The sequence below is a fragment of the Typopeltis vanoorti genome, chromosome 14 (assembly GCF_054136105.1).
Source record: "Typopeltis vanoorti isolate ZY-2024b chromosome 14, IOZ_Tvanoo_1.0, whole genome shotgun sequence".
Lineage (NCBI taxonomy): Eukaryota > Metazoa > Arthropoda > Arachnida > Uropygi > Thelyphonidae > Typopeltis > Typopeltis vanoorti.
The window spans coordinates 120,012,237-120,156,415 of NC_143562.1; the positions used below are offsets into that span (position 1 = coordinate 120,012,237).

At 37.0% G+C, this 144,179-nt stretch overlaps 1 protein-coding gene across 4 annotated transcripts; it reads right to left on the reverse strand.

Annotated features, from left to right (window-relative positions):
* Window positions 1-12,610: 12,610 nt before the first annotated feature.
* Window positions 12,611-113,444, reverse strand: ATPsynE (ATP synthase, subunit E). Of its 4 annotated transcripts, none has more exons than XM_090404133.1 (5): window positions 113,245-113,444; window positions 72,865-72,939; window positions 51,128-51,182; window positions 33,583-33,684; window positions 12,611-12,836 (listed from the first exon to the last, which is right to left on the reverse strand). In XM_090404133.1, exons 2-5 carry the CDS (start codon window positions 72,907-72,909, stop codon window positions 12,766-12,768), a joined length of 273 nt encoding a protein of 90 aa, XP_090260259.1. In that variant the 5' UTR covers window positions 72,910-72,939; window positions 113,245-113,444; the 3' UTR covers window positions 12,611-12,765. The 4 variants fall into 4 exon arrangements, with proteins under 4 accessions (XP_090260259.1, XP_090260258.1, XP_090260257.1 ...); XM_090404132.1 differs by lacking the exon at window positions 113,245-113,444 and adding an exon at window positions 89,976-90,016; XM_090404131.1 differs by lacking the exon at window positions 113,245-113,444 and adding an exon at window positions 89,752-89,954.
* Between the last annotated feature and the right edge of the window lie 30,735 nt (window positions 113,445-144,179).

The following is a 144,179-nucleotide window of genomic DNA, read 5'->3' on the forward strand; positions in this document are numbered from 1 at the left end:
GCGAGTTTCAATTCCACTGTTGTATGTTGAGATAATATTAGGTGGTCGATAATATTCGTAGTTTGATGACTGTTTCCTATCTTTCTTGGATGAGACAGTTATATAACAGTTTCTGCATTTATCCAGGGGATACTTTTACTTCTAGCAGAGAACCCTATTAAAATTCAAGTAATCAGAATTTTAATAAATGTCCTAATAATAGTAGCGTCCTAGATGGGGTTCTGATCTAGATATCTCCAACTGAAGAGCATTCTCGATCTCGATTTACTCCAATCCAATCTGATGGATTGGAGTAAAAACTCACGTTTCCAGGAGGGAGAGCGGTCATCTACATCCGGTTCACATTCATTTGAAAAGTCTTTATAAAAGGCTGAAAATGGAAACTTAAATAATATAGACAAAGCACTGAATTCCACATGAATTAACTGCCTTCCTTAGTAAAGAAAGTTGGCATAATTTCTCAGTCAACCCCCCCCCCCCCCACGATGACTCCACTGTTTGTTGCAATCATGGCATGCAGCCCATATCTGTACTAGAACTGCATAGCTGAAATCTGACTTCTTGTCATAATACTCTGGAATGTCAATAATGCAGACTGATCAATTCCGTTTTAGGTGTTGTTAAATCACCGGGCCAACTAGCCTGGTCATAAATGCCAGAGGGTTGGGGTTTTCCTGTGCGCACTTTTTAACCGTTGTCCACAAGGAAGGCGCTCCGTCAATGGTCCGTCCCCACAGAAACTCTTTTGTGTAGCCAGTAAAACGCCCAACGGGTGAAGGCGTGGACGCGTTTACGTGATGTAATGCAGGGTGGAACCATCAACGTGCGAACGCTATTCCAGCACGATCTGTAATAGTGAAAGCGGTTCTCCTCGATGGGGATTTAGTATTACATAAAATGGGCAATAAACAGATCGGACTAATACGGGAAATTTATCGAAAATAAAATATAATCTACAGAGCACTCAATGGGATGAGAAGCGGGGGGGGGGGGTGTATTGACAGATAAACTGTAATTGAAACAGCTTTTAAGCCTTTCTTCTAAATTTAACATACATAACTTTATAAAAGTGTCCTGCTTTGATGATCTAAGAAACTTCTTTAATTAACAAGTGCGCGCATGTTTTAAAAAATAAACTCGAATAAAGTGAGGCAAGTTAAATAAATTGCACGATTAGAATACTTTTTAATCAAAAATTAACTGACTCACACAGTACTGTAGTCAGTTAAAATAAATTAAAATTATTTTAATTCTTTCATCTAAAATAATTCGGACTGTTTATTTTGTTCGCAGTCTTTAACAACTCCACGTGGAACAGAAACCTCAAGAACGCCTTAAGATGCTGCGTTCTTTAAGCGTCGACAGTCAACCATGCAGGTCAGGACAGTTAAGAGGTCAACAAAACTGAGGATTACTGAAAAGTTTCAGGTCAGGGTCTTCAGACGTCCCATCTCCAATGCCAACACGTCAGGGTGGAGCCAATCGCTAGCCGGAACAGAGAGCGGGCCAAGGATAGATCTTGAAACTGTGAGCGTGCCGGAATTCCCCTGTTGCCTGTGGGTGACGAAATTATGAGGACGCGAAGAGTATTCTTGCGTGTAAATCATGGAAATTCCCTTTTTAAATTGCTGTTGTTAGAATGGTTTCCAAAAATTCATTACGCCAGCGTCTTTTCTATTTTCTTTTCTCGACTTTAAGAATAAAATAAAACCACTGCGAGCATCAACAGTGCGCACTGTCGAATGAAGAGACATCCTCAAAAGAACCACTGGCATTGTACGACACGATCCACGCCCTTCAGTTAATTTTACAGAAACCGAATTATAAGAACTTGTCGAGGGGGGGGGATACTTTTTTAAAAAAAAAAAAAAAATGAAATCCAACTCTGAAAAAGTCAATTAAATGCGTTTGTCCTCTTAAAGAGCTTCCAGCTGAAAATTATTTGCAAAAGAAACATTTACCTTCAAAAAAATAATAAATAAATGATTAATAAAATAAGTAAATAAAATAAAAATCGTGTATATATATATATATATATATATATATATATATATATATTACCGTTTTCGTTTTCATTTCATCTCAATTTGAGATAATTTTATTTTCATTTATTTAATTCCTTTATAATAATTAAACACGCTAAAGATTGCTCTAACTTTACATTAGCACCCGAAGAGAGAGAGAGAAGAAACTCGTTCAAGCAAGCTTAGAATTCGAAGGATTAAACATCAAGGATGCATTGTGAGAAAGGATGAGGGTGGCGTCAAAACTGAGGTTTTAGAGATGAATCGCTTACAGCCAAGCAACTTGGCCGTGACAGGCGATTGAGTCTATGGCATATCAATGGATAATGTCAAATAATAAATACCAGATGTCACATGGAATCTTATATGCAAATAATGCATAATATTGGATTACGCACCATGCTGAATAATGCCAGGGGTTGAAATAAATATTCGAAGAACGAATCCTTTTTGATCCTCTCAAAATTATTCTGGTTTGGAGCAAACACTTCCACTCTTCAGAGGAAGAAATAAGTTCTTCCAATCCGGATAGATAAAATATTCGCGATAAAAAAAAAAAATTTCTATCTGGAATTATTAATTCTTGCGATTATGGGAAAAAAAAGTTCCTATATTTTGTTTCAATATAAGAACATATATTGGTTTTATATGTTGGTTCGAAACTATTTCAATTCCTGCCTGAAATTGTACTCATGGCCGCAGAAATATGGTTCAGGCAATGATCACATACATCAAGAAATACTTAGTGAAGGGGATACACAGGAACTCGCAAGTCAGGGGATGCATGGTCACATGCATCACCACATTCCGTCTCCTCCGTCCAAAGTGGCAAAACTTAGCAACAACTGAACGATATCTCACTCATTTAATTACAGCACGAGCCTTTCATCGACAAACAACTAAAAGTCATCAGTCAAATCACATTCTATGAGCCTGATATATTAATGACGCGTCACATGATAAGGTAGCATATGCTAGGCCAAGCACTCTAAACTTTGTGGATACTTGTTCAATTATAAACGTTCCTCTGAAGCATGCTCTTCCGTATAACTTGTTATCTACTGTTCGGCCTATCTATGTCACTAAATCTATTACACGTTCCCATTACCACACTTTGAATATTGTGTATCGTGGAACACTGTCGAAATGCCACAATATGACTTTCCCTTAACTAGATCCATCGTCCTTGTAAAATGCCAACAAATTATTAAATTGAAACCATCCCCTAACTAATCCGTGTTGTTTCTCAAGCACCTCCACGCAGTCAGAACAACACGCTGTTTAGCAGGAAAGAGCTAGGTTCGAATCACGCCTAAGACAAGGGACTTCATAAGGATTTTTCAACTGAGTCAGTATTAAAATAATCATTCATTGTTGCAAACCTTGTTTCCTGGTCACTTAACTAGACTTTTAGGATTTAGAACAGGTTGCAAAGCTAGAACTTTGCCAGAAAGGTAGTTGCAAAAGTATAATGCATTGGTATTAATGCCACATTTGGGCTATAGTTTACACGCTCAAGAAACTCTGCTCTTAGAACAGCTCGGTCAACCAGACCAGCATATATTATTACAAAGTTCAAAATCGAAACTCTGGAATGACCTGTACCACATGTGATATTAAAAGTAATAATCTCTTAAGACATTTCTTTTCTTTACTCCGAACCATCGTTTCCTACTATCATTCAATGTTTCCCTTGAATATATTGATCATCCTCCTCGCTTGCTATTTGCATTTTCGTCAGCCGTAAAAGTTTACAAATCTCGGTAGAAATGAACTCTAGTACTGGTGACAACTGAGATCGGAGACTTCTATTGATTCCTGAAAGTTAGAACTAAAACAGTTCCGGTGTGTGGAATGAAAAGGCGGTGGAGAATTTATTTTTATTTACTTATCAGATCCTAGGAATACTTAAGTCTGAGAACCAATGGCAGCCTTCCTTGTGATCAGCAGTTTCAAAGGAAAGAAAAGATAAAAGTGTGGATCCCTGTCTTTTGTAGTCCCCAGTATAAAATGCTGTTCAAGTGTATAATGAAGTACATTAACATCATGCATAATACACAATGCTTACATAGCCCTATGGAAACGGCATTCGCTTCCACAGCGTTAGACCGCCCCCCCCCAAAACACAAGCAAACAATATACTTACAGCTTTTAGTTGCCAAATAAAGAAATAGAGTTCCTTTCGTCGGTTCCCAAGTTACGGTTATTTTACCCCCCCCACTCAGAAATTAACCATACACCTCACAGATGATAATACAAATGTTAGGACCTCAGGCCACAAGATGGCAAGCAGTTGCCTGCCATCCTCCTCCTCCTGAAAGCTGGAGAATGACTACCCAACTGCCTCCAAAAAGTTAATTAGGGCTTAGGGAGCTCCGCCTACTTCCTTTGGTGAATAAATGGCTTTAGACGATTTATTTATTTTGCATAATACTTAAATTAGTTACCCTAAACTGTTACTTGCTAGAAATCTTCTACAATGCTATCACACCAGAAGAAAGTACAGGCTGGATTCTAGCAACCAACTCTAGTAATTCAGCAGCGTTCCGAGTTAACGGATCTTTGGCACACACGTTTTCTCCCGAAAACTCAAAGTTTTAGCCTGACAACTCAGAAATGCAGAGAGTAGAACTCGTACTATTTCAGATCAACACCACTAGGATTAGAAACACGAAAAATGCCCATATTTATCTGCCGTACTTCGTCATCCGTAAGTCATTAAATCACCGATAGCCATGAACTCAGTTGCCAGCGACGACTAAGAGTGGAAATCAGTTTCCTATTTTTTCAAAAGTTATAACTTAAAAAAAAATTTCCTCCTTTGAAGAACAAAAGGAGGTAGAGGATTCACTTATCTTATTGTTCTTCAATATCTCACATTAATCTTCAGTCACCATTTAAACATATTTTGTATAGCAAAACGGACTAATCACATATATGATTACAATTTGCATAATTTTCTTAATTCAAATGAACAGATGTCATTTTCAAACTGTAAATTTGCATATAATTTCGGTCCATTTTATAATTTATTTCTCGGACGCTTTCACAGTATATTTTTATTATTATTAATTTCAATTAAGGCTAGCCTATAAAATCTATATTTCACCCTCACACTTAAAAAAAAAGTATGAGGAGGTCGGATTCGGGCTTTTAATTTCTGCATGTGCAGATCCAGCACAGCATAATAATATATCCAACTTCACCAATGATGATATCAAAATTCCTATTCATCGAATATTATCAAATTCAGGAGTTAATTTAATGTTTAATATTTGCAATGCCGGATATAAATGCGGATCGAGAAAACAAACAATTAAATTGGGGATATTCCTATTCATTACGGGACTTCTGACCGCCCTACCCCCATCGGTTTAGTCTGAACCTCTCTTATCGTTTATTATGATGATGCTTACATGACTGCTTATCGAGTCCCAGGACTCACCTCACAAACCCATTTTAATTTTTTAAATTCCGTGTTCGCTCTTGCGGGTTTGCCTGCTTTGGAAGAATAAAATCCAGTTTCCGTAAGAAAACACTGCCATTTCCTATGAGACCAGGAACGTCCCCTTCAACTGAAGAGAATAAGATACATATACAAAGATAACTGGCGTGTCATGAGAATCGAGCCAAGAACTTTGCCACCCGAAGTGTGCCTGTCGGGTCATTTACGAAGGTGCCACGGAGAGTCATTGTGACTGAGAATTTTTTTATCCTTCTTTTTCCCCACTACGGAATAATCAAGTAGGAGGTATTCAGTCGGCGTAAAACACCAACATCCTGTTTAAAGATCTGAAGAGCATCCCAAAAAGAGTCCCATGCTTGATCTCTCCAGAAAAGGATGTTTGGGATTTATTTCCTAGTAGAGCATTTTGTCACAAAGCATTTCTAACCACGATAATTTTTATAAGACGAATCCCACACGTGGAAGGTTGTTAATGTATCGTATTCGTCTCATAAAAATGATCGTGGTTAGAAATGTTTTGTGTGTGACAAAATGCTCTACTAGGAAATAAATTCCAAACAACCTTTCTCAACGGTACATCGCATTATGATTAAACACGTGCCGTCCTCTTTGTTTTTAATTGATTTTCACGTTGACTGCCAACTACGAGATAATTTGTAGTAGGCCGACTACGAGTTATCTTGTAGTTGCTGGACTTGCCTTTTTCGTGCAGCAGCGAGTATATTCGTAGCATGTAAGCGTAACTAAGGATAGTTCGCTTCTAGGAAGAGAACAAAAATTCAAGGCTGGCGTACATGAACAGAAAATTTATTCATACAATGAAAATCAAATACAAAGTAATAGAACAATTTTATTTTTTATGATATTTTTTAAAACAACCTTCCACACAAAGTGCTGGCTTCTCTTCGTAGGCTGGACAATAATAACGCGTTTCTATTTGTTTTTTAGCTTGGGTACAAATTAGACATGACTTTGTCTTTGTCGGACGCAGTTTTTTTTTTTTTTTTTTTTTTCCGGTAGGTGGGATACTCTCTAAATAATGAACTTCTTCCGATCCAACTTTCTTTGAAACTGGTAGATTTTTGTCATCCTCGGCAAAAATCTCGTCAAATTCTGACTCACTTAGATTAGCGTAGTACTCAAGTTCTTCTTGAGTCAGTGGTCTTTTCTTATCCATATTGTGGGGTTATAAATATATATAATAATAATTATTATAAAACAAAATACTCAAGAAAGAAGTAAATGTAACGTACTCGACTAAGTTTTATTCACCACTGACGAATTTATACACATATCTCGAACTCTGCTTTAGCGAAACGATAAATCGAAGCATGTCTGAGTACGAATTAACTCGGAGTTGGCTACGGCGAAGAAGTTTCTTACATGTGCTAACTACGAAATAACTCGTCAGTCCTTTTTTTCCAAAAAAAAAAAAAAAACATTTTGTATGTTTTTTGGTGATTACTATGCATTATAATTAGGGTTTTGAAAAGACGGCCACAGAGCATAGTCGAGAGGAAAACGACATTTGTCCACTGGTTAGAAAAACCTGGGTTCGAATTCCATCATGGAGTTCCTGCCAAATTCCGCCTACCGTCAGTACAGAAGACGATGTACCGTGACTCGTTGGACCACGACTTGTCCAGTCGCGGTGTTCCTGATAACACTGTCCGATTCGTCAGAGAAATCAGTAGTTTCCATAATAGGCATGAGACTGCCAACAACGATCTTCTTCAATTCCCTGCGTGTAGTTCAGTGAGATGCGAATCGGGAACAGTCTTCATTAAATGCTTCGGTCAATTACTGCCCACAGGAAGTTCTGTTTGTCTGTACAAGCCTTCTTAGCCAACAGCAATCTCGTTCCTGGCCGACTGTTTTACGTTATTACAAACCCGGAATGGGAAAGATCGTTTGTTTTTCCCATTGTGTTCAACGCTATTACTGATTACTGACCATGGCAGCCCGTACATAAGCACTGCAACACCCCCAAGGAAAAATCAAATTTTGTGTTTATAAATAATAGCAATGCTTACAATTATATAAATGCAATACAACATATTAAAGGTTACGGCTTATATTTCGACCTTGATTGAATAGTTAATAATTGGAACTGTTCTATTAACGCTTTGGATTACGAAACAGATGCACCGCGATCTAATGCCGATATTCGTTTGCGCTTGTCATTGCACATTCCCACACTGCTCAAACGGCAGTGTATCTTCAGTATGCTTACGCCCGTTATTTCTGTGAGATATGAAACGTTTATTATTGGTGCGTGTTGAATTATATTTTGTAAATCTTATTTTATTTTGTTAAAATAACATATATTTATTTATTATAGATACAAGGCTGAATTATGACGAGTGTCACTGTTGAAAATATGAAAAGAATTATATTTTTTCAATTATCGTTACACGAAACAAATGCACTGCGATCTAACGCCGATATTCATTTGCGCTTGTCATTGCTAAGAAACTTTTATTGGTGTTTGTTCGTGAAGAGGATGAAATATTTTTAATAAAGCAATTTTTAATATGTAAATTTATTAATAAATTCGTTACTGATTTGGAAAAAAAAAAGTTTTTTTTTTTTTTTGTATATGCAGCACCTCACTTAAAATTATCACCGGTTGCCACTCTGACTGATCATTAAATAGTTGCCTAGCCCTAGATCACACGGTGACGCACGTGACACCGCGCAAGTGACGTTTGCGCACATTTGCATAAAGGTTTCTAATTCTGTGGCCGGTATATGTACCATATCAGAATGACCGATATTAGTGAGATGAGATCCTGCTAATTAAGATAATTGTTTATGCAATAGGGATCAGGATACAGAATTTAGCGATACAAGGCTTTAGAAATCCACTCGCCCACTAGCCACAGCTGGTAAACAGAGACAAGTGGGGAGTGAATTTTCGGCCTCGTTGTAAATGCATTCATCCCCTAACCCTTAAACCATCTAATTTACTGTCAAGTTATCTGATCACGGGTGGCTGCCAACGAATTCATCAGAAAAGTTTTATTTCCAGAGAGGCGGGAATAAAACTTCCTGATCTGAAATCTTTAATTCGAACATTAGTAACTTTTAAACGCTTTTCTTTCTATATGAAAGACTTCATAAATATCCGCTTTCGAGTTCCAAAAATCTAATTTTTCTCATTGCAATATTACATTACAGGGTTCTTTTCACTCCACGCATACTCTACTACGCGCCAGACTTTCCGGCTTTTGTTTTAGTCATCAAGCGATAAAAATGAGCCGCTATTACGTCATTATGAAAAACGTTTTTCATTTAGTTCAATATTAACCTTACACGTACCCACAGTACGGATGACGTGTAATAGACAATCTATTATTTTAAAAAAGAAATCATTGTACTTAACTCAATATATAATTTCATTAGCGCAATAAACCGGTAGTTACAAACACACAAATTAAAATTGGCACAGGCTAATTAAATGCTGTAGTACATCTATACATCTTATTTTCCCAACGTCTTTATCCCTGAAGCAGGTGCGCAATTATAATATACTACTGTGCTAAGCTTATTATATATATATATATATATATATACTAGAGGGATCCGCCCTCCCCCGAATTCCGGACTGGTAGGCCGGTTCTCCTTGAATTCTGATGACTCGAAAGGGGGGGGTCCCCCTGGCGCCCAACTCCCAGCGTTGCAGACTGGTAGGCCAGTTCTCCTTGAATTCAGATGACTCGAATTTTGAAGACTCAAAAGGGGTTACTACCACCACCCCTGGCGCCCTCCCCCCCGATTTCCGGACTGGTAGGCCGGTTCTCCTTGAATTCTGAAGACTCGACACTCAGGTTAGCCCGCGTTTCAAAAAGTTTCAAATAACTTGACAAAAAAACGTTACAAAAAAAAGGTTCATTTTATATTAGTTATATATATGTGTTAAAAATACCAAGCAATTTTAAACCTGGTTTTATTCCATTTCCCAAGTAAGCAAACAGACAAACAAGTCAAGTTTGCGCCTGCACGTGATGCAAGTCTAGCTGATCCTGCAGGTAGTGCAAGACCAAGGTAACTCGTGGTAAAGGTGTTATAAGCTCTGATCACTAATCTTAATATTTACCCTTAATGCCAAAACACATCTCCAAGAAGGGGATGCATGATGTTTTGTATTAAAGGCAAGGGGCCACTACCCAGATCGGTTTCGACCTTTATTGAGGCCTCGTCAGTAGGAGCTAGGCTAGAAATACCAAGATTTAGTAATACAGAGCTTATAAGTATTTTACCAGAACAATTTGCGATAAGGTGTTTTAACCCTATTAAATAAAAATCTCTGGAGGAGATATAAATGTAGAAGGTATTTTACCTTGGGTATAATAAATGTTAAAAATACCAAGCAATTTTAAACCTGGTTGATGATACAGGAGCTGATATTTACTAATTTACTGATCATTACTAGAGCTGATAAAGGAAATACCACTGTGGTTCTTGATACCAATTCATATGACCGAAAAATTAATTTACTTCTTCGAGATCGTAATACTTACTCCAAATTGGATTTTGATCCTACGAATCATCAACTCAGAAAATTAAATAAGCTACTTAATGAAACTTCCTCCTTAGATGAAGAAACAATCAAAAAACTTAAGACATACCATGCAAGACCTCCTAGAATTTATGGCTTACCTAAGCTACACAAAACTAATGTTCCACTTAGACCCGTCGTAGGCTGTACTGGCTGTCCAACGTACAAGTTATCAAGATTCCTATCTAATCTTCTCCGCCCTCACATAGGCCACTCAGTCTCTTCAATCAAAAATTCTACTGAGTTTCAAACAAAAATTAAAGACATTCAACTATCAAAAACTGACTTGTTAATCAGCTTCGACATTGTCTCCCTCTTCACTAACATTCCCCATAAAGAAACAATAGAATTACTAACTCAAAAATTTCCGTCTGATATAGTTGAATTGTTCAAGTTTGTTATTGCATCAGGTTACTTCACCTGGAAAGGTCAAATTTACAAGCAAGAGGAAGGAACAGCAATGGGATCTCCTTTATCACCAAACCTAGCAAATTTGTTTCTAGAACACCTTGAGGAAAAAATATTCACTTTTGAACCCAAACCAAAAATTTGGCTAAGATATGTCAATGATGTATTTGCAGTATGGAATCATCCCGAACCTGAATTACAACTGTTTCTAGATAAAATTAACCTTCATCATCGCATCAACTTTACGTTAGAAAAAGAATCGCCACAGGGTATCTCTTTTTTGGATTTACACATCAAAAGAAAAGAAGACGGTTCCATCCCCACTTCCATCTTTTGCAAGCCTACATTCTCAGGTCGCTATAGTCACAATTCTTCTGCTCATCATCCATCTCAGAAATCTGGCATTATTAAATCACTAGTTTCCAGAGCACACAAATTCTGCTCCTCTGAAGAATCTTTAAACCAGGAATTAGAAGTTATCAAAAATACAGCCATCCTAAATGGATATAATCCCAAAACAACTCAAAAAATCATCAGTCACTTCTGCATACATCAAACCAGACAGGAAGAAGTGCATAGGATTCCCATACCTTACGTTAAAGGCATCTCAGAACGTCTTTCTAAAATTATGAAGAAATACAATTTTGCCACTACTTACAAATCTATCAACCAAATTTACAACTTATTAGTACTGTGTGTGAGACAATATACGCATGTCCCGGGCATATGATTTATTTGTTGAGAGACATAATGTAATTGGCGTGAAAGTTCATTTCTTTAGTGTTTAGTGATCTAATTAAAGTTTTCCAAATATCCGGTAGGATTAGACCTTGATTCTTATTTAGGTTTCCTGTTGAATGGGAGACTATAGCAGCTTCCTTGAAGGCTCTGGAATGGTAGTTCTCTTCTATATAGAGAAGAGAACTACCATTCCAGAATACATTATGTCTCTCAATAAATAAATCATGTGCTCCCGTATTGTCTCACACAGTACTAATTTTATATGTATTAGAACTGTCAATTAAAACCTAGTCTGTTACTTTCAGATTGCTTACCAATTATATCCCTGAAGATGCTGATAGCAAAAAAATCGGTGAAACTAGTCAGATAATAAATATTACTCACTTGACTAACATTCCCAAAATGAGTTATAGTTTTAAATACAAGTAGTCAAGAAAAAAAGTCACACTATTAAAAGTTAATGTTTAAATCTGCACATGACAGAAAAGTGGCAAGGTTAGTTAATAATGAAGAACAAGAGATACTTCTTCAGGCAGTCTTAAATAGAATACTTTGTTGGTCTGAGAAATGGCATTTAAGAATTAGAAGTTTAACATGTCAAGTCTATCTAAAATTCCAATAGCAAGCTACTAGTGGGTAAGGATAATAAACAGCAGACGATGATAAGGATCTAAGGAATAAATCCATTTTACCATCCTGTACTTTTGTAGTATATAGTATATGGAAATTAAAGTCCCAATCAAAGAAAGGATAATGACATGTTGGAAAAAGTGCAGTGATGAGTGACCTGTTAATATCTGGAATGTGCTACTCTTAAAGCTTCAGTTCTGCAGGTTACATAAAACCTTAGAGATAAGACGAATTAGAGATTTGATTGATGTTTACAAAACCATTAAGAAGATAAGATGAATTATGTGGAATTTTTATATTTTTCCAGTTCAGAATCATATGCTAAGAAACGATTTTAAAATTAAGGGGTCAATGTAGGTATATTCCTCTGGTCCCTACAAATCTATTATATTGAGAACTGACTATATTTGGAATATAGATTATTTGGTAAAATTGATTTTCATTGCTAGGTACAATGTTCACTGGGAATTATTACTTCAGTGCAGTATTTTCTAATGCCAATAGTTATTGACATCAGAAGTACTTAATTGTTAATAGCACTTTTTATTACTCTGGTATTATATTTTGAATGTTAATGACTGTAAAAATCAAAAGTATGTCACTGCTCTTCATGTTTTTGACTGATTGGTTCATGTGCAGTATACAGACTATACAAGAACCAATCATTACCTTAATCAATCTTAAGCTAATTTTATAGTTTTACATAATAAACACAAAATAATCATAACTGTCTGATGGCATGGATCACTGTGCATAGGAAGAAAGGATGTGTCAACCTGATAATGGTGCATTTATGATGTGGTGTTATAATTTATTAAACTTGATGTACAATTTCTATACATTTCTAGGTTTCTATGGCCATCTCAACCTCAATATATTTTCTTATTACAAAGTCATTCTTAACACAATTTTTTTTAACTATTTTCATTTCAATTTCACTTGAACTGTTCATCAAAGTCAGGAGGAACTTCAACTCCAACTTCTTTAGCTAAGTAGAGCATTTCCTCTGTAACAGACCAAAAAACAAAAGATGTATTAGAAACAACAACATTTCTTAGATTTAATGAGATACTGAATTGCGATACAGAAAAATAATTTTAATTTCACATGCTAGCAACCAAAAAATAGCAAGAATATAGATGGGAAATATTCACTAAACAAAATTATGATATATTATTATGGAACTCAAATGCTCTATAGAAATAACAGTAAACTTGACCATGAGAAATTTTGTTTTATCACACTTTCAAGGTCACTAATGCGTATGTGTAGTCGTGCATGTGCAAAAATGGCATAAGATGTGGATGCCACAATGGAAGGTGCAGTGCACGACAGGAATGGAAGGTAGATCCTCCCATCTCAAAATCCATCTTTAGTGGGACAAGACTAAAAGAGACAGGAAGTTTGGTTTCACAAACTGGGAAACACCCAAAAAGTGTGTGACCGATAAGACTGTACATCGGGTGTGTGCATTATTCTCTAAGAGCCCACGTAAGTCAATTAGACAGGCTAATAATGAACTGCAGATTCTTCTTTCAACAGTTAACGACACTATTCACAAACATCTCCGTTTGTGTGCATACAAACTTCAATTTCTTTAACACCTTCAGCTCGATGATCACCACGCAAGAACTGATTTCACTACTGAGATGATCAGCTGTGTTGATGGCAATCCGAATTATCTTGATCTATTGTTCAGTGATGAATCAATCTTTCACATCTGTGAGAAAGTTAGCAGACACAATTGCCGCATTTAGGATACAGAGACTCCTCACCAAGTGATCAAAGATGACATGGACACACCAAAAGTCAATGTCTGGTAAGGAGTACACAAAAATGGCATCATTGGTGCGATTTTTTTTTTCATAGAGTCTACAGCGATGGGACACACTTACCTTGACATGCTGCAGGTCTCTGCTGTTTCACAGATTCCCCCAGGTTTCACGTTTCAGCAATACAGTGCTCCACCACACTCCCATTGAGATGTTACTACATTTTTGAACAACACATTTCCTACATGTTGGATTGGAAGAGGAGCTCAACTGCCTGGCTGCCTAGACTCCGGATATAACTCAACTGGAATTTATTAAAGACTGTGTGTGTGCCGGAGAAAAGTTCGAGATGTGGATGATTTGAAATAGCGTATTGTTGCAGCAGTTGCTCTAATAACACATCAGATGCTGGAAAACACATAAGAGCTTGAGTATCGTTTTGATATCTATCAAGTTACAAAAGGTGGCCACACTGAACTTTACTAACCAATATTATTTTAATAAACCTTATAGATGTTGAGATATATGAGTGTATTTCGGATACCTCTAGCCTGGACACTCTGTATATGATGATCTAACAAACACACAAAGTACTTTGAAATGCACATGAAACCTCATATCACTGCTACTATAACATAAAGAAAAATCTGGGAATCTACAGAACTCATGTTGTATCCTGTACACTAAGCATATATCATCCAAATGGTCAGTAGAATAATTAATCTGACTACTTTCAAGTGACGATCAACCTACTACTAACAGAAGTGCACACCTGTGTATAGCAATAGGTACATCCATACAATTATTTTGAATGCCCAAAATCCTGCATATAACACTGCACGTTGCCACTATGTTATTTAATTGCATCAGCTTTTTAAAATGCTCCAAAGAAGTCCTCTGCAGTAAGGATGAAACTATATATAATAATACAGTATATTTTATATGCTTCCTTCCACATTTTTTTTTAATATATATATACTGCAATACCTTGCATGGTGTGGTTTGAACAGCATAGGTTTCACTATAGCAGTGGTGTTCGACCTTTTTTACTACGTGACCTACTTTTCTATAAAAAGTTATTCGGCGATCTACTCTCTTATATAGATCACATTACCCCAACCTGATATCTGATCACACACAAATAAACAACTAAAAAAAAAATACACAACTAAAAACTTTATTTAAAAATTTATTTATCACTTTTAATTATTTTAATACAACAAGAAAGCAAACAAATATATTGGAATAAAATATTTATTTCTCTATTTTGGAAAACCAAAGTTAGAAAAAACAACAGATTGATTACAAACTCACAAGTTACAGGAAGTGCTGGTTGATTAAAAAAAAAAAAAAAAGAAGTTAATGTGAAATTTGGCATTGTTTGGACCTCGCAATATTTTCATAGTCAAGTTGATATGAAGAAGTGGCCAATCACAGACAATCGTCCAAATGATCATTTGTAATTTGGTTTCTTAATTGATTTTTTTATGACGGTCATATTTGAAAAAGTGGATTCTGACAAGTATGTCGATCCGAAACACGACAGAATTTTTCACGCAATATCAGTTAATATTGGGTGAAAAATTTTCATGTGCATACTTCCAAATGACTTCATTGTTTATTGATTTTAAATGTAAACTATTCTGAATGTTTATTATCTCAAGTTCTACATCAGCTTGGTTTACATCAAACAGCCCACTAATTTTATTTGAAATTTCTGTGATGTTCAAGTTTTCTTGAAATGGATTATTGATAAAAGATAAATCATTTCAGTTTTATTAAAATCTTGAATTTATTTCTTCCTCAACTAATTCTATTTCTCGAATAAATTATTTTAAATCACAGCGAAGCATTTCTTGATTTTGTTCAAAAAATTTTAATAAATATGGGAGATGTCATTTATATTCACGGTCATTTATATTTTTCTTTAATAAAAGTAAGTATTATTGGAAAGTTTTTATTGAACTTAACATGTCAATTAAATTTTTATCTCTACCTTGTAACTCTAAATTTAAACTGCTTAATTTCGTACAGAAATCTATTAACTGTAAAATCTGTAACAACCATCTTTTATTACTCAGTGAATAAATATCTCCTTTTTCATCAAGAAAATTTTTATATAGTTAATTAATACAAGAAATCTTTCTAAAAATTGACTTCTGCTGAGCCAGCGAACATTATTGTACAACAGAAGTTCCCTATCATCATCTGCCTGTAATTTAAATAACCGCCATTGCAGGGCTTTTCCTTGAACAGAATTTACAATTTTAAATGTAATATCCAAAGCATCTTTTGTGTTTAATCTTTTACTACACAGTACTTGTTGGTGAATGATACAGTGGTACGTTAAAAAATCTTAATATTTGTCATCGCTTTTACATAATGAAATGAAGCCTGATTTATTACCTATCATTGCAGGAGCACCATCAGTAGTAATAGACACAAGTTTAAAAAGCGGAAGTTTGTGCTGTTTCACAAATTCATCAAATGCCGAAAAAATGTCTTCTCCCCTAGTCCTTCCCCAATAATGTATAATTTTCAAAAGTTTTTCTTTACTTGAATAATCTTGAAATACCATGCGAATAAATACCATTAACTGAGCAATATCAGTGAAGTCATTTGATTCATCAAATTGTAATGAAAACGCAACACACTGGTGAATGTCTGACATTAACCTGGCCTGGAAACTTTTCTCCAGCAATTAGAACTCTTCCTTTTGGCAATTTGAAACCTTGTCTGGGCCTAGCAGTAGTCTCTCTCTAGCGACAACTCGAACCGATAAGCTCCTTTCTGGAAGCGAGAAATTCCTCTCTCAAGCAATGTGGATCCGGGCAGTTTCTTTGACAGTGACTCTGGACCGGGCGGCCTCCTCTCTGACAGCAATTCTGGAACCGGGACCTCTTCTGCTTGCTTCAGTCCCTTTTTATTAGGCCTCCTCTGAGACCTCACATGAAGTTTGGCAACCCCCAAAGAATCGGTATGAGTCTTTCATCTTAAGTTTCAAGTTCGGTACACCTTTTGTTCTCCTCCACTTTCTTTTGATTGTAAGTTGCTGCCATCGGAAAGTTGTTTGAACTCTTTCTGACTGACTTCGGAGATGTTTACACTTAGAGCCTGCAAGCCTTTCTCATACATACAAGTTTCAATAACAATCTTTCTAATGCTGCCATGTACAGCTTCGGCAACAAAAACACTGCCTTTGTTTTTAACACTCTAACATATTCTTATTAAAGCAGGATATACAGTTAGTGTCAAAAGAGTAATTTACAAAAACATCTAATACAAACTGTACCGAGACAAACAAAGTTAATTTTTTTACAATATTCATGTGGGACTTAACCTAAGTAAAAAATCGATGTAATGTGCGTTAGAATATTTAATATTTAAGCTGCAATCGAGTTTTTACACTTTGCTTATAATCGTATTCCCTCGGCTCGCTGTTTGACTTCCACTGATCAAAATTAATTCATTTGCCCGGGCTTATAAGAAAGTTACTGATTTGACAATTTTAACAAAAAATAAATAAACAATAGCAATACACTTAAAGCGAATTAAAAATAATACAAAATAATGATAAACAAAATATTGTGTTTTCAGTTTTAATTAAATTTGTAAGTAAGGAGGAATACACAAGAGATCGACCAAAAATCGCTCCGCAATCGACCGGTTTGAACATCCCTGCACTATGCTATGGTTTTTAATTTTTAATAATTAAAAAAAAAATTAACAGTAATACAGTACTATACTGCACTGTATTCCCAACATTCAGACTCTACTAAAACAATACCACAGTGAATTTAGCATAGCAAAGTTGTGGTCACTACAAATTTTTTTATTTCATATGAGAACCATTTCATATGCAATTACCAGCACCTACAAACCAGCACCTACAAAAGAATTCTCAATAAATGAGCTTTCAACTTTTATCAGAAAAATAGATGCTTCTAACTTTCTTATAGATGCCAATCCTAACAGTGAACGAAGCATTAAAGTTTGGCAAGCATTGCAAAATGTTATTCAATATTATAAAGATACAGAGAAAATAAAGAAGCATCCAATGCAAACTACATTGTTTAAATACAATTTTTCCAAATAAAAACTCGTATTCAATTATCAATAAAAATCTTTACTTTTTTTGTTTTATTTTTAATCCTTTTTAATTTTTTAGTGGACATTAATTAGTATTTCTAGTGAGCTAGAAATCCTGTGCAGTGTTATATGTAGGATTTTGGGCATTCAAAATAATTGTATGGATGTGCCTATTGTTGTACACAGGTGTGCACATCTGTTAGTAGTAGGTGGATCGTAACTTGGCAGTAGTCAGATTAATTATTCTACTGGCCATTTGGATGATATATGCATAGTGTATGGGATACAACATGAGTTCTGTAGATTCCCAGAGAACCAGATACAGACTATCTTGATCTTCAATTTCAGTGGAAAAATTTTCTTCATACTTCCTTGCTGATTGGTTACTAACATTTGCTACACAGATTTTATTTCATTCAGTTTGGAGAACAGAGGATACACTGCCCATTGTTGTAATTGGCTTGCAGGCAATTATTATGACCGGTCATAAACAGCAGTATTCCCTTTCTCGAATGTTGAAAGATTTCAATGTGTGAAAATTAATGATAATTCATGAATATTTCCATGTTTAAAAATATGCAGCTTGGTCATTGAAATTTGTAACAGAGATGTTTTTCATTCAGTTTTTTTGAGAACAGAGGATACACCACCCATTGTTGTAATCGGCTTGCAGGCAATTTTTATGACCGGTCATAAACAGTGGTATTCCCTTTCCCCAATTACTTCCGTGTTTAAAAATACATGGCTTTGTCACTAACAGATATCACGGAACACTTATTCACTTTCCGCAGAACACAATTTGGGAAACCCTGCACTACACTATAACACATATACTTTAAACAATGCAATTTCATAGCATTGAACTTTTGGGCACCTATTAACCATGCTATGCAAGGTGTGTGTGTGTGTCCAGGGCCTTACTTATATACAGGCACACAAGACTCTAGCTAGGGATACTGAAGGAACAATTTAAGGGCCCTAAACAATGAGGGAGAAGCCCAAAAGCACTCTAGCACCTCAGGAAAAGTGAAAGTATGGCCGTGTGTGTGTGTTTATCTCCTACATGAGAGGTAGAAGAACCAATAGCAAATTAGTGGCAGTGTGTGTGTGTGTGTGTTGATCTCATACAGGAGAGATAGAAGAACCAATAGCAAATCAGTGCTGGTACTGACAGGCAAGGGTGACAAAGAAGTTTGATAAGAGTTGAAGGTTGCAGATGTTGGAAGAACACTTCATAAGGAAGGCTGTGCTAAAGGTCAGAGATAAATGGAAAAGGAGAAGCAAGTTTGTGTTGTACTGAAACAGGATGTTGGGCAGCTGCTGACTTGTTTTCGCAGGCCTAATGGAAAGTGGAGGAATGATGACTACCCTTATAAAGACAAACAACTAAACAGTGCATCTAAGAGATAGAAGTTGAAATGAGTTGAAATGCCAATTTTCTATATGGTCTGTAACAAGAGGTCAAGTCACGTTTTTTTAGGATTTTGTTGATTTTTTCCGAAGTGCCTCGGATGTAGGGAATGGTGATGGATTTAGAGTAATCGTTTTTGTGAAGGGGGGGGAGGTGGGTTGTGGATAACTGGTTTTAGCATTTTTTGGGGGGAGTTAGCAATTGGCTGAGAAAGTGTTAAGGATGTGATTTAGTTTCAGTGGTTAGGGCTTTGTCATTTGAAAAGATTAGTTTAGTCCTGTTGAATAGTGTCTTAATAACTCCATATTGTTGTGGGGGGGTGGATTGTTGGTGAATGTATCTGCCTGTATGGGTGGGTTTTCTATAAACTGAGAAAACCAAGGTTCCATCAGGTTGGCGGGTGACTAGTGTGTCTAGGAAGGGGAGGCTATTGTTTTCCTCTTTTTCCAGGGCGAACTTGATTCTGGGGTGTTGCTTGTTTAGATTACTCTAAATCCATCACCATTCCCTACATCCGAGGCACCTCGGAAAAAATCAACAAAATCCTAAAAAAAAACATGACTTACCTCTTGTTACAGACCATATAGAAAATTGGCATCCCTTATCCGCTCCACTAAAGACCAACCACTTTCCCTAGACCTACCTGGTGTATACCATTCCTTGCAGCTGTAAACTGTCCTATTTTGGCCAAACAGGCAGGACAGCAAATATCAGAATCTCAGAACACAAAAATTACATCCGATTTCACCAGTACAGCCACTCTGGGCTTGCAGACCATGCTCTGGATACTCGCCATAGTAATACACCACAGCAAGTTCAAATATGAAAGACTATTCATGAAATCAGCCCCAGACCTTAGGAACATGCCAAACCTCAACAAATTTAGATGCATAGACTGCCCCAACTTTGGGAAAACATACATCAGAACTTCAGCCCGAAGACTAAGAACACCTAATATAGCTCGCTAGGGGGCACCATCAGGACTTTAGGAAAACGGTAGCTTCCTCGCTTCATTTCTCATTTGCTGTTGTGTAGTACTTGCATGCACGTGTCTTTATCTTAAGTTCCCATGAAGATGGCAACGTGACGTTGCAGAAATATTGGACAGTATATATTAAAGTTTGATTTAATTTATATTTCTAATATACGCTGTCAATTCCTTAAGTATTTAATAATCTGGTGATTTGTGTATTACTCAGGGTAAGAGTAGGTGATCTGAGATCCCATTTGTAAGAGAAAAGGCAAGACTGCATTTTGATGGCATTGAAGGTGGCCCCTGAAGGACTGTATAACCACTGGCTGCAGATGATCTCAAACCTAGAGATATTATAGCAGCATGGTTTGTCAAATGTGTAGGATGAATGTACTATCATCAGCAAAACTGAAGGTAGGATTAGTGGTAATTGAGAGTGGACATATCAAACAAACTGTAGAGATTACAGCTTACAGTTTCAAAAATAAGAACTCTGGTTGTATTATTTTGCATATGCATGCATATGAGATCTCGTGCATGCCAATATTGAATAGTAGAGCTGAGAGAGTCCGGTACGCTATAGCTTAGGTTGTTGTTAATATGGATGGGGTTGAGAATTATTTCCTTACATTCTATAATTTTTCTCTTTATCTTGTCAGTGGTGAATATTGTCAGTTCTATCCCAGAGTAACTGATGTTAAGGTTTTCTTCATTTGAATTAGCTGAAAATAGGACATGGCTAGACAAGGCACTGGCACAAGTTCTGCTGTAGTTGATGTCTCATTGATGTTCTTCTAAACGTAGTTTGACTGAGTTCATTTTTAAAAATGAACTCAGTCGACTTCGAAGTACATTCCTACTTAATGGCTACTCAAAGAAGACTATAGACAACTTATTGTTTAACCCTCATCAATGACGTAACGAAGATACCACTATTTCTAAAGGCGGTATCTCTATGTTATATATTAGTTCCATATCCCTGAAATTAGCTAAAGTTCTAAGGAAATATAACATCAATATATTCTTCACACCCCTTCCAAAACTACATTCCATCTTAACTCGTTCTAAAACTAAACACAATAATCTCAAATATCCTACTGTTTATAAGATTCTTTGTGACTGCAGTAAACCATACTTCAGCCAGATGGAGAAATCAGTCAAACTACATTTAGAACATCAACGAGGCATCAACTACAGCAGAACTCGTGCCAGTCACCTGTCTAGCCATGTGCTATTTTCAGCTAATTCGAATGAAGAAAACCTTCAACAACAGGTACTTTGGGATAGAACTGACAATATTCACCACTGTTCTGATGAGAGAGAGAGAGAGAAAAATTATAGAATATAGGAATAAGGAAATAATTTTCAACCCCATCCATATTAACAACAATCTAAGTTATAGCCTACCGGAATCTAACAGCTCTACTATTCAATATTGGCGTGATCGAGATCTCATATGCATGCATGCATGTGCAAAATAATACAACCAGAGTTTGTTCTTCTTTTTGAAACTGTAAGCTGTAATCTCTACATTTTGTTTGACATGTCTCTTAGTTTTGTTTTTTAAAACATCGGTTCCTTTACAGTTTTGATGGTGTACACATGAAGAAGTCTAGTCTTAGACGAAACTACTTGTGCAAATAAAGTTTTTATTTTAACCTCGGTTCAAGTCATTCAATATTATAGAATATGTCATCATCATCATCAAATTCCTGACATTTACCTTCAAGGGGTGTACAGGATATGATAGTATTAAATGAAAAATTTACATCATTACTATACGTGTGTACAGCCTTAAGTGCTATGAGGACATCATGTTGGAGGCTTAATGAATTTTTACAACACTCAAAAAGAATTAAAATAGAATTTAATACTTCCTATATTTCGTCCTAGTCACTAGGACATCTACGGGGATTACAAAAACAATTAATGTAACATATACACAAATAACAAACAATACTAAGCCCAACCACGTGGGTGACACTAAAGTCCTATCTAGGTAGAGCGCCCTCTAAGGGCAGTAGTAGGTGGCCTGGAATGTAAGGTGGGAATTCTGGTGATGAGTGTTTCCCAAATCTTCGGAAGCTTAATGCAACCATATTTATTGAGATTTGGTTGGTTTTTCAGGGCTGCTGCTGCTTCTAAGAAAAGTCTCTCTTTCTTGAATTTGCTGTAGTGGAGCATGGTGGTTTTCTTCCATGATACCCTGTGGGTGGTGTCCAAAATATGGTCAGCCAAGCCTGAATGGCCATAGTTGTGTTTGAAGATGTAAGACTTGTGTTCCTCTAGACGGATGGATGCTGATTTGATGGACAGACAGGCAGTTTCTTCTTTTCCTTCACTGCCTCTTTAACTTCCTGTGTCCACCAGGGAGTTCTGATTTTTCTATCCTTGCAAACAACCTCACCACATGCCTCTCTGGCAGAATCAATGTTTTCTTCAGAGCTTGCCACTGAATCTCTAAGATTTGATTCCTGTTCTCAAACTCTTATCTCAAATTCATATAGAATATGTATATATATATATATATATATATATATATATATATATATCCATCATCCATCAATGGCTTTAACAAGCACTTAAGCATCCATGGCCTTCCAAGTATCCTTGAATTTCCCAACCGTAATACAAAGATAAGGCAGTTACCATATGCCTGTAAGTGTCCTATGTCTGTAGATGCATGTGTTCACTGGGCTGGTTTGCCTGTTATGGGGGACAAAAAAATCCCCTACCTCTGTATGAGACCAGCTAACTCACCTTTGGTTGAAAGAGACCACATAAAGGTTCCTTACATCACTGACGGGAATTGAATCCAGGTCTTTCTCACCAAAGGGTTTGTCTATACTGACTAAGCTATGGAGGTCCATGTATATATAGTCTGTCAGAGTCCGTCAAAAATATATATACACGCTTCAGCAAAAGAAAACTAAATTTATGCAGACATCAAGGGATGAATACAAGTTACCTTAGACTTACATAAGGTGCTCAAAGTGGCTACCATTAGCGTCAGGACATTTATTATTACAGCAAACTGCTGCTTGGGCAACGTTGCCCAAAGGTCCAGTGGGATTGCTGCGCATGCTGTTTCAATTTCTTTCCAAAGGGCCACCAGTGGAGCTGGTCTTCTACAATATCGTTTAGAGTCCCCCATAAGTAGAAGTCCAAGGGTGTTAAATGAGGAGAACGTAGTCAAAATGGTCTTGCGTTCCTCGAATGGCAATCATGCCTCAGCCAATTTGTCTGACTGTCCTACCGGTCATGTGTTGATGCTAGTATTCATATGAGTAATGACATCTTTTGAGAGAACATCATATTACACTGCTACCGTAATTTGATCCAACTTTGAAAAAGTCCATAGATGACATCTGTTAAAGTAATTAAAGCATAGGTAGAAGTCCAAGGGTGTTAAATCAGGAGAACGTGGTCAAAATGGTCTTGCATTCCTCGAATGATAATCGTGCCTCAGCCAATTTGTTTGACTGTCCTACCAGTCACGTGTTGATGCTAGTATTCATATGAGTAATGACATCTTTTGAGAGAACATCATACTACAGTGCTACCATAATTTGATCCAACTTATGGTAGCACTGTAGTCCATAGATGACATCTGTTAAAGTGTGTGTATATATTTTTAACGGACTCTGTATATATACATACATATAAACACACACACACACACACACACACACAGTGGGTGTATATATATATATATATAAAATAAATTCCAGTTGAAAACTCTTACTAGTATCAAAGGTCATTAGTTTTGATACCAATAAGTCTCCTGTCCCCAATGACATTCTCCAGCTGTACTAAAAACTTGTACTCCAGAACTCGCAACCATCTCGTAAAGATATCATACTCACCCAGTATTTATCTAGCAGTTTGGAAGCAAGCGCTTATCAAAGCTGTTACTGAAAAAGGAAGATAAAAGGAACCATCCAACAATTATTGTAAGCTTAGTACTCTTTGAATTAATGGAAAAGGTTATCAACAGCCAACTGCTTCACTATTTAGAGACTCATCAACTACTGAGTGATCACCAATATGAATTGTTCCATTCTTCTTTCACAGACATCGTAGTTAACCTCACCCACCTTTGGATGTAGGCAATGGCAAAGATCGGAGAAAATGAAGTGAAGGGCATATTATTATTATTATTGTATGGGAACCCCCATGAAATGCAAAGATTCATGGACGAGGAAGTGCTGGAGAAGATTCAGAGGAAAGCAAACCAAGATGGTGAGTGATCTATGGAATGTTCCCTATGAAAATAAATTGAAGATATGTGGATTGCAGAAGTTGGTTGTGTTATGTCCCATTCTATCTTACGATTTTGTTTGTCTTACAAATTGCCTTCGTCTATATTCTTCTAACTTCTACTTTCAAGACATCACCAAAATTCCTACTAATATCTGAGTTATTGTTCCCCGTAGTATCCCTAGTATTTGTATTTTAACTGCGCCCTTTGGGATATTTAGTTTAAGATATTTTATACATAAACAGAGAAAAGGAACTCAAATATCTGAAAGTGTAACTATTGCAGTCGTGACACTGTTTCTTGTTATTCAACATTAATTCCTTAAACTTCCCATTTCTTAACATTAATTCCCCGCGTGATTAGGCTCGAATGTTTCTAAGCGGTGCATTGGATTAGCAATATCAGACAACTTTTTTATCATTAAACAAAAGGTTTATTATTTCTCTAAACATGGTACATATCAAAATACTCAACTAAATTACTTACACACTAAAATTAGCTTAATACAAGTAGTTTGGCTATGATTCGACAAAAGTTACTAAGATCATACCGCCACAAAATTTCATACAAAACATGAATTCACTTAACATGGACAAATTAGATTACCACACACTATTAGATTATTCAACTTCAAGTACACTAACAAAATCATTAACTACTCTAGCACATACCTATGACAATTCCGATTCTCTACACATCACACTAGGCATTCAAATTCCTCAGGCTACTTGATTACTCAATTCACACTAATCAAACTCAATATTAACAAAACCATTTACTTCATTAACACACAACTATGTCATTAACTTTCCTTTTACAATATAGTAGGCACTCAAGATTCTTAGGACAATTAATTATTCACAAATTATCAACACTAGCTAGCTTACTTTTAACACTCTCTATCAAATTCTAAAGTCCTATTATAATTTCTCCCTGATCACTTTAACAGTTCCGTATTATGACAATGGTACCTATCACAAACAACTTCTAGTTAACATAAGACAAAATTCACAATACCTTTCTTTAGCTTCACTTACAGGCCTTTACCTTCTACTGAACGAACTTGCTTGCATAACTTCTTGCAATTCAGGGCTATATAAACATCTGCGCCATCGGCTGTACTATCCGAAACGAGGACATCGATATTTTCACAGCTTCCTATGACTCTATGGTATATTTCGCTTTCTACATAGGAATACGGGAATAGCTTTCCCGCTCACCTTCGATTCCTTGTTGTGGCATGAGGATATAAGCCATATCTCTCCACTCAGGAACACCGTGAAATCCACTAGAAAACCAAACTAAAACCACCACGACTATCCAAACGTTTCTTCTCCTCTGGCAAAAGGCAAAAGGCCTCGAGCCTCCTTGACTATCTAAACGTCTTCTCCAAAACCCCAAAAGAGCCTACTTTCCGAAAAGAGCCACGAGGGGGAGGGGGGGTTACCAACCCTTTTATAGCTGTTCCCCTAACGGCGCCCTTTCTTACTTCTTTCTCCCGCCTCCTACTTGTTTTTTGTCTGTCTACCAATTGGGTAGCATTTTGCCGCCATACGTCATTCTGATCGGCAACTCGTAACGAAGTTTCTATCCGGGTATAGGCCCTAAGCGATATTCCGTTATTTCTCTTGTTAGCCTCTATCTTAACCCCCTTTTAAACCTTTTCTCAGAATTCTACTTAATGCTTAATCTGTAGCCTCTTACATAGCGTATTCCATGACTCATTCTTTTCCACTTATGTACTTAACTCTTTCATTCTTAATCGCATTACTATATTAATTCTTAGTTAGCTACTTATTTAATACAAATTCCTTGTTTAGTCATAATACATCTTAATACATTCTTTTCTTTTGTTATCTTAACTAAACAATAGACCTTTACATTTTACTCAATTTATACTGGATGCAAGAATATTTTATTAATTAAATTATCCTTTTTATGCAGGGGTTTTTATTTATGTTATTTATTTTTCATGTTACACCATGATAACTGAGAATACTATATTCTCAAGATATCAGGTGTAACAGTCGATAGGTGCAGTTGGATGCAGGGGAAAATGTTTCAGCACCTGGCTGGAGGAGGCAGAACAAGAGGTCATCCCTGGAAGTAGAATAAAGGTGTGGTTAGTAGGAATGTGAACACTAGATTTTTTGCTTGGAGAGCTGTAATGAGTGTAACCACTTCCTTATCCCAAAGAAACCAAGGAGACCAGACCAGAGCACAGTGATCCAGATGTAGATGTATCAAGGCCCTACAAAGAGAAATCCACAAACTCTCAATCTATCCTCATAGGGAAAATTCCATTGACCACTACCTTACCCCAAAGAAACCAAAGAGACCAGATCAGAGCACAGTGATCCAGATGTAGATGTATCAAGGCCTTATAAAGAGAAATAATAACTTCCTTATCTCTACTTGTTAGTGTGTTCTTCAATAGCCAAGTAATGAACCTTGCAGCACACCACTAGTCACCTGGTGAAGTGTTTAGAACATTCAATAGCAACTGAAAGAAATCATTTTGTAACCATCCAGAATATTAATACATGAGGACTCTAACAGTTTATTGTAGTTGCATTTATCTATTTATAATATATACATATATATATATATAATTTTTTTATTTATTTTATTTATTTATTTTTTTTTTCTTTTCTATCACTAGAGGTCAGGCTAGAAAAAAGATTTATTAACCACGTAGATTTAGTTTACTGGTATAGAAAGCATGAGCATGTAGCTTGGTTCTGTATACAGTTGTATTCTTCCGATGATGACCTCGATATAGAGGTCGAAACGTCAAGTTTTATTTTATTTGTAATTAATAAAATAATCTGTTCAACACGTGTGTTTTTGAGTCCCTAAATCTACAAATATGAGTGTAATGAGTGGAATGGGTTGCCAGAGTCAGTGTTAGTACTTTATTACAACTGACTCTGGCAACCCATGCCACTTATTCACAACTCTCCAAGCAAAAAATCTAGTGTTCACACTCCTACTAACCACACCTTTATTCAACTTCCAGGGATGACCTCTTGTTCTGGCCCCTCCAGCCAGGTGCTGAAACATTTCCCCTGCATCCAACTGCACCTATCAACCAACTTCTGCAATCCACAAACCCTCAATCTATCCTCATATGGAAAATTCCATAGACCACTCACCATCTTGGTTGCTCGCCTCTGAATCTTCTCCACCACTTCCTTATCCCAAAGAAACCAAGGAAACCAGACCAGAGCACAGTGATCTAGATGTAGATGCATCAAGGCCCTACAAAGAGAAATCCACAAACTCTCAATCTATCCTCATAGGGAAAATTCCATTGACCACTACCTTATCCCAAAGAAACCAAAGAGACCAGATCAGAGCACAGTAATCCAGATGTAGATGTATCATGGCCTTATAAAGAGAAATAATAACTTCCTTATCTCTACTTGTTAGTGTGTTCTTCAATAGCCAAGTAATGAACCTTGCAGCACACCACTAGTCACCTGTTTTCACCTTGATTCTGTCTTTCCATATATCACTTTTTGATATCTGTCTAGCAGCCACCCTCTTATCCACATAACCAGTGTCATATCCATCCCCATTTGTCCTAATTTGCATAACAGAGTTCCATGTGGTATTTGGTCAAATGTTTTTGCAAAATCCAATTGAATCATCATGTAACCATTTCTCTTATCCACTTCAGCTGTTCCTCCATTATAAAAAGTTAGTAAATTACTAAAGCATGACCAACTCTTCACAAAACCATGTTGCCCCTCAACACAGTATCATATTTTTATCCACCCATTCTTGAATTCCCTTTTTGACTAATTTTTCCAGTACTTTTACCACTGCAGCTGAGATATTGATACTGCAGTCTTAGAGCCTCCCTTACGCAAGGGAGATTCTAAGATGTTACATATGTTGCAATATGTAACATATGTGACAGATGTTGATGTGGGAACAAAGGTGGAGGCATTGGCAGTTCCCTTGCACGTTCTTGAAACCCACGCTGATATCCCATCTAATCCCACAGCTGTATTCACATTGAGATTCAGCAATATCCTATAAAACTCCAATTCCTCCACTTCTGTTACAGCAGCAGCAGAGGTGGAGTATATGGTGCATGGATATATCATACATCACTTGTATGATATACCCATGCAACGTGATCACTCAGTAACTTGACTATTATATCTGTTTCTGTCATCTCGTGATCATCATCACTCATAGCGGTTAATCTGCCATAGTCATTCTTCCTCTTACTTGCCATGTAACAAAAGAAATCTTTATGATTACCTTTGGCCTGCTCAGCTAGATTCTTCTCATAATCTGATTTTGTCTTTCTTGCCATGCTTGTCACCTTTCTTGCCTAACCCTTGTTCATTAGTTTGCTGGTCACATTTTTCCTTATATCCTCCACAGCAATTTCTTCTGCAGCTCATGCTTAATAACTACTCATCTATCTAACCCCTACCTGATTAACCCTCCTTACCTTAGGTATACAATTTAATATTGCTTCCACTAGATGACCCTCAATATTCATATTCATAGCTTTGCTGATAACAGCACTCTATACTTTGCTTTCTCATTTTCATTGGAGGAAAATGCTCTATAATTAGCACTTCAAGTTCTTCTTTAACCAATTTCTTAAATACTGATCTCATTACCATTTTTAAGTGGGATCAGGATAACTTGGTGAGCTATAATGCCACCAAAACACAGCACAATCTTATTTCCAGGAAGAAAGGCCATGCCTCACTTTCCCTCACTATCAACAACATTCTGCTTGCCAATCAGGCCTAGTTTTCTCTTCTTGGGTTAACTCTCACATCTAAGCTATCTTAGCATAAAACACATTAAATAGATAGCCTCTTTAGCTTGGTATTCTTTTTCATTCAAACAGTATTTCTCTCTGCTACTAAACTGCTGACACTTTACAAAGTTCAAATCCATCCGAATTTAGAAAGCAGTCCTCATATTTGGAGTGGTGCAGCTAGGACCTTCCTCAAAATGCTTTATTGTATTCAGAAGTAAGCAATTTGCTTAAATGAGGACCCCTTCCTCAACAACTATCCCCACTTTCTTTTCCATAGATGCTCTGTTGCTGATCTATGGGTACTGTTCCTCAGAACTGGCCACTACTTTTCCTTTAATCATGTATGAACATGAGCAATTGCTGATCAACACCTTTATATAGTCAACTAGAAACTAAGTTGCCATCCTCCAATCTTTGGAACAGTCTTCCCCATATCATTTTCTCCAATGATAATTCTCAAGTATTATAGCCACATTAACAAATTTCTGTCTTCTTTCTAGCCTCTTGCCCTGAGCAATAGTCCAATTGCTCAAGGAAATAACTTTTACCAAAACCTTATTACAGTTTATCCTTTAAAACAATAGCGAGAGATTTTCTTTTAGATGTACGTCTGTTTATTGTTCATTGGTGAAAAACTCAGATAAATCTATTGGTCTCTGTTTTCTAATTCTTAATTTTCTACCATCACCTCTAAAAAAAAAAAGATTCCATTCAAATATCACACATTACATTAATGTTCGGAATGGTCGATATAAGATGCACTCGAAGTTTTTAATATCTGCTGTGAGAAATAAGTGGAGTTATTAAATTTGAAGATAGTCCACTCCAAGCCATAGTAGCAATGGAACCAAATGGCTCTATCGTCATTAAGAAATATCACTAAAGTTTAGTGATACTTTATAACATAAACATAAGTTAAAAAGATTGTTTGAACAAAGCAACTTTAACTTACAAACCAATTATTAATTCGAGAAATTTATAGCTATTAAAAACACAGAGACAAGTGAATTTAATTATTAATTATGAGAAGCTAATATTTCATGCCAGGCTAATAGTATTGATGCTCTTTTATACTATTAGCCTGTATATATACCATAGTAGATGCACAATATAGCAAATACTACTATAATGAAATGATACATGACACAGAAGTATGGAAAAGTCACAGCCTAAGTCACACAGAACCAATACTATTTTAAGCTCACTATTACAAACATTAAAAGCTCAAAACCTTCTGGCAGTGAACTTGACGTCCTAGCAGATGATGTCACAATCAGTTAACAAAGGAAATGGCAGAAAATTTTGTTATAACCACAGAACACAAAGAAATCTCAGGAAAGAAAACAAAAGAAAATAGCTGAAAATAGAACAAGAGAAATAGCAGGAACCATCATACATAAAGCACACAAAATAACATGAAAAAGTACAAATGCACTAACAGGAGATATGAGAAAGTACTAGATGAGTATAAAATTATAAAAATGGAAATCCAGAATTAATGTTTAAACTTTGAAATGTACTTCAGCTTAAATTAATGTCATTTAACTGAAATCTTCAAAATGAATTGAATACATGTAGACTGTACCATTAAAATAAAAAATGTAAGTCAAAAATTCTAGATTAGAAATTTGGAATATTTTAGTTTATAAAGAATCTTTCAAGCACAAAATGAACTTTTAACCAAACAAATTTCATAACTTTTACCTAAACTTTAATGCTGTGTTTTATGGGAAATGTAGTGGGGAATCAGTAAATTTAACTGAATTTCCTCCAAATCAATTCAATCTGTTACCTGCCAAGACTCCAACATTATCAGATCTTATATTTCTGTCTTCGAAGGCATTTTTTACTGTATTAATCCACTTATATATTGGTCTTGCTCTGGGTCTTTTTCCTTACAACCTGGCAGGGAACACTTGTTTTGCTAATCTTTCCTCTCCCATTCTGTTTAAGTGACCATACCACCTGAGATTAGCTCTGCTAACACATTCCTGGATGTTAACAATATCAAGTTCTTTCTTAATTTCAATATTTTTAATATGATATTGCCATTGATGCCATCTATTCACACCCCTAATATATCTCAGGAATCTCATATCTGTGGTCAAGTGTTTTTATTTCTAACCCAGCTCACAGGTCCAAAAATTAAAATTGGTCTGAATACTGACTTATATACAGCTAATTTAGTGTTTTGACTAATTTCTCTCTTATTCCATATAAATTTATTCAGTTGACTTCCTATCATATCAGCTTTGTTGATTCTGTTGTCTATTTCCATATTGAAGTTACCATTTTCACTAAAAATCATGTCTAAGTAACTGAAATGTTTTACTTGTTCTATAGGTTCTCCATTCACAATGCAGTTGATAATTTCAATGCTTCTGCCTATTTTCAATATCTTTGTCTTGTTATTGCTGACCTTCATACCAAATCTATTATAACAGTTATTCAATTTAGTCAGGGAATTTTGCAGACTTGCAGTGGATTTATTTAGAAGTATAACATTGTCTGCATAAAGCAAAGAGCTGACATTAACATCTCCAATTTTGATATCAGGCTTAATACCACTTTCCTTCATAATGTGATCAATATAGATAATAATTAACAAAGGAAGAATAATGTACATCCTTGTCTGACACCAGATTTAACATTAAACCATCTTCCTGTACTTCCTTAAATTCTAACTGCTGACTTACAACTCAAATAAAGACCGAGTATTGTTTGATATAATATCCCATTGACACCATATAACTGTAGCGTTTTGAATAGCTTTTCTCTTGGCACTTTGTCATATGCCTTTTCCGCATCTACAAAACTTAAATACAACTTAAATACAGATCTTTATATTCCCACGATTTCTCAACTATTTGTCATGAAGTGAAAATCTGATCCTGACAGCCTCTGTTTTGCCTTGTTCTTCACCAAGCTTCCCTTCCACAATCTTTCTCAACCATTTCTCAAGTACACTTCTATAAATCTTACCTAGACCTTCTGAACTATGCAGTGCAGCCACTGTAAGACTTTTATACTTCCATACTTGAACATTTCTAGTAGAATATTATCTCCTCCAACTGCCTTTTCACATTTCAGGCTTTTGATGGCTTTTTCTACTTCAAATATGGATACATATTCCTGTTGAGTGTTTTTTTTTTTATCACTGTGCCATCACTGATTGTTTCATTTAGCAATTTTTCAAAGTAATTACTCCATACATGAAGGATTTTCACATCACCTTTATCATCTCTAATTCCTTTTACAGCACTCTTTTCTCCATCTCTGAGCTTTTTCAACAGCCTCCACAATATATTGCCACCTACCTGATATTTATTTTCTATGTTCTTAATAAAACATACGTGGCATATCTGAATTATCATTCCAGGATGCTTGAATTGGCTAGAACAAGTTCCATGTCTGAACAGAATTTCTGGATTACGTAAAAAATATTTTAAAATAAAATAAAGGGAAAAAAAAAAAAACATAAAGGAAGAGGCAGAGGTTTTATAAGAATGTGATGGCCAGCTGTGATATATAGTAAAAAAAAAAAAAAAACATGAGCAAAGAAGAGGCAGAGATGCTGACTTAGGTAGATGTGTGGGTTACGAGGAAAGAGAAGATTAGAAACAACATTAGAATCGAATAGGATAGCTATAACTTGTCCAATTAAAAGATCAACAGGTGAATGGAGATATAAAAGGGAAAGACCAAAAAAAGACATGGTTAAAAGTAATAAGAGGAGACATGGAAGGTTTTAGGGTAAGTAAACAATGCTTCAACTCTCCAAATAACATGCTATAGGCACATAGATGTTTGTGGATGTTTTTAGGTGGAAAACGAACTTCATTACTTGGTATGAGGCGACCATCAGAAGCTTGAAGTGGCGCGAAAAAAGTTCTGTGTTTGTTCTCTAGATCAAGGTTTCCAGATTATCCTTAGTCCATAATACAAATGTACAATCAGCTTAAAGCCCTCCTATGAGTAGAATTCACATGAAAAGAAAACTTGAAGGAAGGAGTGGAGGGAAAAGATTTGTAAAGCAAACCCCAAACAGATCAAATATTAGCACTTTCTAAAGTTCAATGGAGCCTATGTCACTCAGCTGGTATTGATGAGCCATTTAGTTGGAAAGACCCAGGTTTGAATTCTGTCTATGATGTCATGAACCTTTTTCAGGTGTTTTCAATCAAATAGTCAGCTAGCTGGTCTCATACGAAGATAAAGGGTTTTTCACGTGGAAACTTGAGATTTTCATTGCTCAAAAGAAGCAAACCAGCCACTGAGTACACAGATCTACAGACTTAAATAATCATCCTTGTGGTTAACAGGAATTGCATTAATTGCCTAAACCCCTAAACAGGTAACTCAATCCATCTTGGATAGAAAGCTGAATGAGATATCCTTAAAAAAAATAATAAACATACTAATTAAATTATAACCTCACAGAAAAAAATTACCTTTAGTTAGTCGTTTTTTCTCAGCTGCTAGTTTAGCATCAAGAATAACTTTCTGTTTGGCTTCATATTCTCTTCTGGCATTTTCTTTTTTGCTTAAAGATCCTGAAAAGGCAAATTTTATTAAATAAAAATAATAGTGAGTTACTAAATTACTACTAATAATGAATGTTAATTACTGTCAACTAATAATTAATAATCCACATTTTCAATTAACTATATTAAACTATGTTGCAAAAATTATGCTTCCCAAATCTCAATAATTAATTCTTACCTAGACTGTGTCCTAAGAGTACCTTCCACTAAATACTGATCAGTATCGTAGGTGTTCTGGTCAACTGTTCTGCCAGATGAGTAGTCAATCACCTTTGTGAAGATGAATATGTTCATATCTCCTTCAAATGACAACTTTTTTTATAGGCAATCACAAAGTTGAGATCACAACTCTGTCTTGACCACTAACCTTTGCACTTCAATTTCTTTGAATCACATCATAACATCTCTGCAGTATGAACAGTAGTACATTATTATGATAATGTACTACTGTTCATACTGCACAGTAGTACATTATTATGATAATACTTCAGTGATTTCTGAAGACTGCCACAACAAATCACATGCAACAGATAATTTTCCATATATCAATATTTCAACAAGAGTTGTTAGCAGCAACTAAATATGTACAGTTTTGTCAATGTTAGGTTAGGAAGCATGAGATCCAGTTTTTTCTCATGATGTGCAGTATGGGCAACCAGATGTTGGGAGTATATCTTCAGTGAATATATTAATTCTTTTGCCAAGAGAGGGAGCACTTATACATCTAAAGTGTGTCATTACACACTTTAGATGTGTGTAATAACAGCATAGCACACATCTAAAGTGTGTGTTGTGCTGTTATTACCACTGCCGAAAGAATGTAATTTTTTCATGTTTTAGTTAATATTATTAACTAAAACATACACAAAGTTCGGTGCATGGAAAGAGAAAAATGCAGAAAGGCCAAACTTTTGAACCACCTAACGTTCCTTAAACGTTGCAGGGAATTCTCCATCATTCCAAAGTTCCTCATAGTCAGAGGTCATATCAACTCTATATCGGCTAAAAAAATTTATCTACGCACTTCATTGGCGCTTGTAAGAGAAAGGATTCTTGCACAAGATACAAACTTAATAAAAGTGATATTAATTGCTGCAAGTTCTTTGATGAAATTTCCAACAATTAAGAATACACCATATGGAATCAATTAGATCAAATGATACAACGCAGTTACGAAAAACTTTCAAACTTTATAAGGACAAACAAATTAGGAAATTCAATGAACTGCACAAGAAAAAATATCGGACACAAAACAATCTCCCAGATGGCAAAGTGATTTTTAATTTGTCAAATCATAGCCTCACAAAAAATGAATCTGACATTCTCAAAAAAGGTTTTAATTTCACGATTACGCCCAAACACATTCCTAAAATTGATTTTATGTGTGGAATTGAAAAAGGCCTATATCCACTACCACAAAACGTGGCCGACACTATTAGATCCAAAAGTACAATAATCCTAGCCAAAGCCAAACAACCTGTTCTCAACACGTCTTCTTATGATAGAAAGGCAATTCTCAACTTGAAGAAAAGCAAAGATATCATTATTACAAAAGCTGATAAGGGAAATTCTACAGTTATCCTCAACTCTAAAGATTATTATGATAAGTTAAATGTATTACTATCAGACAACTCCACTTATAAGATCCTAGACAGAGACCCCACAATAAAAAATCATAATGAAACAAACCAACTAATCAGAAATTGTAACATTTAGCCAGAAGAAGTGAAGAGAACACTAAAATCCTCATATCCTATCACTCCAAGACTATATGGGACACCTAAAATACATAAACAGGATATACCTCTCTGTCCAATAGTTGATGGAAGATCATCACCAACCTACCTTTTGGCAAAGCATCTTGCAAACTTATTAAATAATAAAATAAGATTAACAGAATCCTATATCAAGAATAGTCAACATTTTGTAAATAAACTCCAAGCCATTAAGATTGCACCAACAGACATACAAGCCAGTCTAGATGTTGTATCCCTTTTCACCAATGTACCAGTAGAAGAGGTAATAAACATCATCCAAGATCTCTTTCCTCTAGACATCACACAGATGTTTAGACATTGCCTTCAATCTAATTTCTTCAAGGATAACAACACCATATACCAACAATTAGAAGGCCTAGCAATGGGAAGCCCACTATCACCATCTTGTGCAGACCTTTACATGGAAAAACTTGAAAAAGAAATTCTCTCTGCAATCTCTCCGAGACCATCTACATGATGGAGATATGTTGACGATATCTTCATCATATGGCAAGACAGCTTAGATAACCTAAAATTGTTTGTGGATAAAATCAACTCAATACATAGCAAGATAAAATTCACTCTGGAAGTGGAAAACAACAACCAACTGCATTTTTTAGATATCTTCATAAAAAACAACCTAACAGTGTCAAATTATCTATTTAGAGAAAGCCCACAGATTCTGGAAGATATCTTCATTATACTTCAAACCATCACAAGACACACAAACTGAGCATTATCCACATGTTAACACATAGAGCCAAAAAGTTTATATCAGAAGAGGAGGATACACAGAATGAACTCTCACTAATAGCCAACACATTATCACAAAATGGATATCCTCAAAACATTATCAAAAAATATCTATACAATGACAACCCCAGACAAGAAGAATCCCACCATCAGCACATTTCTACTGTAGTGATACCTTTCATCAAGTCAATTTCTTATCAAATAGCAAGAATACTAAGAGCCCATAACATCAGAGTGGTCTTCAAACCAACCACCAACATCAGACAAGTTTTAGGATCCCTAAAAGATAAAGTGCCGTTCTACAAATATCCAGGAGTATATTACATTCCCTGTTCCTGTGGTCTTGCCTACATCAGACAACTTTCATGAAGTTTAGAAATTAGACAAAAAGAACATGTTGGTGATGTAAACCACAACAGAAGTATCTCTTCCAGCTTAGCACATCATTTCTGTACGTCTAACCACAAGATAGATTGGCAAAACAGCTCCATGCCATATCTCGATGACGACTACAGGCATCGTTTATTTAAGGAAGCCACAATAGTGTCAATAATCGGCGGAAACCTCAACAGAAATCAGGGTGTAATTCTAAACAGTTCTTGGAAAAACTTGATCCTCTCTCTCAATCAATCTGAACTACAACTAGCCAGTAATCACATTACACGTCTACAACGCATGTGTGATAACGAATGAGAACAATAAGTCCTCTCTGTCATGCGAAACGTGTAACCATAGCTACTAGTTGGTTTACAACGTTTTTTATATTCCTTTCAATTTGCATTTATTAGTTTACATATCTCTGTAAACACCTTGAAAAAGCCAGACAGTTTGTTGGCAAAACTGGTAGGTTTTAATATAAGTTTTATTGTAAACTGGTCTGTATTAATAAAATTGTATTTCTATTATAAAACGGCCAAATATGTATAATTTAAATAATTTTAATATTAAGTTAACTCATTATTGCTTTTGCGATTGATTGAGTTGTTTAGCTTGTAAGTAAATTTTGGATATTTTTAAGTATGATATTGTCAGTATGGCATCAATGTGTGATAGAACAATGGCAGCAAAAACGTCATTATTTGGTGATTTGAATTTACATGATTTTGTACAGTGTGTGTGTGTGAGAGAGATGTATTAGTTGTGAAAATTAAAGGATTTATCTAAGGAGAGTGAAACAGGAGAACAACTTTGTATTAAGTGTTTCAACAGTGAGTGCCAGTTAGAAGGAGAGAACAAAGTGAATGTTAGTAGAGCAGATAGTTTTGAAGGTAAAATGGACAACAATAATATCAGAATTAGCATTGAACATGCAGCAAGGCTGATAAGAGAAAGAAGATAGTTTGAAGTAAAAATCGAGATTATGTCAAAAACAAGAAAAACATGATAAGAAGAAAATTATGTATGGAGACTCAAGGCTCAGAAGATTTTGTTATACTTTTAATCAAAAGTATAACAAAATTATGTTTCCCTGGCACAAAAAAATTAATGATAGTAGCCATGCAATCTGGATGCAAAAAGGTAAGGCAAAAGAACTAACAGTCTTGGTTGGCACTAATGATCTGAGAAGTGAGAGGTATTCTGTGAGAGAAGATGTGAAGGTTTGGACAAAGCCAAAATGAAAAGTGAGAAGTAAAAATTGTAAGTCTCAAGCCACACTATGACAGAGGCGAATTGAGGAGGAAGGTACTGATAGCAAACGAATCAATACACAGGTTGTGCAGAAGGAATGATGTAGAGTTTGTGGACCTATGTTTGACGGAAAGAAGGATATGCATAAAGCTGATGGATTGCATCTAAATTGTTTTAGTGTCTAGAGAGAACTTTGTTCATCGAGCATGCTGAAGCACAAATTCAGGAAAACTTAACAATTAGGGTGGATGTAAGTGAATGTGAGAATGACCAACAAATGAAGAATCTAGTCTCTCAAGCCAAAATATTGAATAGGATAGTCAATTCCAGAAGTAAAGGTGACTGGGAACCTAAAGGGATGCTGCAGTTTCCATATGCTAATGCCAGAAGTATCGGGAACAAGGAGTTTTTGGCATTGGTTAGTGCAACCTCGGCAAAAGTTACAGGCATTAGAGAGACTTGGCTAACAGCAGATGATGTACTTACAGGGATAGATTGTGAGGAGTTTAGTATTTTCAGGGAAGATAGAGATGAGTTGGGGGAAGGGATACTGCTAATGATAGCAGATAACCTGAGAGATCATAAAAAATATGGAATATTCTGTCAAGAAGGGTATATGCGGAATCACAAGGCATATGATTATGACAAGCTTAGGAGGACGTTTGAAGCTGTGCCATGGCATAAAATCCTGCAAGGGAAGGATGTTAGTAGTGCAGGGGTGATAATTAAGGGGAATCTAGAGAAAGCTATATTAAATTGTAAACCTAAGGTAAGAACGGTTAATCAGGTAGGAATAGGAGATGGATGAGTAGGGGTGCAAGAGTATTGGACCTGGTCATAGGATCAGAAGAACTATCCATAGCTAAGGTGGCTTTTTCTCAAGAGCATGATTAATGATATTACATCACTAACCATGAGCTTGAGAAAAAGAAAATGCTGCGGAAGATATATATAAGGAGAAAGGTGACAAGCCAACTCATGAACAGTACAAGGTCAGGAAAGAAGGGTGCCAGTATGATAAGGAAAGCAAAATCAGATTAGAAACCAGCCAAGCAGACCAAGAGAAATTCCAAAGAGTTCTTTACTTATGTGACAAGCAAGAGTAAGAATAACTATGAAAGAATAACCTCAATGACAGCTGATGGTCACGAAATGATGGAAGCAGATAAAATAGTTGAGTTACTGAGTGACCACTTTGCAAGAGTATATCATACAAGCGAGGTTAATTCTGTGACATGTGTGGGAAAAAGAGGTAGATAATTAGAGATTCCTGGGATACTGCAGAACTTCAACTTGAATACAGGTTTGGTATTAGATAGGATATCAGCTCATGTTTTGAGGGAATGTGCAATGGAACTGGCAATGCCTCTGACTAGGCTCTTTAAGTCTCAGCTCTGGTAGAGTTCCAAGAGAATGGAAAGAGGATAAAATAATTCCCTTGCATAAGGGAGGTTCTAAGACTGCAGTAGCAAATTATAGACCAATCAGTATCTCAGGGGTGGTGGTAAAAGTACTGGAAAAATTGGTCAAAAAGAGAATTCAGGAATGGGTGGATAAGGAATATGATACTCTATGAGGGGGAAACATGGATTTGTGTAGGGTCGGTCACACCTTAGTAATTTAGTAACTTTTTAAAATAAATCAGCTGTAAAAAAATAATATTATTTTTTACAGCTGATTTGGATAAAGAAAATGGCTACCTGATGATTCTGCTGGATTTTGCAAAGGCATTTGACCGAATACCATATGGAACTCTATTATACAAATTGCCACTGGTTATGTGTGTATAAGTGGGTAGTTGCTGGACAGCTATCAAAATGTGGTATACAGAGGAGCAAAATCCAGGTGAAAGCTGGTGACTACTTGGTGCCGCAAGGTTCAGTGCTAGGACCACAACCTTTTAATTTGTACATAAATGATATAGGAAATAACCTGAAAAGAAATATTCAGTTGTTTGCTGATGATGCAAAATTAAGTAGCGTAATAGTGAATCGAGATGACATGGAGAGCTTGCAAGATGATTTAAATAGGCTGTTATTATGGGCAAAAGATAATGGATATCAGTTTAGTGTCAAGAAATGTAAAGTTATGCATTTTGTGATAAACAGATTACTAGAGGACATATCGCTAAGGTAGCTCATAAGATTGACTGGCTATTGAAGAACACACTAAAAAGTAGAGATAACAAAGTTGTCATTCCTGTTTATAAGGACTTCATACATCCACACCTGGATTACTATGCTCAGGTCTGGTCTCCTGGATTTGTGTGTGTGTGTGGGGGGGGGGGGGGGATGAGGAAGTGATGGAGAGAATTACGAGACAAGCAACCAAGATTGTGTGTGTGTAGAACATTTCCTATGAGGATAGACTGATGGTGTGTGGACTGCAGAAGTTGGTTGATAGTCCAAAAAAAGAGAGAGATATGATAGAAACATTTAAGTTACTTAAAGGGTTTTATAGGACTGATGTAGTGGAAATAATTCAGAGCACTTTCCCAGAGGGAGCAGAACAAGGTTATTCCTGGAAGATGAGTAAAAGTGTGGGGCAACATAGTAGAGGTATGGTTAGTAGAGGTGTGAGGATTTTTCACTTGGAGAGTCGTGAATGAATGAAATGGGTTGTCAGAGTCAGGTGTTAGTGTTTTGTCTGATAAGGTTCAAGGAGATGTATAATATAACGTGTGGATAAATTGAGTCTCACGTGATGAGTCTTAAGGCTTCATGGAGATGCCTGTAAAATAATAATACTGTATTCAAAGAGATATGATAGGTATGAAATATATATATATTTCATACTTTCAAATAGGGCTTGCAGTTCTAGCTATTTTTTCTGAGTTGCCCGAGATGATAGGGAATACTACTGAGTCCTCCATTATTCTCAACCATACAGATTACAGTACTGCATTACTAATGCCACAATTATGGCTAGTCAGGTCCAGCAAAGCTTGCCCATGGACACCTTGCAAAGAATCAAATGGAAAAAGACCATTAAGCTTCACTGCAGCAAATACAAACATGCCACTTTTTTTTTTTTTAATTAACAGAGAACAAAAATCAAAAAATTGAACCACATCTTAATAAATATGGGTTCGTAAAGCTTGCTATGATTTGACAAATAGTAAGAATTAGTACTTCTCGAATCTCAAAAAATTACTGCTTCTCTTCAAGAAACTTCTACAAAATCCTACCAGCAGGTTCAGAAATGGCAGAAATATAAGGGATTGGAACCCTATAGTCTATCAAAGAACTGTTAGGTGTAAGAGTCAATTATCTGTTGGATTTGATGAGGGTTGTAATCAGTGGTGAGCTAATGGTAATTTTAACAAAGGGCTCGCATCGTCAAGCAAAAAAAAAGAGCCAAACTTAGTCCTTATAATACTTATATTGCGACTTTGTAGAGCTTCTGACAGATATGATAATTCCTGTAGGATATCAATCATTAATGCTAGATCTTTTAAAATTTCCAAATTGAAAGTAGGTTTAAAAAGCCCTTATATTTATCGTTCGATGCAAAATGCTTGCATAAAGCTGGGTAATTTCTCTACAAAGCAATAGCCGTACGTAAACTGCAAATTATCCATTGTGGTCCATACACACGGCCTATCTTTAAAATTTGATACCAAGGCTTTTGCAATCGTATTTAATTCTCACTGATTTTTTTTGGTGATTGATGATAAAAAAGCATATAATTTATCCATAAATATTTCAAAATGATTTATTTCTTTAATGTTTTTTATTGAATCGTCTAATGCTAAATGTAAACAATGAGCGCAATGCCAAATCACAATGTTGGGAAATTTTTGTAGAAGTTTGATTGCGACACCTGATTTGTTTCCTAACTTTACATTAGCTCCATCAGAACAAAATGCGATGAAATGATTTTTTATATAGTTATCAGAAAATCCATATGAATTTAAAGTAGCAATTATAGTAGCATGTATACATTCCACGGTGGTATTGTCTAGTTCTACAAGATTATTAAACAAAAACAAGGGGCTCGCAAATTTGAGAAAAAATTAACAAAGGGCTTGCGCGAGCCCCTTATAGCTCACCACTGGTTGTAACCACATAATTCCATTAAAGTTTTGACAGTGAGAAGTTCTTGTTGAAAGCCTGAGGGACAGGAGAAAACATTATGTTCTTGATTCATCAATGACTTGACAAAACCAATATTTTGGGAGGTGTGATGAACAGACTTTTGATGAATATATATCTGCTTGTAAAGGTTTCTGATAAACACTGGTTGACAAAGTTATGCCACTGAGGATGTCAAAGCATGGCAAACTACTTTTGTAAACTACCAGTATTTTCTTATTTCCATGGTGAACTGAATACGTGGGTGAAGACTACTGATCTGATGTAGGAAGGTACTTTTAAAAATTAAACTCATTATCCCATGGGGAAGAATTCCCTAAACTAATAGGCAAGTTAAGGAATCTAACAATTTAAGAATTTTAAGTTTTGTGATCAGATTGCCTTCTCAAAAAATATCACAATATGAAAGTTATTCCTATGTTTGCTAGATTTAGTAAAGGACTATTCAGTTGCCTCGAGTTCATGCAATTCATACTCATGCAGGTTTTTCCTTGATATTGAACCAACTTCAAGCAGCTAAAAATGATTTAGTATCTATTTCAGTTACTTTCAGTTACTCTGGACAACGAATTACTGGATATCATTCTGTATGTTTCAAAACAATCATTAACCAACTCTTATGAATACAGACTGATGCAAAAATATGAATCATTGTTTTGTTTGCCTTGGGCAAACAAAAATGTCTATCAGTTTAATGTTAGTAAGTGCAAAGTTATGCACTTACTAACATTACTTACAAAGTTATGGTGTGATTAGGGTTCAGTAGCATATTATATTAGCGGGGTTATGCTACAAGAAACTGAAGAGGCAAGGGATCTTGGTGTATTGGTGGATAAGAATTTAAAGTTTACATAGCAAAAGTTGCAAATACAACTCAGAGGATAATTGCTATGTTGAAGAAAACCTTGACATGTAAGGATAAGGAAGTAATTTTGCCTCTTTATAAGGCTTTGATAAGACCACACCAGGATTACTGTGCACAGATTTGGTCTCCTGGGTTCGAAGGAGATAAAGAAGCTGTGGAAAGGATGCAAAGAAGAGTTACAAAGATTATATCCGGATTATGGGATTTAGATTATGAGGCCAGATTGGGAGTATGCGGATTGCAGACTCTGGTTAACAGGAGAAAGAGGAATGATATGATAAAGGTCTATAAACTTTTGAATGGATGTTATAGCATTTCAAATGATGAAATTTTTCATTATATGGAAGGTGGGGAGAGAACACGGAGGAGGGGGGCATCCATGGAAGTTAAGGTTTTCTCAGTCAAGAAAGGGGTAACAGCTAGGTTTTTCTCCCAGAGAGCAGCAAATGAGTGGAATAATTTGCTCTTAGGGGTAATGAGTGCATCTAGTGTAAATTAATTTAAGGGAAGGTATGAAAGCTGGGTTGGGTAATTTACAGCCTCCCTCAATGAGTCCTGACTCCCTGAAGGTCTCAGATCATAGTAATAATAATAAGCAAAAATTTACCATTGGAAATACTCCTACTAATAAATGGGTTATTAACATTTCTGGATGCTTGTTGTTGGATATTGAGACTGTTAACTGAAGGTCATGATTTTGCTGTCATACCTAAATCCATCATCATCATCATCATCATCAAATTCCTGCCATGTACCCTCAAGGGGTGTACAGGATATGACAGTACTACATGAAAAAAATTACATCATTACTAACTTCCTATCTACAATTTTCCTCCAAATCAGTCTGTTACTTGTCAAGACCCCAACATTATCAGATCTTATATTTCTATCGTCTAAGGCACTTTGTACCGTATCAATCCACCTATATCTTGGTCTTCCTCTGGGTCGTTTTCCTGCCAACCTGGCAGAGAACACTTGTTTTGCTAATCTTTCCTCTCCCATTCTATTTAAGTGACCATACCATCTGAGATTAGCTCTGCTAACGCATTCCTGGATGCTGACAATGTCAAGTTCTTTCCTAATATCCTCATTTTTAATATGATATTGCCATTGATGCCATCTGTTCACGCCTCTAATCTTTCTCAGGACTCTCATATCTGCGGTCTCTAGTCTTTGGTCAAGTGTTTTACTTCTGACCCAGCTCTCAGATCCATAAGTTAAAATTGGTTTGAACACAGTCTTGTATACAGCTAATTTAGTGTTCCGACTAATTTCTTTCTTATTCCATATGAATTTATTCAATTGACTTCCCACGATACCAGCTTTGCTGATTCTGTTGTCTATTTCTATATTTAGTTTACCATCTTCAGTAAAAATTGTGCCTAAGTAGCTGAAATGTTTTACTTGTTCCACAGGTTCTCCATTCACAACACAGTTGACATTTTCAATGATTCTGCCTATTTTCATTGTCTTTGTCTTTTTATTGCTGACCTTCATACCATATCTATTACAACAGCTATTCAATTTAGTCAGAGAATCTTGCAGACTTGTAGCGGATTTATTTAGAAGTATAACATCATCCGCATAAAGCAAACAGCTGACATTAGCATCTCCAATTTTGATATCAGGTTTAATACCACATTCCTTCATAATGTGATCCATATAGATAATGAATAACAGAGGGGATAATGTACATCCTTGTCTCACACCAGATTTAACATTAAACCATCTTCCTGTACTTCCTTCAATTCTAACTGCTGACTCACAACTCAAATAAAGAATAAGTATTGCTTGATATAATGCCCCATTGACACCATATAACTGCAGCGTATTGAATAGCTTCTCTCTTGGCACCTTGTCATATGCCTTTTCCAAATCGACAAAACTTAAATACAGATCTTTGTTATATTCCCATGCTTTCTCGACTATTTGTCGTAAAGTGAAGATCTGATCCTGACAGCCTCTATTTCGCCTGAATCCAGCTTGTTCTTCACCAAGCTTTTCTTCCACAATTCTTCTCAACCGTTTTTCAAGTATACTTGCATAGATCTTGCCAGGAACACTCAGTAGGGAAATACCTCTGTAATTCTCACATTCAGTTTTATTTCCATTTTTATATATGGGTACTATGAGAGCTCTACTCCAATCATCGGGAATTCGTCCCTCTGTCCAGGCTTTCTGAACTATGCAGTGCAGCCACTGTAAGACTCTTATACCACCATACTTCAGCATTTCTGGTCGAATATCATCTACTCCTGCTGCCTTTCCACATTTCAAGCCTTTGATGGCTTTTTCTACTTCAAGTTTGGATATGTATTCCTGACTGCATGCCTGGTCAGTGTTTTTTATCACTGTGCTGTCATCACTGCTTGTTTCATTTAGCAGTTTTTCAAAGTGATTACTCCATACTTCAAGGATATCTTTTTCTCCTGTTTTCATTTCACCTTTATCATCTCTAATTCCTTTTACAGCACTCTTTCCTCCATTCCTAAGCTTCTTCAACAACCTCCAGAATATTTTGCCACCTTCTTGATATTTATTTTCTATATTCTTGCCAAAGTCCTCCCATGACTTTTGTTTAGCTAGTTTTACACACTGTTTAGCTTTCTTACATTTGTCTCTGTATTCTGTAAGAGTAAAAGCTGACTTATTTGCCAGGAACTTTTGATATGCTTTCTTCTTTTCCTTCACTGCCTCTTTAACTTCCTGTGTCCACCAGGGAGTTCTGATTTTTTTATCTTTGCACACAACCTCACCACATGCCTCTCTGGCAGAATCAATCAATGTTTCCTTCAGAGTTTGCCACTGAATCTCCAAGGTTTGATTCCTGTTCTCAAACTCTTTCATTTTCTTTTCAATAATATTTCTGTATTTTAGTCTACAGTTTACATCTGAGAGCTGCTCAACTTTTATTCGCTTTAAAACTTTCTTACATGTTATTCTTTTCAATATGAAATTCAATTTTATCCTGCTCAAGACTAAATAGTGATCACTTCCAATTTCAAATCCTCTGTACACTCTGGTGTCCTGCACCAGGGAGAAAACATCACTATCAACAATAACATAGTCAATGAGACTTTTCTTATTCCTAGCCTCTTCTCTCCATGTGAATTTGTGCACATTTTTATGTTGGAACATGGTGTTAGTAATAACCAGTCCATGTCCTGAGCAGAAATCCAACAGATATTTGCCATTATTATTAGCTTTGCTCTTTTCTCCAAATTTTCCCAAAATATTTTTGTATGTCTCACAATCATTTCCTACTCTACTATTTAGATCCCCAACAAGGACCAACTTTTCCTTTTTCATTGTGTCAGTTGCTTTTTCTAAAGCCTCAAAAAATTCCTCCACTTCTACCTTAGTAGAACCTTCTGTGGGACCATAGGCACAAATAAGTCTCATTGTCCAGTTCCCCATTCTCATATTTGCCCACATTACTCTACTTGAGACTGACTGCCATTCAAGAAGATTAGCCTCGTATTTTGTGTTGAATACTATGGCTACTCCTTCTTTTCCTTGATTGTTATTGCCTGAATATAACATTTTGTATTTATTGCTCAGAAAGATCTCACCAGTTTTGGTCTTTTTTGTTTCAGTCACCCCTATTATGTCGATCTGGTACTTATCTAATTCCTCAGCTAGCTCCATTTCTTTGCCATTCAGGCTTCTTACGTTGACAGTACCGATCTTTAACTCTGGTGATGTTGAGTTGGGGTTTGTTTTCAGATTTGTCAGATTTTTCAGATTTCAGATACCTAAATCCATTCCGTATTAATTTTCTTGCATAAGCACCTCCGCAGCGCAATTGGAAGAATGACGGTTTGTTGCACCCTTCAATTAGAAAAGGCCTAAGTTTGAATCTCGTCATGATGGGAGGAATCTTTATATGGACTTTTTCAATCGAAGGTGAGTTAGCCGATCTCATAAGGAGGTGGCAGGTTTTTTTTCTCCCAGAAACCCGGGTTTTTCATCCCGCATACAGACAAATCGGCCCTTCAGAACACATGCAATTTACAGACAAAAAATACTAGTTGTGGTGGCCAGTAGATGGCGTTGATGATTGGTAATAGAGGTTCAGTGTAGTGGTGGAGACGGAGAGTTGTACAGTAGGTGTCTTCCCGTGATGAGTCTTCAGACTCCTTGGAGGTGCCACGAATAATAATATCAAATGCAATTTTTCTGGTCTTTAAAGTGAAGATGCTAACAAATTATGCTTCGAATTGCTACTTCCCTCTATAGAAGCAAATTACATCTGTGTAATTTTACTAGTTTATCGACTAGAAATTCTGTGCTGCTTTCATTAAACAACAAAGAACCATATAGCTATTTCTCAAGTGGATAAAAGAAAATCTGTAGTGGCAATGGATATAGCCGACTATGAGAGGAAGATAGACTGCCTTTTACAGGATACCTCCACCTATCAAGAAATTAGTTATAACCTTACAAAAAAAATGCAGATTAAACAATTAAATAAGCTCCATGATGAAGTTGCATGTGGGAATCAAAACACTGCTTAAGTTACACACCTATTTTGGAAGGCTGTCCAATTAGACCCACTGTGAATTGGGTCTAATTGGACAGCCTTCACGTTTTGACATTTTGACTTTCCCATATATAGAACTGCTAAGTTTCTTTAACATCTATTAACTGTCCATATTGAATAATCCAGATCATCCACCAAAAATTCCACACATTTTCTTGAAAAAAATAAATAAATAAAATCAAGAAAACACTGTTTTCTTGTTATATTATTATTATTATTATTATTATTCCGGGCAACTCCAAGGAGTCGACAGACTCATTGAGGGAGGCCCTAACATCATGTCAAAAACAACTATTCAACATTCACACAGTATCTATCATACCTCGCCTTGAACTCATACACGGTCGTAAACCCTGGGGCCATATCTACGCACAATAGTCTAAACGGGGTCTTATCAAGGCTCGATACACAGGAACAATAACTTGTTTGTCTCTGCTTGTTAAAGTATTTTTCAGAAGCCAAGTGATTTGATGAGCTGATTTAGCCACTTTTGCAATGTGTCCCCTAAACTTCAATTCCCTATCCACCAACACTCCCAAATCCCTGGCCTCATCAATCTCCTAGAGTACGGTTCCACCAATGTGATATACTGCTGCTATTCTTTTCACCCCAAAATGCATAACCTTACACTTTGCCACATTAAATTGACATCCATTTTCCCTAGCACAGTCCTCCAAACTATCCAAATCACCCTGTAAAATTTTGACATCCTGTGCACTCACAATTGCTCTACCCAACTTTGCATCATCAGCAAACAAGTGAACACTTCCTCTCAGATACTATCCTATATCACTGATATAGGAAAGTATCTGAGAGGAATTCCTCAAATTCCTGCTGGTAATAGTAACAAGCCGTCTTTTGAACTCAACTCCTGAATAAACCACTCTCTGGTATCTCTCCATCAACCACCTTCCTATCCATCTCATCAACCCTATATCCATCCCCATCTGCTCCAGTTTACTGATTAGAGTACCATGTGGTATCCTGTCAAAGGCCTTAGCAAGGTCCAGTAGAATCACTGTAAACCCATTAACCTTATCCAGTTCAGCCATCACTGTGTTATAAAACGTGAGCAAGTTACTAAGGCATGATCTACCTTCACAAAACCATGTTGTCCCCCATACAATATCACATTTTCATCTATCCAATCCTGTATTCTTTTCTTGACTAATTTCTCCAAGACCTTGACAACGATTCCTGATATGCTGATCGGTCGATAATTTACAACAGCAGTCTTGAAACCTCCTTTATGCAGTGGAACTATTTTCCCCTCTTTACACCCCCTTGGGACTAACCCAGACCCGAGACTCAAATTAAACAAAATGGCAAGGGTGACAATTCTTTAGCCGCTTCACGTACGACACGAGCTGGTATACCATCCAATCCCACAGATGTATTGACATTGAGGTTATGCAACAAATTACTCACCTCCACTTCATTCACCACAATTCCCGTATAATCAATTGGTTCATTCATTTCTGCAATGTCACCACCTGGATGATATATTCTTGCAAAGTGCTCACTCAGTAATTCAACTATATCAACTGATTCAGTTACCTCCCTACCATCGGCATTCTTTAAAATCATTCTGCCATATACATTTTTTCTTTTACTTGCAACATATCGAAAAAACTGTTTAGGATTCTCTTTAGCCTGCATGGCCAATGTTCTTTTGTAATCCTTTTTTGCTTTTCTTACCACACTCGTTACCCTTCTGGCCTGTGCTTTATACCGTTCATGTGCCTGCTGGTCAACTCCATACATTGTTTCTCTATTTATCAATATTCTGTTATCTGACATCACTACTTTTCTATATGATTTCCCAAAAAATGTGATAATTTTTGAATTTATGAATATACAATTGGGATGGTTCAGCTGGAAAAACAATATCTATAAACAGATTGAAGGCACAGTCATAGGTAACCCTCTGTCTCCACCCTTGGCAAACTATTTTTGAACCACCCAGATGATAGCTTGTTTTCATCTAATCATCCCCAACCTTTCCTTTGGTTTCATTATGTCAATGATGTTTTTGCTGTTTGGTCTCATTCTGAATATGAACTTAGCACTTTCCTACAATGGATCAACAGCCTTCCATGCATTCAATTCACTATGGAAACAGAAAATGCTGGTAGTTTACCATGGACATCCTCCTTTAATTTGCACAGCCTCCAGTCAATTGTCAACCAGTGTTTATCGGAAACCTACCTTGACTAGCACATGCATTTATCAAAAATCTGTTCATCACACCTCCCAAAAAACTGGTTTTATCAAGTCTTTAATTAATAAAGCATATAATGTATGCTCCTCTTCCTCAAGCTTATAACAAGAACTTCTCATTACCAAAACTTTAATGGAATTAAACGATTACAACCCTCATCAAATCCAACAGATATTTGGCTCCAACATTCCAACACCTAAGGATTCTTCAGATAGACCACAGGGTTCCAATTCCTCATATTTCTGACATCTCTGAACCTATTGGTAGAATTTAAAAAAAAAAAAAAAGTTTCACCTTAATCCTATATATTTTCCTGTCAACAAAATTTCTCATCATCTACAAAAGGCAAACTATCACCTCTATCTTTAAGCTAGTGTTTACCATATCCCTTGTGAATGTCATTTGGCATATTATGGACATATAGGTTGTCCTGAGGTTAAAAAAAAAAAAAATTAATTAACATCAATACTACACTGAATACCTGAAACCTCAAAAGTCTCGCCTGGCATAGCATAGTATATTGATACTAAACACTGACTTAAAGTATATTATTTTACTTGGACTTTCCTTTATCAGAAATTATCTATTAATATTTTAATTTTCAATTTGTTTTTTTGCAAGGATAAACAAATTTCACGAGTGAAAATAAAATAATCTATTCTGAAATATGGCAGGAGAAATGTGCTTTAGCAGTGAATTTATTTACTAATTGTAAATGTGTTGTCTTTTATTTTTTAAATCAATTTAATGGAACAAGAATTTATCAATTATAATATAGCAGAATTTATTTTCATGCTATTTTCAATGTATTATGTACAGTTTATATGGAAAATCATTATGTTAAATATTAATAAACTAATGCTTTCAAATAACATTTATTGAAATAAATACATTTGAACTTTTTTCCTTCCTCACATTACATGGATCATCATGCTTCAGTTTTAGATTCTTCAATTTTTATGAACGGCAAGTAGTGTTAAATTGCATTATTTGATTTACGTTTGTAGGTTTTTTTTCCTAACTTGAAAAAATTATATTCAATAATATTTCTGTTGAATCTCGGTCACTTTCATCTTTAGCTTAAAATTGCAACAAAAGATTATTTTATTTTTTACTTTTTTTTGTGTAGGATGTGAATTTTAATAACATTCAATGCTTAAATGCTGTAAACTGGACATGGTAAAAAAATGTAATATTCATGCTGTATGACTTGTTCTTGTACTCAGAATTTAAATGTTGTTACCAGTTCTGTCTGACATAAAAGAGTTTAATTTGGAAGAAAGAGCTGGTGGTCAAAAACCAGTTATAAAATCTTAACTGCTGTAGACTGTCATTAATATCTGCTGTATTCATAGAGGGTATTACACTATAAGTGATGATAATGAAAGTTATATATAACACACAAGAAATTTAGATAAATGATTGTATATTATAAAATTCTTATTTTATTTTATTTTTTTGAATCTAGCAAATATAAATCTATACACACACAACACAAGTAAGGGAAGTTGAAAAACATTTTGGTTATTATTATGAATATGAAACTGATGAATACTATCATGGAAGTAAAAAAAAAATGAAAATACTTACTAAAACGAAATACACCCCACATAATTCCTGCACCTAAGGCTATCCACCTACATCCCTGTAAGAGGCAATATAAACATTTATATATTCCTATTCAGTGCTACAGACCAAGAGCACTGAATATATAATGATTTAGTAGGTTTGCACTGAATATATAATGATTTAGCAGGTTTCACAATACATTGAATAAAATATTTTCTGAGAACATTTACTGTCATATATAATTACAATAATATATATGTCATTTCTGCATTTAGGTAAACATTAAAGTTTTATCACAGCTTAGGTTTTTACAGGAGCAAATTGCCATATATGTCCCTGAAATTCAACCAATAATTAAATGGCAAATTAAATCCTTACAAATGCTTCAAGTTGCAATAACAGAAAGCTCATCAAAATCCTGATATATAATCTCAATAGGCAAGACTCTACAATAGAACTACATAAGTCATCATCGTCAAATTCCTGATATGTACTCTCAAGGGTGTACAGGATATGATAGCACTACATGAAAAACTTACATCATTCATCATCATCACGAACCATGGGCTCACTGCCCATTGATGTCCAATGCCTCCTTCACTATCTTCTTCCACCTTTCTTTGTACAGTGCACAGTGTCGCAGTTTCTGTATATCCATTCCGCACCTGTCCTTTAAGTCATCTATCAATTCTCTGTATGGTCTACTTTTTCTGTTTACACCATCCATAATACCAAACATGAATGTCTTTATCTTCTGGTCCTCACTCATTCTGCAGATGTGTCCAAATAATTGCAGTTTCCGTTTTATAATCTTCTGTATTAGATTCTCCTTTGGTTGTATCTTCCGATAGAGCTCTTCATTTTTGAGTTTCTATACCCATCCTATTCTTAGAATCTTCCTGTAACAAGTTCTTTCAAATGCCAAAATTCTTTTTCTTGATTCCTTATTTATTACACACATTTCAGTTCCATACAGTACACCACTAAAGATGCATGTTTCCAGTACTCTTAATTTTTTGTGTGTAGAGGCTTAAGTGCTGTGAGGACATCATGTTAGAGGCTTAATGGATTTTTTACAACACTCAAAAAGAATTAAAATAGAATTTAATACTTCCTATATTTCGTCCTAGTCACTAGGACATCTAATCACTAGGGGATTACAAAAACAGTTAATGTAACATACACACAAATAATAAACAATACTGAGCCCAACCACGTGGGTGACACTACAGTCCTATCTAGTCGGAGCGCCCTCTAAGGACAGTAGTAGGTGGCCTGGAATGTAAGGTGGGACCTCTGGTGATGAGTGTTTCCCAAATCTTCAGAAGCTTAATACAACCGTATTTATTCAGATTTGGTTGGTATTTGAGAGCTGCTGCTGCTTCCAAGAAAAGTCTCTCTTTCTTGAATTTGCTGTGGTGGAGCATAGTGGTTTTCTTCCAAGATACCTTGTGGGTGGTATCCAAACATGGTCAGCCAAGCCTGAATGGCCATAGTTGTGTTTGCAGATGTAAGACTTGTGTTCCTCTAAGCGGATGGATGCTGATCTGCCTGTCTGTCCAAAGTACGACAGCTTACAGGAACAGGGTACTTTGTAAACTCCAGGCAGAGAGAGAGGAGGGAACTGATCTTTCGTAGAACAGATAAGGGTAGCAAGTTTGCGGTGGGGCTTATATGCTGTGTGTAGGTTGTACTTTTTTAGTATCTTGGCTGTTTTTTCGGATGTGCCACGGATGTAGGGTATGGTGATGGCATTTTTAAATTCTTGTTGACGAGAAGGACGAGGAATGGGGGAGGAGTTGATTTTTTTTTTATACTGTGATCACTGTAGCCATTGGAGAGGAAAGTGTTGGGTATGTGGTTAAGCTCAGTAGTGAGGGCGGTTCTACTGTAGATGTCCTAGTGACTAGAACGAAATATAGGAAGTATTAAATTCTATTTTAATTCTTTTTGAGTGTTGTAAAAAATCCATTAAGCCTCCAACATGATGAACTCTTAATTTTGTTTGCAGACTGATCACTTTACTTTTCCAGATGTTATCCATTGCCTTCAGATTTGTTCTTCCCTTTGCAATCCTGATCTTTATTTCTTTTTTACAATCCAAATCACATGTCATTTTGCTTCTCAAATATGTGAATCGTTCTACATTTTCTATATCAATTCCATCCACTTGTATCTTTTCTTTCATGTTCTCACCAAATATCATTGTCTTTGTTTTTTCCAAGTTCATAACAAGTCCAAATCTCTTTCCTTCCTCATTTAACAGTTTCAGTGTTTTTTGTAGTTCTCTTTCATCTTCTTCAATAATAACAATGTCATCTGCAAATCTGAGATTGTTAATTCTCATTCTGTGTACAGATATTCCTTTTGCATCTTCTTTCATTTTATCCATTGCTCTTTCTAAATATGATGAAAATGCTTGGTAATATTGGGTCCCCCCTATCTAGTACTTCTGCTTGTTTTAAATCATTTTTCTAAATCATCAACCATTCTAACTGCTGCAACTGCAGTCTTATAAACATCTTTTAATTGCTATTAGTATTTTAATTTTCTGTCAATTCCATAGGATTCTAGCACTGCTAATGTCACTTTCTGGTCGATACTGTCAAATGCTTCCTGAAAATCAACAAAGCAAGTATATATGTTTTTATTTTTTCTCCTTGCTTTCTCTGCTATTAACTGTATTGTCAAAATCTGTTGAATTGTAGTTCTATCTTTCCTAAATCCTGCTTGCTTGTCTGCAAGGTATGCTTCCAATTGTGTTCTCAATCTTTTGTCAATATCATCATCACCACCTTACCAAGATGAATTGTCAAGGCAATTGTTCTATAATTTTTACATTCTAGGCTTATTTCCTTTCTTGTATAATGTCACTAATATCGATTTCACCCACTCCTCTGGCATTTCCCTTTCTTTCCACACCATATTACATAATTAATGCATTTCTATAACCATACTTTTGCCACCATATTTTATCATTTCTCCAGTAATATTATCATTACCAGGACTCTTGTTGTGTTTTAGCTGTCCTACTGCTTTTTCTACCTCTCCTCTTAAAATATCCATATCATACTCATTACATGGTGATGATATCTACTTCAATTCTTCAGTCAGCTTTCCAACACTATCTAAATCTAGTTTTTCTTCATATAACTGACTACAGTATCTTGTCCCCCACTGTACAATTTTATCTTTACTCATCAATACTTTGCCTTTTTCATCTTTAATTGTGATCTGTTTTGGTTGCCACCTTCTATTAGTGGTTCTAATCATTTTGTACACCTCCCTAGTTTTATGCTCCCCATAGTGGTGTTCTATATTATTGAATTGGGCTTTTAGCCATTTCATCTTATCCATTCTGACTGCTTTTTTCACCTCATTACACTTTCTTCTATATTGTTCCTCCCTTATTTCTGATGTATCTCATTCTTATCTTTAACATTCTTTACTCCTGTACTAACTTCAGTGTTTCTTGTCTAATCCACTTCTTCTTGATCTTCTCTTCTTCTGTTCAAATGCATCTTCTATCGCCTTCGTTACTCCTTTCACTCTTAGATTCGAATTTTTTTCTTAATTTTCTCTTCTAACAATGTTCTGTACCTTCATCCTATTTCTGCTTCGCTTATTCTTGTTGTATCTCTTCGTTTCTGATGATGGGGTTTATATTTTCTTTTTAATTTCAACTTGATCCGTGTCTATATCCACTCCTTGAAACGTTTGACACTGGCATACTGATGTTATCCATCTTCTTTTAATCATATCGATCATGTTCTTGGTTTTCCCATCATTTGATCACCACGTCCATTTTCTACAGTCCTTTTGTTGGAATCTTTGTTACAGATCATCATCTCGTGGTCCACAGCAAATTCTAACATTTTTTCACCTCATCATTTCTTTCTCCGAAACCATATTTTCTCATGACGCTTTCCCAACCATCATTATTTATTCCGACTTTGGCATTCCAATCTCCTTCAAACAATTAGTATATCTTGCTTTGGTATTGTTCCTATTGTCTCTGTCAGATCTTTGTATAATAAGTCAATATCCTCATCTGTGCTATCAAATGTGGGTGCATACATATCTGGACTATTGATATATTAAATGGTTTTGTTTTCCTATCTACAATTTTCCTCCAAATCAATCTCTTACCTGTCGAGACTCCAACATTATCAGATCTTATATTTCTGTCTTCTAAGGCATTTTTTACTGCATCAATCTGCCTATATCTTGGTCTTGCTCTGGGTCTTTTTCCTGCCAACCTGGCAGAGAACACTTGTTTTACTAATCTTTCCTTTCCCGTTCTGTTTAAATGACATTACCACCTGAGATTAGCTCTGCTAACACACATTCCTGGATGCCAACAATGTTAAGGTCTTATCTAATATCCTCGTTTTTAATATGATATTGACACTGATGCCATCTGATCATGCCTCTAATCTTTCTCAGGTCTCTCATATCTGTCGTCACTAGTCTTTGGTCATAGCTGAAATGTTTTACTTGCTCTATAGGTTCCTCCCTTATCCATTCACAATGCAGTTGATATTTTCAAATGCTTCTGCTTATTTCCATTGTTTCTGTCTTGTAATTGCTGACCTTCATACCAAATCTATTACAACAGTTATTCAATTTAGTCAGGGAATCTTGCAGACTTATAGCAGATTTATTTAGAAGTATAGCATTATCTGCATAAAGTAAAGAGCTGAGATTAACATCTCCAATTTTGATACCACGTTTAATACTACTTTCCTTCATAATGTGATCCATATAGATAATAAATAACAAAGGGGATAATGTAAATATTTGTCTGACACCAGATTTAACATTAAACCATCTTCCTGTACTTCCTTCAATTCTAACTGCTGACTTAAAACTCAAATAAAGACTAAGTATTGCTTGATATAATGTCCCATTGACAGTATATAACTTTAGCGTTTTGAATAGCTTTTCTCTTGGTACCTTGTCATATTCCTTTCCCACATCTACAAAACTTAAATACAGATCTTTGTTATATTCCCGTGATTTCTCAACTATTTGTCATAAAGTGAAAATCTGATCCTGACAGCCTCTATTTGGCCTGGATCCAGCTTGTTCTTTGCCAAGCTTCTCTTCCATAATCCTTCTCAACCATTTCTCAAGTATACTTGCATAAATCTTACCAGGAACACTCAATAGGGATATACCTCTGTAATTCTCTTCTTCTTCTTCTATCATCTATGTAGACGATGATGAGGCCAAATGAACTCTTTCCACTTCTGTCTGTCCCTGGAGTTCTGTCCAGTTTTGTGTCACTTGTTGTGATTTGGTTTTCACCTCTTTATTTTGCTGTCCTGTAATTCTCATATTCAGTTTTTATTTCCCTTTTATATATGAGTGTTATGAGAGCTCTACTCCAATCATCTGGAATTTGTCCCTCTGTCCAGGCCTTCTGAACTATTCAGTGCACCCACTGTAACATTTTATACCTCCATACTTGAGCATTTCTGGTTGAATATCATCTGCTCCAGCTACCTTTCCACATTTCAGGCTTTTGATGGTTTTTTCTACTTCAAGTATGAATATGGAGCACTACATGATAAATTTACATTATTATTCTATCAGTAATTTTTCTCCAATTAGTGTGCTATTTGTGAAGACTCAAATAATGAACACATGTTATATTTTGATCTTCTAAGGCAGTGTTTCTCAAAGTGTGGTACGCATACTCCGGCAGGAGTACGCGTACCACAAAATGTCTTCAGGAGGTAAGTGGCAATTTTCAGCTATTATTATTAGTAGTATGGGAAACTCCAAGGAGTCCTTAGACTCAATGAGGGGGGGGGAGGCTAACATCATGTCAAGAACAACTATTCAACATTCACACAGTATCTATCATACTTCGCCTTGAACTCATTTACAGTCATGGCACCCACAACAGACTCTGGCAGCTTATTCCACTCATTCACCACTCTCCAAGTAAAAAACTAGCTCTAACACCCTTGCTAACCACACTCTTGCCCAGCTTCCATGGATGGCCCCTAGTTCTCCCACCACCACCACCACCAGTCCTATTCTCAAAAATATCTTCTGAATTAATCTTATAGAAACCCTTTAGTAATTTGAATGTCTCAATCATATCACCCCTTTTCCACCTATCAACCAATTTCTGCAACCCACAAATCTTAAACCTGCTCTCATAAGGTTCATTCGATAGACCTGCTATCATCATGGTCACTTGTCTCTGGATCCTCTCCACCTCCTCTCCATCAAGAAGAAACCATGGTGCCCAAATTTGGGCATAGTAGTCTAGGTGGGGTCTTATCAAGGCTCGATACAGAGGAACAATAACCTGTTTGTCTCTGCTAGTCAAAGTATTTTACAGCAACCGAGTGATTTGATGAGCTGATTTAGCCACTTTTGCAATGTGCCCCCTAAACTTCAACTGCCCATCCACCAACACTCCCAAATCCCTAGCTTCGTCAATCTCCTGGAGTACAGTTCCACTAATGTGGTATACTGCTGCTAATCTTTTCACCGCAAAATGCATAACCTTACATTTTGCCACATTAAATTGACATCCATTCTCCTTAGCCCTCCAAACTATCCGAATCATCCTGCAAAATTCCGACATCCTGTGCATTCACTATTGCTCTACCCAACTTTGCATCATCAGCAAACATATAAACAGTTCCTCTCAGATCCTTTCCTATATCGTTAATGAACAAATTAAACAGTAATGGTCCAAGAACAGAACTCTGCAGCACACCACTAATCACAGGCCGTCTTTTCGAACCTACTCCTGAATAAACAAATCTCTGGTATCTCTCCATCAACTACCCTCCCATCCATCTCACCAACCCTATACCCATCCCCATATGCTGCAGTTCACTAATTAGAATTTCATGTGGTATCCTGTCAAAGGCCTTAGATAGGTCCAGTAGGATCACTGTAAACCCATTACCCTTATCCAGTTCAGCTGTCACTATGTTATAAAACATGAGCAAGTTACTGAGGCATGATCTACCCTTCACAAAACCATGCTGTCCCCCATACAGTATCCCATTTTCAATTATCCATTCCTGTATTCTCCTCTTGACTATTTTCTCCAAGACCTTGACAACGATTCCTGATCATTATGCATCATTAACACATGGAATCATTATTAAGAAAAAAAAAGATTATTTTAAACATATATATTTCTCAACAAATTATATATTATGTATGAATTCTCCTACTGAAATTGCGAGTTACTATCACCATGACATTCACATCCTGGCGATAGTAACTCACTCCTTGCGGTAAACAACACACCCTCCCCAACAGTGTCACTATACTGAAGTGACACAAGAAAAAACAAGTATTTTTAATGTATCACTGAATAGGGTACAGAGATATTTGCAGTCCGTGTAATATATTTCTTAATAAATAGTGCAATTAGAGACAGCTGACATAAAAGTGGCACTAACTAATGAATCACATCTCCCCTCCAACAGAAACTGCTGTATAGACTCAAGCAAAACCATATGATGCTGGTGCAACATATGGATTTGCTTGACACCACCCCGTCGTGAATGTGTTAAAACTAAGAAATATATAGTGAATGTGTTTCAGATATTATGGAATTCGGTTGAAGAGAATTAGCATTTCAACTCAACTGTTGGCTTCCCTTTGTCTTTGGTTCGTCCGATCTTTGGTTAATACTGCACCAATTACATGCACTTCTTCATAGCTTTATCTCTACTGGCCTATTATTGCTGTCTGTTTCACACTCTGCTTTTACTTCTCATTAGTCATTTGTGAAGGATTGTTCATTACGTATCTCAAGTTTTGTAAATTACTGGTAATTTTTCCTTTGAAACAATGAGAAAGAAGATGAAGCTATTCGGGTGCATGACTTTGATGATGCACACAAGGAAACTGTTCTCAATGACAAAAGTAGTGATAACAAATAGGAGCTTCTTGGTAAGCACACCATTTTCAGTTTTTTCTGAAAACTTTAGTTTCCGAAAATCCCTGCATATATCTTGCACCACGATTTTTTAGCTTTAATTTTGGAAAAAAAGCACGAGTTATATTCGAGTAAATACAGTAATTTTTTTTAGCTTTCAAATTCTTAAGCATAGATCGTTGATTAAAGACTGGATTATAAAATGCACAAAATAGAGCAATATAGCAAATACAAGTAGCTGTAAGCAACAAGAAAACATTGATATTGTATCTGGATCAAATGAAATTGATAAGGGTGTGTCGTCTGACATCTCTAGAGAACCAACTAGGAAGAAGATGAAAAATCTTCGTAAGTATGATATGAATTAGTTGAAATGTGAATTTTCATGGACAAGAAATGAAGAGGAACCTATTTCAAATTTTGTTCTATTAAAAATAAATCATATTTTTTGTTTACATGAACATATAAATTCAAATAAAATAGACATGTATGATGTCTATTTTATTTGAATCCATAAGTTAATTAAACACTAACTTGTAAACAGCTACTTTAGATTTGACTAATTTGTTTCTCTCTTTTTCATTCAACATAAATTAATTCAAATGACCTCCTACCAAACCAGATTTGTTTATTCTGTTCCTATATTCATATTTAATTTGTCACATTCACTAAAAACTTGTGCCTGAAATTTTTACTTTTCTACAGATTCTCCATGGTCATGCATGTTTGGATAGTCTTTACTGCTGATTTTCATGATAAAATTGTTATTACTGCAGTTACTCAATTTACTTAAAGAATCTTGCACAGTTGTAATGGATTTATTTAAGAGTAAAACATTCTCTGCATAAAGTTGAGATTAATGTTGCTAATTTTGATATCAATGTACTTTTCCTTCAAAATGCAATTCATATAGGTGATAAATAAGAATGGAAAGTGTGCACCCTTGTCTAACACCTGCTTTTACATCAATTCATGTTCCTGATCCTCAATACTGCTGACTTACAACTTAAATATAAACAATATATTACCTTGATGGACCTGTGGTTTCAGTCCGAATTTCTCCATGACTGCAGGTCGTAAAGAGTCCAACTATTCCTGTCTTGGGCCTTTCTTCTCCGGTTTCTTCCAACTTTCTTAATCATTGGGTCTTCCCACCTTAAGGCTGGTCTTCCAGGTTTCCTTTTGGTATTTCTCGGATACCAGTTTGTAACTCTGACTGTCCATCTGTTGTCTCTCGTTCTGGCGAGATGTCATGCCCATCTTCTTTTGCTGTTGTAGATTGTTTTTATTATATCTGTGAGTCCAGACTTCTTCCTGATTTCTGTGCATCTTACATGGTCTATTTTGTTTATATTGCATATTCTTCTTTCTATTGAACGTTGAGTTGTTATTAAGCTTTGTTCTTCTTTTAAAGTTGTGTTCCATGTTTCACTGCCATAAGTTAATGCTGGTAAGATGTGACTATTGAAAAGTTGGGCTCTTATGTCTATATCTATGTTTTGGTTGGTAATTGTTGATTTTATTTTGTTGAAGGCTATCCAAGCAGCTCTTTTTCTCCTTGCTATTTCATTTGATATATCATTATTCATTTTTTATGGACTGGCCGAGGTAGATGTATTCTTCAACTTTTTCGATGGTGTGAGATTCTAGAGTGATTGTATGATCTTTACAGTATTTGTTTTTCATCCATCTTGTTTTGTCAGGGTGTATTTCCAATCCAATTTTTTGGCAGTTTTGGCTTATGTTATTCAGCATTGATTCTAAGAGTTTGGGTGAGTGAAATATTAATATCACATCATCGGCGAATAATAGGATATTTAATATTTCACCATCAATGTTTATTCCATCTTTCATCTCAATTTTTCGAATGATGCTGTCCAGAGTAGATGTGAAGAGATTAGGTGATAAGACATCACCCTGACGTATTCCTCTACTTAAGTTAATTTTAATCAGGTGATTGAAAAGGGTGATATTTGTTGTGCTTTCTTTGTAGATATCTTTTATGAGTTGGCTGTATGCTTTTTCTACGCCTTGTTCTATTAAAGCTTGGAATATTGTGTTATGTTCAACAGTGTCAAATGCCTTTTTAAAATCTATAAAAAGAAGACAAAGTGGGATCTGGTATTCTCTGCAGCTTTCTGTTAGCTGAGTAATAGTTTGAATGTGATCTATTGTTGAAAAGCCTTTTTTGAAACCAGCCTGTTCTTTGTAGCTATTTTCATTGATGGAGGTTTGTATTCGGTTTAGGATGATTCTGGCGAATATTTTATATTATATGTGTGTGCTAATAGACAGATAGGTCTGTAGTTACTGATGTCTTCTTTATTACCTTTTTTATGCAGAATTATGGTCTTTGATGTTTTCCATTCAGTAGGTACTTTCCTTAATTGTATATATCGGGTAAACCTTTCTGCTAGAGCTTTCAAGAGTATTTGTCCACCCATTTTTAATTCATCAGATTTTATACCGTCAATTCCTGGTGATTGGTCATTTTTCATATGGCGGATAGCCATTTCTATTTCTTCAGGTAGGACATATGGTATTTCCAGATTTTCCAAATTTTCGTCTGATACTGGAGCTGTGATTACTTGTTTAGATGAGTAAAGGTTCTCATAAAACGATCTTACTATTTTTTCCATTTCACCTCTATTTGTGTGTCTGTTTCCTTGATTGTCTATGAAGGCTAACGGTAGTGGTTGCTTTAGATTTATTTCTTTATCTACTTTTTTTAGGCTACTGCAGAGCTTAGCTGCTTCTGCCAATTTTGTTGTTCTATAGATGTTATAGTCGTCTTTGATATTCTGCCTCAGTTGTTTACAAATAATTTTAGACGATCAAAATAATTTTAAAAATATTCTAGATGATCTTTTCCTGTATCTTTCAGTATTCTTCTTTTCTTCAATAGTTCTATTGTTCTTGCTGATAGGCATTCCCTGGTCCTAGGAGGAAGTTCATAAGTTCTTTCTTTGCAGTTCATTAATTTATTGTTAAAGTTTGTTAAATCTTTGTCGATGTCATTTTTTAATTTCCAGTTGGTTTCTTCCACCTTTTTTCTAAATTCTTCTGGGTTTATCTATTTTGAGTGTTTTTTTATGGTTGGACTGTGCTTGTATGCGTTCTTCATTTTTTTATGTATTTTGAGAGTGGCTCTTATTGGACAGTGGTCTGAATGAATGTCGCAGTAAGTTTTCCCAATGACTTCGACATTTTTTATTATTCTTTTGCAATCTGTTAGGATGAAATCAATTTCATTTCGTGTCTCCATTTGGAGATTGCCAAGTCCATCTTTTTCCAGTTCTCTTTTTAAAGAAACTATTCATAATGTACAGCCTTTCTGCTTCTACAAATTCTGCCAGGAGTTCACCTCGTTCATTTTTTTCCCCTTTCCCCCATGGTCCAATGTATTTTTCTTCAATAAATCCTGTACTAATCTTTGCATTGAAATCTCCACACACTATTGTGTATGTTGTTTTTTTCAGTAATGTTTCTCGTAGGTGTTCATAGAAATTTTCTATTTCTTCTTTGTCAGCTGTTGAGGTGGGTGCGTAGGCTACTATAATTTTCATTGTTATGGATTCTCCAATTTTTAATATTAGTGTTCCTAGTCGTTCAGAATGGATTGTACAAGAAATAATATTTTTAGTTAGCTTTTCATTTATGATGAAGTCAATTCCTCCAGCCCTTGTAGTGTTATCTGAGGCTCCCAGGAAAATTTGGTTGCCATTGTTCCATTTTGCTGTTAATTCAGAGTTCACAGATAGCGAGGAAATCAAACTTTACATTTTGCATTTCTTGAAGCAGGAAATCAATATGGGAGTCAGAAGACAGAGTTCGAGTGTTGAAGGAACCAATAAATAGGTTCGAATTTCCAGATGGTGGTCTACCTTCCTCTGCGAGATTCTTAGCACCCCCCTGCTCTTGCAGATTTCTCACCACCACCTTGGTGGAATTGCAAAGAGCGGTGCAGGACTCGGGGCCTTTTTCTTCTTCTACTTGCTGGCATCTTTACAGTGGTCTACAGCACTTCTCCTGACCATGATTCTGAAGTGTGCCTTTGGTCCACGGCTCCTTATTCATTATTCGGAACTGCCCGCTTGGGCTTCCCTCATCCGCCACCTGAGGGACACGCTTGGTAGGGGTGAGGTCCCCCCTCCAATATATTACTTGACATAATGTCTTGTTTACAATATAATTGTAACATTCTAAACAGCTTTTCTTTTGGCACTTGCCATATGCCTTTTCTACAAACTTAAATACAGATCCTTGTTATATGCCCATAATTTCTCAACTAATTGTCTTAAAATGAAAATATGATCATGACAACCCCTATTTGGTCTAAATCCACTTTGCTCTTCTCCTTTCTCTCCCACAATTTTTCTTATAGCCTCTACTCAAATATACATACATTTTACCTAGGCCACTCAGTAAGGAAATTCCTCTATAATTTTCAGATTGTTTTATTTCTGTTTTCCCTTTTTTTTTTCAACATTATTTCCCCATGAGAGTTCTACTCTACTCTTCTACAATTTGACCTTCTCACCAAGCCTCCTAAAGTATGAAGAGCAGCTACCGTAAAATGTACATATTTTACAATACATATAGTTCAACCACAGATGAGATAACTCTCAACACTTCTGTGCATGGAAAAAGAAGGCAAATCCATTCTGATAATAGGATAATCAATCCGTTTCATGGGATGTGTTTATTATTACACATCAGAAAATTAGCTTTCATGAACATTCTAGTTTTTAAAGTGGTAACTATTTTGCTTGTATAACAGTTGGAAAATTTTACGCATGTTGGTGAAAAATTCATACAGTTGTTATTCTTTTCTCCCCTTCAACATAAAGGGGAGTGTATGTATTGATTCTTCTTGGCACTCTGCCAGCTATGGTTCTCTCAAATGTAGGCAAACTATATATATATACATACACTGTAAAAAGTAGATATGTGAGCATTTCTGGTTATATATCATCTACTCCAGCTGCCTTTCTACATTCCAGTAATTTATAGCATAGCCAAGTGAAAAAACTTTCAACATCTATCTCTGACACAGAGTAATTTAATAATAATGTGATACCCCTTTTACATGACTTATATATATGACTTCCGCATTTCTTCAACCTTTGTATCCCTTTGGAATTTGGCTCCCATTGATGAGACCTCAATAAAGGTCAAAACCAGTATTGCACACACCAGAAAAGATGCATGCTTTGCATTACGGGATAGATAATGTAAAGGAATACATAATACACACCGGAATGTGTATTATGTATTCCAAGCTATATCAGTATACCACACTCCGGTGAGCTATGCATAACTGCTCTGGTCAACTGCTGACCTTAGCTCTGGTGAAAAAAGAAAACAAAAAGCCATCAATAAATTGGTAAAACTATATCAGCAATTACTAGTTCAGGATTTAATTTCCTGTTATTTGAAGTTCTGTTTGTTGTCTGAGAACTACTGGATCATTATCAAATTAAATTGTTCTAGTATTCGTTTTAGTATCCAACATGTGGATTATTCCTGCTTGAAAAATTTTTGGAATTCTTTTTCTGGATGTCATGTGGGTTGTAGATGAGTTATCTAAATCCTTAAGACTTTTTAAGCCATCATTTTCGTTGAGATTGGGCTGATGGATAAGCATTTCATAGGCTTCCAAATTCAGAGAAGAATTCAGCTAAGCTGGATGGCTTGTGGCAAACTGAAAAGATTCCTGTGCAGTAAAAAATTTAGAGTCAAATTTTCAACCAGTGTATCATCCCAGTTATGACCAACAGATAATAGACATGGTCAACTAAAGTTAAAGCTAAACATAAGACAAAATAAGGAATGATGATATAAGAAAAGAAACAAAAGTGTTGGATATAGGAAAAGAGATTTTAAAACTGAAGTGGAGGTGGGCAGGATATATTGTATGGATGAAAAGTGATAGATGGACAAAGATAGTCACCTAGTGGCATTCATATGAAGAAAGATGAATGCTGGATGACCAGAGTGCAGATGGAAGGATGACCTAGTAGAGACGAATGGAGAATGCTGGCATAGGGAAGCCTTCAACACAGAAAGACAGAAACAAATGGGGGGAGGCCTATAACCATAAATGGTCATAAAAAGGACTTCGAAGAAGAGAGCCAGTCATTACAAGTACTGGCTGCTTTTCCAATTAATCCCGAGACATTATCCAACTACCTGGTCAGAAAGACCAGCTTTTCCATAATGAAGGTAAATAATGCATCACTTACATTTGCTTTGTACATCCTGTTTCATCTATAGGGCAGGTTAGATGTAACAAAATGAGTATACACCTAGGTGGGCAGAACAGTGGTATAACTAGAGCTTTTGACGTCCCTCTCAATACACACCAAAAATACTACAAAAAGTCAAAATGACGTATAGGAAAATAAATGAAAACACTATGTTTATTTCTGAAGTAAAACTTTCATTTCAACATTCTAAATGTTTTTTTTCTTGATTTTTTGTAAGCAAAATCGATGACATTGTCAGTCTATTTCATAGTAATGTAGGTAATTCTTAATCAATTTTATTTTGAAAAACTCCTCTCACAACTAGCAACACTTACAGCAATTGTGGGGAAAATTCGCAGTAATATTACAATATTTGGAAATGAGTTCTCAAGGCTGTATTTTAGAATTAACTGAAAAAGTTCAAAAAGATTCAAAGTGCCACCTGGGGCAGACTGTCCCCCCCCTCTGCCCCCCCCCCCCCCCAGTTACAGCTCTGGGGCAGGGAAGGAAAGGGATCCTCAGAAAAGCCGAGTGTAATTTTCATTTTCATTGGCAGTTTAAAAGTGACAATGCTATATTTTTGCCGTTTCTATCTATTCTTTCAGATATTCCTCATATATAACAGATGGTTATGGTTTATTGTACATCTTTTTTATTTTTGTGAAGAATTATGGATTGTTTCCTTGTTATAGCATTTTTTTTAATGAAAGAATTGCCTCAAACGGATTATATTCTGATAACCAATTAAGAGCATGTTGTTTCCTAATAACCAATAGTGGATATGCTAACCACTCGACCAACCAGACCTGCCAGCCTGGTTGGCCGAGTGGTTAGCATATCCGCTCTCCAGCCAAAAGGCTGGGGGCTAGAATCCTTCAGTGGGCATGGATGCTTGTGATCATCTGTGAAAATACTAGTGGTGGTGGTCGGCGGTAGATGGCATTGGTGTAGATGAAGGTAGTTGCCGTTGGTGGAGGCGGAGAGTTTTAGAGTAGCTACCCTCCTTCAATGAGTCTCTTTGGACTCCCTGTAGGCGTTATATAATAATAATAATAAGCATCTACCCTGCACCTATGAGAACAATATAAAAAAATAATTAAATAACAAAGAGAAAGAGCCTGCCATTTTGTATATCACATCAGAATGTGATTAATTCTTCCTCCTAACATTCAATTATTCCAAACCACCAAACCGTCCCAAACCTGAGAGTAGGAGAATTAGGTGCTGTGTAATTACTGTTTACCAACAGATGCAGAAGAGACGTCTATAGATAGTAATTAATTTCCCCTTAAAAAAAAAAACAAAAAAACAGAAGACAGAATATAACTATATAAAATCACAGAAACCTAACCAACAGTAAATTTATCAAGGACAGAATGATCCAAGAGTCAGGAAATTAAAACTGGCAGACAAACATCTAATGACCATAATTATTTCTTCAGTTATTCTAAACAACTGAATCCAACCTATATTCTTATATATGAATATGCTACATGACACACACATACACACAGAGTTACAGTGTGTGTGTGTGTTAAGGCTTGATGGACTGAAACAGCACAGAAAAAGTATTAAAAATATTATTTAACTCTTCCAATATTTTGTCTCAGTGACTGATCACCCTTACCCCCCCCCCCCACCACACACACAACCTCACTGGTCATATCATTTCTTACATTCTATCCATTTTAAAACTTCTAGTGAATATGTTAAATAATAGATAGTTTTGTTAGCTTTTATATCCCCTCATTGTTCACCACTATTCCATTAAATGACATCACTTATAAATAAAGTTCTCCCTCTTGCTATTAACTGATCTGTTTACCTTTGCTATTTATTCTGGATATTTCTCTTGGAAGCACAAAATTTATAAAACAAATAAGGTACCTCTATGGATTCTCCCTTCTGATCTCCCCCTGCTAATTTTTTATGGAACATTTTGAAAAATAAGCTATTGAATCAGCCCCTTTCAAACCTTCTATCTGGTTACGATATGTGGATGATGTGTTCTCCATTTGGTCTCATGGCCAAATATATTATTCTTTCTTCTTTCTCACCTCAATAGTCTTTGCCCTAGAATTCAGTTTACCATGGAAAAAAGAAACTAATAATAGTCTAGCCTTTCTAGACACCTTGGCAATGCACCAAGGGTAACCTGTCCTTTTCAGTATGTAGGAAGCCCATACCATTACAAGCAGATACATTCACAAACTTTCCCATTATCATCCCCCTTCTCAACAACATGGTATTATCATTAAAACACTAATCAGAGCCTATAACTTTTGTTCCAATGAGTCCTGTCTTAGAGCAGAACTTCATCACATACACTACAACTCATCTAATAGATACAGTTCACACAGTATCAAAAAATAAATAAATAAATAAAGAGCAGAACTTCATCACATACACTACAACTTATCTAATAGATACAGTTCACACAGTATCAAAATAATAATAATAATAATAATAATAATAGGAGTGCTTAAGGGTCAAAGCTGTATAACTGAGAGGAGACCTCCACATAGCCTTTAAAGGAATGCGGAGAACCGACCAGGGCTTCTGACCTAATGTCCAATCCTCACCTTCTCGTGGTGCACCCTGTTGGGTATCTACTTTGACACTGAACGAACGAGGATGGGCTGGCAATTTGGGATTTAGCCGACCAAATTGTATTCTTATTGGTTAAACCAAAATAAAAAATGATGGCACAACATGACAAAATTATATGCCGGTTGGGGCGTCGCCCGGTTAAACAAGGTCCCCGTTGTTTTCGCCAGGGAACCAGAGCGAACAGCGAAAAGTCGGCTACTGGAACAAATCTGAAAACAAACCCCAACTCAACATCACCAGAGTTAAAGATCGGTACTATCAACGTAAGAAGCCTGAATGGCAAAGAAATGGAGCTAGCTGAGGAATTAGATAAGTACCAGATCGACATAATAGGGGTGACTGAAACAAAAAAGACCAAAACTGGTGAGATCTTTCTGAGCAATAAATACAAAATGTTATATTCAGGCAATGACAATCAAGGAAAAGAAGGAGTAGCCATAGTATTCAACACAAAATACGAGGCTAATCTTCTTGAATGGCAGTCAGTCTCAAGTAGAGTAATGTGGGCAAATATGAGAATGGGGAACTGGACAGTGAGACTTATTTGTGCCTATGGTCCCACAGAAGGTTCTACTAAGGTAGAAGTGGAGGAATTTTTTGAGGCTTTAGAAAAAGCAACTGACACAATGAAAAAGGAAAAGTTGGTCCTTGTTGGGGATCTAAATAGCAGAGTAGGAAATGATTGTGAGACATACAAAAATATTTTGGGAAAATTTGGAGAAAAGAGCAAAGCTAATAATAATGGCAAATATCTGTTGGATTTCTGCTCAGGACATGGACTGGTTATTACTAACACCATGTTCCAACATAAAAATGTGCACAAATTCACATGGAGAGAAGAGGCTAGGAATAAGAAAAGTCTCATTGACTATGTTATTGTTGATACTGATATTTTCTCCCTGGTGCAGGACACCAGAGTGTACAGAGGATTTGAAATTGGAAGTGATCACTATTTAGTCTTGAGCAGGATAAAATTGAATTTCATATTGAAAAGAATAACATGTAAGAAAGTTTTAAAGCGAATAAAAGTTGCGCAGCTCTCAGATGTGAACTGTAGACTAAAATACAGAAAGATTATTGAAAAGAAAATGAAAGAGTTTGAGAACAGGAATCAAACCTTGGAGATTCAGTGGCAAACTCTGAAGAAAACATTGATTCTGCCAGAGAGGCATGTGGTGAGGTTGTGTGCAAGGATAAAAAAATCAGAACTCCCTGGTGGACAAAGGAAGTTAAAGAGGCAGTGAAGGAAAAGAAGAAAGCATATCAAAAGTTCCTGGCAAATAAATCAGCTTTTACTCTTACAGAATACAGAGACAAATGTAAGAAAGCTAAACAGTGTGTAAAACTAGCTAAACAAAAGTCATGGGAGGACTTTGGCAAGAATATAGAAAATAAATATCAAGAAGGTGGCAAAATATTCTGGAGGTTGTTGAAGAAGCTTAGGAATGGAGGAAAGAGTGCTGAAAAAGCAATTAGAGATGATAAAGGTGACATGAAAACAGGAGAAAAAGATATCCTTGAAGTATGGAGTAATTACTTTGAAAAACTGCAAAATGAAACAAGCAGTGATGACAGCACAGTGATAAAAAACACTGACCAGGCATGCAGTCAGGAATACATATCCAAACTTGAAGTAGAAAAAGCCATCAAAGGCTTGAAATGTGGAAAGGCAGCAGGAGTAGATGATATTCGACCAGAAATGCTGAAGTATGGTGGTATAAGAGTCTTACAGTGGCTGCACTGCATAGTTCAGAAAGCCTGGACAGAGGGACGAATTCCCGATGATTGGAGTAGAGCACTCATACTACCCATTTATAAAAAGGGAAATAAAACTGAATGTGATAATTACAGAGGTATATCCCTATTGAGTGTTCCTGGTAAGATATATGCCAGTATACTTGAGAAACGGTTGAGAAGAATTGTGCAAGAAAAACTTGGTGAAGAACAAGCTGGATTCAGGCCAAATAGAGGCTGTCAGGATCAGATCTTCACTTTACGACAAATAGTCGAGAAAGCATGGGAATATAACAAAGATCTGTATTTAAGTTTTGTCGATTTGGAAAAGGCATATGACAAGGTGCCAAGAGAGAAGCTATTCAATACACTGCAGTTATATGGTGTCGATGGGGCATTATATCAAGCAATACTTAGTCTTTATTTGAGTTGTAAGTCAGCAGTTAGAATTGAAGGAAGTACAGGAAGATGGTTTAATGTTAAATCTGGTGTGAGACAAGGATGTACATTATCCCCTCTGTTATTCATTATCTATATGGATCACATTATGAAGGAATGTGGTATTAAACCTGATATCAAAATTGGAGATGTTAATGTCAGCTCTTTCCTTTATGCGGATGATGTTATACTTCTAAATAAATCCGCTACAAGTCTGCAAGATTTGACTAAATTGAATAGCTGTTGTAATAGATATGGTATGAAGGTCAGCAATAAAAAGACAAAGACAATGAAAATAGGCAGAATCATTCGAAAATGTCAACTGTGTTGTGAATGGAGAACCTGTGGAACAAGTAAAACATTTCAGCTACTTAGGCATGATTTTTACTGAAGATTGTAAATTAAATATAGAAATAGACAACAGAATCAACAAAGCTGGTATGGTGGGAAGTCAATTGAATAAATTCATATGGAATAAGAAAGAAATTAGTCGGAACACTAAATTAGCTGTATACAAGACAGTGTTCAAACCAGTTTTAACTTATGGATCTGAGAGCTGGGTCAGAAGTAAAACACTTGACCAAAGACTAGAGACCGCAGATATGAGGGTCCTGAGAAAGATTAGAGGCGTGAACAGATGGCATCAATGGCAATATCATATTAAAAATGAGGATATTAGGAAAGAATTTGGCATTTTCAGCATCCAGGAATGCGTTAGCAGAGCTAATCTCAGGTGGTATGGTCACTTAAATAGAATGGGAGAGGAAAGATTAGCAAAACAAGTGTTCTCTGCCAGGTTGGCAGCAAAACAACGCAGAGGAGGAGCAAGATATTGGTGGATTGATACGGTACAAAGTGCCTTAGACGATAGAAATATAAGATCTGATAATGTTCGAGTCTTGACAAGTAACAGACTGATTTGGAGGAAAATTGTAGATAGGAAGTTAGTAATGATGTAATTTTTTCATGTAGTACTGTCATATCCTGTACACCCTTGAGGGTACATGTCAGGAATTTGATGATGATGATGATGATGAATTATGCTAGAAAAAAACTTGCAGACATTATTACAGACATATGGTGTCGATGGGGCATTATATCAAGCAATACTTAGTTTTTATTTGAGTTGTAAGTCAGCAGTTAGAATTGAAGGAAGTACAGGAAGATGGTTTAATGTTAAATCTGGTGTCATACAAGGATGTACATTATCCCCTCTGTTATTCATTATCTATATGGATCACATTATGAAGGAAAGTGGTATTAAACATGATATCAGAATTAGAGAATGTTAATGTCAGCTGTTTGCTTTATGCGGATGATGTTATACTTCTAAATAAATCTGCTACAAGTTTGCAAGATTCCCTGACTAAATTGAATAGCTGTCGTAATAGATATGGTATGAAGGTCAGCAATAAAAAGACAAAGACAATGAAAATAGGTAGAATCGTTGAAAATGTCAATTGTGTTTTGAATGGGGATCCTGTGGAACAAGTAAAACATTTCAGCTACTTAGGCACGATTTTTAGTGAAGATGGTAAATTAAATATGGAAATAGACAAAGAATCAACAAAGCTGATATTGTAGGATTTCATATGGAATAAGAGAGAAATTAGTCGGAACACTAAATAAGCTGTATACAAGATAGTGTTCAAACCAGTTTTAACTTATGGATCTGAGAGCTGGGTCAGAAGTAAAACACTTGACCAAAGACTAGAGACCGCAGATATGAGAGTCCTGAGAAAGATTAGAGGTGTGAACAGATGGCATCAATGGCAATATCATATTAAAAACAAGGATATTAGGAAAGAACTTGCCATTGTTAGCATCCAGGAATGCGTTAACAGAGCTAATCCCAGGTGGTATGGTCACTTAAACAGAATGGGCTAGGAAAGATTAGCAAAACAAGTTTTCTCTGCCAGGTTGGCAGGAAAACGACCCAGAGGAAGACCAAGATATAGGTGGATTGATACAGTACAAAGTGCCTTAGACGATAGAAATATAAGATCTGATAATGATGTTGGAGTCTTGACAAGTAACAGACCGATTTGGAGGAAAATTGTAGATAGGAAGTTAGTAATGAGGTAAATTTTTCATGAAGTACTATCGTATCCTGTACACCCTTGAGGGTACATGTCAGGAATTTGATGATGATGATGATGATGAATTATGCTAGAAAAAAGACTTGCAGACATTATTACAGACATCAACAAAACAATCATTAATGCCACAATCATAATGCGAAGCACACTTCATTTCAGAAATGCATAATGCTTTGCATTAAGAGAGGGTCACTCCCAGACTGACTTTGACCTTTACTGAGATCTCATGAGATCTAGGTCTGAGTAATGACCCCCTTAATGCACCATGCTATGCACAAGGATGTGTGCTTTGCTTTATGGGATACTAAGACAACTGATGTGAAGTCACCAGCTTTAGTCTGATCATAAAGATACTTCACAAGCAAACTATATATATAATTATACACAACTAAATATATATGCATATCGAGTAAACCTAAATAGGAAGTGAGACTTTATCACATACACAGGATTATAAGACTTCATAGCAAAGCAAATTTGAAATCTTGTAATCCTACGTACAGTTCGAAGTTATCTGAATTAATGAAAAGTAGCTCCTGAGTATATAGCACTGTCATATAGATAAAACTGTTTTCATCTATACTTGCAAAACTTAAACAGATATAAGTTAATTGATTAAAACACAATTAAGATATATTTTAGAATATCTAAATGGCACTTATCATTAATCATTGCATTTAAGAAAGCTTCTGAAACATAGCTTACCCTTATAAAAGGTGAAACTCTAACTGGTGCTGTTAATTCTGCCATTGGAAAACCTTCAGTACTTATACAATCAACCTACAAAAAACAAAAATGACTTCAATAATTAAGATTCATATACCATCAGAATTGGCCTTCTACAAAAGTGGATTTCCTATGCTGCATGAGAATCCCTCCCTCTGATAGTGTGAAATACAGTGGTATCTTGCTAATCCGAACTAATAAAAACCATGCTCATTCGGATTAGCGAATTTTCCCCCAAGAGACAACAATAACTAGCTTTTAAGACAAAAATAATTAGATTCTAATGATACATCAATTTAATTCTGTAAATAAATGAAGTAACTGATTAAAAAAAAGCTACTGTACCATAATATAAAACTTAAAACAGTACACAAGTTTATTTTAGTAAAAAATTTAGTTCCTGTGTACCTGTATTGTTGAGGATTCTGTTTTAATAAAATTGCATAGTTCAGTACATAACTTAATTTGCATAAAAAATATCACTTTCTTGTACACAACACAAAAATAAAGTTTCACAAAATAACACACAAAAAAAGTTTTTTTATTTTTTTGTAAAAAAAGTCAAAAGAAAATCACTGATTTTCTTTTGCTTCTTGGAAGCTAAACTTTTTTTTTGAATGCTTCTTCTCAAAGCTGCATTAACAATAAAATTTTGTGGAATGGCATATCATTCTGCTTAGCCCATTCTATACACATATTAAAATTGTCAACTGCCTCTTCATGTCTTTTTTTTTTTTTCTTCGAGCTCTTTATAGTCATTATTGTCTTCTAATTCATTCTGTAGCATCATATTTATAACTTCAGCATCTGATTTGATTTCAAATTCACTTTCGGTTCTACCTGTAATCCATTCCGTAACATCTGTTTGTGAAATTTCAACACATGGATTTATATTTTTAATCAAATTATGCACGTTTTGAATTTCCTATTTTTGTGTATCACCATAGTTATCTTGGTAATTCTAGAAGGCCACAGTTTTTTTCCATGACGGTCTAATTGCTTCGGGTTTGACAGCTTCCCAAGCAGCAGCAATTGAGAATGCTACATCCTTCGAATTTATATTTTTTATTGATGTGGTAACATCATAATTTTGGGAAATTACATTTAAAAGCAGGTCTTTATGATATTTTAATTTAAAGGATTGTATTATGTTCTGATCCATTGGTTGCAACAACGGGGAACAGTTTGGAGGCAAAAACATTGCCATAAAATTTCCGTCCTCGCTAATCAATTCATCTGCTGGAGGATGTCCAGGACAGTTATCCAATAATAAGGGCTTTCTGTTCTAAATTCTGGGATTTTAAATAAGTTGTTTAAACAGACAGTACGAAATCGATGTGAAACCAGTTTGAAAAAAGTTCGGCATTCATCCATCCTTTACGTTGACTTCGATCCAAAACCGGAAGGCAGCAGTTCTTAAATGGTCTTGGGTTTTTTGATTTTCCAATCATAAGTAACTTTAATTTATGTTTTCCTGAGGAGTTTGCACAAGGGATTATCATGACACGCTCTTTGAACATTTTTCGACTGGGCACTGAGGCTTCATTTCTGTAAACAAGAGTTTTTTCTGGTAACGACCTTGAACAAAGACCACTTTCGTCTGCATTATAAATTTGATCATCGGTTAAATTTAATTCAAGAATTTTTTCTAAAAAAACCTTTTTGGAATAGTTCTATGGCGGAAACGTCACTAGACAGTTTTTCTCCTGATATTGATAGATACCATGGCATTTCTGATCTGGGTAAATTTGTGAATGGAAATGCTTAGCTTTCTGCTTTAAAATGTCTCCGGAGATATGAGTATGATGACTTCTTTCTTGAAGAAACCATGTGTAAATAGCACGTATATATTGATCAAGTGCATATAATAAACAACTATGTTATACCAACTAGTTTCCCACTAAGGCTGTTGGCATCTTCAGGGTACATAACTGATGTAAGGCATTAAAAAGTAAAAAACTGTTACAAACTATAATCAACCGATTCCAATTATGTTAAACAAAGACCAGAGCGCATACAATACATGCATAGAGCGTGCATGATCTCACTTGTTGTTATTTAGGAACGTACTATAGTTGGCACTGTAATTCAGTTCTGGTGAGTTGAGAGAGCTAATAATTTTTTTACTTTTTAGTGCCTTACATCAGCTATGTACCCTGAAGATGCCAACAGCCTTAGTTGAACTAGCTGGTATAACATAGTTGTTTATTATATGCACTTGATCAATATAATCCCATTAAAAGTCATTCCAGAGCTTTTTGGTCAAGAAAATTAAACGTTTTAACATAAACATATATATGTTATATGTATATATACATGTCTGTGCATATGTATGCAGACTTTGCCGGTTCATTAATATATACACTGAGTTAGCTTGGCATTAAGAACCCCCATACCCATTTATATATTCAGCACAATCACGAAGTACTACGTAACATCAACTGCAGCTTCTATAAAAGGGCGCACCTATCCTCTGTGTACGTAATCAGTAAACGTTTGCCAGTAATTTGGAAACATGGTGATGTAAGCCAATTTGACTGTGGGCAGATAATTGAGATCCAGAAGGCAGGTACCAGCATTTTAGAAACAGCCACATTGCTCCCATACTACATACTGTATTAAGAGTGTACCAGGACTGGATTAATGATGAACAAACATCCAACAGAAGCACTCACATTGGTCGAGCATGCATGGTTGATCCTAGAGGTAAGCATCAGGTGTCACAACTGGTATCACAGAAACAACATGCAACAGTCACACAGGTCACCCAACAATACAACAGTGAGGCAGTTCAACCCATTTCCACATGCACCATGTGCCTTACCTTGCTTTGCTTGGGATTCCACAGCCAGAGACCAACAAGGACACCCAAGATGACAGCCAGGCATTGCAAACAATGCCTCATATGGGCCAAGCAATGTCGGCAATGGACCCTCGACAGATGGAAGAAGGTTGTCTGGAGCGATGAATCCCATTTCCTGTTGCACCATGCTCATGGCCAGGTTCACATTTGATGTATATGGCATGAAGCCCAATCCCTGGTTGCACAGTTGGGGTTCAACAGGTCAGTGGAGGGGATGTTATGGTCTGGGGAGCTTTTTCCTGGCACAACCTAGGTTCATTGGTTATCATCCCACAAACACTGAATGGTGAATGCCACAAGGACCTGTTAGGTGGCCATCTGCATTTATATCTGCAGGAGGTCTAGCCTCACCACAGTGCCATCTTTCAACAGGATAATGCACCTTGTCATTGATCTCATACAACTACTGAGTGGTTGGAGGAACACAATAAATTTACCACATTGCCTGTCCCCAAACTACCCTGAATGTAATTCAACTGAACATTCGTGGGATATGGTAGAACAGGGTGTGAGAACTTCTGATCCTCCTCGAAGGAATGAGCGTGAACTGATGCAGTTGCTGCAGTGGACATGGGTCGAGTTACGCATAGAGGATGTTCGACACACCTTGTGGAATCTGTTCCTAAGCATCTGCAAGCCGTGATTGCAAAGAGAGAGGTGCACCAACACAGTGGATGTTCCTAACACAAAGCAACTCAGTGTAATAGTTTATAAAGCAGAAAACCAGAATAAGATGGTAACAATTTTAATTTAAAACATGACATTTCATTCTAATTACATAGGATTTCTTCTGGTGTAAACTTGCAAACTAGTAGACAAAAGTAAAGACTAACGAAGGTGACAACCATTACGTAGTTATATAAGAGACTGATATTTTAAAAAATATTTCTAATTGTGTGACACTGTTCAGCACATTGTGTGTTTACGAATTTGCATAAATATATTGGGTTAATGTATGGAAGCGAAATCTGGACAATAAAACAAATAACAAACAAAGATTAATAACAGCAGAAATGAAGTTTATGAGAAAAACTGCAAAGCATACCCTATTTGATCACAAAAGAAACGAAGATATTATGAAAGAATTAAACCAAGAACCAGTAATAGAAAAAATTAAAAAATATAAACATAAATGGATGGAACACGTTCAAAGAATGAAAACAGAAAGATTACCAAAACAAGCCTTAAAGTACAAGCCATTAGGAAAAAGAAAACCAGGACGTCCTCTTAAACGATTCGACGATGACTCAGGATAACAAGGATTCAGGCCATGCTAGGCCTAAATCCTTGATATGCATGATGATGATGATGATGATATTGGGTAACAATGGCTAAGATGTATTACGAGTTAATGCTTGAGTTTATATTCAGATGTTTTGGATCTAATGCCATCCCCAGTGATTCCCCAATTTTTCTCTTGGTTATGTCATTACATCCGTGCGGTTAGCCTGGTGGCTATGCACCACTAGGCTAACCGCTTCAGAACCATATCCCTGGGAAAGGAGTGTCCTAGGTTCGGTTCCCATTGACGACGTGAGGAGCTCAAGGATCTTCCTCAGCCATAGCCAAGTTAGCCGTTCTTGGACGTGGGCAGCAGAGTTTTTTCCCCCAGTTTATCTGGGGTTTTCATCCCACAAGCAGGCAAACCGGCCCGGTGAACACACAGGCTACAGTCATAGGATACCTCCAGGAATAAGGAGTAACCAACCTATTCCGTAGGATTTCGGTTCTGAATGCCTAAACGGTAAAAAATGTAAGGCTATGCGTGAGCGTAAAATTAGGATAGGATATGTCATAACAATGGTGTTATAGTTCAGATTTATTCCATAACACTTGATGTCTCACTGCCAAAGCATCTTGTGGACCAGCTGAAGAGAGTACACATGATGACGAAACTGTATTCAATATCTCTGATGTGTTCGTCAGCGAGCTGCTCAATGGATTTTTCTATCTGTCCATAGTAAGGTAACAAACATTCACACATCTTAATAGAGAGTGAATACAGTTTTGAATTTAAGTTCTTTAAGTATTTTTGCAACTTTTATGTAAATAGAGCTAATACATGGAAGAATGATGAAGCCTCTACTTTCTTTGTCATTAGAAATATTTCTAATGTCATCTCAGTTAAGTAGTCTAGAGATAATGTGCTCATTATAGCCATTTTGATTGTTTTTTAAATGTTCTTTAGCTAGTTCATCTTCGTCAGTAATGAGTAGGCTCTTGCTCCCAGTGGTGTGGAAATAATACCCAATTTTTTAAATCTGTGATAGTAAGAGGCATGTAGATATCAGTCAGTGAGCGTAGGCATCCAAAACATAGATTTCATTTATCCAATTTCTTAGTAACTTGAAGATTCAGAAACGAGAGTGAACTATTAGATTCTAATTCATAGGTGTTTTTTATGTTTGGATGTTGATAATAGAGCTAATGAAAAAGCAGAAGTGAAAGTAGTCCATGGTCTAAACTAAGAATATATCGTCAATATATGAGAGGAGTTTAGCCCTAAGATCCAAAGAGAATCCTAGGGAATTTTTTAGATATGTGTAATTATTTAGATAGGAGGAGAAATGACTGTGGAAGAATGATATTGTGGGATAAAAATGGGAATAGAGTGACTGATGCAGAGGACATAGTAGAATTGTTCAATGAACACTTTATTGGAGTATTTCGTCCTGGAGGAGTCAGTTTTAATGCTAGAGGGATAGGGCAGGTTCAAGGTTTAGAGGTACAGGAGGAGAGTGTGTTTCAAATACTGAGTACTCTGGATGTCAGTAAAGCTGTGGGACTGGATGGTATTTCACCACGAGCTTTGAGAGAATGTGCTAGGGAACTGACAGTGCTTTTGACTTGGCTTTTCAATGAAAGTCTGGCTGTTGGAAAGGTACCCATGGAATGGAAGGAAGGTAAGATAGTGCCATTGCATAAGGGCGGTAGCAGACTGGAAGTGTCTAATTATAGACCAGTTTGTGCGTCATCGGTAGTTAGTAAGATCTTGGAGAAAATAGTGAAGGACTGTATATAGCATTGGGCAGATGAGGGTAATGTTATCTATGAGAGTCAACATGGATTTGTGAAGGAGCGCTCTTGTTTTAGCAATATGCTAGCCTTTTATGATAAAGTTACAAGAGCATTAGATGAGAGAAAGGCATATACTGCCATTTTCTTAGACTTAGTGAAGGCATTTGACAGGGTACCACATGATAAGCTGATATTTAAGTTGCAGCACACGAGTTTAGATGTCAGATAAGTGAACTGGATTCAGGATTGGCTGTCCAATAGGTATCAGAGAGTTGTGTATGGTGGGGCGGTTTCAAGGAAGCAGAGGGTTACAAGTGGGGTCCCACAGAGCTCAGTACTGGGACCTATATTGTTTAACCTTTATATCGATGACATTGTCAGTGGATTACAAGGGGATATTCAGTTGTTTGCAGATGATGCGAAGCTGGGAAGCATTATTAGTAATAGTGCAAATGCGGCAGCACTGCAAGAGGATTTGAATAAGCTAGATAGATGGGCAAATGAATGGGGGTTTCGGTTTAATGCAGCAAAATGTAAGGTCTTGAGGTTTGGGAAACATCGATGGGACACTGCATACTCTATGGGAGGAGTTATACTGGAGGAAGTAGGGGAGACAAGAGATCTGGGGTTGATGATTGATAGAAACCTGAAATTTAGGGGACATATTGCAAAGGTGGTGAAGGTAACACAGAGGATTGCTGCAATAATGAGAAGGACACCGACCTGCAGAGATAAAACAGTTATCATTCCGTTATAAGACTCTGATCACACTTGGACTATTGTTCTCAGATTTGGTCCCCAGGATTTGAAGGGGATAAATTAACTGTGGAAAGGGTACAAAGGCAGATAACAAAGATGGTTTCAGGACTGTACAATGATAGTTATGAGGATCGGCTGAGGGAATGTGGACTGCAGAGTTTGGTGGATAGAAGAAGGAGAGGTGATATGATTAAGACTTAAACTGTTGAGAGGTGGTTACAGGGTTGACACTGGGGAGTTCTTTCACTTAGTTGAACAGTGGGAAGGAGTGATGACAAGAGGCCATCCCTGGAAGTTACGAAAGGAAACTGTGAGCAAGAGGGTGAGGAGTGGTTTCTTTGCATGGAGGGTGGTTGAACCATGGAATGCATTGCCTGATGGAGTGGTGAGAGCGAGAATGGTCAATGAGTTCAAGGAGTGGTATGATAGACTATGTGTTCCTTAGGGGGGGGGGCCTCCCCTCGATGAGTCTTGATAGATTTTGTGTTTCTTAGGAAGGACCTCCCACGATGAGTCTTTTGACTCCATGGAGGCCTGAGTAATAATAATAATAATAATATATCTTTTCCATAATTTTGGGTTATGATGGCATTCTTTTAGGACCTTTTTTTCTAATGGTTCCATTTAAAAATTTGCTAAAACTGGTGAAAGTGGATTGCCCAAGGCTAGACCAGAATTGTGTTTGTATATTATGTTTTTATATCTGAAATATCCAGATGAGATACGTTTTCTGTTTAAGGAGTGCCATAACCTTCTTTGAGAATTTATCCAGCAGCGGTACAAAGAAGTCCTCAGTATAAATGTTAGTATACAGATTTACTATATCAAAGCTTGCTAAAATGTCATGTTCAGATTTTAACAAAGGATGGTGATTGTCCTGTCAGGCCCTTCAGTAGTTTAGTTAAATGTTTGGCAAGAAGATATGTCAGAGAATTTATCCCTTCTACTGTTGGACATAGAGGCGTGCCTTCTTTATGAATTTTGGGAGTCCCGTATAGGTGCTGGAGAAAGAGGATGAAGAGACTGGAGAGCTAGTCTGGTATATCTATTAAACTCATAGGTTGTTTTCAAAAGACTGGTGAATTTCGGAGCTCTCTAATAGGGTTGTGATCCATAATTAAGAAAATGTCTAATTTTGTACTCATAATCGTCTGAGTCAAAAATAGCTGTAGCATTTCCTTTGTCTGCTGGCAGGATCACTATTTCAAAATTGTTTCTGAAATAGTGATCCTGCAGTTTCTGAAATTGTTATTGAGAACAACCCAGTCTAAAGATGAATGTGATAATTAATTATCCAGGAGGACTCATCATTATGAATCTATACTGAGGGAGGTTTCGTAGCATTTATAGCACGTGCTGATTTGAATCAAGCCAATGAAGCCTCTTGTGGAGGTAAGATAGAAGTAGCTTGTTCAACTTTTGCTTTATTTCTTTAAATTTCTTTAGGTACATTTTTGGGACAGACTGCAAAGTTAAGGCCTTTGCTGAGAACAACTTTTCCTGCTGTAGATAAAATATAGTTGGACTTGTTGGCAACTGTTTCTTGAATGAAACATGATTATGAGATTTTATCTCCCATATTTTATCTGATATTAAGTTATTAAATTTTCTAATCAGTTTAGTTTTTACACAGTCAAAGCAGATAAAGTAATATTATAGAATTTACGAATATTCTATAGATTCAGTTATAGCACCACTATCTGAATGTCTCCCTTCCTTCCTTCCTTCCCTCATTATTATCAAAAACCACCATAGAGTTAAAAGACTCATTACAGGAGATCCAACTGTCACACACATCATATCATGCCTGAATTATATTCACCTCTCTCCGTGCAAAACACCTGCTCCTCATCCCCTTGCTCACACTCTTCTTCCATTTTGGCTGAATGTGCTGTGGCTTATGCAATCCATGCTACAAAATTCACGTCAATTTGAAAATATGATTGCATTTTTATTGATGTCTGAAAGTTTTAAGAGTGCATAGCACATCGGTGCTTATCTTAATTTGTCCAATGCAATTAATTGTAGGATAACTTTGAATACTTTATCAATTAATTGTAACCATATCTGCAATATGTAGCCATATCTTATTTTTTAATTTCATTCACATATTTAATATTTTGGATGTCCTGCTCTAAACAAAAAAATTTTTTAAGCCACTTGAAGCCTCCAATAAACTGGGTGATGAAATTCATTTCTCATCTAGAGACAAACATTCATGCTGGCAGGATTTTTGAAACAGCAGAGCATTGGTTGGAGAACAGGTATATTAACCAAAAGACCAACCAGACTGAACTGAAAAATTCTGGCAGTTTTTTTAAAACGATGTCAGCAAATTAAATACAGAAACATAATACGTGAGGTTAATAACATGAACACTTTTATATGAAACAAGAGAACAATTGCCAAATACTGAATATAAAGGGGAGAGGGAGAGAGAGAGATCTAAAATCTTCCTCCAAATCTCTTAACAACCATACCAGATGATCAATCTATTATTTTCATCCTTCCCTTAATATGTTAGAGGCTAAACAATGCCACACTAAAGTAACTTGGCCTCATATACACCAAATTATGATAGGATAATTAATGCTACACATATTCTCTGAGCACGATGTCATTTGTGAAAAATTTGCTTTCTCGGATAAAAATAAATAAATAAATAATAATATATAAATAAAATCTGCTACCACTGCATAAGACCAATAACTCACCTTCAGCTGAAATGTCTTAGCTCCTTACATCCCAGAAGGAATTCAAAGCAAAGTCTTTCAAATCAAAAGGAATCATCGCTGACTAAGCAACAGAGGCTCTTTACTATTATCATCTCAATTTCTTTTTTTTTTTTTTTACTCACATTACAGACCTGTTTGATTACGAGACCATGGACGTACCCACAGAAAAGATTCACAGCTGAAACAGACCACCTGTGAGATAGTAGTTGAAGTGAGCCGAATGAAGAAGGGATCATCTATCAGCCAAATTGCTCTCTTCTGCATAGCATTAAGAATTTGTAAGGCAGTTTCACACGCAACACTCCAAACAGATGAGCAATATTCTAAGAACAGTAGGTTTGGGATTTGTATAACATTCAAAGATGGATGCATAAGAAATGGCATCTTAGAATAAGAGAATGTTTGGTTTTATGAATGCTGAGGAAGCTACTGATATATGATAAGAGAGGTCAATGTCAATCCAAGGGGAGATCCGATCTACCTGGTGATCAATGTGTGTTACTGGAGAAAGTTTTTTTGTTTTTTTTTTTACCAAAGGAAAGAAAGATTGCATTTTGAAGAAAGGAGTGATCAGGTTATCCTCACCCACGAATGTACAGAGATCAATACATTTTTGAAAATTATGGAGACAATTACTGTGTTTAAATAAAAACTTTAGTTGAATATATCTAAAATCTACATTCCACGTTTCGACCACTAAATCCAGGTCGTCTTCTGGAGCATACATATTATATACAGAGAACAAGCTACACTACAATCTAACTGGTGTTTGTTAAAGTTACTGACCAACCGCTACAACAATTGTTAGCCTGACCTCTGGTGGAAAAAAAATAAAATCAAAAAATAAAATAAAATAAAATATACATCAACGTTAGAGTCCTATTATTAGTATTATCTGTTGGTTGTAGAATTACGCTGGGCGCAACAGCAAGTCTGTGTGTGTGTGTGTGTGTGTGTGTGTGTGTGTGTGTGTGTGTGTGTATATGTGTGTGTGTACATATATTTACAATATGATTATACATGTACATTCCACCAGTTGGTATGGAATGGTTTCTAATACTAGCTGGAGGTTGGCTAGAGTCCTGACTTAAGCTGGATCTTATATATTAGGTAGGCTGAATGTGTGCCATCTAGATCCTTGGAATTTTCATGCCATCTTTGTTGTTAAAATTTGGGTGGTTTATCAGAATTTCACAGGCTTCCCTAAATTTCCTTTCATACCAGGTTTTTGTATGGTGTAAGGTGTTGAGCGCGTGATCTGAGAGGCCTACTTCACCATAATGGTTATATTTAATGTGTCTTATGTGTTCTTTTTTATGTATAGGGATTGTACGTCCTGTTTCACCAATGTACGGTAAGTTACAGGTGCAGCGGATGCAATAGACTCCAGGATGTGCCAATGGGAGGAGAGGATCCTTAGAGGAGATGAATATGGTTTTAAGTTTAGTACGTGGCTTAAAGGTGGCATTCAGGTTATAATGTTGTAGGATTCTGTTGATTTTTTCTGATAACCCTTTAATATATGGGAAGGCTATGGTTTTACTGTAATCTAGATTCTTTTTTGTTGATGTTTTATAGAGTATTTTATTAATAGTATTTTTGTTATAGCCATTATTTATGAATGTGTTGCTGATGATTTTTAGTTCTTATTTCAGGGCTTGCTGGTTAAAGCAAATTGTTGTAGCTCTGTTTTTAAGGGTGTTAATGACTCCATATTTTTGTGATGGGTGGTGGTATGAATTAGCATGTATGTATTGGCCCGTGTGTGTCGGTTTTTGGTAAACTGTGAAGGAGAGACTGCCTGAAGGAAGACGTGTGACTAGCGTGTCTAGGAACGGGAGCGAGTTTTGATTTTCGATTTCAGTGGTAAATCGTATGGTTTCATGTTGTTTGTTCGGGTGGCTAAGGAATGTGTTTAGCGTTTCTCGCCCGTGCGGCCAGATAACGAACACCTCGTCAACATATCTAAGCCAGACCGTCGGTCTTAGTGTGGCGGAATCAAGAGCCCTTTGTTCAAAAGTTTTGATGTGGAAGTTAGCGACTGGGGTCGGTGAGCCCATGGCAGTACCTTCTTTTTGTAGGTAAAATTTGTTTTGCCACACGAAGTAACCGGACTGTAGTACGTGAGCAAAGAGGGCCGTAATGTCGGGTGGAAATTTGTTCTGTAGTAGGAGAATTGTTCATTGATGGAAACATTTGTGAAAAGAGCAGAAACGTCGAGACTGACTAATAATTCTTCTTTGTCGAGTGTTATGTTTTTAGTTTTGTTTATAAAGTGGTGTGTGTTCTTTATGTAGGAGGGGGAGTGACCTACCAACTCCTTGAGTGTTGATGCTAATTTCTTGGCTAAGTGGTAATTAGGGATGGCTATTCCTTTCGCAATCGGTCGTAGCGGCACATTTTGTTTGTGTATTTTCGGGAACGCATATATTCCGGAGGGGCAGGCGTAGTGGGGTTTGATTCCAAAAACTAGTTGGCTCATCTGAAATATATATGTTGACTTGTCAAGGACGACAGTGGCATTGCCTTTATCCGATTTCATTATTATTATATCTTGGTTGACTTTTAATGACTTAATTGCTGCTAGTTCCGTATTTGTGAGATTGTTCTGTATGGTTTTCTTATTGTTCAGGAAATTACTAGTTTCTAATCGTATTTTAATCGACTATATTGTTGGGTAAGGACCTGATGCCTCTTTCTATGTGGTAGATAAAATCCAATTTGTTTATCTACCACATAGAAAGAGGCATCAGGGCCCTACCCAACAATACAGATGATAAAATACGATTAGAAACCAGTAATGTCCTGAACAATAAGAAAACCATATAGAACAATCTCACAAATACAGAACTAGCAGCAATTAAGTCATTAAAAGCCAACCAAGACTAACAAAATCGGATAAAGGCAATGCCACTGTCGTCCTTAACAGGTCAACATACATACTTCAGGTGAAACAACTAGTAGCCGATAACAACACATATAAGCTGGTAAACTATAACCCAACCCAACATGATAAAGGATAAAACAGAGAAACTACTCAAGTCTGTCACTTCTTGGCCACTGGACACGGTTAAAAAACTGAAACCACACTATGTCCCCCCCACCAGAATATATGGGGTCCCGAAAATACACAAACAAAATGTGCCGCTACAACCATTGTGGAAGGAATAGACAGCCCTAATTACCACTTAGCCAAGAAATTAGTGTCAATACTCAAGGTAGGTCATTCCCCCCCTCCTACATAAAGAACGCACAACACTTTATAAACAAAATTAAAAACATAACACTCGACAAAGATGACTTCTTATTAGTCAGTTTCAATGTTTCTGCCCTTTTCACAAATGTTCCCATCAATGACACAATTCTCCTACTACAGAACAAATTTCCGCCCGACATTATGGCCCTCTTTGCCCACGTACTACAGTCCAGTTACTTCATTTGGCAAAACAAATTTTACCTACAAAAAGAAGGTACAGCCATGGGCTCACCAATATCCCCCCCCCCCAATCGCTCACTTCTACATGGAAACTTTTGAGCAAAGGGCTCTTGATTCTGCCACGCTAAGACCGACAGTCTGGCTTAGATACATTGACGATGTGTTCGCTATCTGGCCGCATGGCTGACAAACGCTAAACACACTCCTTAGCCACCTGAACAAACAACACAAACGCATACAATTTACCATCGAAATCAAAAATCAAAACTTGCTCCCGTTCCTAGACATGCTAGTCACACATCTTCCTTCAGGCAGTCTATCCTTCACGGTTTACCGAAAACCGACACACATGGGCCAATACATACATGCTAATTCATACCACCATCACCCATCACTAAAATATGGAGTCATTAACACCCTTAAAAACAGAGCTACAACAATTTGCTTTAACCAGCAGCAAACATTAAAGGGTTACCAAAAAAATCAACAGAATCCTACAACATTATAACCTGCATGCCACCTTTAAGCCATCTACTAAACTTAAAACCATATTCAACTCCTCTAAGGATCCTCTCCTCCCATTGGCACATCCTGGAGTCTATTGCATCCACTGCACCTGTAACTTAGCATACACTGGTGAAACAGGACGATGTACAATCCATATACGTAAGAAAGAACACATAAGACACATTAAATATAACCATTATGGTGAAGCAGGCCTCTCAGATCACACACTCAACACCTTACACCATATCAACTGGAAAAGCACCCTCCCTTTACACGATACAAAAACCTGGTATGAAAGCAAATTTAAGGAAGCCTAAATTCTGAAAAATCACCCAAATATCAACAACAAAGATGGCATGAAAATTCCAAGGATCTAGATGGCACACATTCAGCCTACCTAACATATAAGATCCAGCTTAAGTCAGAACTCTAGCCAACCTCCAGCCAGTATTAGAAACCATTCCATACCAACTGGTGGAATGTACATGTATAATTATATTGTAAATATATGTACATATATATATATATATATATATATAGACTTGCTGTTGCACCCAATGTAATTCTACAACCAACAGATAATACTAGTAATAGGACTCTAGCGTTGATGTATATTTTATTTTTATTTTATTTTATTTATTTTTTCCCACCAGAGGTCAGGCCAACAACTGTTGTAGCAGTTGGTCAGTAACTTTAACAAACCAGTTAAATTGTGGTGTAGTTTGTTCTCTGTATATAATGTGTATGCTCCAGAAGATAACCTTGACATAGAGGTCGAAACGTCGAATGTAGATTTTAGTTATATTCAACTAAAGTTTTTATTCAAACATGGTAGTTGTCTCCATAATTTTCAAAAATGTATTCGGATCACAGTGTAAACCTAAAAGAAAGGATACAGAGATCAGTGTTTAAGGCACTAGTTGTAGATAATTTAGAAGTTTGGGATATCTAACAAACCAATGCATGGTTTGTCAAATAAGTAGGAAGAATAGTGTTCTATTATCAGTAAAACTGCAGATAGGATTATTGGTCAATAATGTACAGGAGAAAGAGTACACATTAGAACGGAACCATGAGGCACCCCCTGCATTGGTGGAGTAGCTTAAAGAGAGGAAGCCATCAACAATAATATACAGTGAACAACCAGAGAGAAAGATAGCTACTCATTTGCAGAGGGTGGAAGTACACTGAAAGATAGTGATTTAGTGAGCTGACCTAGTAACTAGACAACTGAATGGCATCAAAGAAATGTCAAGAGCAATCAGAAATGGGCAATGTAGGCTAGCAAATCTGACATCGATCTAGAATGGTGGAATCTAATTAGTTACTGATTAACTGGTGGGCTACTTGGAGGGGAGGCTGATCAAATCCTGAGAATTGATAATTTCAAATATTCAGGAAGCACAACTTTTAGTGATGGAAGTTTAGATTTGGAGATATCAAGGAAGATTTCATTGGGCCAAGGCTGCTTCAATAATGCAAATAGTTTACTTGGGGATAATGAAATCCAAATGAAGCATTTGTTTAAGGCATTTTATTTTATTTTAGTCTTAATTTCATTTAAAATTAGGAAATAAAGAAATTAATAAAATTTTATTTTATTTTTTTCTTATTTTGCCTTATGCAATAAACAAGTCTGGTTTGGCATAACTCACAGTCAAAGAAATTAAGGCTCTGATGCAGGTTTACCTCTTTTTGTAGAATTTAAAACCCAAGTGTCTGGGAGAAGAAAAACGTTTCACTTATGAGACCAACTAAATCACCTTTAGTTGAACAGAGACATGGAGACAAATAGAGATAAAAGTAAAACACAAGGAAAGAAAGTGAAAAATTTGATAATGATGACCAAAAACAAGGAAGGATAGATAATGGATACTGACATTAGCAGTGTACTGCAACTATGTTGAAGAAATTATTGTGAATTCTTGATTAGTCTGAACATGCAAAAACAATACATTTAGAAAGAATAATGTACAAAATAAAGAATGAGGAATTAAAATCAAAGCTAACACTTGGATAAAGGATTAAACCAAGTGACAAAGCTTACAACTATCTCTAATCCAGAGTATTTTAATAATAAGGTGTGACACCTTTTGGCTACTCATATATGAAAATATGACTTCTGCATTACTTCAATAAACACCTCTGGGTCTAGCACCCACTGATAAGACCTTGAAACTGGTCAGGGTAGTGACCCTTCGCATAATGCGTAGCATTATACATGTCCATGAGGATATGTGCTTTCCATTATGGGATACTAAAGCAAGTGATGTGAATCGTTAGCTTTTATATAAGAGTTGCCCCACTCCTGAAAATGCTACAGGCACAAACTTTGTTTGCCTAAACTTGGACAAAGGATTAAACCAAAGTATATAATTTCTTGATATCTTTAATTTATAAAAACAAAGAGAGAAAGTGAGAAACCCAGGAAAGAGAGACTATATGAAGGATGGAGACACCAGATAAGAGAAATTTAGAAAAATGAAATGGGCTGGAAGTACTCATAAAAAAAGAACAAGGGTCGAATGCGAGATCTGATATGCCTAATTTGGCAGATTTTCTGCTGGAGCAGTTAAAATACAACATAAAATTGCTCACTCATGACACTGCTGTGTTATATGTTTTGTGACCTCTGGTGTGTAGAGGCTGTTTAAAAAAATAATAATAAATTGATGATAAAGTAATTAAGCATAACTATTACACTCTCAAACTGGAGAATTCTAGGGTATACACACACAGGAAATGGAGGAAAAATTCGTAGTTGCAAAACTGAAATAAATGCAATCTCTGAACACTTAAATCACAAGACAATTTTAAACAATAATTAAGCATTTAAACCCCTTCCCCCACTTCAATCTCCCTACTTGGCAAGTAAAAGAAAGCTGCTGTTCTCAAATTAAGTTATCCAGCCTGGATAACCATGGATATAACTCCAAAGAAATGCAAAGGATGCAAAAATTCGCTTTCAACATTAGTTAAAATTGAGTAGGAACACAAAATTGTGCTCATACTCTTCAAGAAATTATATTCAGTATAAACATATACTGGATTCAACTTCAGAAAACTTTACTACTTGCAAAATGGCCATACTGAAGTGGTAGATAGTGCTGTGTGTAGTTAGAGGATTAAGTTGTAAGGGAAACCATGAGACGTGTGTAGTGGAGTAGAGTAGATTGCATTTCAGAGACGAGTTCTTGGAGGTGCCATGTAATAATAATAATAATTTTGGTCCAAGTCACATGTTTCGTGAAGATGTTTTGAAATTAGGAGTTTGAAGCCATTGCAAAGATGTAACTTTAATATGAATAGAACCATGGGGCCCTGGCGCTCTCCGAAGGAAAAAGGAAAAAAACGCTAGAAAATTTTCAAAAAATCTTTCCTAATTAAAATTCTTTTTTTTTTTTTATGTTGCGTCGCGTCTTCTATTTCTATACTACTTATCATAGAACTTCTTAAGCTAAACATGTAACAGAATTGCCTGATTTTTCTTTGCTTGTTATTATATTATGCAAACTAATCGTTTGCAAATATACCATGACATAACCTACATGAAAATTCTGCTCGTAAGAGATTCCGCCAATCCATACAATTTTATTCAATTCACTCATTCACTGCGGTTTCGATATACACTGTTTGAAATACCAGTGCATTATTAATAATTATAAAATCTGCAAAAGACAGTTATTCATAATATAACATGCACCTACAACATTAATGCAATATTTTGATTAATATTATCAAAACACAAAAATTAAATGCATAAACCTCGTACTTTTCAACTCCTATAAGTATCTCACCTACAAGGTATTACCTACTTATAGGTGGCGCACCAACTTCTCTTTAATGTGTGTTTCACGAAATGCAAAATATTATCAGAAAAGACTATTTTACTAAATTATGAAGCTACTTTGTGAAATCAGTTGTGAAACACAATCATTCACTGCTGATTTTTTGAGAAGGCTAGTACTATTTAATAAAATGTTTTTTCCATATTACTTAGCAATTAAACTTAATCATTTTTCAAAACCAAGTTATATTATTATTATCAGAATTCACAGTCAAAGAGTAACAAGAAACATTAAACAGGCTCTTTGAGTGGTAGATGAATCCAATTCGAAACTTATCCAAAGGCATAGGACTGGATATCGTCGTAAAATGTCAGATGTCCATAAAACTGCCGTTTTCTGGAGTTGATATGGTGTTATATCTGGAAGGCCCAAATTTTCCAGATGTTTCATAAATGATTTTGGTATTGAGCTCCTTTAACAACTGGAAGTGTTGTTATGTTCTTGTTCCAAAGTCGTAGAATTTCAATCTCCAAATCCTTATACTTGATCAGTTTTTCATGTACATTTTCTTCTATCTTACTGTCTCATGGTATTTCCACATCAATAAATCACACATATTGTTGTTCAATACAATGATGTCTGGCATATTATGTTCAAGATGTCTCTCTGTCTGAACATAAAAATCCCATAATATCTTGGTATTTTAATTTTCAATAACTTTCTAAACTGTGCGTTCCCAAGAGGAACACACATTTGGGAAACCATATTTCCTACACAAGCTTCAGTGTACAGTTTTACTACCCGACCATGCCCTTGTTTATAGTTCTGTATGAGCAATCTTGCTGCAAAAACTGGTTAAATGGGCCGGTGTCTCTTCTTTATCTTTATACAGTCGGAATTTGCTGCATTTACAGATCCTTTCAATTTCCATCTTCATTGCATTCGTTTGTATTACTCGTTCTTGAGTAGGCATATCGGACCTGTCTCTTTCTTGGTGTTGTCCTGCTGAAGCTATTGTCAAATTTACTGACTGTCAACTTTCCCTTCAAATACTGACCACGGAGTGGCTTTATATTTCCGACCTTCTGAACTTTTTGCCATTTCTTTCACCTTGTACTGCTTTTTTGAACCTACTACATTCACTAATTTTTCTTTGTAAGCTTCAATTAGCAACTTTTCTGTTCCCTACTGGAGGTAATCATTCAACGCTCCCCTTTTCCTCTACTGTTTGCTTAACTTGTAAAAATACCACGTCCTCTATTCTTCCAGGTTATGTATGACCTCGATGCACATTATTGCATGTGTGCAAAATATGATGCACTATCATTAATTTTTGGGTTTTAAGATCAAACGCATCGAAATTGGCTCGTGTCCGTTCAGTTATTTATTATGTATATTATCTGATTGCAAGAATGGTCCGTGTATTGATAGCTGTTATAGCGTTACCTCCATCAGGTTGGGCTTTAGAACTTCTCTAACTCTTTTTAGATATTCATGCTATTCTCTTTTTCACTTCTGAATATAAAATGTCATCTGTCTCAAGAAGTTCTAGGTATTTACGAGATTCATTCCGTGACAAATTTATAATTTTTCTTTCATCTGCAAATGTGATTTCTTCGTTGCCTGTTATTTCCCGTTGAGTTATGGAGTGTCCAGATTCCATAAAAATATCCTCACTGAAGATTCAGACTGCACAGAGCAGTGACTCAATTTCTTTGGATGATTTTCAATATAGCTTAAGATCATCCATACATACATTACAGATGTGTTTTTTCTGCTTGTTTTGATGTTTGATATCCGAATCTAATTCTCTGTAGGATTAATATTAGAGGTCTCAGTACTAGTACAAACAATAGAGATGTTAGTGAGTCATCTTTAACAATTCTTCTCTTGATATTCACCGCAACCAGAATGTCCACATTGACTATTAGTTGAGTTTTCCATGTGATCATGACAGCTGTTAGGAATATTCTGATGATTTTACTCTCTCCAAAAAATTCTAGACATTTCCTAATTCACGTATGGAAAATGGAGTCGAATGGTTTCATTGTCTTTTAACAATTCATTTTTGTTAAGTAATCAATTAATTAACAAAAAACCAATTAACAGTTGGTCTTTCTTTTGTTTCTCTGGAATTTCTACAAGTCCCTATTGTTCGTGATAAATATTGACTAATCGAAGTTGCTAGTGGTCTGGTGAATAACTTAAATATTGTTGGTAGCCAAGTTATTCAGCAGTAATTACTTGGGACAGCTCTTCACTTTCTTTGCTTGCTTTTGGATCATTTCAACTCTGTGTTAGGATAAGGTTTTCCATCTGAGTTTTGTTCAATTGATTTTCAACATCTTTTATCCACTTAGCATTTTATCTTCTTTTAGATTATTATGGAGACTGAGTGGGCAGTTCAATCTCCACTGGTACCAATCAGTTGGTACCAGTGGAGATTGAAGTTGAGTTCGAAGTTATATCGTAGCGTGTAGTGTTCGTGCAAGCTCCTGATAAGATAAGTATTATTTTCAGTTATCGTTGATAAAATTACTTAATATTGCGTAGTTTTGTTTGCCTTGCGTATTTTAGTGCGTCTATTTGTGTGTTTTTGGTGTATTATAACTTATTATTTGATAAAACACGTTGCAATAATTATGGCACCACATAGTATAAAAGAAAGGAGTCAGTGTACTAGCTGTGAAATGTACGCTTTGCGGAGTGCGGTCGGAGTGTGGATAGATGATAATAAAGGATCGAATGTGTGTAGAAAATGTAGGGATCGTGAGTGTAATATTTTTGTTAAACTGCAGAATGAAGAAAATAGCGATATGACAAGAAACGGCAAGGTTGTACATGAGAATTATGAGAGTGTGAATGTAGAAAGTGTGAATGATAGTATTAATGGTTTCTCAGAGAATAAAAAAGATGAGATAGATGCATTGAGTGAGATCGCGTTGTTGAATGGTGCGATAGAAAGGGCAAAACAGCAGCTAGAGTGCATGAACAAAAGTCGACTGAATGAACCAACCAATAATAAAAGGTATGACAGGAAAAATAGGCGTATGAATGTGAACATGAACAAAATGAAGGATGGAGTGCTGTATGGAGACTCGTTAGTACGAGGTGTGTTAGTAGAGGATTTGACAAAATCGTACCAACCTGGTGCGACCATAAAGGATGTAACTGAGTCTATTAGAGAGCAAAAGGAAAGGGTGAAAGAAATGATTGTTGTGGCAAGTACGAATGATTTGAAAGGAGATAAAATGGAAATGATAGAAGACCTGAATGAATTGTTTGAAGTAGCAAAAGAAAAGAGTGAGAGAGTTAGAATGATTAGTCTTTTGCCACGGTATGACAGTGAAATGTTTAAAAGGAGGGCCATAACTGCGAATGACTTTATGCGTGGGTTATGTATGACGAGTGGTGTGGAATTTGTGGACGTGTGGAGTGAGTTTGATGGGCGAAAGGATCTATATAAGATGGATGGCTTGCATTTGAATGGTTATGGTGTAAGAAGACTTGAGAAAGTGCTGCTGAATGCAGTGGATGTGCAAATTCAGGGAAACTAGATTTGTTAAGGGGGGGGAGTAGGTATACAGTCCTTAGGGAGGCAGTTGAATGTAAGAATGAATATAATATGTTAGAGCAAATAAGGACAACAAACCAGAGTGGGATAGTTAATATAAGGCATCAAGGAAGGGTTGGGGCTAATGGGGGTCTTAAATTCATGTACACTAATACTAGGAGTATTAGGAACAAGAAGGAAGAGAGTTTTTGGCCATGGTTGGCACTTCCAGATCACAGGTTATTGGTATTAGTGAAACATGGCTGACTGTAGATGATTTAGCTACAGTCAGCCATCTACATGGCTGACTGTAGATGATATAGATGATATAGCTAGTGGGATTGAATGTGATGGGTATAGTGTGTTCAGGAATGACAGAGAGAATAAAATGGGGAGGAGTATTGTTGAGGATAGCTGATGAGCTACAGCCAAGGAGAATAGAAGTTGAATTGCAGGATAGAGAAAAGAGCACATTTGAGGCCATTTGGTGTGAGATTGTGGCTAGCAGAACTAAATATACAATTGGGTGCTGCTATAGACCAGGTGATGGAAAAGATGGTGGTGACAGTATGCACAAGCAAATAGAAGAAATGAGTGGAAGGAGGGTGATTATTATGGGAGATTTCAACTATGGTCGCATTGATTGGAGTGAGGAGAGGACACACGGGAAGAAGGAATTGGATTTTATTCGGTTATTAAGGGATAACTATCTGCGACAGCATGTAATGGAAAATACTAGGGGTCACAGAGTGCTTGACCTAGTAATTATATCTGAGGATTTGGCTGTAACAAATATGACCACATTGCCACCAATCGGTGAGAGTGATCATAGGGTCTTGACTTGGGAGGGGGCTAAAGGTGTAGAATTTTCAATTAAGACAGGGTACATGTGGAATTATCGGGCTGGAAAGTATGACAAGCTTAAGAGTTTGATTGGCTCAGTGCCATGGCATGTACAACTGCAAGGACTAGAAGTTGATAGTGCATGGGAGGTAGTTAAGAAGTGCTTGCATAAAGAAATGGCTGACTGTATACCTAGAGTCCGAATAATAAATCAAGTAGGGGTTAAATGGATGAATAACACCATTAAGCTTGAGCTGCAAAAAAAGAAACAAGTATGGAGGGAATTTAAGGAGAAAGGAGACCGGCAGGCACATGAACGGTATAAAGCGCAGGCCAGAAGTGTGACGAGTGTGGTAAGAAAAGCAAAAAAGGATTACGAAAGAACATTGGCCATGCAGGCTAAAGAGAAGCCTAAACAGTTTTTTAGATATGTAGCAAGTAAAAGGGAAAATGTATATGGCAGTATGATTTTAAAGAATCCCGATGGTAGGGAGGTAACTGAATCAGTTGAGATAGCTGAGTTACTGAGTGAGCACTTTGCAAGAATATATCATCCAGGTGGTGACATTGCAGAAACGAATAAACCAGTAGATTATACGGGAATTGTGGTGAATGAAGTGGAGGTGAGTAGTCTATTGCATAACCTCAATGTCAATACATCTGTGGGATTGGATGGTATACCAGCTCGTGTAGTACGAGAAGCAGCTAAAGAATTGTCAGTACCCTTGACCATTTTGTTTAATTTGAGTCTCGGGTATGGGTTAGTCCCGAGCGGGTGGAAGGAGGGGAAAATAGTTCCACTGCATAAAGGTGGTTCCAAGACTGCTGTTGTAAATTACCGACCGATTAGCATATCAGGAATCATTGTCAAGGTCTTAGAGAAATTAGTCAAGAAAAGAATACAGAATTGGATAGATGAAAATGGGATATTGTATGGGGGACAACATGGTTTTGTGAAGGGTAGATCAGGCCTCAGTAACTTGCTCACGTTTTATAACACAGTGACGGCTGAACTGGATAGGGGTAATGGGTTTACAGTGATACTACAGGACCTTGCCAAGGCCTTTGATAGGATACCACATGGAACCCTAATCAGTAAACTGGAGCAGATGGGGACAGATATAGGGTTGGAAAGATGGATAGGAGGGTGGTTGAAGGAGAGATAGCAGAGAGTGGTTTATTCAGGAGTGGAGTCAAAAGACGTCTTGTGACTAGTGGAATGCCGCAGGGCTCTGTTCTTCGACCACTGCTTTTCAATTTGTTCATCAATGATATTGGAAAGGATTTGAGAGGAAGTGTTCACTTGTTTGCTGATGATGCAAAGTTGGGTAGAGCAATTGTGAGTGCACAGGATGTCAAAATTTTACAGGATGATTTGGAGGACTGGGCTAGGAAAAATGGATGTCAGTTTAATGTGGCAAAGTGTGAGGTTATGCACTTTGGGGTGAAAAGAACAGCACCAGTATATCACATTGGTGGAACCGTACTCCAGGAGATTGATGAGGCCAGGGATTTGGGAGTGCTGGTGGATAGGGAGTTGAAGTTTAGGGGGAACATTGCAAAAGTGACTAAAACAGCTCACCAAATCACTTGGCTTATGAAAAATACTTTAACATGCAGAGACAAACAAGTTGTTGTTCCTCTGTATCGAGCCTTGATAAGACCCCATCTGGACTTCTGTGCTTAGTTATGGGCACCAGGGTTTCTTCGTGATGGGGAGGAAGGGGAGACGGTCCAGAGACGAGTGACCAAGATGATAGCAGGTCTGTGGAATGAACCTTATGAGAATAGGTTGAGGATTAGTGGGTTGCAGAAATTGGACGATAGGCGAAGGAGGGGTGATATGATTGAGACATTCAAATTACTGAAGGGTTTTTATAAGATTGATCCAGAAGATATTTTTGAAAATATGACTGGTGGTGGGAGGACTAGGGGCCATGCATGGAAGCTGGGCAAGAACGTGGTTGACAAGGGTTTTAGAGCTAGGTTTTTTACTTGGTGGAATAAGCTTCCAGAGTCTGTTGTGGGTGCTACGACCGTGAATGAGTTCAAGGCAAGATATGATAGATACTGTGTGAATGTTGAATAGTTGTTCCAGACATGATGTTAGGGCCTCCTTCGATGAGTCTGTCGACTCCTTGGAGTTTCCCGGAATAATAATAATAATAATAATAATCAGAGATAGATGGCCCAAGGCTATCACTAATTAAACGGTACTCAGTGAAGAGAGACGGCTCAAACTGTGCCGCCATCTCGTGGTCCCTAACCCTAACACAATATATTTAATGTCTGAAATAATGTGGGTTCTACGGTCGATTTTCTTGAGTTTACAGGACGAAAAACCCGAGTTTCCGGGAGGAAAAACCTGCTTGCCCGTGCCAGAGATCGACTAACTCGGGAACCGGTCGAAAAAAGGCTTAGAAAAATTTCCTCTAGTCGCCGACTAGACTCGAAACCAAGTCTTCCTTCGTGCGGCCAAGCGCCGTGATTGGCAAACGCCACATCCACTGAGCTACACAGGCTCTATCCCCGTATACGGGAATAAAAAGGCGTTAGCTGATTAGATTATTATTATTAAAGGCCTGGCCTGTGTAGGAGAAGTAACGCTTGCATCCTCTTTGCTAGGCCACCTGAAGATAGACTTATCCCGAGATAGTCAATCTCTGGCACGGGAAAGGGAAAGCGTTTTTCTCTCCCTGAAAATTTGGGTTTATCTTCCTATAAACTCATCAAAATCGATCGTAGAATCCACATTATTTCAGACAAAAGAATATCCTGTCAGAATTAGGTACCAGGAGATGGCAGCACTTGTTTGCCCGTCTCTTCACCCTATTAGGGAACCTCTGCAGCTAAATGACAAAACATTCAGCTAACATTTTTTATTCCCTTTTCGTCTAACAAGCAATACCACAAGAGACAGACTCATAAAAGCTTGAAGAGTGAAAATGTCAGTCGCCAGAGACCTGAATATATCACAAGACAACGCTCCAATCTTCTTATCTGAGTATCTAACGTCATTCGACCAAAATTTGGTTCACCAGGCAAGAAAAGTAACATCAGAAAAAAAATATTCAATTTTTAATAGATTAGAGAGGCAAAAATATTCATGAGAAAACCACAAAACTCAAGCGAGTACAAATCAACAAGCTCGGAAGACATAAACAGGTAACTACAGTGAAAGTGAAGCACTTTTATTCATAACATATAACCAAAATGATTCAATAGATATAATCAGTGCCATCTTGGATAAAAAGAAAATTAAAAAATAAATAAACACTGCTAGCAAAGATGAGACATATTGGAATAGGTGGGCCTCTACACGTAGTTTAAAAATTATCTCCAAAACCGGAAACAAATAACATGCATCAGATCATCTAGTAGTACAGAGTTATCAGTAACTTATGATGTTCTACGGACACTGTTGTGTCTTCACTATTTACATGCGATATCGATCAATTACCTCTCAGAAGCAAGATGTCGCATTGAGCAAATGACTCAGGAATGTAGCCATCCAAAATACTGACACAAGCACTGGTCTCCAGGTGGCTCACCTTAAACCTTATTCACATAATATCCGAGAAGATAAAATATATCCAGAAACCCAAAAACACTTTCAGTTATCTTTATATTCATTGTGATACAAGGACATGAAGTTCTTCTCTACTCACTAACTGAGTACTTTCATCCATGCGTTCTTTGCCTGGGAGAAAATTTAGATGCAAAGTGTATCTCATTCTCCATGTCTCATGTCGAGAGGATATTTAATGGAATAGATTGTACAATGGTACAATGGTAAACTAGTTTGTTTTATGAATGAATAAATATGCTACTCAAGGATGCGACCAGGCAACGAAATAGACAGGCGCTAGATTACACAGTCGACTACAATCGGAAACAACTCAGGGAAGATGAGATGAAATTAAAGCAGAAGAGAACGTCAGAAATCAAGATTGTTCCCGCTATTATCGTAGTATGTATCTGATCAAGGAATTGAAGTATAACTCTACAGACCACTCATTTCAACCCGTTCCCGATTTAGTTGATCTCTGGCACGTGCAAGCCGGTTTTTTCTCCCGCAACTAATATCTCAACTTCAGGACTTACACTCGAAACTGAAATGTAAAAAGAACAGAGCAGAGGTTAACAGGAGTAAGCGAATCTACTACCTAATTAATGGGCTACAAACACAATACCAGGACCAATATTAGATTAAACTTGCAATCAAACTTTCATAAGCATAACCTTATGACTGACCTACAGCACTCTGCAACCCAACAACATCATGGAGCATGAGTTAGCTTAGGTGTATATCATCGATCTCCCTACAAACTGAAAGTAATTGCTGATATACCAGGATATGCCTTGTATGTTCGCATAAAAGCACCCAACCATAATACGTGCATGTGTTCAACATCTACATGCCACAGCAGGATGCTCTGGCATCACAAATCCTGGATTTCATTCAAAACCATCTTTCTAGTATCGACTAACACCATATCATAATAGCTGGAGACTCTTGACCAAGAAAAAGACAGACTTCAATGTGCTGAACATCGTAGCCAATTAATAAACAAACATCAAACACTGGTGAACAATAATGAACTCATTGACTTCTTTCGGCATCAACATCCATTCATATAAATCTTCCATGTAAATCGAAGTGTGGCACACCAGATTCCGAAATACACATGGAGGTCAGCAATCACAGCGACTAATAGGCCACTCTACCAAGCACGACTGGACAGATACTACATTTCCAAACACACCTTTCCTCTAGTTAGAAACAGCTCACACATTCCTCCCTGCATCTCAGATCATTGCTTCGTCAAGATGCAACTTTCATTATCTTGGAAGCATCCAAATCAGGAAGTACCTATTGGATCTTAAACAATACCCTCCTGAAAGATCCAGATTACATAATAAACACTCAGGTTTTAATAACCAACCTCACTCACTTGAAAGTGGATACAGAAGCAATGAAAACATGGTGGCCCCACTTAAAATCACAAATAAAATCCTTTATGCAGATCTACAGTCACGAGAAAAATCAACAGAGGAACATTAGAATCTGACATCTTGAAGAACAGCTCAAATATCTCCCAGAAGAAAGTCCTGAATATCATTCAGCATTCCAACCCATGCCAAGACACTCAGAAATATCTGTAAAAGGTGCCCTACTTAATTCGCGGATACATAAATAAATCTTTCAGACGCTCCCACAAAATATTTTTTCTCTTTGGGAAAAAAAATGTCAGGCAGCAAACTCCATCTCTGCTATTAGACTTCAAGATGGCAGCATCACAGAAGATCCAAGTAAAATCACTTCTGAAATTTTACAATACTACAAGAATACATACAGCTGTTCAGGAACATCCCAACATGCCATTCACGAAATACTGAAAGAAACAAAAAAAAAATCTCTGCAACAGATCGATACAACGTAGAAAACAAAATCATACTAGATGAACTGAAAACTGCATGCACATCCTTTCCAAAGAACAAATCTCCCGGCCTTAATGGTTTCACGTCAGAGTTTTTCCAAGTCTTCTGGTATCAACTCGGACCACTTCTCCTCAAAACACTGCAAGAAGCCTACCTCAATGGGCTCCCACAATCCGTCACGACCTCAGTAGCACGATTGATACCAAAGAAGGGATATCCGAAACTGGCGTCCAATCTCCCTAATCAATACCGATTGCAAAATCATTTCCAAAGTTATAGCAAACCGAATAAAGCCAACACTGCCTGAAGTTATTGGCCAACATTAAACGTACTCTGTCCCAGGAAGATCAATACATGATAACCTCCATCTAATAAGAGATATCATCCACATCGCAAACAGCCAACATGAAAACCTAGCACTCGTCAGCCTAGATCAGGAGAAAGCTTTCGACAAGGTAGAGCACGAGTACCTTTATGAAGTCCTAAAGGATTTTGGCTATGGTCCTCTCATCATTAAAACAGAGCAATTGCTATACACTATAGAGATGCACTCTTCAGTTTAAAAATCAACAACTGGCTCACTCGCACTTTGTCATACTCTCGAGGGATCAAGCAAGGATGTCCTCTCTCTGGAAAATTATACACACTAGCAATAGAACCTTTCTTAAAAAGAGTACACGACAGTATCAACTCCAAACGAACCAGCATAATAGAGCCATATCAAAAAATAACCTTATCAGCATATGCCGATGACGTCACTGCAATACTCCGAAGTGAAGAAAAAATTACAGTAACCGAGGACGCACACAGACTATATGCACAAGACTCAGGGGCCAAATTAAATTCTGCAAAAACCACTGGCTTGTGATCAGGCAGATGGAAGGCTAGAAATGATTCTCCGATCGAATGTACCGTCAAGTGAAGGACAAATATACTTAGGTGTGCACCTTGGCAACACCAAAATATATAACACACCGAAATGGACACAGCAGCACAACCGTTTTAAACAGGTGCTAGGTAAATGAAACAGCATTCGTTCCATGTCTTCACTTAGAGGAAGAGAACTAATAGTTCATCAGATGGCGAGTGTGTTATGGCATATCTTCAAAGTACTCACACCCCCTGAAGAATTTCTCCACCACATTCAAAAGGCAATCAAACGTTTTCTCTGGAACAATACTAACTGGACAACATACCCTGAACTCTGCAAGCCATTCAGTAAGGGAGGTCAAGGCCTGATTTCTCCTTGAAAACAAAATTAGATCCTTCAGGATAATCTTCCTCTTAAAGACTCTTCATTGCAATCATACTTATGTAACCACCATCGATTACATCAGGAAATCATCCACCAGAGGACTTACACTTTTCGCAATCCTCCGAATGGCCAGTTCTGCACCATCTCCTCCTAAACTACAGCATTTTTACAGAGATGCTCTACAGCGGTGGAAAAACACAGAACTTCATCACACACTGACAAGATCAACAGAGTCAGCTGTACTTACAGAACCACTATTTTCGAACAGAAACATAACAAGTCTCCCAACTGGCCAGCCCTTTCTTTTCCTACATGGAACTCGGCAGGAATAAGAATCATAGGGGACCTCCTGACCCAGACCCTAAAGTGGAAAACATTCACAAGCCTACCATTGAAGAACCCCAAAACTGAAAAGCAATATCAACGCAAGCTGCTATTAGAAAAGCCTATCCAGATGTCGCTACACCTCAGGGAATCCGTATTCCTTCTTGAAACTGCTCGGAGCCGATATTTCATCTTGTAGCATCTGAAGCTTCACTTCCAATTCTTCCCTCCAACTACAAGAAAATATACCACTTCCTCATGTCAGTGCCTCCAACTTCGCCCTTCGTATATTCATCCTTAATCTCTCATCTACAAGGCTGCACATGGCACTCAGTTTTCAGTGGGATCTTGCATAAAAATCGAAGTGTGCTAAACCAGATTCCGAAATACAGTGGAGACTGTGGCATAACATCCTGCCAACTCCTTCTAAGCTCTACAAATTTCAGCTCAGAGAAACAGATCTGGGAAACGGAGCCTTTACAGAACCTTTGCATAATTGTGCATTATGGGAGATACTAAGGAAAATGATCAGAGCTTATTCCACCTTTCCACTATTAAGAAGGATTAAAAAGGGAAAAAGGATTAAAACCAAGTTTATAAAATTGCTTGGTATCTTTAACGTATAGTATATCCAAGGTGATATATGTATATTTTTTAAAAATTAATTATTATACTGACTAAGGACACCGAGAAAGGTAAGAAAACTTTAATATAACACGACTAGTTTCGTCGGAACGCCGACTTCTTCAGGTGTGTAAATAATAACAAAAAACTAAAAAAATAACAAGGTAAAAAACATGGACTTCTCAAATTAACAAAATAGGAATAGCAACAGTCATATTTGAACTGGTGTCCGCGTGGCAGGACTAGCGTGAGTTATAAGTGAGTGGCAATTGATTCGAGAGCGCCAGAACTCAATCACTGCGCTGTGGGCGTCAGGCAAACTGTAGCTTAAATTGTTGTTTATGTGTGATGGGTACAGAACTATTTCTTTTGATTCTACGATACATCTCTCAAGTTCGTCACCGCATTTATAGATATTGGTCGTAAGATTCCAGTCTATCTGGTGTTGAAGCTCTTCTAGATTAGAGTTAGTGGAGAAAAGACATGACTGAAGAGTGCACTTGCACGGGTTCTTTTTGTAAGAGGTGTCACGCTGGTGTTCCTCAAGACGTAGTGAAATAGACTGTCTGTCCATAATATATATATATATATATTAAAGATACCAATACATTTTATAAACTTGTAGACCGCGTACAGGTAAATCAGCCTTCAGAGCACACGCAATTTACAGACAAAAAGTACCGTTTTTGGAGGTGATGGGCGGTAGATGACACTGATGGTAGTACTGTCGTAGTAGATGAATTAGGTAGTAGTGGAGAGGATGAGATATATTTAGATGAGACCTCAAGGGCTCACTTTAGGGAGTACGGGCATGGCAAACCCGAGGTAACTGATGCTGGACCATGCCTTACTTCATGTAATATATATCTGTTATATTATTCTGTAGACTGGTCTCTCCCTTTCTTTCTTTGCTTCTTTCTCCTCTCCTTGCTCCTTCCCCCCTGATGCTATTAGAGTATTCGAGGAATAGGGGGTGATTCTTTCCTATCTTGCTAAGTCATTTCGTCTGATGCAGCCACCGAAGGAGGCAAGCTAGCCTCAATAGGTGCCGGTCTCCAGCCCGGATAAATGGCGAGGGTTGATGTCAGGATGGGCATCCGGTCGTAAAACTTCACTGCCAGCTCTAGCTATGATATGAGTCAAAGAGAAAATGATATAAGGGCTAGGGCGTACGCCTTAAGCGACGCGAAGACACATCGCCCTACAGCTGTGAGAAATGGACGAGGGCTATCTCATCAAGGGCAGGTGCGGTTAAAGATGCGAGCCTAGCAGGTGGACAGGATGTTGCGAGTGGGAACACTGAATGTTGGAAGCATGACTGGAAGGGGAAGAGAGGTGGCAGACATGATGAGGAAGAGGAAGTTGGACATTTTATATGTGCAGGAGACAAAGTGGAAGGGGGGAAAGGCAATGGAACTGGGAGATGGATATAAATTGTTCTACTCGGGAGCGAGTAAAGCGGGAAGAAATGGTGTCGGAATTGTGGTATGTGGCAGAATGAAGGGCGAAGTACTGGAAGTGGGTAGAAGGAACGACAGGATCATGCGAATGAAATTGGGTCTTGGAGAAGAGCGGGTGGTCGTATTATGTGTATATGCCCCGCACGTTGGCTGTACAGCAGAGGAGAAAGATGAAGAAATGAGGGAACTGGAAGAAAACGAGATGATGATTGTCAGAGGAGATTTGAACGGACACATAGGGAGTAAAAATAGAGACTGTGAAAGGGTGCATAGTGGCCACAGAGTGGGAATGATGAACCAAGAAGGAGAGAGGATTGTCGACTTTGCAGTAGCGTTTGATCTGGCAATTGTGAACTCGTTATTCTACAAGAGGGAAGAACATTTGATAACATTTAGGGGTGGTAACAACAGTTCACAAATTGACTACATTTTCACTAGAAAAAAACATCTTAAGGTTGTGACAAATTGTAAAGTAATTCCATCAGATCAAGTGGCACAGCAACACCGACTGCTGTGCGCAGACTTTAAAATAAGATCGAAGATAAGAACCTCTGGAAGCCATGGGATGAAGACAATTAAGTGGTTTCGCTTAAAAGAAGAGAGTGCGAGGAATCGTTTTAGGGAGAGGGTGTTAGAGAGGATTTCGGATGAGCTGGAAAGTGTACAAGATTGGTGGAAACATAATTCAAAAGTAATCCTCAGCTGTGCAATCGAGGTGCTTGGTGAGATATCTGGAAAGATTAGAGAGCATAAGGAGGGTTGGTGTACAAGTGGCAGTGACAGCTAAGAGGAAGGTAAAGCAGAAGTGGGATGAGTCAAGAGTGGAAGGGGACAGAGAGGTGTACAGAGAGAGAAAGCAAGAATCCAAGAGAGTTGTGGCACAGGCGAAGGCCATGTCATACCAAGATCTGTGTGATCAATTAGAAACAAAGGAAGGACAGAGAAAAATTTACCAACTAGCGAAATGTTGAAATAAAGCAGCAAAGGACATCTTACATGTGAGGCAGGTCAAAGACGCTGAAGGACGAGTATTATGGAGGGATGTGGACATAAGAAACAGATGGAGAATATACTTTGAAGGGCTTTTGAATGAGGAAAATGCAAGGACTCACAGAGAAGATGGGTTGGTGCAGAACATCAGTAGAGTGGAAGTGACGGAGGCCACGAAGAGGATGAAGAATAGAAAATCGGTGGGCCCTGACAGGATTCCAGTGGAGGCATGGAAGGCACTGGGGAAGAAGGAATTGACCTGCTGTGGGACCTGTTCATGAAAGTTTGCCAACAGGAAAATATTCCCGAGGAATGGAGAGAGAGTACTCTTGTCCCCATCTACATGAGTAAAAGGGATGCACAAGACTGTAAGAATTACGAAGGAATAACGTTGATGTCCCACACAATGAAAATCCTAGAAAGAATTCTTGATGGAAGATTGAGGAAGAAGGTGGAGATTGCAAAGGAACAATTTGGCTTCATGCCTGGTAGATCAACAACAGATGCTATCTTTGGGTTACGACAGATTATGGAAAGTTTCGAGAGAAACAACGGGAGCTACATCTGATATTTATTGATCTGGAGAAAGCATACGATAGAGTGCCAAGGCAAGAAGTCTGGAGGTGTCTGAGGGAGAAGAAGGTACCAGAGAAATATGTCAGATTGGTGCAGGAGATGCACAGAAATGTGAAGACAAGAGTTTGGACCTGTCTGGGACAGACAGAAAGTTTTCAAGTAACAGTTGGCTTGCATCAAGGGTCAGCATTGTCCATTTCTGTTTAATATTGTGATGGAGGTGGTGACGACGGAAGTGAGAGAAGACGTGCCTTGGACTATGTTGTATGCAGATGACATCTTGCTGTGTGCAGATTCAAGAGAAGAAGTGGGAAGTAAACTGGAAAGATGGAGAAAAGTACTGGAAGAGAGAGAGCTTTGAGACTGAGTAGAAGTAAGACAGGGTATATCTGTTGCACAGTGGGCAGCGCCCAGGAGACAGATCTGGACCTGGAAGGAAATGTCATCAGGAAGGTGAGGGACTTTAGATACTTAGGTTCAACAGTGGAAGAGGATGGAGAGGCTGAGAAGGAAGGGGGATGCAGGATACAAGTGGGTTGGAGGAACTGGAGAGAGATGGCTGGAGTGTTATGCGATAAAAGGGTGCCGATCCATCTGAAAGGCAAAATCTATAGGACAATAGTGAGGCTAGCTATGACGTATGCTATGGAAACTGTGACCTTGAGGAAAAATAACATCAGCAGGATGGAAGTAGCAGAGATGAGAATGCTTAGGTAGATGTGCGGTGTGACCAGAAAGGATCGTCTGAGAAATGACTATGTGAGGGAAACGGTGAAAGTTATGAACTTAGGAGCAAAGATACAGGAGGCAAGTTGAGATGGTTTTGTCATGTGATGAGGAGGGAAGACGAATATGTGGGAAGAAGGGTCATGCAGATGGATGTGCAAAGAAGGAGGAAGCATAGGTGGCCAAAGAAGAGGACTTGAGGATGAAGAACTTGGATGTGGTGTAGCCCAAGACAGGAGGATGTGGAGGAGACTCATTATCATCAACAATAACCCCACTTAAGTCAGAGAAGCTGCAGAAGAAGAAGAAGTCTGTCCATAATATATATATATGTTAAAGATACCAAGACATTTTATAAACTTGTAGACCGCGTCCAGGTAAATCAGCCTTCAGAACACACGCAATTTACAGACAAAAAATACTGTTTTTGGTGGTGATGGCGGTAGATGACATTGATGATAGTAGTGGAGAGGATGAGATGTATTTAGCGAAGTAGATTTGAATGCCTTCTTGATGAGTCCTTGGGCTCCCTGGAGATGCAATGTAATTTTTTTTTATTGTTCTTTCAAATATTTACATATGTACAATGATCATCTATTCAGTATATTATTTTACAAGGTTCAGCACTTTGTGCTACATATAATGAGATTTAAATAGTAATGTTGATAACAGTTTTTTTTATATAACAATCATAATAATAATTTAATTATATTGTTCAGAGTTACATAAGTTGTATAATATTACATGTTGTGGTTTACTATTTTTTTTTTTTTCAAGTTTGAAAAGGTGTGATTATACAACAGTATTTATACATATGCAATCTGAATATTATGTGTCCTTATTTTCACAAACATACGGTGTAAACTCATGATTTACTTTTAAAATATATATATTTTTTTACATTGTATACATTTGTTACAGTTATTATATACATTACATACATTTGTTACAATTATTATATACATTACATTCATTTGTTTACATATGATACATTACTTACATTTGTTTACATGTGATATTTACATTACGTACATTGGTTTACATATAATACATACATTGGTTTTCTTGTGATACGTACATTACATGCATTTGGTTACATATGATACATCTTGGATGAGAACTAATTTTTTTTCTCTTTCATCCTCGAAGCTTAAATGTAAGCTTATCTGAGGGTGACACCAGTTGGTTATTATGTATTGATTTTTTTTTTTTTTTTGCTGTGTTAGGATGCTACGGAATCTATGATTGAGAAATTCGCGCGCGCGCAGTCACACGCACGCGTGCGCCCCCCCCCCCCCCCCCCACACACACAATAAATTGGAATGTACTGATGCTTCGCTGAACTGGAAGCCTGAGCGAATATATTGTGTTTCATTAAGTTTGTATGGTATTTTGGGTGCGTGTTTCTTGCTCGTAGTATGTCCTTAGAGCTCTTTTCAGGCTATTGTAGTTTGTAAGGTTTCTGTATTCAAAAGGTAATTTGTTTATCATGTCTGGGATGTAGAAGTTTCTCGTGGCCTTTCCGTAGTGATTATTGTATTTATATGTGGTATAATTAGTAGTCTGAGGTCTTGTTATACGGTATGTATTTCTAACTGTCCTGTAGTTGGCATCGAAATAATGGTTTAGCAAGGCTGCATAGTGACATAAATGTTTTGCTGTCAGTATTTTGTGTTCTGCCATTGCAATGTTTATAAGGTCGTGATTTTCACTTTGTTCCCAAAAGATCAGTTTTGTCATTTTGTACTGTAGCGACATTAGTCTATTTAATTTGTAGGGTGCACAGAAAGCATACGTTGTTATCGCGTATCTTAGTATATTTTGGCATAGTGCTTTGTATATTAGTGTTTTTAGGCGTATGGGAACTATGTCTTTTAACCTGTAGAGTTTGCCACTTATTGTTCGGAGTTTGTTGTGTAGATGGTTTATATGGCTATTCCAGTTCATATCTGCATCGAGGTAAATTCCAAGGTATCGTATTGTTTCAACCTGAGTGATTGTAGTGGTTTTGCTGTTCTGTGTGTTTTTTGTGTTGGAAAGTGGATGTTGGATGGTTATATATTTGTTATCAACTGGTCGAGTCAGTGGATTTCTGAATATCATTAATTTTGTCTTTTCGGAGTTTAGGTGTATGGAGTTTTTTGTGAGCCAGTCTATGATCAGATTTATATCATGTTGCATATTTGTTTGGGCTATGCTTGCGTTATTAAGGATGGATATTATTGCTGTATCGTCTGCGTACTGGAATATCTTACCTTTGAGTGGTAACTGATTAATATCGTGCGTGTAAATGTTGAATAGAGTTGGGGAGAGTACAGCTCCCTGTGGCACTCCACAGGTTACTGGTAGCTCTCTGCTTCGGTTTGATCCGATACGTGTGATATGCTTTCTATTTTGGAGGTAGTTTGTAAACCACCTGTGAAGAGGCTCGTCTATTCCAACATGCCTCAGCTTTTCTAACACGGTTTGATGTGTAAGTGTATCGAATGCTTTGGTTAGATCTATAAAGACTACCATGGCTATTTTGTTTTTGTCTAAGGCGGTATTAATTACGTCTGTAAAGTCTTCCAAGAGAGATGTTGTTCCCTTATTTTTCTGAAAACCATGTTGTGTTTTGAGGATAATATTAATGATCTCAGTGTATGCTGTGAGTTTCTTCAGTATGATCCGCTCCATAATTTGATTGATAATTGGTAATGTTGCTATGGGTCTGTAATTGCTGATTAAATTTCTTTTTCCTTGTTTGTATATGGATGTAATTATGGCGGTCTTTAGCATACTTGGTATCTGTCCTGTTTTAAATATTTTATTTATTAGTTTTAGTAGGATAGGACTTAAACTAGTTGCATGTTGCTGTATATCTTTAGGTCTGATACCATCTATTCCTGGGCCTTTGTTTGGTTTGATTTGATATATTGCTGAGAGGAGTTCTGCTTCTTTTATGGTTGGGAACCATAATGTCTGTTTTGATCGCGGTCCAAGTGGAGGGTCTCGTTTTGTGATTGGGGGAATATTTCTGTGAAGTTCTTGGATGGAGTCTGCAAAGTATTGGTTAAAGTCATTTGCTAGTTGTTGGATAGGTTTTGCGTCTTTCATGAAGCTGTGTTTTATGGTTTCGGAGGCAGTGGTGTTGGGAACAGAATCTAGCATCTCATTAATCAGATGCCAGGTTTGTTTCATGTTGTTTTGTGCGGAGGTTAGTTTGTCTCTGTAGTAGCTTCTTTTTGCATTTCTGATTTGTGTTGTAAGGCGATTCCTTGTTATCTTATATTCAGTTTTTAAAGTTGTGTTATTTGGATATCGCTTTAATTCTTTCCATAAAGCGTCCTTTCTGTGTATTTCTAGGATTAAGTTTTGTGTTATCCAAGGATTTTGTGTTGTTTTTGATCGAATTCGGACTTTCTTTGTAGCTTTCTTATATATTTCCTCCAGTGTGAGTTTAATGTTGTTGTATAAGATATCTGCTGAATCTGATGCCAGGTGTTCCCAGTCTGTTTTTCTTATTTCGTGGTTGACTATTTCTTCGTCTATTATTGTTTTCTGTCGTTTTTCTTCTGTGGGACATTGCATGGGTATTGTCTTGGTGTGCAGGTTTAGAGCGGTGAAGTAATGGTCTGCTACTTTGCACTTTATGACTGATGCAGTGTAACTATTTGGTGATGCTTGGACGTTTATATGGTCTAGACAGGAGGCAGTGATAATATTTCCGAATATTTCTTCTCTAGTACATGATGTTATTGTTGGTATTAGATTGTACATGGATAGCGTGTCTAGGTATTGTACAGTGTTGTTCTGGTTTTCATTTGCAATATTTATGTTTATGTCGCCAATTATCATTAGGTGTTCGGTTGAGCATATTTCTTGGCTTGAAAGCCAGCAATTGAGTTAGTTCGTGTAAGAATTTTATCATGTTTAGGTTTGGTGGCCTGTAAATAGCATTTAGTATTATGGGATGCTGTGTATTCGTGGTATTAATGATTTCGAGGCAGAGGGTTTCAGCATGCTCAAACTGATAGGCCATTTCTTTTGCTATTAATTTTTGTTTCATAAATATTAGTATTCCACCCCCTCTTCTTGTTTGGCGGCATGATCTATATTGTTGGAAGCCTGGAATTTGGAAAGCAGTCGCTCCGTCATTAGTTATGGATACTTCTGTAAGAATTAATATATCAATAATATCAGTGTAATTCCTCAGATAAGCCTGTAATAATAACCAATGTTTTCGGATGCTTTGCAAGATTGAGAGACCTCTCGCTTGTACTGTGTTTTGTTTCCATGCATCAAGAGATTCGAAAGTACAATTACTGATGTATTCTGGTGTGATTACATCTATCTGATGGTTCACATTCATTTTTGTTGTGTTGAGATCTTCTTATTGAACTAAGTTGGAGTCTTTTGTTTCACTCTGGCAACCTGTCTATATCTTCCGAGCTTTTTATTTGTATAGACTTTGAAGTCTGTGACTTTCTCAAGAATATTTTGCCGTCTTTGATCCATAAAAATTGATACTTTTTTTCTGTTTTTTCCTTTCTTGCTTGGTACAAAAGATTCTGATTGAAAGGTGTTAAATACTCAGATAGAAAGATTGGCGTATTGTCTTGCGATGCATTTAAATCCTTGACTACTGGTTTTTTCAGTCTGCTGGCTTTTATGAGATTGTCTCTTGTAGCCTTGCTTGTCAGACGAACTATGACTGGTGCCGGTCGTGGCGAACCTTGTTTTCTGTTCTTCCTGGGAAACCGATTTATGGTCTGAATATCATTATACTGTAAGGGGATGCAATTGCATGGCCTAACTTTAGAACTACGTCTCTGAGATTTTCTGTGGATTCGGTTTCTGGAAGACCGTTTATGACAAGGTCTTCTTTATGTTGTTATTGGTTTAAAACTTCGTATTGTTGTTTCAGGGAATTAAATTCTTGACGGAGTTCCGATGAGTCTTTTATCAATTTGTGCTGCCTCTCAGTTAATGCGTTAATGCTGGTTTTAATGTCTTTTACCGTTTGTAAGACTTCTTCGACTTTTGAATTATTAAATTTAACAAACTCGCTATTTTTTTTTTTTTTTTTGTTATTTCTTTATTCTGTTCATCAAATAGTTCTTGGACAAGATCTACCAAGCTGGCTTTTATATTTTCTAAACCTTTTTCTAGCAATAAATTAACGGAACTCAAATTATAAGACTCACCGGTGTTTTGTTGTCTGTTCAGTTCATCGTCCGATTCTGCCTCCTGCGTAATCAGTTGCGTCGTGGGTGGTGGCGTTTCTTTGTTCTCTCTACAGTTTAGGCACTTCCATTCTTCTCGTTTGGCATTGGATTTGCGTTGCCAGGTTGTTTCAGAAAGTCCGGAACATGTAAAGTGAAGATTCCTATGGCATTTCCTGCAGGTTATGTAACATCCGTCGGACGGCATTTCCTTCTGACACTTGTTGCACTTCATGACTCTCCTTTCTTCCTCAATAATAATAATAATAATAATAATAATAATAATTTTTTTTTTTTTTTTTTTTTTTTACATTTTATTATGTCTCAGTATAAGTTACATACAATAATAATATTTACAGTATTTACAATAAGGATTATACAGAATTTTTTTTTTTTTTTTTTATGTCTCAAATGAATTGCATACATAGTTGCTGTAGTAATTATATGTATATAATATTTATAACGCATTACAAGTGTGTATAACAGATACTTGCAAGTTAGTAATTTTCTTCCTCGAAGCTTAGCAGAGCTTATCTGAGGAAGATAATAGATGTCAGAGGGTGGTGGTTTCATGGTTGTGTTCCTATAGTGGTCACAAGCCAGGTGTTGATTTTACTGTTTGTTGGTACATGTTTGTAAGACTTTGACTGCTATTACAGTTTAACTTTTTTCTTTTTTTTTCGTGCAAATAGGGTTGGATTTAGACATGGTGTGTTTGTTTCTTTGTGTTCTTGTAGTGGTAGTTTTTTGAGAGGGGGGGTTGTCGTGGTTTGTGTGTGTGTGTGTGTGTGTGTGTGTATGTGTGGTGGGGGAGAGAGAAACAGAAATTGCTCTAATTTTCATTCTCGCTATAATATTTATATAGTGCCTGTTTCAGCTCTCTGTATGTTCCTAGGTTTCTGTTGTCGAACGGCAGTTTGTTTATCATTTCAGGTACGTAGAAGTTTCGGGTGACTTTGCCATGGTGATTGTTGTACTTATATGTTATGTAGTTTGTTGACTGTGGTTATTTGATATGTTGTTCTGGTTACTCTATATGTTGGGCTGTAGTAGTGTTTTAGCATGACTGTGTAGTGGCGTAAGTGTTTCACCTTAAATATTTTGTGTTTTGTCCATGCTTCCTGCATAAGAGTGGGTTGTTCCCAGAATATCAGTTTTATCATTTTATCTTGCAACCATTGTAGCCTGTTAAGTCTGTAGTCTGCGCAGAATGCGTATGATGTGATTGCATATCTTAAAATGTTTTCACATAATGCTTTATAGATTAGTATTTTTATGTGGGTTGGGGCAATGTCTTTTAATCTGTATAGTTTGCTTGCTATTATCCTAAGCTTGGTATGTAGGTAGTTTGTATGGCTATTCCAACTTTGATCTGCATCGAAGTGAAGTCCAAGGTAGCGTGTTGTTTTCACCTGTGTGATGGTTGTGATTTTAGGTTCTGCACTTTGTGTATAGGAGGATGAATGTTTGATAGTGAGATATTTAGTTTCTATGGGCAGGGTTTGGGGGTTTTTGAATATCATTAGCTTTGTTTTTCCAGGGTTTATATATATGCCGTTTTCGGTTAACCAGTTAGTGATTTGTGAATAATAATAATAATAATAATAATAATAATAATAATAATAATAATAATAATAATAATAATAATAATAATAAGTGAATAATAATAATAATAATAATAATAACATAGTATGAAAATCCAATCAGTTCAAATTACGAAGCATACCATGCGCCAACAGGTGGAGAACAAGCTTTTACAGTCTGTTTATAGATAGACTTCAGATGGCCTCTGTTAATAGAAACTAGACAGCACACCAGATGGCGACTCCATACACTAACTTCTCTTACAAACACAAAATGATAGTATGATAGTTCAAGCTAGAAATGCATTAGTTCTGAGTTTTTTAGTCAACGATGGTATACTGTATACTTATTTGTTGTACAGAGAGATTGGTCATATAAACTATAGACAGTGTTGCTGCCAGTCCGAACTATAACCGCACTTATTCTCGCGGAGAGTAAAATGTAACACCAAAAATCGTTGCCATATTTGTTTATGAATTGTTGTACAATTTTGGTATCCGAAGTTCCGATTCGGAACACAAAAAAATAAACAATGGAAAAAAAATTGCTCACAAATACGGATTTATTAACTACCGCGTTGAATTTGTACATGTACATTGTTAAACTGGATAAAAAATTATACATATAATTACTGTAATTATGTAAAGCGGGAAGGGGAAAAAAATAACTGACCAACGCGCCTCCGTACAGACGTTAATCCTGAAAACCAAATTATTCCGAACTCCTCCACGAGCTGCAAACTACTAATTCACTGAATACTCGAAGTTATTTATAACAGTCAACTCACATTATTCGGGAGAAAATAATCACAAATGTTCATTATCACGTATTTCTAGAATATACTGGGAAATCTTAATGATGACAAGCTGGTAGCAAAAGGTATCTCGGAGGCATGACTTCATAAGTTGCATCTTTCAGCTTCACCGGGATTGCAAGGCATGCGCATGTTTTCGAGTAACGCCAGAAATAGAAATTTTCCACGAGTCGGATTAGTAAGCAGAAAGACGTTTTCACAAATAAAGAAAACAAAATAAAAAAAATTAAAAAAAAAGTGATGCGTGTTTTCAGCAGAAATAGTATTGTTTTGTCTTTTTCGCAGTAATCATTCCAGAATGAGGGGATGTTTCGAGAATGCCATATGACTGCATAAACATCGGCTATTCACATTCAAGAAATCCGAATTGTGAATAGTTAATTACACTTCATCTAGAATAGAAATTCTAGATGAAGTGTAAAAACACTTTATTTCGTATGTGATGGTCAATGACCTCAATTTAAGGTGGTGCGCAGCAATAATATCTATTAGGTCAGTTATGAGTCAGTTTGTCTTTTTCTTTTTCGAATGTGAAACTCAAGTTTTCACTAAGAGCTTTTCCAACCCTGAGAAACTGAAGGTGAGGTAGCGAGTCTTATAGAGTCGGCAGGATTTTTCCTTCCAGAAACTCTGGTTTTCCACCCCCCCCCCCCCCCCAAGCAGCCGTTAGAACACATGCAACCAATAGACACAACACACTGGGCTCACAGCTTGAGTTGCTTCGGCCATAAATCCAAATAAACTAAACTAAACCTCAGAATCTCCCTTAGCTCAAATGCTCCAATAAACGTTTTCTGCTTCCTGGATGAGATCCGAACCAAAAGGTCCTTCTAGATTTTCGATTTGTTGAAATTTAATATTTCTAACGAAAATCTGAACATTTGTCAAGCGATCAAAGTTTTTGTTAAAATGATAACATTTTCTTCATTAAATCAAAAATTTGAAACCATCGTAATAATTGTGGGCTGTTTGCAATTTAATGAAATTTGGCTCTTAGGATCTTCATTAAACTTTCTTGAGTAGGTTCAATGGAATCATTTTTATTGATAAAATTATGCGAAACAAAATTATACGTGAAGAGTACACAAACTATATATATATAAAAGATAAAAAAGGAAAAAATTAGAAAAAAAGAAAAGAAAAAGAAAGAAAAAAAAGCATTTCATTCAAATATTATTGTCTCGCAACCTAAAACTCTTTGAGCCTATCTTCAATTGTTTGCTGATGATGCAAAGAAAGACAGGGCAGCCAGGGATGCTAACTGATATCCAGCACTTGCAGATTGATTTGAATAAGCTGGAAGAGCAGCGGGCAAATGATAATGGTTATCATTTCACTGCTGGAAAGTGTAAAGTTGTGTCCTTTGGTTGGATGATATTATTCCCAATGGTATATTATACTGGCGATGTTATGCTAGAAGAAATTTGATGAGGCTAGGGAGGTATCTTGGATTTATGGTGGATAGAAAATTGAAGTTCAAAAGCTACACGGCTAAAACTGCAGACACAACTCAGAGGATAACAGCGATGATGAAACAAGCATTGGCATGTAAGAATAAGGAGGACATTTTGCCTCTTTATGTAGAAGGCCTTGATACGACTGCACCTGAACTACTGTGCACAGATTTGGTCCGCTCGATTCCAAGAAGATGAAGAAGGTGTGCAAAGATGAAAGAGGAGTTATAAGATGCTATTGTGAGTATGAAATTCAGATTATGAGGTCGGATTGAGAATATGGGACAAATACGAGTGAACAGGAGAAAAAGGAGTGATATGATAGAGGGCTATGCAGTGGCGTAGCTAGGGGGGGGGAAGCACTTTTAACCTTACCCTATACGTCGTTTTGACTTTTTGTAGTATTTTTGGTGTGTAATGAGAGGGACGGCAAAATATCTAGCAACGCCACTGGGGCTATGAACTTCTGAAAGGGTGTTATAAATTATCAACTGATGAAATCTTTTGTTACATACTCGCAGAAGATGGGGAGAGGACAAGTGGACTTTCGTGGGAGTTAAGTTTGTTCGCAGTTAAAGAAAGGGTGAGAGAGCCAGACTTTTCTTTCACAGAACAGCTTTCTTGCTGAATTAGCGAGTAGTGTCAGTGTGAATGATTTTAAGAAGATATGACAGTTGGTGTGGGTGACCTCTTCCTTGACTCCCTGCAGGTATAATAATAATAAAACTGAAGTGATTCCACACATCTTCAGAGACATGTTAAGTACCAGATTTCCTCTAAATTCTATCCGACCAAAGTGAAATTATCAGTATAATTCAAATAGTTTTGCCACGCCCCCAGTTCAGAATTTGAAATCAGTATTTCGGATTTTTGCTAAATTTTGCACTTCCAAATGATTCAGTCGAAACAGAAACTATGACAGTTCGATAAAAGTTTGTAAGAATTTCAAATATCAGCCCGTTCCCGAGTTAGTCGATCGTTGTCACAGCGAGTAGAGTTTTCACTTCCCGAAGAAATTCTGGTTTTTAACCCCACATTCAAGAAAAAAGACCGTAGAAAGAATGCTATTTCAGAGAAATACGAGTGTGTGCTGAAAAGTCGATAATCACTGTGAAGGAACTGACACGTCTTCTTATATATCCTAAAGAAAAAGAACAAATTATTACAATTTGATGAAACATGGGGGTTAAAGGATTTTAAGATATGTTCTTTCTCGTGCTTATATCAGTTGCTTTAATATCATTTTTGTTCTAGGTGTTTGTCAAAACTTTCCAGACCCCCGTATGATGTTATAAATAATATATGCGCACTTCCGTTCAGTGTTCCTTTTCGATTCCCCCCTTTTTCCTAACGATAGCATCACCTTTCACCGTGTTTTGTAACAAGCTAAAAATCATTCTCGTTCGCGTCCTAGGTTTCATTTTACAGACTCTTCAAAGAAGGCTAGGGGAACATATCGAACACTGTACTTGTAGGCGGCCAAAAAATAAATAAATAAATAAAAATAAAAAACACCTTCATGGTTCAGTCGGATGAATGATTGCTCTTTCGCTGGAAACAAAACTTCCGAAAGTGAGTTAGTCTCAGGCTCTGAAAGGTTTTTTTTTTTTTTTTTTGCTAAAACAAATAGACAAACATATCATCACCCGTCAACATCTGCAATACTTTCATTTAGTTTTCGACTTCTCTTCACGTTCTTCTTAGACAAGCTCTTCAACTATGGCAATTAAACTTCAAAGCTAAATTCATTGTTAATAATTTGAGCTTCATTGCTCCCCGACTATCTCGGAAATTAATTCCGAAGTCTTAAAACGATGTTCCTAGCGTAATTATGTATGTCGTGTACTCAGATATCTTCATTCTGTGACGCACTCGTACATCAGTAAGTGATTAAAGATTCTTTATCCAATGACACATGTCACCATTAACGCGTACAAAGTTATACTTCCAACCTCTGAAGATATTTGGTTTTTTTACGAGATTATAATCTGACGCTTTCAAAATTAAATTCTGGACGGCCACAGATACTCAAAGCCAAGCGGCTGCGTGTGATTTTTATGCCCTCTCTTAAGACAGATTTGGACAAAATAAATTCTATATCCTGAAATGAAGCATTGGATGTGCTAAGTTTACGCTGTACTCTTGGGGAGGGAGAGAGAACTAAATGTCAATGCTGCGTCGGTGGTTTCTTCGGTTTCCCATGAGCTCTGTATTTACTCAGTGGGACACGACGCTGTCTCCGATATAAGTTCATCCTTTACGATAATGTTTCTTTTTATGAGCTGCCCTATGAAGATTAAATTTCAAGGTCAAAGTTATTGTTAATTGAGTAATTATGAACTTCCTCAGGTTGTGTTTAATGTATAGAAACAAGTAGTACAGCCTACATGAGGAGTTGGAAAATGTTGGAATCACTTTGCGGTGTTGATATTATTTCATTGCTGCAGGTACAATTCAAACAGATGAGTCCAAACAGAATATGAGAACTAAATTTGTGTTGGTGGTCTGATTAAAACAAAATGAATGAATAATCCAGATATATTGAGTGAGATTTAAAAGTTTGGAAGCCCCTGGAACCGTTAACTTAAAGGATGAACTTCATAAACAAACAAACAAAAAACTAATGGTCGGAAAAGAAACACTTCGTTTTTTTAAACAGCCAGCCAGCTTAATAATTATAAATGCATCCAGGATTTATTTGTTTTATAATTATGAAACAAATCCTTGGATGAATTTCGATTCTCGAAAGGGGTGCTCTTAAAGAATTAACAAACTTCTGGAAACAGGTAAGTAAGCAGTTCCACCCTTGGTTGTTACTCTTAATTATCTTAGTTATTTCTGTGGCTACCAATGATTTCGAATCGATTAAATGCATACATGGTGCTGAAACCGCATTGAAATGCACCTTTCGAAGTTATTTTAACTACTATGAGCCTATTGATGCTTTTGAAGTCGTCTGGGAGAAAGCAATGCTGCAGACCATCGTCCCGTTTTCCTAAGCGCTAAGCTATCAGTGGCAATAACAAAGATTTCTATGGTAGATTTTTCCGAGTTCGAAGTTTAGAAACCGAGTTTCTGCAAAAAAAATAAAATTAAATAAAAACTACTTGCCTGCGCCAGAGATTGAGTAACTCAGGAAAACAGGCTGAAAACATGCCTAGAAAGAGTTCCGCTAGTGTGTGATGACGATATTCGAATCGTCTGTGCTGACGATTTCTCCTGTTCCTTCCACTTTCAATATTCTTTAACTGCGTAGCTTATTATTATTAATTAATTTATTTTTTATCATCATTGGAGTAGAGAAAAACCGGTTGATAAAAATTCTGCTCACTAGTGATCGACGGAAATGATAACAGCTTCAAAACCACACCTTTAAGGCTGAAGTAAATATTCTTAAGCACTTGCAGGTCAGGGTAAACCATTGGGATCGTGATCTGTGTTTAACGTTGGTATGCGCCATTGTATCAGTCATCGGAGGCTCATAGTAGTTAAAATAGCTTGAAAAAGGTACACTTGTATGCGGTTTCAGCACCATGTATGCAATTTTAACGAGGAAATTAAACGGAGCAAAAAATAATAAATATGAATTACAAAAGAAAAAAAAAGCATTCAGCGCGACGTATTTTATGTTATACGAACATTAACGTTCACTTATTTTGATTTTGATCCAGCGGTGATCAAAATCGAAAACGAAAAAGGCATTTGTTATTCTGATTCCTGATTACGCTGTAATCAGGAAAACTTGAAGCGGATTATTCCATGAGCAGTTCTGTTGCTTTTCGTGCAACGAAAAATTTCATGTAGCAGCAATTAAGAGAGAGAGAGAGAGAGAGAGAGAGAGAGAGAGAGAGAGAGAGAGAGAGAGACTGTTTATCCTGCTAATTATCAGTGCATGCAAGGAAAGCCATTGGTTGCTAAGAACCAACATTTTTCTAAAAAATAAAAATAAATAAAGTTCTCTACACGCCAAAAACAAGCCCCAGTTCTCACTCAAAAGGTTGATCGTCTATTCCACAGCCGACCGGATCGCATCCTTCCTTACAACGCACACAAGGTTGCTCTTTCGTCCTAGTTTCACTTTTGTTCGTTGCAAACTAGTGCTGCAAAGTGCATTAACAGTCGTGTACAGATTTAAATACGAGTGACGCGTGCGTGCAGGTACCTCGCATATTTCGAGAACGTTTGCAACACATTTAAGACTAATTGTAGTTCACGCATTCCTTCTTTGATATGCTTACCAGTATTCACAACACGTGACAAGCCGTCTTCCATCTGTATTATAATAAGACGTATCTAATTTCATCAGTTGCGAACAGTCATTGGGTTTTATTACCAAATTCAAGACTGCTTTCGACGAATAGATATTTGAAATATGACTGAACTATGAGCCACCCAAGAATTGCTATTGTCCTACCGTAGCTGCCAGCATTCCTAATAACGTCATTACATTTTTATTCAGTCACTTAAGTTAGCTGTTCATAAGTGGAGTTGTATAATACAGAAATGTTATTCAAACCGCTTTACGAATACCTGAACTGGAATACATTTACTGGTGACTTGTTTGAAGTCGTTCTCTTTTTATTTCTTACCAGCACATTGTAATGCTTGTCACAGGCACTGATGTCCAATGTCATTCTTCTTTGAAAGGAGATGAAATTGCACATTGCTAGAGCAGGAACAAGACCAGAAATCCCAAAGAAAGGAGTCATCCTTCGATGACTTTCGATGGGAGGTGGGGGAAGAATTCTCTGGCATAAGAAGTGCATCTGGAACGGAGTCGCATCGCAGAGTCAAAGCATTTTATTAGAAAAAAAATTAATGTTTATGTTTAGAAATGCAGTATATTAACGAAACCTTAAAAATTATTCCAAAATTAAAAAAAGTGCCGAATAAGAAAGATAATTTTCATTTTGAAGAAATTTGGCATAGCACAAGGGTTAGAAATCAAAACATTCTTTTATCGGATCGGATGTCAAGAAAACAGGCCCGTATGGTAATCAGAAATATGATGACGAAATGAAAAGAAGATTAAACATCGGTTCTGACGAAATCTTTGCTTAAGTTTCGAGTTAAAAAAAAAAAAATTTTTACTGCAAAGACTTAGTAAGAGTTGTTATCTTACATGCAATTGCTGATGGTTTGGCTGGGTTGCCGCTTATTTTGTAGTTGATGACAGGAAATGCATCTCTAAAGAGAAATGCCAGAGGTTCCCTTCACTCCCCACCCCGAAGCACTTTTCATTCCAGCAGTTATGTGATACTGCTTGGTGGTTTTATCCCCGTTGATGCTTCCTCCCTCAAACTGCTTGTAGTTCATAAACTGTTATAAATCTGTTTCTATGCAATCTTCGCATCTGTTGAAATCAAAGTATTCGAACTGTGCCTGAATCACAATTCTGATACTTCCCTTGGGTTCTCTTTTCATTCTATTTACCCCGTTTGTTTTATTTTGCTCGATCCCACGAGACCTTAAATAAATTTTGATTCTCCAGAGACGCTCGATGGCGACTCCTGCTCATAATCTCATGAGCATCTGTGCCTTCCCACCGAATTTTGCCTTGTCCAGTTTCAGCATCTTGCCAGAATTGCACGATTCCTAAAATCGTTGTGCAATTCTGGCACTTTCCTTGCATTCTTCTTCTTACCAAGATGCTTGTTTCTTTTCGTTAACAGTTTAATACGTTACTTAATTACCTAATAAATCATGACAGTAAAAATTCTTCGGGATGAAATAACCCTTATTTATGTGTCCTCAGGGCCGCATTTATACTTTTTAAGGCCCTACGCAACATCATAATGCGACCCCAAAAGAACAAGTCTATTTCAAATAATCAAATTCATACGCTTTTTTTTTTTTTAGTTTATTGAAAATAAAAGTCGATATTTCCAAAATAACTAATTTTAATAAACTAAAAATAACACAGCAATGGATATATATTTGCATTAAAAAATAAATAATATATACATATATTTTAATATAAACTGACTAAAAATCCGAGAATTATAACAAATTGAGATTTATTTAAAAACGCAACATGTTTCGTCGAGATTGACTTCATCAGGCGTTAAGAACATACAGTGCTATTAAAAGACATTAAGAACATAGAAAGCTATTATCTTTCCATGTTCTTAACGCCTGATGAAGTCAATCTCGATGAAACATATTGCGTTTTCAAAAAATCTCAATTTGTTATATATATATATATACACTCTATAAAATGATAATTAAAATTAAGTGATATTATATCCCATATTGTTCCGCTACAAAACCTTCGTATTATATCTAGGTCTACCTACTCACTGATGCGACCTCAGTAAAGGTTGAAATCGATCTGGGTAATGACCTTCTCTCATAATGAAAAACAGTACAGAATTCAGTAATGAAAAACAGTGAAAAAAAAATTTGTGAGGCCTCCCTTGCGGGAGGCCTCACAAATTTTTCAGCGGCCTCTAGGAGCTTGGCGTCACCTTATGGGTAAATACCAAGAACAGTGAACGGAGCCTGCTCCACCCTTACTATGAGTTGCCTCTGTGTTGCACTACCAGGTGGACTATGAGTTGCCCTGGTGTTGTACTATCCAGGTATTTGCTTCATATCAGTTCATATTAAAATTAAAAATAATAATCACTAATAACTAAAAATAATAACTATCCAGGTTTGCTGGACGTGTATATACGTCCAGCAAAGAAATGGTACACTTACATACATTAATTTCATGGAATATATACAGCAGTTCCTGTTAGCTTTATACTCTAAGGAAAGAACAATGTATTTCAAATGGAAGCGGGAGGCCTCACAAATTTTTCAGCGGCCTCTAGTTTTTATATTATGAATTTAATATTTATAAATAAGTATCTTATTTTGCAACTATTATTATTATTATTATTATTATTATTATTATTATTATTATTATTACGGGCAACTCCAAGGAGTCTTTAGACTAATCGAGGGAGGCCCTAAACAACTACTCAACATTCACACAGTGAACTCATTGACAGTCATGGCACCCACAACAGACTCTGTCAACTTATTTCACTCGTTCACCACTCTTCAAGTAAAAAAACATAGTTCTAACACCCTTGCTAACCACACTCTCTTGGACTAGGAGCCATCCAGTTTCCATGGATGGCCCCTAGTCCTCCCAACTATAACTATGCTGTTTTTTTTATTGTTCTCTGTGAGGAGTAAGGTTTTTCTATGTGCCCCCCATAGAGAGTGAGGCCCCCAGCTTGCGCATCATGCGCCTAATGGTAAATGCGGCCCTGCGTGTCATTATACATCATCTCCTGTCTCATTGTACACGGGAAGGATGTACATCCCTATCGTATTAAGTATTTCTACGACATTTATGTTTTAATATTCATGCGCATACATGAAATTTTTAAACTTTTTTTTTTAAAATTTACAAAACGAAGTCCATTTCTAAGAAGGGATTCCACGCACTGAACATCGCTTACGAAGATCGCCGGTATTTTTTGTAATAAAAGCGTTTCCTGTCGCGGTGTAAGCAGTGGAATGACCGTAGCGTTTAATAAGCTTAACAGCGACGAATTCCTTTCGAAGAAACAGGGTAGTGCAGGGCGGGGTGGGGGATTTTACATTTATAATGATGCACGTACTGGTGTCGAAATGTCGTCACGGCGATGTGTTAATTTGGGCACTTGGGCACTTCCTCCGCACGTCCTGTTAGCCAGCGACGGCTTATTATTATTGCCAATTTAGTGTGTTTGCCATTTGCCTCCCATTCAGCACGTGTTGTGCCATTCTTCCTGATGTCGCACCTATTCGTAGATAAACAACGTTATCTGAGAGGGGGGGGGGTTCGGGGAATTGAACCGTCCAGTTTTGTTTGTATCTACGTATACTCTAAACTACTCCCATGAAATGAAATGCAGCCGACATTCATATTTTCCCATGAAGGGTCCTAATTCATTTTATGATTTGGTCAAGAAATAAAGAAGGGACAAACATTAGAGTAAAGCATTGTTGTTGACTACGAATGTGTCATGTCGAAAATTTCGCTGGCAGCCGCAAATATATATATATATATATATATATATATGTGTGTGTGTGTGTGTGTGTGTGTGTGTGTGTAGAAAGTTTTTTAACTTGAGTATATCATGTATTAAAGATACCAAGTAATTTTATATAATTATCTGTTTGCTTACTTGGGAAATAGGATTAAAACCAAGTTTATATAAAATTACTTGGTATCTTGAATATTTAAACACACACACACACACACACACACACACACACACACACACACACACACACACACACACACACACACACATATATATAACACGTAAAAATCCTATAAAATACGCAATTTATGCCTTGGGTCGAGTCCGTTATTATTAAACTTCATTACAGCAAAATGCGTTAAGTGGGACTTTTGTGTTTTTATTTTTTTTAATTTTAACTTCCAGAAACCATTCTAGTATTTAACTCAACAAAATCAATAGAACACATAAATGCATAATAAATACTAGTTGGGATAAAAAAACGTCACTTTTCCCTTTCTGGCACTCTTCAGAAATGCTCTCACTGCGACGATGATGAAAAGGTACAGATGTATCTGACCCACACACGAAGGGTCACAAAAACTATAGCAAATCATGTCGCGTCAATGGGGTAAAAATTTAGGGGGAAGGATAGATGATTCTATCTATTCCATTTTTGGGAGGGGAATGAAAAGACAGTGCGTTTATTTGTTTTGTTTTATTTTATCCCTAGATGCATGAATGTTAAGTAACGCCATATTTCCTTCTTGGATAGTCGATTTCTTAAGAAAGTGATTCATAAGTAGGCGCTGTCAGTTCAAGAAGGTCATTTTTGCAAACAGAAGCCACCTGCTGGGCATTGCCCCTGAGGAGAACTTTTAACCAATTCGCGTTCTGCTGCTGATCATGACTTCATTTATCCTTGTCGTTCTTCTCCAGAGAAAGCTGCTGTTACAAAGGAAAGTTAGGTAAACTAAGCACATCGCTAGCTTACATTCACTATCATGATTACGTAGCGCTGGTTACGAGCAGAACTCTTAAAAATATTATTTTTATATCGGCATCTCCATGGAGTCCAGACACTAATCGTGGGAGACTCATCAATTCTATAAAATCCCTTTAATATCTTAAAAGTTTCTATCATCTCCCCTCTTTTCCGCCTATCAACTAAACTTTGTAACCCACAAACCTTCAACCCATCCTCTTAGGGAGCATTCCACAGACCGACCTGTCACCATCTTGGTCACTCGTCTCTGAATCCTCTCGACGATCTCCTGGTCCCCCAAAAAATGCAGGTGAACAAATCTGTGCGCAGCCGTCAAGATGTGGCTGAATCATAGTCTTATAAAGAGGAGAAATAAAAAATAAATAAAATGAAATGAAAATTACGCCAAATGGGAGCAGCTGACAAATCGCACACTTTTAAGCAAATCGAATCGTTGAAATTCAGTTAATTCCCGTCTACGACTCGTGAAGAAGCTTTATAAGGGATTTTCAACTGACAGTGAGTTCTTTTACAGAGGCAGAAGAGTTTTTTTCTGCTGGAAACCCGTGTTTTTCAACCCGAAAGAGATGCACCAGCCAGAAGAACATCACCTAATAACAGCTGTGCTTTGACAGTAATTCGAAACAAGGTAATCTGAAGCAATGCAAAGTAATATTTTGTGTACTCTACTATTTGAATGCGGGTTTAAAGTTCAGAATGAAGCCAATCTGTCATACAAAGGAAAAATTGATTTTCCTCACACCTTCTGCGTCTGTAAGAGAGCGCACTGTCAGTTGAAAATCCCTCATAAAGCTTCTTCACGAGTCGTAGACGGGAATTAACTTCATTTCAACGATTCGATTTGCTTAAAAGTGTGTCGATTTGCTTGTCAGCTGCTCACGTTTGGCGTAATTTTCATTTTATTTATTTTTTTATTTTTAAGAGCTCTGCTCGTAACCAGTTGTTTGGTTGCTTGGAGAGTGGTGAATGAGTGGAACAGACTGCCAGAGTCAGTTTGTGTGTGCTTTGTCTGTGAAAGGCAAAATATGACAGATATTGTACAGGCATTGATAGTTAATGTTTATGTAAATATATCTCTCGTGATGAGTCTGCGAAATCCATAGAGGTGCCCATATGTAATAATAATAATAATAATAATAATAATAATAATAATAATAATAAAAATAATAATAATATGTAATATCTCAGATTTCAACTTTAAATCTGGCTTGTGGCTAGGGCTAGTGTATTTCCAGATCTTGAAACGGTACACAAGAAGAAATTGCAGCCACACATCACATGATATTGCTAGAAGTTTATGACGTCATCGTTATACAATTCGCATAAAGGTTAGAAAGTTATCATGCCAACAACTGGGAACGGGCATGTACCTTTTTACTGGAATTTGGTATTATTTTTAATTCGTTATTGAATTCTGTAGACGACAGATCTTCAGTTAACAGAAAAGCAAAGCTCGAAAAATCCTTCCTTCCTTTCTTAGTTTAACTTTCACCGTACGAAGTCATCTGCATTGTATTATGGGTTTATCAGCCGCCGCAATATGCAAATTTCTTTTTAATCCATTTGTTCAGCAATCTGGAGGATCTAATTGGGAGGGAAAAGCTTTTCTGGATTCATTTCAAGCTCATTTGTGCTTTCCTCTGCAGTAACTTGTGAACAAACAATCTTTCTTCTAAAGCTGAAGTATTCGAGTAAGCAAAAAATTTAATTAGTCGCAATAAACGTACCATCCGAGCAGCCCTGCTCACAAAAATCGCTCAAATGTTGATCCAAAAATGCGAGATTTCCTCTTGGAAAACAGGATCAACGTCTTTTGTTCCTAAATGACAGCGAGAACACTCATACGCAGTCAAGATTTCTTCTTCCTCACTGTGAAAACTATTCATTAATTAACTTTTACTATTAAATTCAAATAAATATTTATTATTAAATTTACTAGTTAATGATAATTAATTATAAGTTAATAAGCCCACAGCGATGTCTGCTTTTTCTCAAAAATTACAAACGGAATATCACTCGAGAGACCCGAAAATTGCGATGAAATTCTGCTCCGAGAGATGGCAGAAATTGCAAAGATTTCTAAGTACTCGTATCGGGGGTTGAAAGTGTGCTCCCTTATTAAACAAAACCGTATCGTTAAAAGCACGGTGAATAGAGTTTTCCTCGAAGAGTACAGCATAATTACGACGCATCGGAGCAATTTCTGCGAAGGCAAACGTGACGTAATGAAACGACCTCGCAATCGAAGTAGGAAAGGCAAGCGCACTCTTATCGTAAATTCCAAACACGAGATATTCATCCTCTTCCTCCTTCCTTTCTGATATGCAAACTTCCTGCTGCGCCATCCTCAGACACCCCGACATGAAAAAATAAATAAAGAGAATTCCTTTTGCATCTCGCTACCAAGAAGAATCCCCTTGGACTGCTTCTGTAGAGGGGGGGGGGGGGATCATCGGTCAGTGACCTAATTATCTGTTGTACGAAGGGAAATTGTCTTCGTCCTTGTTACCAGCAGTTAACGTATTATCTCTTAGCAACAAATGCGGGCGTTTTGGTCAAACTAATTGCTTCGCTAATCACATAATTATTATTAGCAATACTCGGCAGATTAGTCCGAAAGGCAATTATACTCGTGTCAATCCTCTCTTCCTCCATTTATAATAAAACATAATTACCAAAGTGGAGGTCAAGCATGAATAAATGCGTCTGCAAAGTATTGCATCACCGAATTTATTTTAACAGTTATTTTTTAAAAAATATCAGTCATCGGCGTTTATATCAATGTAATCGATATTAAAGCGAGAATTGAAGATCCCAGAAACTGAAGTAGGAAAAGCAAAAGAGTGAGAAATATTCAGGGTGGTCAATGATGTTTAAATGCGAACAATGAGTTTTCCTCAAAGAGTACCAAAGGCGATCGCATCGGAGCTCTATCGGAAGATACAACCAAAGGAGATTTAATAGAGAAAACGGAAGCTGCAATTATTTGGACGCATCTGCAGAATGAGCGAGGATCGGAAGATCAAGACATTCGTGTTTGGTATTATGGATGGTGTGAACAGAAGAGGTAGCCCATGCAGAGAATGGATAGACGACAAAAAGGACTGGGGTGGAATAGGGTTGCATCCACTGTGCACTGGACAAAGAAAGGTAGAGATAGTGAAGGAGGCATCGGACACCAACGAGCAGTGAGTCCATGGTTCGTGATGATGATCGGAGCAATTTCTGCGAAGGCAGCCGTAACGTAATGAAACGACCTCGCAATTGAAGCAGGAAAAGCAAGCACACTCTTATCATAAAGATCGATATCTTCCCGACCAGTAGTCCGGGAAGGTTTTCGAGAGCGTCCTTGGCCTAGTGAAGCAAACAGGCGAGTTCAAAGTCACTCGTTTCTTTTATTTATTTATGTTTATAAAATCAATTCCATTTTTGAAGTTTGATATCTATAATTTGTCTTTACTAATGATCACCAACTTTACGTTTTTAAAGAAATAAAAAGAATTATCCAAGTGACATACAACTGACGTCTGGTGATGGTGTAGTGGGGAATGGGAAGTTGCCGATCACTCGAAACAATCATTATGAAGAATGCGATGAAAACAGAAATGTTTGTTCCAAACTGCAAATTACGTTAAGACTTCTAGTAGTGAGGAGGTATATCGTTACGGTCAGCGCATATTTCAATGTAAATTAGTTCAGAAAACCTTGTTGAGATCATCATCACGATTTACGAGGCCGGTTTTCCTGTTCTGGAGGACGAAAAACCCGAGTTTTCCGTGTGAAAAAAAAGAAAACAACCGTATCTCCTTATGAGACCAGCTAACTCACCTTTAGTCGAAATCGACCAGATAAAGGTTTCTCGCGTCATTGACGGGAATCGAACCCAGATCTTTCCGACCAAACGGCTTCGTCCATACCGACTGAGCAAGGTAGGCCTTCTTGGTGAGATATAACTGTACATTTTCATCACACCATAAACGCTACGAATGTAATTTTTACATGCTAGGATTTTTTAAAGCTTAACTAGTTATATTCCTCATTTCCTCCAATGTTTGCATCGGACATCCTGGAGAAACTAAACATTTCTTCTCTTCGGTGCTACATCTTTATAACGCACACTGATCGCTAAATACTGAATTTAAAATCCCGCAGTACCAACTGAGCCTAGCGGCAACGCTTCAGTTGACTTCCAGGCCAGCTAACAAATAATACTGCTGCCACTAGGACTTCGGACTCACTTCGGAAGCACTGCTGAGGTCACAGGGGGATGAATGACATTCTCCATGTGCTAAGGGGATAAAAATCCCTTATTGTTTTTCAGTCAGTAAGCGAAACTACGTCATAGTTTTCATCATAGTTAGAATATGGTATAATATAATATATGGTGACACACCTTTCTGGCAATCGTACAGCAAAAGTATGTAAGTTCTTTTCACTCAAACCCTGATATTCTAGGTCTAGCTACTCACTGATGAGACCTCAAAAAAGGTCGAAACCGGTCTGGGTAGTGACCTCTCCTCATAATGTAAAACAGTACTACATCTCCTAAGAGCTGTGTGTTTTTACATTATGAGAAAATATCAAGAATAGTGAGGGAGCTTGCTCCACCTTTGCAACGAGTTGCCATGGTGTGGCACTACCAAGTGGTCATTTACGCTTGGATTCGCCGACAGTTCGTAGGCATGAAATGTTCAGATCGTAGTTCTCGATCGTAGTTTCGCTTACTGGCTGAAAAACAATAAGGGATTTTTATCCCCTTAACTTATCAACCTCGCCAGAAAAAATAGCCGTTTGGCTTTTCATCATTCTCCACGTGTGTGTATTAGCAAAGAATCCATTACTGTATATTCCAAGTTTCTCTGAATTTTAACTCAAATATCCACTATAAAAATTCAAGTAGATAGAAATGCATTACATCCCGGAAAATGTTAAACTAGCCAGTTTCCCTTCACAAATATAGGCGGCCTTAGTTTCAACCTGGATTTTTTACCTTCTATGCAATTCTCACCACAGTATACAGTTATTTTTCTCCTGTGTGGCCAAAGAAGCATATCCACTTTCATCCTCGTGTTGTCTGACATTTTAAAAATGCCAACTGGGATGATCGTGATTTCTGTGAGTCATTTTCTAGGATAAAGTGTAGATTTGGTGTTCTAACTGGGTGATTAGCATATTCGCTCTCCAGCTAGCAGGCCGTAGGTTAGAGTCACACCACACAAGTCCCACCATCATAAGTTTTGTGAATGTCTTTAAGAGTGGCAGATGTATTTCATCCCCCAGGGTGAGACCACCTCCCTGCTTATTTAAGTGGTTTAAATAATTCCATGTTTCAGTTCCTCGAGGATTTCCGGACATGGTACAGCTAATTCAAGAAGAACACCACATCATACCAAAATTGCCGTCTGCCAGGAAAGAAGACTTGCTAAGCTTTTTTGGAGTCTCAGGAACCGATTTCTCTTAATTTTAATAAAATTAAAATTATTACCCACTCGACTTCTCACTCAGTGTTTAAGATTTGTTTTCCGGGAAGTGTGTCAAAGCTTTATGAGCAAAGTAAGAAACAAGCTTGGGATGATTTAGAGGAAAGCTGGCTTTCATCTAAATCAGCCTCTTGGTTTTTTCTTTTTTTTACTAAACCTCGAAACAGTGAAGAGTAAGTTATTAGCACATACAAAACTGATTTTGAAGGACACTTGCATTATGTCGAAATCGTAGCTTGTCAAAAGTAACTCTGCTTCCACCTCTTTGCACTCACAGTTCTCTTGCATTGGCTTTTTTCTTTTCCTCAAATTCCCAATACATACCAAAAACTCTTTCAGTTCCTAATAGCATTTCTCCGATTTTTTTTTTTCTTTTTTAATGCGTTTCCCATTCAAGAAAGGTTGTCAATCTACATTACTTTAGAATCGTTGGCGCGATAAGATTTTTTTTTTCCAGTTATTTTTCTTCTTTCTTCAACTTAATGGTTGGTGTGTAGCCATGCTACTTTTGAATTGAACAATGATTAATATAGATATGTTCAGGGAACCGGTTTGCCTGTTTGCAGGAAAACCGGCTAATGCTAATTTCCCTATGAGACCGGCTTACTCGCCTTCGCTTGAAAAATCCCGATAAAAGGTTCTTCGATCCTCGACGGGACTCGAACTCGTCTTTCCAACTAAAGGGCTTCGTCTGTATCAACGGAGCTATGGAGACGCATTTATTTTTATTTTATTTTATTTTTTAGGTGGTTGGGAGCACTGCTCCAGAGAACAAACACGGAATTCTTTCAAGCCATTTCAAGTTTCCAATACTCAAGGAGGAATTCGAACCAGCAGTCTGTTGGTTGGGGAGAACCGGTGCGTTAACCGCTCGGCCCACCACATCGGCAAATTGCTGTGACAGTGCCCTCGAGTTATTTGACCTCTGAATAATTATTAATTGTATACAAATCACAGATCCATCTCACTATTGAATACCGGTTGCTCTTTTGGAGAAGTATATCTAAGAGCTCCCCTAAACTGATAATAAAAACTCTTGAGTGAGCGCGGTTAGCCTAGTGGCTGTGCGCTAGGTTCGATTCCCGTCCACGACGTGAGGAGCTTAAAGATCTTCCTCAGCCATAGCCAAGTTAGCCGGTCTTGGGCGTGGGCAGCAGGGTTTTTTCCGCCAGTTTATCTGGGGTTTTTCATCCCGCAAGCAGGCAAACCGGCCCCGTGAACACACAGGTTACAGTCATAAATACTTACGGCAAGGAAGGCAACGGGAAACCACCTTGCTCATAATCATCTCTCCCTAGAATGGTAGCATATAGCTACCCTCCCGCGGCCGTATGGCAGATGGGAACCAGAAGAAGAAGAGTGAGCGCAATTAGGTTGAATATTGGCCTGTCTCTCACCAGTTCGCGATGCCCTCTTTCCCGTAAAGGAGTTCAGCCACTTTGTGCTGCATTACTGTATGTTTTCGTGCACTGTACTCCTCTTGTTTCTTGAACAAATTAAGACGCATGCCAGTTCCTTTGACATTTCCATGGTCACGCTTCGTCGGAACTGCGTCCCCCCTTCTCTTCTAAATGTATGTTAGCAGCACTCTCGTAATTGCAGTCACGGAGTCGCGACTGCGTTACATCAGTTTTCTGCTGCAAAAACAACCGAACAGAAAACTGAAAAGCCCATGTAAAATTTTCTTACGCCCCTTCTAGGATATTTCACAAGAACTTTTCAACCGATAGCGAGTTAGATGGTGTTGTACGGAGATTCCCCCCGCCCCTTTCACCTCGAAATTTGGATTTTTTTTCTTCTTTTTTCTTTTTTTTTCCAGCCCGCTTTAGCAAACGAAGCGGCTGGTGAACCCATGCAATTAATAGCACATGAAGCGCCGTGGAATTACAACCGAAGCAACTTTATAATTTCAATTACTTCGGGCATAATTCCAAACAACCCTTCAAACCCATGCAGCAGCTATTCAGCAAGTCTTCTTTAGTCAACTCTAAGCTAAGAACAATTTTTTCTTCCTCCTCCTTCTACTCTTGTCTTTAGGAAAAGTCTCTTCCTCCAGAATTATGGATTTCCTAATGAATACACGTCTTCACATCAAATGTTAAAAGTTTCTTCTTTTTCCTTGACTTTTTGCCCGTCTGCAATACCAATGAATGCATCATAGGTTGAACATCCTCTTTTATCAAGAGTCAACGACAGGCGGTGACTATGCCTACTGTTATTTGCAAAAAGCATTAGGGTTCAAAACCTGCTTTACTGCTGTCCGTTTCTAAGTCGAATATTATCGATCCATTATTTTTATTCGACAGAGGTTTTCAACAGGACACCGCCTACTAAATTTTAACCGTTAAATCCAATATAAAATATAATAAAATCAAAACTGGAGCACTTTGAAAATGGCTAAAAGTATCCAGAAAAGGGTAATTCTCTTCCTCCCCCCTCCTCCGAAATCTCTTCAGATCGTATCGTTCACCCATTTGTGATCGATTATGGAATGCCGTTCCCCCCCCCCCTCCCTAAAGGTCCTCTGAGAAATTCAGCCCAATCGAAAATAAATAAAGGGGAGGAGACACTTCATCTACAGATACAGGCTGAACGACGCGATCAGCTCTGCTGGTCCTCTCATCGAACAGATTGCAATTAAATCTGAAAGAGAATTACTTCTCGCGATGTTTTTGCTTTTCCGAGAATTTAGCTCATTCGATATAAAGGAATTGGAGATATAAAAGAGACGGCACCCTTGTCCTTGCCCGACATCTCCATAGGTTGCATCGGTCAATTTGTTTCGATTAAATTTGGGTGTTTCTATCATGGATTAAGATCCTCTGAAAAATTTATCCCAATCGGACTGAAGTGAAGGCAGTTGTAAATAGGCGAAGGAATCGAGTCCTTCAAAAGCACCTCCAGAACTCGACACATTCTGAAGAAGTTTGCTGTAAATATAATTAAGAACGAAAATGGGATGCTGATTTCGATAAATTATTCCTCAACTAAAGTGAGCCGAGTGCTGAGGGCGTAGGAAGTCACTGCAATTTAAAATCTGACCAGTATTTGTGTTTTACTTTTAAAATTATAAAGTTTTCTTCAGAAACTCAAGTAATACAATAAGAGTAGCAGCAAGAGCAATACCATCACTTGTTAACCTTTATTATTATTATTTTTTACATAGAATATTTGCTTTTTCTTTCTTTTCTTTTTTTTAAGATATGGGAGCGATCACAAAAATTCTTAGCCAATATGAATTAATAATAATACGACTGCTCAATGTTTCCTAAGCCTGTAAAACCGAGCTGCACAATCAGAAAAACACAGCTGTGTAATTCCTGTTGATTCTTCTGCGAAATTCGACTCATATGAAAAACTTGAATAAATATATTCAAGTAAAAGGTACGTGTTTGACATATATTTGCAAGTGTGTCAACGTTTCTTTCACCGTCAGAAAATGAGGAAAGAAATTCGTATTAGCTATGAAAGCAAAAAGTAGGCATACAAATCTGAATATGTCGTAATTCGGAAACCATGCCGTCACGTTAGTTCTCGGCTGTTCCGTTTTTAAGCGTGTGAAAGTTGTTCTTCAACTTTGTTTTGTGTATTTATTTTGTCCACCTGTTGCTAATACATTCAGTGCACACGTTAATACGAATCTAATACTGCTAATCATTTTGAATTTTGCTTTATCCATTTCATTTATGCTTGCAAAGAATAATTTTTTTCTGGTAGTGAATATTAAACGAAAAGCTTGAAATAAAACCCCCGAGTAACACTTGCCGATTCTACATTTTGAGCAGCGCCACCGTGCTTTAATACGAAGAAAACGAATATCTAATTAAAATTTATTAATTCATATTCGTAATTGCAATTTTTCTGTTTTTTTTTTGTGCAGCGATACATTTTGTTTTTCACATATCGAAAACCATAGGAATATTTTGGAATAAAAATATGGAAAACGAGGAAGTGTGTTTGTAGAAAAGGCGATTTTTGAATTCTCTCAGAAGCTTTTCTTAAACTTGGTGCATAATAGTTAGAAAAAAATTGACTCCATTTTCTTCGTAAACGTAAGAGAATACACATATAAGTACGTAAAGCAAGACTTCTCCATTCTTTTGAATTTTTATGCAACATTTAAACCGTAATCTTTGAAATAATAAAAGAATGGGGTGGCGGAAGAGAAGTAATCTTTCGGCCACAAACTTTGATGAAGTGGAAACTATTTAAAGAATAGGAAGTTACATTTAGGTTACAGAACATAATAATCTACTATTTTAATTTAGACATAATTTTTAGTCAAAATATGTCTACAAAATTTATTAATTACATTTAGAAATTTGCTTTCGAAAAGAAAAACAATCTGCACTGACATATTTCCGAATGAATATTTTGCTGCATCACCAATTTGCACTATTAAAAGATTATATTATTATTATTATTATTATTATTATTATTATTATTACTTGGGATCTACTTGCAGTACGTCTAGGATTAAGCGCTGTTCATTAAATGTGTGTAAAGTGAGTGTGTCCTCGGACAGGTTTGCCTGCTTTCCGGGAGGAAATGCCTTTCCCCCCAAACTCGTGAGAATGCTTAAGTGAAGTGGATCTTAGTTGAAAATGCCTTCGTAAAATGTTCTTCATGACTGCATTCGAATCCAGACTACATTCGAATCCTTCATGGTCACAACAGCTGAATCCAAAGGCGTCTTCAACTTACGTACTGTAGAAAGCTTACTTATTGTCATTTTTTTCGTATCGTTTTGCGACCAGAAATGGTCCGATTATAATAATTAAAACTCACTTGAGTGGACAGATTTCAAGACATTTGAATTAGTAAATTCAAAAAACAATTAGTAAATTCTTTCAAGGCAGAGCACAGTTCTCAATACTTTGAATCTTTTCTCGATTTTGTCACACTTAAGAAGAATGAATCGATTTAACCAAAATCGAACTGTGCATCATTGTAGACGGCATTACTATTATTAACTTTACAATTATTTCTATCGAAGATTATTTACGCCGAAATAGCTTTAAAATTTTCTTTCGATTGAGTTAAAATCGCGGATATTTATTATCAAGTTAAAATTTTCTTGATAAATCCTGCGCAATTTTTTCTTGACTATGTTTTCGTCGTAAGCTAATTGCGAAGGATAAAAACAAGTTCTGAGCACAACAAAATGCGAATGGGAATGGAAGTATGCGAATATACATGATATTTATTTGCGTATGAAATAAGCATGCGAATGTGAGTTCATTAGCTTTGGTAAACATTTCTCTTTTCTTCTTCACGCTGTAACTCCGGAAACATGCTTTCCCCTTTTAATAATTTCTCGTAACATCTTAAATTACTTCTTCTGCGTTATTATGCTACATTAATAATACGTTGATAATAATTACTTTAGTTATGTAAATTGTTAATTATTATTCTTAACTGTTTCAGGCAGATGCGAGACACTAGTAGCTCCCATCGGTCAATTTCTTATTCAGTTATTTCTAAATGACGAAATGTTTCTTAAAGAATTATGAACACGGTTTTTGTCCCTCCCCATGAAAAGCAGCAATTCCCCACTGAAATCAGTTCTCATACAAGAGCTGCTCATCACTAAAGTAACCACTCTTTGGTTGGAACAAGACAATTGGGTATCTTTAAAAAAATATTTTTTTAAAGCGACACTTTAGTCCCTCTTCTTCTCTCCTATTCCTCCAAACACGCGATTCCTTCCCACACGATCCTCGGAATAACTTAACGAACATATCACGGCTGTTGTCTCCTCAGCAGCAATCAAGTCCTGTTCCTTTCCAGGGCTAATAACAGAATGCAGGTTTAGTGAACCAAGCCCTCTAAGAATACTTGATCCGTTACTCTCCTTCTGCGTTGCATGAATTGACGTTGATCCACGATCCCCTTCCTCGATTTTTTCCATACGTAGTTCCAGTACGTGGAGCAGAAAAACGATCGTTCGTTTTCTGCTCGACGCATTTTTGCGGATTTCATTCACGTTCTCAGAGCTGATGTCGGTAGCTTTTCAGCTTACTTTCAATCGTGCTAAGATACTTGCACCAATCAGTTCCACCCATTCTCAAATCAGCTCTCAGAACTTGCATGAAAATTGCAAAAATGCGTGGAGCAGAAAACGAACGTCTGTATGGCTAGGAAAAGGGAGAATCGAGGAGAGGGATCGTGGATCAACGTCAAGTCATGCAACGCTTCGTTTAAAATCGAAAAGTCTTTGCTACGACAAGTGGTACGGGTTTTCAGCTATCGACGGACTGTTTAGCAGATTTCATGCGAGGTAGTGGGATTTTTCCAAATGGAACGAAACGGGAATACTTTTTGGAAAAAAATTCCTCACTAAAACATAAACCGTAGAGTATTTACGAATTGCTGTTAAGTTTTTTTTTTTTATAGATGTATATTTACATTTATTTCCTAGCACTTTTTTTAAAAAAATATTTGAGACCACTACTGACCTCAAGAGTTCCCTCAGGTAAGTGAAATGCAAAGCGTTTATTTATTTATTTTTTATAATTTCGTTCGTGCCCCAACCTGAGAAACACTTCACGCCTTCAAAGTTACATCTGCTACTGAATAGTTGCAGATGTCAATAAGTGAGTAGCTGCGGTGAGAATGTAAAAGCCATTTCAGAATGTCAATTCAATGATTCTGTTTATAAGCATATACATTTTCGTTTCAGATCCCCTTAAACTGTTGCAGCAGCGCTCACTTATTTTTACACGAACAGCCACAATTGTCATTCAGATACCAAACAGGAAATTTAAAAAAAAAAAAAAAAAATCAGTTAGAGAAACAGCAGGTAAAAAGACGGATGTGTGTCACTTTATTTATTTAAAGTTATCATTGTTTTCAGAATGCTATGTTTAGTTAGTACAAACCAGAAATTCCTGTTAATTTTACGTTCACCGAATGAACTTCCTCGTGGAGATTTGTTGGTATCGGCCCAAGCCTTCTGTTTAATGCTTAAAATAGATGTCTCCATACGGGCGCTCATGCGTCAATAGAATGATGCTGACAGTCCTTTTGAATCCATTACACATTGTGAACACTTCCTGATGCTCTCTCTCTCTCTCTCTCTCTCTCTCTCTCTCTCTTTGTGTGTGTGTGTGAAAGCTCGGATCAGCTGAATATAACATAATGAAATAAGAGGAATGCTAAGTTGTTTTCATGTTCATAACTTCACAGAAATATGGCCGTCTCTTCACGAAGGGAAAAAAAAAAAAAAACCGTTACATTTTAAAGATGTAAATCATTCCAATTCTGAGACGACAGCTTTCTTGATTAGCTCGCATTTTTTTTAATCCGAAGGCACAAATAGAAAACAGCATTTTCTAGATTTAGATTCATGTTAGTTCTTTATCCCTCATTGCGTTGAGGAAACACGAACGGAAAGATTCGTATTTACTCTTTCTCTTGAATAGATCGCTCCTTGATTTCGGAAGCGTGTTAAATAAACCGAAAACTTTAAGATAAAGAGAAAGGCAAATAGATTTTATGATGTTTAAGAACACAATTCTGAGGCTATGCTCGTTGTGTGCAGATGGCAGCCGTGTGCTTTGCATCAATCGCACATGAAAAAGCAGCGTTTATGAGCGTTTCAGGTGAAGGCAGAAAACAGCTTTAGCCGACTGGCCTTGGTTGTCCGAGTAGTTAACGTAGCCACACTCCAACGCCTCGGCTACTGGTTTGAAACCAGCTGACCATGAATGTCTGGGATGGTCCTTAGGCAGGAGGTGAATTTAAGTGCTTAGTGTGAGGCAGTTTGTTTTTAAAACGATTTGTTATTCAGCGCAAATTTTAATACTAGTTTAATGACTGGTTATTGAAGCTATAGCAGTTTGGTTTCCTTCGTGGGCTGCACATTTGGATTCGGAATAATCACGAAGCAAACGAATACTCAGGAAGCTTTGGAAAGCACCGCTCTAGAGCGTGTTCTCAAAACAATAAATGGTAAGAGGCGGGGGCATTGCGTATCGAATGTGAAAGTAAGTACGGTCTGTGTATTAATAGACGCATTGTCATGGGGGGAGAAGGAGGGGGGGCTGTCGTCAGTGAGTGAAATTCGGTCTTTCAACGCGGTCGTCACACCGTGCTGTTCTATGACAAAGAGAAGCCACAGAACCTGTCGAGCGAACTTCTGTACGGAAGGAGCTGAAAACAAGGTAGCATCCGCCTCCCTCGCCTAGAGCGAGTCCTACGAATTTCAACTCTGCACGAAAATTAGGGCTTCTGACGCAAACGAAGTCGCTCCCGTCCAAACAAACGTGTGAAGTTCCGTTTCCGAAGCGTTTTTGGGGATGCTTCAACATGTCGCTTTATGCGCACATTTCCTGTTTTGCGAAGGCGGAAGAAGCTAGCGGCAGTGATGAAAACAAATAAATAAATCCGCCTCTCCATTGTTATCAATCACGGCCACCCCGTTTTGATCTCGTCGTGATTGGTGTGCCCTTTCGCGAAACAATCGCCAAGAGAATTCTTGACGTTGCCGAATAAATGCGAAGAAGTGTAACGTGAGGCTTATCTTGACTTGCACTCTGAAGTCAGGGAGACATTCTGGACCCGAGAAATCCACTCCATTGCAAAATGCAGTTTTTTCCGCCACAGTTGGAGAAAAACCTACAGGAAAGGACGCACATAACGCCATTTCATTGCGGAGAAATGCACTGCACGCCCATCCTAATAAACAATGCAAAGATTTTTTTTTTTGGCCGGAAAATGTATTCGTGACTTGTTTCCCATGATATAACACGACCAGGAGCAAGTAAATCACAATTCGATACATGTCAAAATTTCTAGTGATCGATTGTCCCTAGTCAGATGTCATATATCACCCGCGGCATAAACGTAAAACTGTCAGCTGTGTTATATGCGCCATTTTTTTTTTTTTTTTCTCCCTCCTCTCTCACTGAACTTCACGGTTTGCCATCGCCACACATTCCTTCAATTGCTCGAATACCCATCGTCCATCTTTACAGCGCAACTCGAAATTTTATTCTGGGGAGAGTTGAATTACTTTGGAAGCAAGTAACGCTACGAGGCCAGTAGTTATCTGAATGGCGGGTGCGTTATGCGGGAGGGAACCCTCCCATACTGGTACGGGATCGGTTTGGAAACACTTGCTGCCGTCTTTTTGCGCAGAAACTATTTCTTTCAAGTTATCTCAAGATATTGAATTTGTTAATGCCGATCGGATGGAATCGAATCCGCCACTGCTTACAACAATTAAAAAAAAAAAAAAAAAAGATAACCTTCGAGCCTGAATGCAGCACTTCGACTTCCTTTATTCAGCAATGCCGAATAAAAGAACTTTACATTTCACACGTGCTAAACAGAGAACCACACTCATACAACGAGTCTTCTTTCTTTCTTTTTTCTTTTTAGATCACTTTAAATTTGCATAAGAAGTTTGTGGCCTGAGGAACTTCAGTCCAGGCACGAATCTGTTTTGGAATTCCAATGGTTCTGGAGCATGGCGTCCTCTTACCAGACATTTTTTTTTGTTTAGTTTTCTGCTAATGAGGCATTTTTGTTATGGTATTGCAAGTAATGCAGATTCATGGCCTTGTAAGAACTTTAGCAATGTCGCTGCCTTTGAATTACGACGAAGCCAGAGTTTTAAGAATAACAAACGGGGCTGCCTCAGTATGAAACCGACGAACTTACTTCATTCAACCGAAATTCATTTATAAAAGTTATTATTATTCTCTTGGAGTTGAAGACTCATCCACGGAGTTTCTACAATTACAACATCATTATTACAGCAATCTTCCATGGACCCATCAGGGAAGGCCTGCAACAATTTCATCTTTCAATTCCTTCACACTCTTTGCATTAACAATACCCTCAAGCAATGGATTCTACTAATCCACTAACAGAAAGAAGAAGAAAACTTCTCACACTCACATTCATTCAAAATCTATTCATTCAACATCACATTCAAAATCTATGGATGTATCCCCCCCCCCCGCAGTGCTTATTTCCTCTCCTTGTTCTGCCAATTGAAAAATTTTGCATTTTTCAATGCAAAGGCATCATCTCACCAGTTGAACCACGGAGGCTCTCTTTTCAAAACGACAAACGAGAGACGGTGCGATCTCTCACTCTGTCAGATTCTGCTGCTACTGTTTTCATTCAGTTGGTCTGCCACGCTCACGGATATTCCTCATCCTAAATTTAATAACGCTGAAACTGAAACATGCGCATGAAAGTCAGCTGAACACAGAAGAACTTCAAGAATAAGAAAAACTGTAACCCTGCACATCAGAATAAGATTTTCTGGAACTGCTAGAGATGTTAATTCGAGCAGTTACGCATTAAATAACTTCGTAGTTCGTCATCCAAGGTCTGAAGTCCTTTGCCAGAAGTTCGTGGTATATTCGGTGGCGTCAGTTCCAGTGCTGGGGTTGAACGACTCGATATTTTTAGCAAACTCCTCGCTGCACTTTACGCATTTCAATGCTACTCTGTCGAGTTAGAGTTGGGCCAAAATGAATTAAAGCACAGAAAAAAAAGTCAACAAACTTCATCTTCCGAAAAGAAAAAAACAAAATGCTTTACTGGTTTCGAAGTGAATTCTGTATGGGCGCAATCATAACAAACCAACTTTCACTCTATTATTAGAGTTGCGCAATTTAAAGGTCGCATTTTTAAACATTAGTACAATTATCACGTGATTGATTTATTGTGTTTAGAACCGTTCGTTTGATAAATATCTATAAACAAAGACCTACTCGGCGCCCATTGGTCTCATCCCTCACTCTCCTCTAACTATAGAATTATTCGGGATTCACGAGTACATCAGGATAATCTCTCTCTCTCTCTCTCTCTCCCCCCCCCAATGCGACGAGAATCCTTGGTTTTTATTCACCCTTTTAAGACATCACGAAAGCACATGGGAAAATTCATTTCATATCCTCATCATTTATTTAAAATTCAAATAATGCTTCCTAAAATACAAACATCTTTTGATCTCTTGCTTCATACCTCAAAAGCCCCTGTTCGAATGCATCTCCGCAGATCGGAGACAATCCTGCATCGTTTTCTTCAGAATAATTGTTATAATATGGAATGTTTAAAAATAGAAAAACTATTCATATTTAGAATGCATTTAGAATATTAGATCACAGTTTAAACAATTTAAAACATGTTGAATTATAGATGGAATAAAATGCAAGTTATATTATTGTTTGAGAAATTGCATTGGCAAACAGTGTAAAAATAGTATGCACGGCAACACTTCCGCCTCGGCAAACTATCAAACTCTTTATATAGAGAGATTGCGAGAGAGAGAAGGGGGAAAAATACATCGGCTCTATGTTGCTGCAGTTCTCATATCAATGAACTGCAGTTAAATATTATCCAAAGGATAATTTTCTTTTAATTCATGTGGCTCAGCATCTAATTTTTAGGTGATTCATCCGCGTTGTGTCTCATACCCCTTCTGAGAATTTCGTTTATGCTATAACGATATGAGCTTCGTTATCGAGAATACGACAATTATTATGAAGATTATTGGGGTGGCAACAGAAACAGCTGAAATATTCGATGTTAAATCGGTCTCTTCACGGTTCGGGAAAATAAGAAACCAATTTATGTCTGAAAAGAGATAATTATTGGAGTATACGTTCACTTTGAAAACCAAATATCCCAACTAAATTGAAGTAATATCTTAACTATATTTCAATGATGCTTATTAAGGCTTCATTTGAATCGAATAGCCCAGAATAGCCTCGGTTAATGAAACTGCTTGCTAAGCGGAACTGGCAGGACATTCAAGAAGCGTGTTATGTTTGCGAACCAGACAGCGAAATCTTTCCTGTTGATTAAATTTCTTGCTCCTATATTTATATTACAACTGGTCAGTTGTTTCCAAATACCGTTCTATTTGGAAATTTTTCTTTCACATCTCGCTATGTAAGTTTCAAGAAGTTCCTCCCAATTAGCAGTCCGCAGTTCGATTGCTAGCATTCGCCAAGATGTGCTGTTGGTTTTTGGAGAACTTTTTATTACCTCTTTGAGCCAGTCGCGTACTTGCTTAGGCCAGTGCCAGCTCGAGGGTATGTGGCGCTCCTAGGCTAGTTTTATAACGCAAGACAAGACAGGCATAATAAAATTCTTTATCGTTAAAAGCACTTTATAGTTATTGACAAAAAAAAAGGTAACTTTCTGTACTATTACTTCGACTAATACTATTACTTTTTTTTTACGATGTTGGCGCCTCCAAGCCATTGCTCCCTAGACCGGTGCCTCTTGTGCCTAAGCTTAGGGTTGGCCCTGGCTTAGGTCCTCCGTGAACAGATTGCGCGTGCGTGTATATTCCCGTCTACTAAAGTATGTTCCCGTGCCTCGGTTGTAGTAACACGAATATTTCTGTAAAATGAAATGAAATCAATCCTCTCACGCCATTCGTCGCCTTGTCACCAGCGCAGAGGTCGAACACATTCCTTCGCCATGCCAGATGAGGCGATGTTCCTAATCTAAGTGGTATTTATTTATTTGTTGTATGTACTTACGTTTTCTGTGTGTGGTCTTCCAGTTTATTACATGAAGTAGAAACCCTTTTTACTTCCCGCTAACTCTGGTCCACTAATTCCGAAGAAATAAAAAAAAAAGAAAGAAAGAAAAGAAAGAAAGGAAGGTAAAGTTCATCACCATGAGTGAAAAGTTACTATAAAGTCTCCAAACGCTTTCTTCTGCAGAACCATCGTCATGGAATCACCACGAGGTGCGCAAGCGTATGCTGTTACTTCATTTCTTATTTCTCCTCAAGAATATAGACAACACCCACGAGTATCTTCATAAAAATCAAACCCAACTTCGAATTCAATCTGTAAGAATGAAATTAAATCAACTCGTTGGGGCCATAATCATCTTTTTTGAGCCAAGCATTACATCATGTAAATTGGGGTTTCCCAAACTAACTTCTGCTACAGTAGAGTAGTGAGCCCTTTCTCAGTCTGCTATATCTCTACTCGACTTGTCCGTTCTGTCTCTACTCACAGGGCGGATTGAACTGAGACAAAATCCTGCCATTTCTTTTCTAAGACACATCGAGCACATGTGGGGATCTCTTTCGCAAACAGTGACGATTGGCGAGCAAAACCGCTCAATTTCAGAGGGAAAGAGAGATCGCTACATGCTAACAAGAATCATAGCAATGACACTTCCCAAGGCAGGTATTGTAACAGGTCACTAACAGTCATTATTGTAAGAATCGTTTGACCAAAATTCGATCTGCTCGAATTTTTCTTTCTCGCTAGAGTATGAGTTTAGTAAACACGTCCAATTTTCAGCGCAAAGCGGCAACACCAAAAAGAGATCAGTGCAGGACTTCTGAAAGATGCTACAATTATTTTTAAAATGAAAATTATTAAACGATTTAAGTAAGAATGAGTTGCATTTTAAATCAGAATATAATATAAAAGGGAGACGAGAGGGGGGGGGGGGGTCAATGAAAGGAAAAAGGCAGAATGAGCTTCTTATTAATTAACTGAAAATGGAAAACTGCTTTTTAATATTTTGTTAGCAAAACACTGCGAAATAGAAGAAGAAACGGAGTTGTAGGAAATCCCTTCCATCTTACAACAATCGAGAGAAGTACAGAAGTCGATGCTTCTGTTGAATGGATCCACTTCCTTGAGCATGTGAACAGTCCTGAACCGGCCATACAACAAACGGAATGAACAAAATTGGATGAAGGCAAGGCAGAAGGAAGTCGAAAGGTCTCCAAATTAAAGAGCGATTAACCTCTTTTTTTAAAAAATTATTATATAGGAACACTGCGTGTTGCAATTTGCTGGCCTAATAACGCCTGTGAGCAAGAAATTGGAAATTTTAATTTTAATTTTCGGAGATTAGGACGTAGATTGAGAAGTAACCGAGCGAAGTAAGTTGCAGTAACGTTACCAACTCAAAGTTTGACTTTTTTGAAGGTCGAATGAATCAGGCTCCTCATTAGGAGTGGATCCAGGAGTCTGGTTGTCGCTACGTTAATTGCAAAGGTTGCTGCTCACTTGTACCCTCATCAGAGATTTCAAGATGACCACAGGACTATGTGGAAACAAACTGCGTCGGCCATTTGATGAAGAATTCATCTGAGACTTCAGATATTTGGCATAAGCTTTATTGAAGCGAGCATCACAGTAGGAGGAGGGGGGGGGGGGGATGGAACCAAAAAAGGCTTACGTGTATTTGCGCCAACATCGCTGCATATGTAAACCTCTAACTTAACGAATGAATAACGAGATGCATTTCGACATCCTTTGCATTTTTGGCAGCTGAGACAGATCTGCATCGTGTTATTGGCCGCCGTCACTGGTTATTAGGAACCGGAAACAAGATATCACGAGAATATCTTAATGGATTTTGATGCTGACAACGAAGTTACCGGTTTTAGTGATTTCCACTTTCTAAAAACAAAAACAAACAAAAAAAAAAATTCTCTGTTGTTATAAGTTCAGCCGATCTTTACAGTCACTTAGATGTTTTAACTGTTGACTAAAATATAATAATAAACGCACTAACACACCCCACAGATATTCATCTAGCGTAGCGCAGAAAAGATCACTTCTTGTGTATGTTAGAAACGAGCAACAAACGGATGCTAAAACGACCTTAATTCAGCTGCCCAATGCCGAACGGCAACAATACTCGAGTCTCGGTAGAAGTATCGGTGTAGGTGTTGTCGGTTGGCAGCATTTCAGTAGAGCGATGCTGTGAAAGGGGAAAAAAAAAAAAAACCTGTGCCAGCGGTCGGAATAATGAATGAATGAGCATTTGACCCACCTTCAAACAGGAAATACAAAACTGGAACTCTCATACTGAACGAATTAAAAGAAGAAAAAC

Excerpts from the sequence above, each read along its gene's own strand:
- ATPsynE (XM_090404131.1), bottom strand. The coding sequence starts at position 89,811 with ATGAGTGAATTGAATAAAATTGTATGGATTGGCGGAATCTCTTACGAG. Across the intron at positions 33,685-51,127 it reads GTGGGGTGTATTTCGTTTTA|GATCTTTAAGCAAAAAAGAA; the intron begins GTAAGTATTTTC and ends TTGCCTTTTCAG. Across the intron at positions 12,837-33,582 it reads GAAAAAACGACTAACTAAAG|AGGAAATGCTCTACTTAGCT; the intron begins GTAATTTTTTTC and ends GGTCTGTTACAG.